The 144179-nt window shown below is 37.0% G+C and overlaps 7 protein-coding genes, 2 long non-coding RNA genes and 1 other non-coding gene across 12 annotated transcripts; 6 read left to right on the top strand and 4 right to left on the bottom strand.

Moving 5' to 3' along the window:
- The first annotated feature begins 18717 nt into the window (after positions 1-18717).
- On the top strand, positions 18718-22194 carry LOC103927174. 2 transcript variants are annotated; one of them, XM_009336069.3, is made up of 5 exons: positions 18718-19062; positions 19306-19698; positions 19800-21120; positions 21214-21360; positions 21473-22194. In XM_009336069.3, exons 2-5 carry the CDS (start codon positions 19645-19647, stop codon positions 22018-22020), a joined length of 2070 nt encoding a protein of 689 aa, XP_009334344.2. In that variant the 5' UTR covers positions 18718-19062; positions 19306-19644; the 3' UTR covers positions 22021-22194. The 2 variants fall into 2 exon arrangements, with proteins under 2 accessions (XP_009334344.2, XP_048437285.1); XM_048581328.1 differs by lacking the exon at positions 18718-19062 and adding an exon at positions 19069-19200.
- A 676-nt stretch (positions 22195-22870) lies between these two features.
- Positions 22871-25177, bottom strand: LOC103927164 (protein WHAT'S THIS FACTOR 1 homolog, chloroplastic-like). The gene has a single exon (XM_009336057.3). It carries the CDS (start codon positions 24997-24999, stop codon positions 23770-23772), a length of 1230 nt encoding a protein of 409 aa, XP_009334332.2. The 5' UTR covers positions 25000-25177; the 3' UTR covers positions 22871-23769.
- Positions 25178-25641: 464 nt separating this feature from the next.
- Positions 25642-32755, bottom strand: LOC103927171 (probable pectin methyltransferase QUA2). Of its 2 annotated transcripts, none has more exons than XM_009336066.3 (9): positions 32617-32755; positions 30732-31479; positions 30506-30638; positions 29405-29645; positions 28724-28949; positions 28433-28608; positions 27994-28297; positions 27134-27272; positions 25642-26225 (listed from the first exon to the last, which is right to left on the bottom strand). In XM_009336066.3, the coding sequence occupies exons 2-9, from the start codon at positions 31439-31441 to the stop codon at positions 26073-26075; spliced, it is 2082 nt and encodes a 693-aa protein (XP_009334341.2). In that variant the 5' UTR covers positions 31442-31479; positions 32617-32755; the 3' UTR covers positions 25642-26072. The 2 variants fall into 2 exon arrangements, with proteins under 2 accessions (XP_009334341.2, XP_009334340.2); XM_009336065.3 differs by lacking the exon at positions 32617-32755 and adding an exon at positions 32197-32386.
- Positions 32756-48460: 15705 nt separating this feature from the next.
- On the bottom strand, positions 48461-48545 carry TRNAM-CAU. Its single transcript is given in 2 exon segments — positions 48461-48496; positions 48508-48545. It is a non-coding gene; the product is annotated as a tRNA-Met (tRNA).
- Positions 48546-67267: 18722 nt separating this feature from the next.
- On the top strand, positions 67268-72164 carry LOC103927170 (RNA-binding protein 38). The gene is made up of 6 exons (XM_009336064.3): positions 67268-67780; positions 67882-68005; positions 68168-68291; positions 69338-69377; positions 69481-69778; positions 71838-72164. The coding sequence occupies exons 1-6, from the start codon at positions 67598-67600 to the stop codon at positions 71912-71914; spliced, it is 846 nt and encodes a 281-aa protein (XP_009334339.2). The 5' UTR covers positions 67268-67597; the 3' UTR covers positions 71915-72164.
- An 11370-nt stretch (positions 72165-83534) lies between these two features.
- LOC103927169 ((R)-mandelonitrile beta-glucosyltransferase-like) lies at positions 83535-85757 on the bottom strand. Its single transcript, XM_048581330.1, has 3 exons — positions 85659-85757; positions 84739-85328; positions 83535-84617 (listed from the first exon to the last, which is right to left on the bottom strand). The coding sequence occupies exons 2-3, from the start codon at positions 85247-85249 to the stop codon at positions 83677-83679; spliced, it is 1452 nt and encodes a 483-aa protein (XP_048437287.1). The 5' UTR covers positions 85250-85328; positions 85659-85757; the 3' UTR covers positions 83535-83676.
- A 2046-nt stretch (positions 85758-87803) lies between these two features.
- On the top strand, positions 87804-97509 carry LOC125476037. The gene is made up of 2 exons (XR_007257413.1): positions 87804-87903; positions 97201-97509. It is a non-coding gene; the product is annotated as an uncharacterized LOC125476037 (long non-coding RNA).
- Positions 97510-109869: 12360 nt separating this feature from the next.
- On the top strand, positions 109870-110768 carry LOC125476096. The gene is made up of 2 exons (XR_007257432.1): positions 109870-110196; positions 110535-110768. It is a non-coding gene; the product is annotated as an uncharacterized LOC125476096 (long non-coding RNA).
- A 24041-nt stretch (positions 110769-134809) lies between these two features.
- LOC103933795 ((R)-mandelonitrile beta-glucosyltransferase-like) lies at positions 134810-136710 on the top strand. Its single transcript, XM_009343479.3, has 2 exons — positions 134810-135395; positions 135616-136710. The coding sequence occupies exons 1-2, from the start codon at positions 134885-134887 to the stop codon at positions 136560-136562; spliced, it is 1458 nt and encodes a 485-aa protein (XP_009341754.2). The 5' UTR covers positions 134810-134884; the 3' UTR covers positions 136563-136710.
- A 2632-nt stretch (positions 136711-139342) lies between these two features.
- LOC108866083 lies at positions 139343-141556 on the top strand. The gene is made up of 6 exons (XM_048581809.1): positions 139343-139390; positions 139481-139618; positions 140161-140329; positions 140727-140827; positions 140930-141412; positions 141488-141556. The coding sequence occupies exons 1-6, from the start codon at positions 139343-139345 to the stop codon at positions 141554-141556; spliced, it is 1008 nt and encodes a 335-aa protein (XP_048437766.1).
- Positions 141557-144179: the final 2623 nt, after the last annotated feature.

Here is a 144179-nt window from a genome sequence, read left to right on the forward strand (position 1 = left end):
TCAAAGTTTTTAAATTTTTTTCATTAGTTTTCCTTAATAAATAATGTTAGTAAGATTAAAATTTTAAATTAAATGACGTGTTACTAATAAGAAACTGACACTTAATTAATGATTTTTTTCGTTTGCAAATTTGGTAAAAAATTGTTCTCTCTAACATTGTCCACAAGTAAAACGTTCTGATGCCATAATATATTGTCACATCGAAAAAATTACTTACACAATATATCTATTGGTAGACTAAGGTTCTACATGTTAGTTTACTCGTTTCATATAAATTATTCTCGTATGATAGTTAAGTACTGGCCTGATCAGGTTTTTGAGTATTCGGTCCAAGTTTATGAAACATTTGCTATATTTAGCATTAAGTTTATTCAGTTCGAGCATTGGTTTTCAAACTCAAACCACAAACCGAGCCAAGAGCATCTTTAACCGACATTTTAAATGAGCTTTTAGTTAAAATCTTTCTTGAATAGTCGATGGTTGTCCAATACTCCCGTTTCAAAAATAAAATTATTACTGTTTGATAAAAATAAAACTCCAAGTATGATCTCTATTCGCTGGATATAATAGGGATTTCTCTAAGAATGCGTTTGTTGCATCAGACTAACTCGGATTAGACTAGCTTCAAGGACTAAGCTGGATTGGCTTGACTTGGACTAAGCAGTACTAGAATTGTGAATTGTTTGGTGTAGTGCCGGATTAGCCAAGACTAAAATTTTATTTTTTATATTTTTTATATTTAATTATGAAAACTTCCACCTTCTTGTCTAATTTTTTTTTTTTAAGATATAAAAGATGCTTTATTGAAAATATTATTCATCTCATAAACAAAATGGGGAAAGGATTTTGCTTTACATGAAAGCCTACGTATATTTTTCACCATCAGCTATCAATACATTTGCAAGTTACAACTACTTGTGCTTAAACTTGAGTTCCTTCACATATTCTTCAGTGCCCCTCAACTACTTATGCAGATCTAGAGTGCTTCAATTGCAACTGCACAGGCTACGGGGTGTCCAGAATATGTAAACCCATGAGAAAAAGAACCAAGCTTGCTGCTGTGAGAGTGCATGACATCTGAAACTTCTGGGTTCACAAGAAGGCTGATTGGCATATATTCAGAAGAGCCTTTGCCACAGATACAAGGTCTGGTTTAATGTTGTATTTGTTACACCTATACATGTAGCCAAGCCTTTTAAATGCACAGATTACATCATCATAAATAGAATGCAACAATTGTCTCTGGTCCCTCAGTGTGCAACACAAATGGAACTGGAAGATCAAACTTTTGTGGGCAGTCAGTGTGCAATACGAAGGGAACCATAAAGAGATGCTCATGTAGACTTCTAGATACAAATGCCAACTAGAACACATGAGCAACGAACGATAATTTGGTAGATAATATTTTGAGTGTCATCTATGAACACTAAAGTTAAACTAATGCCACCAAACTCAAATTATATCGATACTAAAATTTAAATCAATTCTAAGATTCTAAAATACTAAAACAGCAATTGGCTAATTCAAATGTGGAACTAGTTACCTATTTGAGGAGAGTCTCACCGTCATTGACGATCTTGGAGGTCCATACTTATTTTGCAGCACCATATTCCTTCCTTTTGAACCCAATGTAACTCCAACCAGCTCTGCGACCATGTCAACCCATAAAATTAACCCACTTCACATCTACCTACATAATTGGAATTTAAATCAATTCTAAGATTCTAAAAATACATACAAAGCATCAATTCTAAGAATATACACAAGCAATTGTACCTCTCATAGAGCTACAGAACAATGTCCCTGCAAAATTCAGTGATTCATGAGATGCAGGTGATACTAAATGCAATCAAATACATGCAAGACTAACAAGTTCAACCAATTTGCTTAATCCAAAATCTCTAAACACAAAATACCCAATCGATTGAGCAAACACCATGAATAACAACAAAAAACACAGGGATAATAATTTCCACTGAAAGATTCTTCACTTCCTCATGCTTTGAATTGACGAAAACATGGAAACCCACCAAGAATCCCTTCAGACTTCCAATGCCAAAACCAATGATTCCAAAACAATTGAAACTCCCTTTTTTTTCTCTGCTGCTTCAAGAATCTGCAGATAAAAAAAAAGAACAGTAATTGAATTTTAATATCCAATAAGATTTATCCAAATTAAAATAAATTTATCAAACCCCATTAACGAGATTTATCCAAATTAACATAAATTCATCAAACCCTATTAACACAAACCTAATTAACAGGCTGTTGGGGTTGGAGAATCAGTCGGTAAGGGGGGCCTTTGGCGGCGAACGCAGTGCTTATCTGCCCACTCGAGGAGGCCTTTTGTGGCGAACGCGGCTGGAAACTGACAAAGGAGCAGAAGAAGAGAGGGCGATGGTGTGACGAGGAAGAAGACGAAACGGCGAATGTGCAAAGGAGAAGGGAGAGGGCGAGACTAGCGGTCTGCTCATTCTGGGGGTTCTTCACTAAGACCTTTTAACGAAGGTTTTAGTCGACGCGAGTCCCAGTTAATTCCATTAAACGCTGTCCTGGTTGCTATCAAACATGGGACTATGAGGCTATCTCCATCTGAGGACAAGTCAGAGAGTTCGTTTTAGCTATATGGTCTTTCAAAATATTAATATTAGCCATATGGTCTTTCAAAATATTAATAGTTTAATAAACAGTACAAGACCATATTTGTCTCCATCTCTAACCGAGTGCCCATGGACCATAGGGCTCATTGTAGCCCTGTCACAAAAAATCATTTCTAACCGAGGGCCAAAGTGTCATAGAGCCAAACATAATTTATTATTTAAATTTAAAAACTACAAAAACCTAAATTTAAAAACAACAACTTATATTTAAAAACTACAACTTAAATTTAAAAACGACAAATTAAATTTAAAAAACTACAAATTAAATTTAAAAACAACATTAACTTAAATTTAAAAATTACAACAACTTAAATTTATCTCTAATCTATAAATTATGATTGGAGTAACACTTTTTTTATAGAGATTTTAAAATAACTTTTGGTAATTTTTAGCTAAAATTTAGCTATAAAATAAAAGCATGATTGGAGATGCTCTAATTCTCTAATATTTGACTAGAGCGATAGTGTTGGTGGGTTATATATTTATTCTTAGGGGAGAATCAATAGGAATCAAACTCACACCAAGGTACATATTTCAATTTTATTCCAATATTTATTACGTTTTATCAAATCATTCTCTTTAGTGTTCTTCTTAGCGGGAAAAAAAAAATCTCTAAAAGGGTTAAGGGAGTTGTATTCAATTAGGAGTTTAAAAGATTTTAAAAGAGTTAACAAATTTAAGGGTAGAGTGATGTTATTTCCACCCCCAATGTCTTATATTCTCACCCACATTTTAATGAATTTTTTAATTACATATTTGTCCGTTTGCAAAAAGACTGATAAGGACATTAATTATCTTGTTTTGCTTAATTTTTTTTTTTTTAAAAAGGTTGGGCGTGGAAGATGATTTGTCTACCTCAAACCCTAACTCATATTTTCATCTCCTTTCATTCAGAGAAAGTACAAAAATATCAATGACTTAGAAGATGACTTTTTCATTAAAGAGAAAGAAGATGACGCTTTTACGGAAGAGGTAGAAGATTATGTTTCCATTGAAAAGGTAGAAGAATAATTTGTGTGTAGGTCATTTGAATTTGTCCATCGTATTTTTTAATTTGTCATTGTCGAATTCTTTTGAATTTGGATACCTCTGTCGTTTCCATTTGAATTTGCAGACCTTAGTGGTTTTCATTTACATATTATTTGTTTATATTTTTGTTGACCCTAAAAACTACAAAGCCTACGTGGTGCATAGGCCGAGTAACTAATGAGCTAACTACGTCCTTCGGTTGATGGGGGTGTGCCAACTCATAAGTCGAGGAGTAAAATTTGTGATGTTGTGTTGAACACACTACTGACTTCTTGATCTTGCAACTGCGACCGAGAAAGGAACACGTCTCAGCCTTCGGGTTCTCGAGCCTGAAGACAAGGCTGCTAGTTCTGCGAAGTTCACAAATTGTCGGCGTCTGGTTTGGTCACGGTGATTATATTCGTAAGAGTATAACCATGTCGAATTGGCTCCAAACTATACGGACACATGTACTCAAAAGAGATGTATGTCTTGATGGTAAATGTGGTTAAGCCGTCAGAATGTCGAACTCTGAAACTTACTTATGAGTATCCAATCATAAAATCACTCGGCGTTCAATGTGCCAAATGTAGTAACTTGTAACACCTTACTTCGCCGAGAAGGCTAATAAGATGACCTCTGCCAATAAGGATTCGGAAACCCTTCTCGACTAAGACTTACATAGGTAACCAGTTGGCCTCGACGCAATGCTGTTTATCCAAACTGAATGTGCTTCTCGATTGGCTGATTCTACGGCAACGGTGTTGTTTATCCAAACTAAAGATGTTCGCCGGTTGCCTTCACATTGATGTTTATCCAAATTGAAGGTGTGTTGCCGGAAAAAGAAAATAAAAAATCTCAAGATGTTTAAGAGGTTTGCGCAGAGCAATTTGTGTGTTGAATTGGAGGCCCTTAAATGTTGTATGCAACTTTGTATTTATAGTGGTTGTCTTTTGCTTGGCATAGCTTGATAGCTTTGTAGAGTCTAATTGTCGCTCTAACTTTGTAGAACATCACTTGACTCAAACTTGTGTCCCATCACCTTAGCCGTCCAATATCTCCAAGATATGATAAAGGCTATCTCTTAATTTTCCTTGAAAAGATTAAATATATCTTCCTATATATGTGGCCTGATCCAAATGAATGCATCATATTCCAACCGAAACTTCTCTTTCTCCACTATATTGGTCCAAGTGCAACCATGCACGCATGATAATTAAAATACCATCATTGATAGTTTTGCATTATTTGCAAAACCACCCTGATCCCATCACATCACCTCATTTTGACTAATCCAAAAGGCATATCCACATGTTGATCATCCAATATCAATTGCATCCTTATGGTATTGTTCCACGTGGTTCTGCATGCAAGATAGGACTCTAATGTTGCACGGCATTTCACATAACCTCTTCTGCATAGAGCTTTACGCGTATCACAACTCTGTACACTTTAAGGATATTTTCAAGAGAATTACTATGATAAAAATAAATAAATAAATAAATAAATAAATAACAATAGTAATGTTAAGAAAAATCTCTAATCATCCGACGCCCTTGATTATTTAAGTCAATGGTGTAATTTTGGGTCAAAACAATTTTTTAAGAGAATAATTTTGAATATATGTATATATTAAGAGCAACTCCAGGTGGATTGCTCGGGGGACAGCCCAGAGAAAAGGGGACGAGGCCCTGTGGATCGGCTCCAGCGTGAAGGAGCCCGAGTGGAGGTGGAGGCTCGAGCTCCGGGCTTGTGAAGAATTGCCAGCCCGAGAGCCCAAGTGGATGTGACGCCAAGCCTGACGTCAGGCCTTTTTTTATTTTTTTTCTGTCAGGCGCATGCACCCCACTAGCACGTGGAGGCGCGTTGCCGACACATTTTCAGAAAAATCAACCACTTTTTCATATTCAAAGGTTACCATTGGGAAGCCATGTGGTTTCCCACAGTCCGTTCGATCTTAATGGCTCTTTAATTTGGACTGTTCGATCTCAACGGTAAAAAAAATAAAAAAAAATCTTATTTAATATCCACTGTTTAATCTGAGATCAACGGTCGATATCAATATGCTTTATAAACAAATAAATAAAAGAAAAAATAGTTTTAAAATTAAGAAAAGTTACCGTTGTGACACGTGGCACAATCTGGAGTGTTGGAATTCAAATTTTTTTATATCCAACGGAAGAGATTAATTAGTTGAATAAAAATTTTAAAAAAAAATTGTAAAAAATTGTAAAAAAATTGTAAAAAATTCAAAAAAAAAAATTGTTTTTACTTTTCTATAAATACCTTCTCATTATCATCTACCTTACACCACAATTTCATATTTTCTCAACTACTTTCAATCACATTCCTTTCTTTCTCTCAAAGTTTCAATCCATTTTTTTTCAACAAAATGACTATTGATGCAGGTACGAATTGGTCGCTTCTTGAAGATGTTGCGTTGTGTACTAGCTGGGTTGAAGTTACTCATAGTTCGCTTACGGGTAATGAGATGCAGTTGCGAGAAATGTGGAGTCTTATTCATACCAATTATCTTGAGAAAATTGGTGGGAAAAGAACCAAACAATCGATGTCCAATCGTTGGAAATTACTTAGCTAATCGTTGAGTATGTGGAGAGACGCCTTGGCACAAGCTAGTAGTAATATTCGAAGTGGGGAAAATTACTCGGATCAGGTAACAATATATTATTTATTTGTTTGTACTATACCCAAATTTACATTATTATTATTTGTTTGTATTATTTATTTGTTACCTACTTACATTATAATTATTTGTTTGTATTATTTATTTGTTACCTATTTTCATTATAATTATTTCTTCTCCCGCATTGTGTAGGAACTTCAAGCACAAGCTTGGCACGGTGCCAAAACCAAAAGCAAAAATAAATCATTCAACTGGTGGGAATGTTGGAATATTGTCAAAGATTATCCTAAATTTAGAGTTGTGCCTGTCGGTCCATAAGTTTTCATGAACAGCACCCTTCTACACTCTACACCCGATCATGTCTCGCATGTTCATGAAGATGATGCAGAAGAAGTGCCCGAAACGCCCCTCCCTGAACAAGCGTCGGATTCGACCCGTTATCCAATTAGGCCTCAAGGTAAGAAGGCTTCAAAGAGAAAAGGGAGTGCTTCCAAGAATGATTATGCAAAGTTCATGGAAGAACTTACTCGCCAAGGTGAATTGACTTTGGCGAGGGAAATGGTGAAATATGAGGCTGATAAGGTTAGAGAGGATGCAAAAGCTGCAGTTATTGAGAGAGAATTTCAGGCTAATGAGAGAGAAAGAGGGCTACTTTGGCAAGAAAGGGAACATGTTAGAGAAGAAAGACGGGCTCAACAAGATCGTGAGATTATGAACACGCCTTTAGAAGGGAAGTCTCCAAATTCTAAATTTTTTTGGAAGTCAAAGAAAGCAAACATGGTGCGAAGGAGGCGTGCAAGAGAAGCGAGAGCAAGCCAAGATGGTCCTAGCACCACAAGAGAAGATCATCCTAGCACCACAAATTGTTTAAGTGATGATGAATAGAGTAGTTTTTGTAATCGAAGCCCATAATTTTCCAATCACTTTGGGTTGTAATTTATTATTTATTGAATATAGTACTTTATGTTGTTTCCAATTTATTGAATATTTATTCAAAGGAATTTGGTAAGTTATTTATACTAAGAGAATATTTATTCAAATGACAAAAATACACCAAATAAAATTACATAAGCATGCTGAATAATAAAAAACTCACTAAAGCTGAACTAAAAAAATTACATAAACATACCAAATAAAATTACATAAACATACCAAATAATAAAATCACACCAAATAAAATTACATAAACATACCCAATTCAAAAAAACACACAAAATGAACTTAATTATCTTCAGCTTGTTTCAATGTCCACTGGTGCTCTATTAAGTCAATTTGCCGGGCATTGTGCATGTTTGGCATTTGAAATGCAGTATATCGTTGAATGAGCCTTTCATTGTAATGTCTATCCCTTTGTAATGGCTCATTTGCATGGGTTCATCGGTGGCGTCATGAGCACAATATATACGTGTTCTTGAATTGTTCATCATGTCTAGCTCATATTCATCAACGACTTCATAATCGTACTCATCTTCCACAATCATGTTGTGAAGAATGATCCATGTCACCATGATGGATCGAAGCGACTCTACATCAAACAATTTGGCAGCACCCATGATGATCGCCCAACGAGCTTGGAGGATACCGAAACAATGCTCCACATCCTTCCTGCACCCCTCTTAACAGCTTGGAAAGTGTTTTTCCTTTGCACTTCGCGGACGTGGCACTGTTTTGACAAATGTTGACCACCTTGGGTAAATGCCGTCAGCTAGGTAGTATGGCCTGTCGTACATACGTCCGTTGACCTCATACGTGAATTTTGGTGCCTTTCCTTGCAGGACATCGTTGAACACTGGGGATTGGGCAAGGACGTTGAGGTCATTTTGAGCTCCTGGAACCTCGAAAAAGGCGTGCCAAATCCATGTATCAAAAGATGCCACCGCCTTTAAAATGATACTTTTAGCTCATTTTCTGTCCCCATAAGCGCATTGCCATGCACTTGGATAGTTTTTCCATGTCCAATGCATACAATCAATGCTTCCAATCATCCCAGGAAAACCGCGCATCTCGGCCTTCTTTAGAAGCCGTTGCAAGTCCATGTTTGTAGGTTTCCAAAGGTACTCTACGATGTAGATAGATTCAATTGCTCCGCAAAACCTCATCAGGGACTCAAGAATGGTTGATTTCCCCATCCTCGTTATCTCATCCACTTGGTCTGCAGATGCTCTATATGCAAGCATCCGCAAGGCAGCAGTAATTTTTTGCTGAGGAATGAGACCCATAGCACCAAAAGCATCCTTCTTTTGCACAAAGTAAGAATCATGGTTGCAAACAGCAATCATGATTTTGTTGAACAAATGTCGTTCCATTCTAAAATGATGTCTAAAGTACGTATCAGGGAATGCACTATTATGGACAAAATAATCATCTAAGAGTTCTGTACCTCATCATTGCCTACTTCTATCAAGGTTTCCGGAATGGCTGGGCCTGCAGATCTGAGCCACAGCTTGGATGACTCGACGGGAATGTGAGGCTCTGCCTATTCTTACTTCGTCATCTCTCCTTCTACGCTCCTCATCCTCTTCCCTCTCATTTTTTGCCACCTGGAGATTGAACATTTCTTCTGATTGGTTAAACAATTCTTCCTCTTCCTGATCGAGTTCCCACATCATCCTTGAGGAAGAAAATGACATTGTAAGAAAGAAGCAGAGACTATGAATAATGATACAGATTTTTGTGAAGAAGGAAGCATAAACTATGAATAATGATAAAGATCTTGAGAAAATTGGTGTGAGATTTATGAGGATGGATGGTGGATTATATGGAGGATTCAAAAAGGATTAGGTTGTAGATAATGTCATGTGGCATGCCGTTATTCGTTAAAAATTTGATGAAAATCTATCCTCAAAGATTGTAAACAAATTATGACACGTGGCGCGACGTGATTGGTTAATAATCTTATCAGAAATCCATCACCAATAATTGTATTTTTGGATAATGACACGTGGCATGCCGTCATTCGTTAAAAATCTGATGGAAATCTATCCTTAAAGATTGTAAACAGATTATGACACGTGGCGCGACGTGATTAGTTAATAACCTTATCAGAAATCCATCACCAATAATTGTATTTTCGGATAATGACACGTGCCGCAACGAGTACGATTAAAAATCTTATCGGAAATCCATCCCCAATAATTGTCTTTTCGGATTTTATGACAAGTGGCGCAACGAGAACGATTAAAAATCTTATCCGAAATTACAAATAAAATTATTTTGTATTATTTAATAATACTTCGGATAATGACACGTGGCGCAACGAGAATAATTAAAAATCTTATCCGAAATTACAATTAAAATTATTTTGTATTATTTAATAAATAAAAAAATACTAATGTTTTATTGCCTATTGCCAGTGCTATTGAAGTGTAACGGTGGAGATGCAAAAGGCGATTACTGTTCATTAAGGGTAGTTACTATTCACCAGGTAGATTGAATAGTGAATAGCCTGGGGGGAGGGCTCCAACGTTAGAGTTGCTCTAAAGGTTATTTTGAGAATAATAGTGTGTGAGGAAATAGCATTTTAATTTTTTAATTTTTTTAGGTGAGTGGGATTATAACGTGAGTGGCAAAATAAGACAATAGGGTGGGTCTAGTAGCTCCCTAAGGATATTCAAAAAAAATTTAAATGAATCCATGAAAGTCCATGAGTCTTTAATCAAAAATTTAAAGGAGTTTATAAAACTCCATAGAAATATGGATGTATTCAATCAAAATTTTAAAGTAGTTAACAAACTCCATGTGTATTCAATTAGGAATTTAATTTTAAAGTATTTTTGAAAAAAAAAATTAAGGATTTTGATGGATGAGGATTTTATAGTGAATTTTAGTCTTTAGGAAATCATGTCTCTTCCTTAAGATTTTGAATGAATTCACATGTAGGGGGTGTATTCAATTGGAATTTTGTCGGATTTTAATGGATTTATAAATCCATGGATTTTGATGGAGTTTAATTAATTTGTAAAGATTCTATGTAAAATTTTGATTCAATTTTCTCGAAATCTTAGGGGGAGATGTAAGATTTGTGAATGCTTAAAATACACTATGAAATTTCTCCAATTCCCTCGAATTCTTCAAAATTTTAAAATCCTTAAAATCAATTCAGAATTGTATACACCTGAAATGTTATAAACTTCTTTAATATTCTAATTGAATACAGGGACTTATACAGATTTTAATGAACTATCTTAAAGTACACTTTGAATTTCAGAGTTTCACTTAAAATCTTGATTGAATACCCCTAAATTCATTGAAAGAATTAAAATCCCTCAAAATCCCAATTGAATAACGACTTAGTAGTCTATGAAACTCCACTTAAATTCCATCAAACTTTTAAGAACTTTCAAAATCTCAATTGAATACAGATTTTTTTATTTTCAATTTTTATTAAAAAGACACATGTACAGGACTATAAAATATATAACACAACCAAAATTTTCAAAAGTAAACAAAGCTCAACAGTCAGTTGTTTTCCTATTTAGCAATATTCCTTGTTGGTTTGGGCTATAAATTATATGTATGCTCTATGGTACAAAGAGGATAAAATATCCGGTTGCATCACTTGCACACCCTTGAAGCCGAGGATAAAATATCCGGTTGCATCACTTGCACACCCTTGAAGCCGTCATGGATATTGGGGATACAATATTGTATTTTTCCTAAGTTACTGATTTTTATGGACATACAACCCTCCGTCTTTTTGTGGTTAGTTGTTAGTTTGGGCTTGTTTTATTCCTCATTTACTGAAAAGAAGAAAACTTACAAAGGTAGATAAGATTCAAGAGGTCTCAGATTACTGGCTTTTTCACTTAAGTTGTAATTGTGGCATGTGCAACGCTTTTTTTTCCTATTCTAAATTTTCCCACTTGATTCTCTTCGAGATGTTTTTTTTTTATTAAGTGCATTAGTGTACTATCTATAACTTGATGTTTCTAACAGCTCTAAATTCTATATCATTGAATGTTGTGTGGTACTCTTGAAAAATTAGTTTCTTTGATCATTAAAAAGATTTTAAAATTTGGTAGATAGGATTGAAGACACTTAGGAATGTCTTTTGTTTTATCTTTGTTGATGTGATAGTACTCGAGCAACACATTATATTAAAGACATTTTATGCCATGATTTTCACGTTTGGGTTTTAGATAAACGATTTTAGGTTGCCTTCTATATCATTTTATGATGTTTGTGTCAGAGTTGTGCCCTAAAAGCCAATTTCGTAATATTGAATATTATGTAATAACTTCACATTAATTAAATAAGGGCAAGATTAATTCATTTATGATTTTGGCTTTATAGTATAGACATAATGTACATTATGAATGAGTTCATATGTTTTAAGGTGTGGAAGCAATATCCTAAGCAAGATTAGGGCAGAAAAACTTGTATTCCATAGTCCTTAGTTCTTAAACAAAGTTCTTAGATGTTTGGAAAGTCAACTGGACATTAACTATATGGTAAGGCATGTGTATATCTTGCTAATATTAGTATGGTCTCGTACCTTGCAAGGCCCATTAGTGTGTTGCTTGGGTTCATGTGTATAAGTAGGGAGACGTATGAATGCGAAATAAGGAATCTATCATCTTCTGGTAATTGTTCAGTCAAAGGAAATACCCCTCAAAGCCACTTGAAGATCCATCTCATAGATTTTCGACTAAAGTACTTGTTGTTGATGCACCAAACTGTGTTGACTTTTGAACAAATAAAGTGTCAAGGTGTGACATTCGCAAGCTTGCTATGATCACCAAGTGAAGGTAATATGTAAAGAAATAGAGATAGGGAAGCAAACACAAGATGTACATGGTTTACCCTAAGTTGGGCTATGTCCACGAGGGTAGAGGAGTTCTAATTAATAATAGAGTTCAAATGATACAAAGGGTTAAATATAATCATTAATAGTGGGTACTAATGATGCTTTGAGTGGAATATGATCATTAGGGATTAATTGTTGAAGAATGATCTCAGTTTATGGTTGAGCAAAGTCCCTTATTTTCGTTTGCGGTTGATGTGTGACTCTATGAGTTTTGTTGTGGTGTTGACTGATGGAGCAATATTAGAAAATGCGAAAATAATACAAAAATTTCAATGATAATAATCATAATGAAAATCACAGCATAAATTGTATACAAGATTAATACAAACAACAGAGAAAGTAAGAAAAAGTAAGAAATAATGACAAACTTAGAGATTGAGTCTTGCATAAATACAATGTCCCAAAGACAGAATTAAGCCCCTACTCTTGTAATTACTTGTAGTTCGGTAGGTGTCCGTCCCCCAAAATTCAACAATTTATGATCCCAAGTCAAAGCACTTCTGTCTTCGAGCTCTGGCGAACCCAATATATTTCGTACCCCCAAGACACGACTCGAAATTTGACGAACGAAGAATAAGAGAAATAGAATGGGGAACCTTATTTCTCAAGAGTAGAAATTAACTCTAATTTCTACAATATCATAAAAATGATTTCATAAGATTATATAGAACCCAAGTACTGCTTATTAAAAAGATGTAACTTTCAATCTAAAAGTAGACACCATTTTACTAACATGCACCTATTGAATTCAAACTAACAAACGGTTACAATTTTCCGTTCAAATGTTAAATTACATATAATAATTAATATTATAATATATAATTTTCAACATTGACATGTGTCACATTGTGACTGATCTCTTGATTAGAGACGAACTCATGTGCTTCGGCATAGATGTCTCAACATGAACTCTTTAATAGGTCTTCAAAGATATTTAGTTGACCGATGCTCGGTAGTTTCAGAATTAGTGAAGTATGGTACGAACACTTGTTGATCAAGATATGTTTGAAAGAACTGCTTCAACATTTCATATCACGGTGATCAAAGATATCTATATGTGATTTGTCACTTTTCCTATCATATAATTCTTGATCGGGATATGGAAGATAGAAGAACTGAGTTCAATTGTAACTACAATCAAGGTTTAAAAGAGTATCATGATTTTTTTCACGAATACTTCCATCTAATGTTGGTAACTATGACATATTGTTAGGTGTTGCTCATGACTTGTGTAATTAAATTAATTTCATTGTCAACTTTAGTTAGAACTTAAGAGGTCACACACCTATTAAAGTACTAACGGCATTATATGATATGATGATTAAAATATATTTAATTATTAATTATATTAAATTAAATATTTGGACCTATTGGACTTGGTTTTAATTAAAATAAGCTTTGAGTTTTAGTTAACTAAAACATATCCGAAGTCTCAAGCCCGAGTGGGCAAGTAGGAATATACTTGGTGCAAAGATGAAGTCTAATTGGTGTCAAGCCAGCTAAAGGTGCAGCTAGGATATTCTAAATACCCATTGTTCTCTTCTATGTCCCAAATTATTATATTTATCCCTTACATAATGCTTGAATGAGAGAATTAAACTTGAAATTTGAATAAAAGTTAGAATTTATAAATTAATATGCATCGATCCCTTATTTGAATTCATAAATTTAGAAATTTAGAAATTCCACCAGTAAAAAAAACTTGGAATTTGAGACCTCCAAATCCCAAGTTTAAATTCAATGTAAATAGTTGTCATTTCCCAATTTCTATGATTGAGAGTTTAAAAATAACAAATTTCGTATTCATATTCATTGTTCTTTTAGGTTTACTAAACAAGAAAATTCATAAATTTTAGAAAATAAAATCTTGTCATTTTAATTTTCATCATTTTAAAATTCCTTAGTGATGAAAAAGAGAGAAAAACTTCATAGTTTATCCCAGTGTGCCTAAGAGATTTCCAAGTGAGGGATCTTGATAGCACAATTGAACTCCACCTTTCGTCATTGGTGTATCAATATGGATACTTTTAGAGGCTCAACACTTGGGAAGCTTTCTCGTGATCAATCATGATGTGGAAGAATACAAGTACATATATGATCTTACAAAGTGGCACACGCATGACTAAAGAATCTTGTAAGTAATTCTCTTCACTATATTTATTTGTTGCCTTATCAATTTACAATCAATCAGATATGTAATCGGAATAATATATTGTATGTTTATTTATTATTTTTCGCTCCGTATTTAATTATTTGAATTAAATTTATCCCAATAATATGCCTAAAACCCAACAATTTGAATATAATATCATAGGAAGCCTTTAAGCGAAGGGATTCCCATTTTTTTTATTTTTATAAAAATGGGGATTATTTGTGGGGTCCACACCACATCGAATATTAACGATCCAAATCATTCATTTTTCAAGTTGTACCTCATAGATCACTCTTGCAAAATATTAGCCAAATTGAAAAATATTTAAGACATCTAATTGGGTTCAAAGAAATGAACAAATATTTTGTTATATAAGAAACAATGAAATTTGATCTTGATAATTAAATAGGCAAATGATTTCGGATTGAATTGAATTTTTGCAAGGATTATCTATGAATTGAGACTAACAAAATAGACGGTTCGGATCATTGAAATATGATATGGAGTGAGCCCTATACCTAATCCCCATTTTTTTTCCCTTGTAATTTTGGATAGGATTTTTAATCGGTCTCGTTGTACCACCTGTCATTAAATAAGAAATTATAACCCAAAGTATTTGAGAAAATATAAAATTATGGTGTAAGCTAGAAGACAATGATAACATATTTATAGAAAAAATTAAATCAATTTTTTTTTAATTTTTTTTTTTTACTCCATCATTTCTTTTACTTTAACCAGTTACCACACCTAGTCCTCTCTCTCATTTCCCTTACACTTTTCTCTCTCTTACCCTTACCCCTCATTTCTGAAATCTCTCTCTGTCTCTTTAATCTCTCAACACTCTCATTCTCTTTCTACAGCTCCGAGAACTCTCATCCTTCCTCTTCTGCGAAACCGAAGCAAATCAAACTAACAAATTCTTAAATCTCAATCCCCTAGATGAGAGGAACTCGAATATATCCTTGCATGCATCATCAAAGCACCATTTAGGTGATCCACCATTGAAACCGAGAGCTTCAAGCTTCCATTACTCAAACCCAGGTGAGGTTATTGCCCTACTTGAATTGCTTGAGTTATTCTCTAGTTTTTTGTGTTTCGAGTTGAAATCCTTGGGTTTAGTCTCTGCCATTTGTCTGTGGGTGTATCATTAGCCTTGGTGACGAACTCCAGCGAGAGCCGTTGAGTTCGAAGCCTGCTAGGTTTTACATTTTTATTAATTTTTTACTTTTTTTTATTAATTTTTATTAATATTTTATATTTTTATTAATTTTATATTGTGGCTGGCGTCGCCCTGACATCAGCCTGGCGTCACCTGGTCCTCAGGCTCTTGGGCTATCGATTCGAGCTGGGTCTCTCACTCAGGCGCCCCCTCCCCTTCATCCACACGCCCACATGGGCTAGAGCTTGCAGCTCTGGCTATTGGATTGCAAAAGTCACCGGTCCATCCGGCTAGGAGTCCCGATGGAGTTGCTCTTAGGGCTGATGAGATGGCTCTGGCAATCCTAACCATGAAATTAAAGAACGATGGCTTGGTAGCGTGAGATTTCTGCATGCTTCACGTGCCCGCCAGGTCAACTAAGTTCCAAGCAGCTCATATCACGTTCCCAAATTTAAAAGTCCTTACAGTCTCAACCAAATTGATGAATTGTGATGGCTCCCTAGTCACTAGTGTTGCAAATACAATTTGGTGAAGTTATTAACTAAGGGTTTAAGAATATACTTGATTAATCATCACCGGGTGGTTAGTGGTTGGGACAAATTCCAGATTCGTATTCCCCATGATTCATCCTGGATTCGATTCCTACCGTTAGTGAATCATACAATAATGATCAGGAGAAGCTGAAATGTCTCTATGAGTCTTTCCAGCCTCCAGAAGAATGGATTATCGTGACAAAACCACCAGTTGATCCCCTTTTGTAAAGAAGAAAAAGGAGTGTACTTGATTATCCAAAGTCATGGATAGGCATAGGAAATATAGTTGAGGATTCAGATAGTTACTTTTGAAGGGCTGGGAACAATGATATGGTTGACAATTTACCCATAGATAGGATCTCAATGGGCGATTATTCAATTTTATATTATTAAATTTTTATAATGACGATTGAGTTTGGAATCTCTTTCGACATTGAAAAGATAAAAAATACCACAAAACTAAAATTTGTTGGTTGATATATCTGTATTAATTAATGAAACCCTCTTTATCAATCAAAAAAGAGTAAAAAAACTACTTAGTTTTCTATCACACAAAAAAATGATGGGTAATAATGTAATTTCACAGGTCTAAATTTTACTTTTTTTTTATTGAAATCTCACCTAAAAGTGATGTTAAAATACCAAATACCTCCTATATTTAAAAAATAATAATAATAATAAGAAAAAACCCAAAAACAAAAACCTCTCACTTCCCCTACGTTCTCTCTCTCTCTCTCTCCCTTTCTCATTTTCTTAAAAAATGTATTTATACACACAAAGTGTGCAGGTAAATACTAATATAATATGGTGAAAACTGCCATGGTTAATCAGCCGCCCTAATAAACAATCTCTAACCTTTCATGCATGTGAAGTGGGGTTTTAATTGTAAATTTACCCACATTAATATGCCAAAAATGCGTGAACAGTTGACTGTAACACAATTTAATCTTGAGTGGAGCAAATAAGAAGGGCAATCAAGGTGGAACACCTCTAAGAGTAACTTATCATCTGAGTGAAACATGGGGGGTTCAAATCATTGACTAACACGTGATTATAAATTTAATTTTTATTAATTTTATCGTCATAAACTTAATTAATATATATCAAACAATAATTGGAGTCATAAAAACGCCACACTCATTTTAAATGCAGAAAATTTTATCTCGACATCTAAAGACATTCCTAAATATGATGTCCTTCTCACAAGTACGGCCTCCTCGACTCATTTCAACGTCAGGATTAATATCAATCAGCCGCCGCTATAAAGTAGTTGCAATGTTAAAATGCAATCAACAATGTCCATACAAAATTGGGAGCTGAAGAGTGAGTACCTGGCGTAATTCGTATGGATAGATGGTAGAGAACAATACTCGACAAATGTTATTTTTAGATACGAGGTAATATTCCTCACAAAATAATAGGTTTATAATTTAAACGGTTAAGACTTAAGAGTATGATTCTTTTACGTCAATTGACATTACGCGTGCGTGTTGTTCACACATCAACAATCCTTTTTATACTATTTTGCAAGGCTTTCGATTTCTTTAGTGTAGGCAGCACTTGGTAGATGTTATTGGATTTCTCTAGTGTAGGTTTTGCTCGCCCTCGTTAATTCTTGTGCAACCTTATCCCTTAAAAAAAAGAAAAAAATTGCCACTTGTTTGAAAAACCGACCATGGTTAGTCTGTGCATTTAATTATTTCTTATATAATGAAGGGAATTTTTTTTTCTTTTTACATAAGAAATAATTAAATGCATAAAATAGCCGTTGTTAGTCTTTTAAGTAGGGTTGGCATCTAAAAATAAATAATAAATCGACTAAACCGTCCAAACTGCACCGATGGCTTGGTTTGGTTTGCTTGCTTGTTTGTTTGTTTGTTTGTTTTTTTTTTTTTTTTTTGTCTTTTAATTTTCGTTGGTTAAACTGAATCGTACCGACCTTAATCGGTTCCCAAAATTTTTAAAGTGTGGTTAACTGAACCGATCCGCATATATTTAATTTTATTTTTTTAATCATAATTAATACATGAAGTAACATAAATGGTTAGTTATTTATGAGTTACCGTGCTTCCACCACATGAAAATTAAACCTGATTAGTTTAAGAGTCCATTTGGAGAAGAACAAGGGAACCATTTGGAGAAGGCAACAGCTGCTAATTTGGTGCTCTCTTTTGGCTGCATCATTTGTGCTTTCCTTTGAGCAATCACTCATGTTGATGCTACGTTTTGTAGCTTTTGGGAAAGAAATTTGTTATGTATTTTAGTCTTCACACAAATTGAGAATCAATCCAAACCAATCTTCCATTGTCGATTAACCGACTTGATTAGTTTTAGACCCAGTTTGGTCGGTTTCGCTTTGCAATTTTGGCCCAACCGACTAGGTTCGTTTGGTTTTGGTTTTGACCCAAACCAACCCATGCCCACCCGTACTTTTAAGCACCACTACACAATTACATAAGGAGAAGACGGGTTGTTAAGGCTACACCAAAGTTTAGGAGGGATGAAAATTTTTTACAATGAACCAATGTATAGGATGCACCTCTGCATTGGACGACTAGATTTGTACTATTAAATTTTGACAATCTCAATCTAGTTGTTAAAACACCGATACATTGTAAGAAAACCTGCCAATTTGATATTTTGATTTCATTAACAATTGTTATTCTTGGTCCTATATTATATTGGGAGGGTTACATGATGTTACAGATAGTACCGTGTTACATGCGCGTACGTATGTCCTCTTCTACAACCCTCCTCCCTCTTCCTATTTCTAGTGTTTTCCTTTCCATCTTGTGGCTTTAACTAGTTGACAACCTGAAAACCACAACCACCACCTCTTTCTTTGGACTCCTTAAAAGCTAAATCCTTCTTTTTTCCAGTTGAAAGGACCAAGGCGTTTTCTCTCTTCCCATTCCAAACAAGGGGTTGAGGCTTTGAAGGCTCCCACGAAAGAGGACGAGAGTCGAACTCTTGAGTGCGGGTGTGCAGGGTGAATGCGCTCCTCCACGCACCCTCTCTCTCTCACACACATGTGATGTTGGTAATCATAAAAGTTTTGCTTTGGTGTTGGGGAAACAAAGCAAGTCAATCTATCTGGCAGGTAAACAAAAAACTCTATAACGTATAACGCTCAAAAGCCACGATGTATATTTTTTGCTACGAATAATTGTGTCCGTACAGAAACGTATTGAACTGCACGTCGTGGTGGTTGTTTTCTGCAATAAAGTCCATATCTTCGGTAGTTTTCTGGGGATTTGGGATTGTTTCTGAAGTGGGTTGGTGCCGAAATTATTTTGGAGTTGTCTAATGTGTTCGATTCGTCTTTTGTTGTTTTGTGTGACAGAGGAGGACAATATAATCTCAAAGCTTCCACAGAGAAGCTGCAGCAGATGCAACTCTGGCCGACGAATCAGACAAGTTTTCTGGAGCTGGGGCAGGCGTTGGTGCTCAGTTCTCTGGCCCTCAGCCCTGTTTCGGGTGGCCTCGATTGCCGATGTGGTGGCTTCCTGTTGATTATGGTTAACCCTTGATCCAACCATCACTCTATGTACAGCTGCAGCATTCAATCAGACCTTTGGAATTGGAATGTGAGCTCAGTTTTGAAGATAACAGCAGGAAAATCCACATACTGAAACTCGTGTTTCGGTCTATCTTTGAGGATTCGGAGTTTTTCATATCGAAAATGGCAAAATTGAGTTGCTTTTCTGCAATTGTTAGGGGGAAGAAGAAGGTTAAGGTGAGAAAATCTTTTCGGTTTCTTTCTCATTATGTGATGTGTTCGATTTGTGAATTGTGATGATCTGCTGATTTTTCGGTCACTTTTGTTTTCGATTTTAGGGAGATGAATCTACAAGAAGTGGTGAACTGCGCAAGGCAATTGAAACCCTGCACGTCAGGCTTCAACAGCAGCCTGTGAAATCGTTGGAGATTGATGGGAAATTGAAGCCGGAAACTTTAGGAGTCCTAATACCTTATGGTGTTGAGAAGAAGTACTCTTCCCCTCCTAGTGCCAATACAAGGAGCCCGAAAAGTCCTATCGGGGGTGTTGAAGCAGCAGAAGCAGCGGCTTTTGTAGGGGAATATGAGCACGAAGAGAGCCCCATAGCCAGGGGAAACTCTTTTAATGATCACTCTGATCTGCAACCAGATGAAGCCAATTCAGGTGAAGTGACTCCATCAAGGAAGTTGGACTTATCGGAACCTGATTCGAGCGCTCGAGGTGTCGATAGGGTTCAAAGTGGGCATCTTAGCGATCCCGGGGTTGGTAAGGCGGAGTTTTGGGCATCACCAAAGCTTACCAGATCATGCTCTAATTTGGAGACTCATAAAAAAGTGGTTAAAGAGATGTCCTCTAAGATGCCTGCTTTGAAGTCTCTGTCCTTCGAAGAACTGCAGGAAATGGCTGATTGTGTGAGGAAGGATGTCGATCCACGCAGCCCTGGTTCTGTGTTAAGCCACTACAGTGCTGATAGAGTGATGCTGAAGAAGCATTCTTCAAGCCAAGTTCTGCCTTCGCGAAGTCGAAAATTGTGGTGGAAGCTGTTCCTTTGGAGCCACAGGAACCTGCACAGAACATGGGATGCCAAACCAAAGACACTTAGTCCCATTTCTGTGAACAAGCAAGGAGGGTACTCTTCAGATACACTCGAACCAAATCGAGCTATGCAGTTTGGCAATACAGAATCACCACTATCATATACTGGACAATCCTTGGACAAGGGGAAGAACATTGTAGATGACAACAAGAGCTGGGGTGGTTTTCACATTGGTGTGTCGGACTTATGGCCTCAGAACCAGTGGGTTGCTTTCTCGACAGAACCCTCATCATCTTCAAGAGTGCAAGAGTGGATGAAAGATCTCAGAATACAAACCTCCATTGAAAATAATGAAGATGACCACGAGGGAATTGTCTCCCCACAAACACCACCCACTCCTAAGACTCCAAAGTCTCCCATGACTCCTGAGACTGCTAGATCGAAAAGCGCCACTTACTTCAGCCAAGGTCTTGAAGAGGATACCTTACATGCTAATACTGTGATCCAGTCTCTAAATTCTTCCTCAACAGTGGCTCACATATCTGGTATGGGCATGAAAGCTATCCCCAACATTTCATGCTTCTGCAGTCTACGGTCTGTCAACTTGTCGAACAACTTCATAGGTAAAGAAATAAATTGTAGGAGTTAATACTTAAAACGTACTGGTTTATATAGCTAACCAAGTTGCTTGGTTACTTGTCCTTCTACTTTTGCAGCCAACATTACTCCAGGGTTGCTGCCGAAGAGCCTTCACACACTCGACTTGTCCAAAAACAAGCTCAGCACCATTGAAGGACTAAGAGACTTAACCCGATTGCGAGTACTTGATCTCAGTTACAACCGAATTTCTAGAATCGGACGTGGTAAGTTTAAATCCTTCTGATTTTCAACCCTCTAGTTGACATCAGAATACAAGCTTTCCCTAGTAAAATGTATCATTCCAGTCACTGACTCGGTGGATTTTCACGATGCCAGGGTTATCAAGCTGTAGTGTATTGAAGGAGCTATATCTTACCGGGAACAAGATCAGTGATGTTGAGGGCCTGCATAGGCTACTGAAGCTAACAGTTCTGGACTTGAGCTTCAACAAGATCACAACAACAAAGGCGCTGGGCCAGCTGGTGGCTAACTACAACTCACTGCAGGCTGTGAATCTATTGGGGAATCCAATCCAGCACAACTTCGGCGATGAGCAACTACGCAAGACAGTTTGCAGTCTCCTCCCAAAGCTAGTGTACCTGAACAAGCAGTCCATCAAGCCACAAAGGGCAAGGGAGGTAGTCACAGACAGTGTTGCCAAAGCTGCACTTGGGAACAAAGGATGGAACCCTAGAAGAAAATCCGGCAAGAAGCTTAGCCAGAGAAGTGCATCGTTTAAAAATACTCATGCCTTGCCATCGAAGAAAAGCTCATCACTTCCTACCCACGGGCACAACACCGGGGCAAGTGTTGTACAGCGAAACCTAAGCAAGACGAAGAGCATGGTCAGAGATTCATCTGAACTCCCCTCTTTATCGCATTAGAATTTCCAAAGTTAGGGGACTCGCAAATATTTTGACATAAAATTTCTGGGTGTGTTTTCCCTTGCCTGATGTTTTCGGTGTTTCTTCAAAAGTCTCTCGGGCTACAAAGGATCTGGTGGTTTTCATGTTTCAGTTTTCCATGGTTAATATATTCAGGCTGCTTTTTTGTCCCAATTTCCGAATCTCGTTTAGCATGCGATCAGATGGTCACAGGCTATATTTGAAACCAACACAGATGCAGCTACCTGAACCTACTGCATGATACATCCAAAACAGCTAAAGAATTTGGAAAATGAATATCCGGTGCTGGATGCCAATCTCTAGTACCTGATAGGCTGGTTGTCTTCGGTAGTTTGTTCATCTTCTGTTGATAACAAATAATATCGACAATGTACCAAGCAGCTCTATCGGATTTAAATGATGCAAGCCAGTCGGAAAAATCCCAGGCGGGGTGTTATTCCACGTACTGTTTGTGAGCAATTTAAGTAGTCCTATGTTTTCAAAAGAATAAGAAATAAGAGAGAGAAACAGGAGCAGGGGTTTGTTATTGGAAAGGTGTCAAATTCCTAATCTCTTATCCATCAGTTGTTCCAAACACCGAAATGGAATTTTTATAACCATTCCGTTCTAGGATAGTCCTGGAAATGAACTGAATTCTTATTCCCACTCTAGCATTCCGAGCAACCAAACGAGGCCGTAAGATATAGGTAACAGTTGAAGAACATTCACAAAGCTTGGCACATTATTGAGAGACAGCTCAGACTAACAGTTTGGAGATGATCATTTAGGCCAGCATTATTTATGTCCCACCAAAGAAAAATAATTGGACCACAATTTGATGTGGAAAGAATTGCAGGAAAACATCGTGATCATAATGCTTGCAAACAAAAACAAATCTTCGGCGTAATCTTATGATGTATCAAATCTTTACATAGGATTTGACTACTCGGTTGAAAGAATTCATAAACACGTAATAATTTGACATATCATTGGAGATGCTCGGATAATTCATATACACAACAATACCTCAATTACCTGAGACTAGCATCCAAGACAAAGCCCTGTTGGCTCTGTTGTTTTCAGTGTCTCTTCAAGGTCTGAAGGGATACAAAAACCTGTTGACATGAATATTGTACATCTTTGGCTTCACTTGGCTAAGAGATTCCAACTGCCAATCAATGCTACACCTCTCTATGAAGCTCATTTTCACCAATCATATAGTACCTGAAATCTAGTAGCAAAGCAATTACAGTAGAACTTGACAGCTATTGAAGTAAATCCTTGTTCAGTAGTACCCGACTGCCCCAGTTCACATAATTCCCAGTTGAGATTTTCGTATGATGAATGATCACTTTAACCCTAGGTCCAGTTGATCAACAAGAAATGAAGACTCCTGCTGCAACTCAAAGCTAGGAGGCGTAATTTTCGCACACCTTCATCTCAAAATGTCAATATATGGATTATCATTGATGATGTATATATCCAAAAATCCACATAGTGCCCCAAGGTTCATATCACATGATTTCTCTTATGACTTCAAAAAGCTAGAAACACAAGACACAGTCCTGTCAAGGACCAGCCAAGATAACTATGATGCATCTGAATTGTCGATTTTGTTGTAGCCCCAGGGTTCCTTAAGAATGCTACTCCTCCAGTACATTATACAACATAAAGTTTGGGCCTTTACCCAATTTTCCTTGAAGCTCAAGCAAAGAATGAACTCACTCAAATTTGCCTAAAACCCTCTCATCACCTCCACTGATCAACAAAACCTTGTTCCCTTTCCTTCATATCAGCATACTTGTACAACTTCTCATTGAAAACCACCTGCGGATCTTTCTCAATCAAAACCCTGTCTCGGTCATAAGCATCTTTCAAGAAAACAACCCAGTTCATTTCCGTCCCGGCCAGATAAAACGTTCTGGGCTGCTTCAACAGCATCTGATAAGTATGCTTGGTCAAGCTAAACTCCTCCTTGAACTCCACAACATGGTGTATGGAAGCCCTCTTCTCCAATGTCAAGCTCAAAAACTCATGCAACACTCCCAACCTGTACTTCTCCGCTTCCAGAGTCCAAAGGTCCAATCTTGATCCATCCAAATAAGGCGAAACCAACGGAAGCGAATTCAACATGTTCAATTTCCTCTCATCCTCTATCTCCAGGCACAAATCCTTCCCATGCTTCACTGGAAACCGAAAAGCCCTCTTCACTCTCTCCTCATCCACCATAAACTCCCTCTCCAACGCGCTCACCGCCATCAACGGATCCCAATTCACCAATTCAAGCACTCTCTTCCCATCCTCCTCAACCACAATCCTGAAAAAATTAGGGTATTTCGAAACCCTGTCCCTAAAATCTTCAGGAATTCCGAAAATCGACCTGCAATGGTAGATTTTACTCAAAGGGATACGCTTGTTGGTGGACATCATGAGCAATTTACGAACCTTGTTGACTCGGTCCGATTCCATTGAGTCCATTATGACTCGCTCCTCTTCGAGCAGAGCTTCCATGAGGTCGGTGAATCCGATCCACATTTTGTTGTCATCGTGGCAGTAGGTTTGGAAGATGAGGGGGTGGCGCTGGAGGGATCGGGCGACCTTTCGGCCGCGAGGGAAGCCGAGTTCGCGGTAGAGCTTGCCGGCATCATCGAGGCGGATGACGCGGTGGGGCTGCTTGGAGAGGAAGTCTTTCGATTTGGAGAGGAATCGGAAGTAAGCGTCGCGCTCGACAATGTGTTCGAAGTGGGGGATGAGGTTGGGTTGAGTCTGGACGAGCTTGGTTCGGGGGCTTTCGTCCTTCTTGCGGCTTTTTCTGAATTTTTTTGGGGTTTTGGTGATGAGAAAGGAGGTGGAGAACGGTGAGGTTTGGCGGAGAAGGAGGAGAGCGAGGAGGGAGGGCGGCGAGTGGTTAGTGTTTGGGAGGGGAGGTGAGGGTTTAGGGTTTAGGGTTTTGGAAATGAGGAGGCGCCAAAACGCCATGGATGCTTTACCAGCTCAACTGAGAATCCGAGACTTAAATCTTGTGGGCTAAATGCAAATTAGCAACTCCATTGGTTTTCCTAAATCTTCCCTAAAATTTAGAATTTAAATAAACTTAACAAACTTCAATATCGATTTCTCCATAATCCATATTCAACGTATTTTGAATCTAATGAGTTATTTGATTCAATTCATCACCAAACGAGGCCAATAGGTATAACTTAACTTCAAATCTGAAATCTCTCTATAATTTTAAGCATATTAGATTGTATAGATAGAACTCCCAAAATCAAATTGCATTGTACTTTACCAAGTTTTCAATGGAAAATAAGGACGAGATTTATTTTAGGAAGGTGGTCATGATCTTCGGAGAAATTATAGTAAAAATAAATAATATGGGATCTTTTAATTTTTGACACTTGATTGAGAAATATATAGATCTCAAAGTTTTTCGATCAAATATTTGAATTTGAGACTTCTTCCAATATCAAAAAAGAAACACGCCACTAAATGAAGAACTAATGCCATTTGCCACTTCTAAGGGATAAAACACGAAATGTGTTTGTATCAAACACATGTAAATATTGTAGCCAGATTCGTGATTTGTAAGCTTTGAAATGTAATTAAATCTACCATTGAGGCTGAGGGTGCTTGACATAAATGCGTTGACAAGCATGTTTTATACACTATAACAAACTGACTGCATTTGTTTATGCTGTGATGATCTTCACAATCTTAATCATGTGGTTCTGTATAGTAACAACGAGAAATTACATGGAAGATTAAAAATATAATCTACACTCCTCTCTCTCTCTCTCTCTCTCTCTCTCTCTCTCTCACTTTGCTCCGGACCTCAATACCACAAATAATTACATTACCCTATGTCCTATGGCGGCCTTACGACCGGCTCCATAGGCGTCGTATTGTTTCTTTGGTTTCGTCTGTCCTAAAATCTTGGTTCCCTCTCCTTTCAATGGCAGAGCTTTATGATGATTGAGTAAAATAAGTAAATGAATATGAATCGAGTGATATTACCACCGTGTATCTCAGGCTCCCCTTTGGAAACTGCTTTATTAGTTTGCTTGCTTCTTGAAGAAAGGCTTTTGGCAGATGAGGAGCTTTTCACCGCTGTTGCTTTCGATTTCCACCACGCGTGCCTCCCATTTCAGCCCTGTAGCTCTTGCTGATTCGATGAGAGCAGCTTTGTCATGGAATATCACCCAACCCTGTAAACAATCACTAATATCAGAAGAGTTCAAAATACAAACATAACTAAGCAAACAAAAAGCCGTCCTACATAGCAACTGTAAGTGGTCTATTGTGTTTTGGTGGAACTCGAGTTAACTTTGTTGTTAATTTCTATAAACCTTGACGGTATAAGAAACTGTACAAAACAAGACAAAATTGTGTATGCCAGTTGCATCCTTACATGTAAACAGATATATACACATCTATAAGAACTGATGTGCGACTGTCCTAGAAAATCTTAAAAGTTATTCCATTCTTTAGGTTAAAGGCAAACTACCCGTACGGAAAATAAACCATGCATGATTAGAAGACGCACAAAACCAACAGCCATTATTTTCCATGCATGATTAGAAGACGCACAAAACCAACAGCCATTATTTTTTTGCAAGAGATAAAGCCAACCACCATTATCTGTACCACCAAACCAAATAAAACTTTCATTGTTAATCTGAAGTATTATAGCTCCACAGATCCATATATGCAGTTTCTCTACAAATCACCCACAAAACTTACATCTTGTTTAAATTGTAAACCTATGAATAACATTACTGACAAACTTTGCATAGCAATGAATTCAATCTCGAGTGCGAAAAGCCATAGGGAATTGTTATTGGCAATCCGAAATTCTCATTGTGCACTCCAAACTATCTATCTTTAGAAAGAAATATACACATGTGAGGAGAGCACAAGGAGATTTTTGGAGCGCCAACAACAGTTTCGAAATTATATGCTCTCTAATCTTGCATGATAATCAACATCCAGAAATGATGGTGCATGTGACATGTCCGACTAGTTCTTCTGCCTCACCAAAACTATTATGGAATATAAGGACTGGTAAAATAACCGTAGTAGATGAAATGTGATGAGAATTATTTAATATGGGTACCTCTGGACGAAGTAATCGATCAATCTCTGTGAATAGATCAAGAATGGTACATCTGCGCTGATGATCACTTTCAAGGGAAAGAAGTCCTGCTGCATGCACCATATCATAAGTTCTTGGGTATGTTGGAAAGGGTTCACACCTAGAAACAGATAAAAATTCTTGTTAAAACAAAAACCTACAAAGGAACAACGAAGTAGCATTTACAACAAGTACAAATGACGATATGAGTCCAGCTTCCAGACTCCAGAACATGATGTAAAACATGCTGGAGGCAAATCAACTTTTCAACCATGATAATACCACTTTTATGTCAAATTCAATCCACTGGGCTCAGTAATTCAACAGTTACAAATGTCCTCTCACAAACCAATAGTATGATGACATCCCTCAGTATGCACTGCATTTTTATTTTTATTTTTTCCAGATAAGAAGTTACAAAAGGATTTTACTGCTTAATTATTTCCCCCATCAAGAATTTACCCATTAAACCTGTGTAAAGTCAGCATAATACGAAGTGCTAGAAGTCTTTTTTATGAAAGAAAATTCCTGTTTGGTTTTACGCCACTGATTAACAAAAGGGAAGGATCACTAAGCTGCCTACTAAACATCCAGGACAGAAAAATCCCTGGTAAGTAATCTACGTTATATCCTATCCATGTGATAGTAAACTGGTGGGCTCCTTTGAAGAAAGAAAAAAAAAAGAATTCACTGCAACAAGACTTCAGATCGCAAGCAATTCTATCTAAGCCAACATGTGGTCTTTTGCAGATGAAATTTGGTTAAGAGGTTCCAAGTTAAACATCATGCTTAAGAGTAATTGTAAAGAAAAAATGTGAGAAAAAAAAAAAAAGTAGCTTTACCAGTCATGCAGAACACCAACAAATCCCCTGTCTAGGATCAAGGGCAAATAATTGGGTCCATTTGTTGGGACCACATTCATGACCCATGCGGACTTTCCAGCTTCCAATAATGCAGAATTAAAACCACCAAAATGAGCATTCATGTCTAGTACGTTTCTAAGCATATTATAGGGCGGTGAAGGATCTTCATCGCCAGGTCTCTTTGGATGATCTGAAAATATCAATGGTGACAAAAGAGACCAATAATTCCGTACTGCCATTTTCCACATCTCAGCATCCTCAGTGAGTTCTTCTGGATGTAATCCTGCATGAAAATTTCAATACACATGAATTATATGATTTTCACGAAAACAAATTAGGAGACAATAGACTAGTCAGTGGCTGAGCAATGCATTTTTTTTCTCTACAAAATACGCTATATCAAGAACATAACAATTACCATATATGGCAAGTTCACTCTTGTTCGGATTAGCCCTAGAAGGCCAGGTTTTCCTCTCTTCAATAGGAATCCATCTGCGGCTTTGAGTTCCACTAATACAGGCTTGGAGTGGTCGATAATATGGAGATTCAACATCATGACCTTTGCTGCATATAGAGGGACCTGAACCTGGTTTCCTGAAGAAATAAGTCGATTGCACTACATATCAGTTTTGGCTCTTATTCTTGTGCACTAAAAGACCAAACACTTATGATCCCACATTCAAAAGAAAATCCATGTTAGTTTCCTTACCGTGAACTATAACAATTCCTTTTACTAGTCTTTTTCCATACAACTGTTTCATCTTGCTGAGATAACATCTCCCAGCATAGATTTTCTGCAAAATCACGTACGAGGTTCCACCTTTTCTGATTCACTTTGTTACGACGAAATGTCACGGCATTGGTAATAGGTGATGTCCAGACAAAGTATCCACCAGGTTTCAAAACTCTATCAACCTCAATCAAGAGGATCCCATCTGTAGCACATAACATAATTGTACATATGATTAATATACGGTAAATATGTACCCATCCAGATCAAGAAATTCAGAGTGAATATGAAGGTGCTCAAACTCACAGTCCAGATTCTGAGATTATACAAGCAAAGGTTTGTGCATCACATCAACTTGTTTCTGTTACTGAAGACTTTTCTCCTATTAGTATATTAATGGTTGAATGTGATGTTTTCAGCAATCCCACTTCTCAACAAAATTGCAAAATCCAAAAACTTTATGTCTAATTATATTTCTGAAAACTCTTTAATACAGAAAGAATTCTATTACAGAAAACAACAACATAATGCAGACTGAACATTTAAAATATATGCACTTCATGGAGTACAATTAGAAGCAGTAGGTTATTAGTGTTGGTTAAAACGTACGGTATATGCAGGCACAGAAAGAAAACACTTGTTAAAGAGGATGAGCATTACCTTGTTGGTCCCAATCAATGCCACATCGTGCACAATGCAACATATCAAAAGAGAGAGATGGATAAGGCAACTGTTTCAAAATAAAAGAACCAATCATTGCAGGAAGACCCCTTTCAAGAGTCAGCTGAACTTGGCTTCCTGAAGCCTCATAGTTTGCAATGCACATAGTTAGGATCTGACTGGAAAAGAGATGTGCTCCGAAACTACCATAACCACATCCTATATCCAAGATGGTTCTCACCTGCAGAATTAATGTTGACAGTTTCATTCACCAATTCAAACATAAAAGCAGAGATTTAAATTCAGTGCAACCACCACACATCTTGACAATATGTACATAGACACAAGCGTCTGCAGACCATAGTCCATATGGCACATAACTGTGTTGCAGTGCATCCCAGAGAAAATACACTACAAGTGATCACAATATAACAACAGTATGCTCTATTTGTCTTTGACATAATCAGATCCATATATAAGATTTTCTGTAACGATCAATCATGAATCAGAAACCAATGGATATGACATGTACCCTTCTAGGTGGTACGTATGGGTTCATATGAACACGTATAATGGAACCAAAGCTAAAAAGGCAACTTGGTAGGATACCCCAAGGAGTTATAAAGTATTTGCAGTCTCTTTTGGAGTTAGCAATGTTAAACGTAAACACACTTGAAACAGTTTGAACTGGTTATTACCTGAGCTGCAATTTTCATGCCAATGGTGATGTTTGACTAACCCACATGTAAATTCCAACTACCACATAAAAAAACGATGCTGATTCATTTTGTAAACTGAATATTCTGGACCGGGCGTTAGGCTAGGACCCCTTCTTGTTCAATATGATTAACATCATTAAAATAAAGATGTTAACCGCTTGGCCTAAATTCTACATAATATTCCTAACCCCTTCTTGTTTAATATGATTATGTGCATTAAAATAAAGCTGTTAACTGGCTTAACTAAACTTCTACCTAAATATAAGTGAAATAAACTACACGAAGGGAATCAATCAAGAGAAAGGAACAGGATAACAAATGATTCCATTGTTATGTGGGGTCGGCTCCAACAACTAATACACAAAAATTCCAATCCACTTACCCCAGCTTGTATGAAATTGGATTCATTTCTCAGTCCTATCATTTCTGCAATTTGGTGTGAGTAGTCTTCAACACCATCAAACATCAAGGAGGCTGAACGGAATGAAATTTGCTCTTCTTCCAACATCATCATCCTGTAAGCATACGGAAACTCAAAATTAATGCAAGACCAGGACAGGTTAATAGAATTAGAGCAAAGTTCGCTTACAAGACAAATCCCAGCTCACCTCTTCGTCAAGCTTCCAGAAGAAAGTACCTCCTGCGCTGTTATTTTCACATTCCCCACCCAGATGACATCTCTACCAGTAGGCCACCTAAGAGGAATCTTATAATTCACAGGTGGAAGAACTAAACAATTTTGCCTCATCCCATTCTCACAATGCCGGTCATACTCGTTGCCATCAGCAAGACCTAAGGCAAGATTCTCCGAAACATTGAAGCATGGAACATTATTTTCGTTCTCCTGAGGACAAAACTCCAAGTCTCTCAACCTTGAAGAACCAAGAGAAAGCTCTCCGATATGCCACAGGTCAGAAACAAGTTGCTGTTGGAGTCGCCGGTATCCATGGTATATGTGACCTCTTGAAGTTGTTGAGATGGAGAGTGTCCACCAAAAGGATCCGGTAAGAGCTAGAATAACAATCAAAACTAAACTTAACTTCAACAGTAGCAGTGCTAACTTGTGCCGACTTCTGGGAGTACCAGCCATGAAGGGATCAGATGTAAAGCCATTTTCGGTATTTCCATGTTTGGAAGGAGAATTGTCCGGAAAAAGTACTCGAATGGGAAATTTAAATGCCAAACTATTGTTATCCGAAGAAGCTCTTCTGTCCAAATCTTCTTTATCTGTTTTATCTTTCATTTGGGAGTTAAAAAAATCATTGCTACTGCCAGATATCCGCGGCCCAGACGGACCTCGATGCAGAGGTCTAACCATTCTTTGATTTCAATCGATGCAGACCGCGGAACAAGAGTCTGTTAAAAGAATAGATAAAATTAAAAATCATACACAACCAAAAGACATCCAGGAAAGCTCAAACAAGAGAAAAACAAGCTGAAAGGTGAAAAAAAAGACAGAAACCCACAACTTTTCTTCACTTAAATCCTAAGAAAATTGCATAATTCATCATTCAAAAAAGCTTTATTTTTCTGGTGAGGTCATAACTTCATCAAATAAGCTTAAAAAAAAGGAATGAATCAAAAGTATTCCCTGAGAAGTATGATCATTCCCTCACTAGATCCATTAACCAAGCTGCAAGACAGACCCCGTAAACGCTTCGATAGATTAAAGAGAAAAGGAAATCACTTTAACCAAGAATCAATTGGGAAGAATAAACCCAGAACAAAAAAAAAAAAAAAAAAAAAAAAAAGGAAGACAGAACAATTAAGATTTGCAGAAATTAAGAGGCAGAAAGCAGATGCATTTACACATAAACTAAAGATTTGGATCACTTCCCACACCCAAAAAAACCAAAAAATTAAATCACTTTCAACTACCCAAATGAACTAATAGCAAAAGGGCACGCATATTTATACTCAAATTTCAGTGTGTGAAAAAAAAGACCCAGAAGGACAAAGCGAGCAAAACCCATTTGAGATCAATCCACCGATAGCAAAAACGGTGGTTACCCATTGTGCAGAAGGAGCCAAATGTAGCAAAAGTGAAAGAAGTAGTTGCAGAAAAAACAGTACCTTTTTAATTAGGGAAAGAGCAGAGGGCAATGGATAAAGAGAAAGAAACAGAAAAGAAGAGCCAAGAAATTGTTGGAAGGAAATCAGTATGAGTCCATGGACTCGCTCGGTCTGTTTATTGCCACAAACACTTGTGCTGCTCTGACTCCGATTTCATCCCTCACTTGGGTCGGTCTCTCCCTCTTCGCTGAAATGCTTAGCTGACAGAAAAAGAGGAGAGTGGAGAGAGAGTAGAGAGAGAGGGAGGGAGAGGATTTTATACCGATCCAATCACGACAGAGCTCGTGAAAACTGAATACTATGTAACATGAAAGAGAAAATACAGAACTATAGAGAGAGTATAAATATATATATAAATATTGATTGTATATAGTTAAGAAATTGTTTTAATATATGCAGAAAGAACACGCTATGTGTTACCATGCAGGAGAGGTAGTGCACCGCCTGCTGTAAATTCTTAATTCACACTTTTTCGGAGTCACAAATGTGATATCAAATGCCCCAAATTCTTCCCAATTTGGCATTCAAATTATTTTGGTCGCCAGTAGAGCCACATGGTCTTCCACGAAGGAGACCTCCTTCCGACTAGTTTTGATCTATATGAGTTGGTATCACTACTCACTAGTCTTTATCTCACGACTATAGAGATGTTTGGTGAATTTGGTATTCTGAAATTTCAACGTTTTTTTTTTTTGTTTTTTGTACAAGTGAAATTTCGAGAAAGAAAATTCGTTATAAGATTTCAAAAACCTTGTGAATGTTGTTAATTACTTATTAAGCGTACCCCTAATGAGTTTTCAGTATATAATATCCCCTCAATTAACTATGTTTATGTTATTTGAACTTTTTGACGAGATAGTCGTTTGTTTTCTTAAATAGACGGTCTTCTTTTGCCGTCACAAAGAATGTCTCGTTGCTTTATTATCACCTTATAACAACTTTAATGTAAAGATGTGAAATTGAGGATGTAAACAGACATTTTACAACTCCAGTGACATCTTTATTAGGATATTTCAAGAAGTAAAATTGGTTTGCTGTGAGTGTGAAAATGTAATGTTAAAGTATATTTTCATTTTGAAAAGCAAAAATTCATGTCTACTATACAATTTAAAATTTGGCTGCAATACTTATATGTATTTAATATATTTAACTTCATTTAATATAGTAAAAGAACAATTTAAAACAGAATCCGATTTGAGTTAACTTTTAAATCATTGAACCATTTTTAAATATAATTTAACATACTGAATCTTGGTAAAAACCTGTTATTTTAAACCAAAAACTCGTATTTTGTGTAATATTAAGGAATGAATCTCTAAACCTATAAAAAAAATTTAAAATTTAAAAAATTAAAAAAAAAACTAGATTTAATCCTTAAATAAGATGAAATTTAGATTAATTCTCGATACAAGATAAAAAAATTAAGTTTAGTCCATTGGTTCTATTTAAATGCCAACATTAATAATTCATGTGATTTTTATTTTTGGTAATTTCATGATTTTTCTTTTTCTAAGTTTATACTAATTCATTATAATATTTCAGTACAAATATTTAAGTATTAACTCATTATAAATATATTTCAGTGCAAATATTTAGGTACTCAAATTCACTATAATACAATTAGGTACAGACATTTCGATTCATTATATTATAATTCAATACAAATATTAAGGTACAAAGATTTTGGTACAAACATAGTTCGGTACAAACATTGAGGTACACTAATTCATTATAATATGTTTTGGTATAGAGATTTCGGTATAAAAAGTCAATTTAACATATTTCGATACAGTCATTTTCGTACACTTATATGTTTTCTTATCTGTCACTAATGTCTTTCAATGTTTTATCATTTAAGTTTATTTATAATTAGAAGAACTAAAATGTGCATATTACTAGAATCAAAACTTTTATAATGTGGAGATATTAAATAAAAATACACATTAAATAACAAAAAAAAAAAAAGAATATGAATTTTAATAGAAATACACTTCAAGGGATTAAAATCAATATGTAATCTAACAAGTTTTTCTTTTTTTTTAATTTCAATTTTTTTTTTTTAAGGACTAATGTTCAAAAACTCTTACAAAAATTCTCTCCCTTATATTACTTTAACCCTTATCTGCAATAAGGGGTGGGAGAGTAAGCTAAACCTCACAATGAGCTAGCAATAATATGACTTAACTTAGCCTTTGTTGAAAATTGAACTTAAAACCTCTCACTTATAAGTTATAAGTGACGAAGAATATCACTACATCGTAATACTAAATCCCCTTTTACTTGGAAACTAAAACCTTTTTTTTTTCTTTATAACAAGAAAAATTCTCTTTAAAGGTATGAGAGAATGGGCTTTCTGGGATGAGCCCCACTCAATCTTCCAAAGAATTAAATTTAAACCTATGATTGAAAAAAGCAACTGGGGAATTCAGTTGCTGACTTCCTTTGTGTCTGTGTGTCTATCTATGTGCAAAGGTAGATCTGGGGAGGATACATTGTTTTTATGGATCTACCAAAATATAAACTTTGACTTGCGGCTTATTTGCCGGACACTTAGGCTTGGTTACCCATTCTATATTTTTGTACTAAACAATCTTATAATTTACCCTCCCCACTCTGCACTTGCATCACTTCTCACTACCTCCCACTCCGCTTTAACAATTCAAAACCAAAGAAATACTTCAATAGCACGCTTTAAAAAGGCAGCTAGTATATTGAGGATTACGGATTTTATACAATCATGCATTTACGGTCAGATATTTACATGCAATTGGTGATAAGACAAATACGTATATTACCTTAGTCATAATTTCTGAAATTTTTATAAAGGGAACAAAAAGCAAATATCACATGTGTTTGTTTGTACAGTGAAAATGCTTTTGGTTTGTGGGGTTAAAAACTGGCACAGTTGAGGACAGATTTTCAAATGTAATTCATGCAAAGCTAAAAGACAGATAATGCTTTAAGATAAGATTTACTAGCTAGGAAGAATCACATTCACAACAGTAAAAAATGTCACACTTTTTATTTTTAAAGTTTTCACATGTTTTTTTAATTTTTTTTTAATTTATTATTCAATTGAATGAATTAAATAGAAGTATGTGAAAAACTAAAAAGAGTATATGTTTATCTTTTAAATAGATAAATAAAAATAAGTTTAGCCAAGTTGGATACATTAATGTATTCAATTATATGCATTCAAGTTCAAATCTTTTTCTTCGTAGTTTAAATAAATTTAACATAATTATATTATTGTGTTTGTAGACACAGAGTAAACTGATAATATACATACCAAAATAAATAAATTCATAGTAAAGTTGGAGAAAATAAACAAATAAATAAGTGAGCCCTTTTTTTTTTTTGAGTAAAAATAATTTACACTAAGGAGAGAAAGAATTCGTATAAATCACACAATAGACAACCTAATTTAATATCGAAGTCACCATCCACGAGATCCATGAGATTTGAACTTAACACTTTTCACTTACAAGTGAAAAAAAAATATTACCAAAATGTAGTATTGAATAACAAGTGGGAGAGAAGAGAATAAAACAAAAAGTTAAGCCAAATTAACATCTTATATTTTTTTTTTTTATAAAGATAATAAAACAAAAAGTAATATGTAAGAGAAGAGAAGAAAAGAGGATAAAAATAGGAAGGGAGAGAATCTTATTCCTAACACGTGAGCCCTTGTTTGACGTGGTAATGATACACTTTGGGTCAGAGAATCAGCTAAAAGGGAAATCCCCTGTCCTACAGAAATGGAGCGATATTTCTCTTCCTCAACATTTCACTACGCTGACGTGGCATCCGGCAATTGGTTTAACCATGCACATTACCACACTGGATTGGAAGCCCTGAAATAAATTATACCATAGAACTGGACTTTTTTAATGGATTTTTTCTTAAAAAATTATTGAAGGGCTGACGGGGGACACATGCAAATTTTCATAAGATAAAGGGAGAAAAGCACAGGGAGTGAGGAGGAAAAGGGATCCGTTTCCACCTAATTCATTTAGTTTTGGATCAGGATTATTGAAATTTCAATAGCTCGGTTCTTAAATTAGATGAATTAGGTAGAAAGTGATCCGAAGAAAATCAGTGGGACCTCGTTGCCGTTATCTGTGTCGGTGGGACTGGAGTGGTGAGGTGGCGGGTGGAGGTGGATTGGTGAGATGCATGTGTGTCGCAGAGGATTGCAGCCTGGAGTCACAAGGGTGAGCGGGAGTTGTCCGGTAGTGGCGGTGGCGGTGGAGCGTAGACACGGGAGTTGAATAGGGTGGCTACTGGCTAGCCACGAGGCAAGCTGTTAAAAACGAAGGCTGAGGTGAGGTGAGGCCAGAAAAACAAAAAACAGTAAATGGAAAACTTCATTATTTCTGAGTCTGAGTGTGAGGGAGGGCGCGTTTCTCCTCCTTTTTTTGTCACGGATTGAGTTATTTACCTGCGTCATCATCCTACCCATAACGGACTAGGGTTTTTGGAGTTATTAGTGGGAGGCTATCCATTCCATTGTTAGGGCATATCACAAACCTCTTTAAGAATTTGTTATGGAGAGAGTCTTAAACCTCTTTAAGAATTTGTTACAGAGAGAGTCTTAGTCTAATTTTTTGGCTTATTAATTTGATTGTATGGTAGTAGGATTTAGTTTGTAATGTTTCTTTATTTTCAAAGAACAAAATTAAATAACTAAGATGTATTGACATGACGAAATTCTAGTTTTTACTAAGACAGTCGTGTAGTTTGGATCAGTGAATGGAGAACAAGTTACATGACATAGGTATATCGGCAAGTGGTGTCCCATGCTAATAAAACTATGACACATGTGGAAAAAAAAAACAATTATACATGTATTTATTTATTGATACGAGACTTTACTAATATGTACTCGTGTTATGTAAGTCATTTTTTTTGCAAATGGAAACGATTTTGGATTGAAACAGATTAATTCACTTTGGTTCATCATTTATACAATGTTCTTTCCATAGTGCTTTGTTTTTTTGCTAAATGACTGAAACAATTGCTTATGGCATCTTCATCAACTCAATTTTATTTGTACATATATTTATCGAAAGGTGACACAGGTTGCTAATTGGTCAATGATCTTGGTATTTGCAATTTCTGCCCAAAGACGAGATTTGTCTTTTTGTTCTACCTATCGATTTTCTTTCGGATAACGGGTTGTTACCTCACACGCGATCATAAACTGTTACCTAATCTTTTTCTATTTTTATCCAAAAAAATAAAAAATGGACATGTTGAAACATCTTTTGAGTTTTCTTTTGACACTCATTCTTGCAAAAAAAATTATGAAACAAAATTATATCTAGCCTTTTGATTGCCATTCATTTAATTTTTTTTTTCCTTTTTTTGGTTTAAAATTTTTAACATTGAGAGCTTCTTTGATAAGAAATTACAACTACACAAGTTTTGGGAGGGCCTCGCTAGACTTGCTGAAAGTGGTTTTGCTTCAAAAAACACTTGAAGTGTTTCATGTAAGAAGCATTAGTTGTGTGTTTCTTGTAAGTACTTTTCTAAGATTTACTTATATTTTTACTAAGGATTGGCTCTAAAAACACTTTCACCAAAAACATTTTTCGTTATTTTAAAAACACTTTTAAACAAAATGATATTATTACTTACCACTACTAATGTTACAAATAATTTAGTTTGTGTTAGAAAAAACATTATTTTTTTTTATGGTTTGATATTGACAATGTAGACTATGATAGCTTAGGGCCAAGTGGATGCGTCGTGTTTAAATTCCATTTGATGGAGTTAGGTTAGGTTATCAACTTTTCATCTATTAAGTATCTCTTCAAAGTTACATCGAGGCATCAACATTATAACTTTGTCTTTTATGCTACTTTTAACGTTGTAGGTTGTAACGGTGTTAGAATTATAAGTTGGGAATCGTTCATATGATATGTGTATGGCATATAATTTGGGCATGCACTTGAAGTAGCGTAAGAGAAAGAGCAAAAGGGGATATATCCAATTCTAGTTCTAGGTCGATAGTCATGAAACTAAAAAACATTGTGTAGTTACTACTGGATATCTACATAGTTCGTTGTACTGATGTTATTAAATTCCAACAAGATACAACGAACTATGCACTAGTCACTGTGAGTTCAGCTCGATCGGTATCATCAATTTGTACTTCTTTATTGTATTTATTTTTTGGTTGACAAATGCAACCAGCACCAGTCCATTCTCGAACCCTACATATCCATACATTTAGCATTATGGATGTCATGATTCAGTAATTATGATGCAATTGAAAAAAAAAAGATAAAAAAAAAATTTAAAAATCGAGAAAGTAGGACGATAATATAAGCTGGCCATTTCCCACCTTCCTCGATCCTCAATCCTCATCCTGAATTCTCATGGCATGGCAGAAATATTGGGACCCTTGTCGTCCCATGCATGTAAAATTTTCAGAGCTGATGAGACTGAGAGCACCATATGCATGCTTGCCCTATATAATGCCTCCGTACCAAAATCTCAACAGTTTCACCCTACAATGTGGTCACCATTGATGAGGAAACTTATACAAGGCTGCGGCCTGCCAAGGTGGGGTGGGTGGGTTGTTCTGTTGCCACTAAACTTGCTCATGAGTAGAGTTCTTACTATTATTTTTTGACAAATTTTTTTATTGTCATGCTTTATTTATTGAATTTCTGATATGGTAAAGATTGGATACTACTTACATGAGAAAATTTTCTCTTTAAAAAAAGATTACCATTTGACTAAGAGTTAATCTCTTAGAGCACTTTCATCCTTCCTTCCTTTTCTCTTTGGAAAATGAAAGTTTTTGTCTTAATTTTTCTATAAACAATAAGAGGAGAAGTCAATATTGAAACTTTTCATCGGTTAGATAGATATTGACAAATTTTTAGAATCGGTCCATCAACTCACAATGAATTAGTATTGATATTATTCACAACTTTATTAATGTACAATCCAATATGTATGGGATTTTACACAAAAAATCTCGATGAAATTAGTAGCAATAGGATTCAATATAAGTTGTGTATATGATTCGGTCAGGTTCCGATGTAGGAATTTTACATTCTTCAACACCCCTTCTCATATGGAACTAGTCTTTAGTGGGGTGGGCTACACGTGAAACCAACTTCATATCGATCATAACCATTTTAAATATAATTTAGGTTTGAGGATTTGATTCGAGTTTGTAATTGAGATTCATATTTTAATTCGTGGTCTCAATTTGAGGCTCTATTTGAATTTTTTCAATTCATAGTCCCAATTTGAGTTCAATATGGCTCATATAGTATGGAAGGTGTTTTCCATTTTGCTCTTCCTCCAAAACAAGAGGAATGCTTAGCTCCTCAAAAGATGAGGGAAATTCCTCTTCAAAACACTTCATGGTCAATTAAAGAACTTTTGTGTTTATTATAAAAAGCATGCATATTATAAATCATTATGTATTATATCATTTTAGCATAAAATTAATTAAACTAAGATTGTTTAGTCAATTAACTGTAGTAAATAAATAGTTCGTAATACTTTTAAGAATTCCAAATTTCCAACCAACTACTTTTATACAATTTGATGGTTAAAGGATCTCATATTTTCATTGATTTTTTTTACAGAAATAATCTTAACATAATAATATAATATTTAAGGTTATGATCATAAGCAAAAGCTTCTATAAATCGGCTGTTGAGAATTTCTCCTCATCTTTAAGGAGCCAATTGAACTCCCAAAACAATGCAATCAATAGAAGACATGTCACTCTACCACTGCTGATAATGAAAGAGACACATTGATTGTGTAATGCTAAAATGGGACAATAACCCTAACTTAACTGCTTTCAAGACTAAACACACATTACACTAATACATAATGAGAAATGCTAAGTAATAAATGCAAAATACAAAACTCCCATCTAACACTGGAGCAAATAAATAGTCGGTTTGTAATACTTTTATAGATTCCAATTAACTACGTACTTTTATATAATTCAATGACTAAATGATCTAACATTTTTATTGATTTTTTACATATATAATCTTAAAATAGTAATTGTAATATTTAAAGGTTCCAATCACAAATAGAAGGTTCTATAAATCAGTCACGAAGTGTTTTGAAGGGAATTCTTCCTCATCTTTAAGGATTGAAATTGAACTCCCAAAACAATGCAATCAATACAAGACATATCACAGAAAAGAACACTCTACCACAACACTCATAATAAAAGAGATACATTGATTGTGTAATGCAAAAAAGGAACAATAACACTAACTTAACTACTCTCAAGATTAAACACACAATAGCATAGTGTATAATTTTGCTAAGTAATAATGCATTTGAAATTCCAAAATCCCTCTCCTAGATGAATGATGTTCCTAAATCAAGTTCCATCTTTTCCTACCAAAACAATAAAAAATGAAAATATAACAACCAGAAGCGTAAATCTTGTAGACTTGTAAATGTAGAGGGTTATAATATAATAGCATTCACATACAGGTTTATGGTTAAGTACCAACCCTAAAAGTAGATCTAAATTATAGTGGATCTTGATCCCCTGTTTGACTCTAACGATTTTAATTAATTAATGTCATTTGAAAGTAGAATTATAATATACTTGGGAGGATGGCGCTTCAGATCTATGAACGTTTAGGTCAAAGCATTTCACGTGATGCGTATGTCTCGGTGTGTTTCCACCTTTGCAAATCATCAACCATTTGACTTAGTACTATGCACACACTGAAACAATAAAACAATTAATGACCATGGATAATTATCTCCTAGATTAGCATTAATCGAAAAAATAATCAGCTATAACAGGGTAATAAATTTTTCAGTGTGCTAAGAGCACTAACGTGTACACTAAATATCATAATATAATTAATTGAAAACTTAAAAAAAAAAATATATATATATATATATATATATTTAACAATTATATTATGACATGTTATGTATGAGACCATATTCTCAACTTACTGAAAAATCTCACTAACAGGACCATCAAATAATTGCAGTGAGTTTTAGTCAACTAATAAAAAAGTCAACAGTCAAACATATATTAACATTTATAATATCATAATACCAAGTTGTATATATATTTGTTTCCATTATATATTAAATTAATATAATTAGAGGAATGATTAATTGGTGAGGGCAGTGCTCCTCGTATATATTAAATTAATATAATTAGAGGATTGATTAATTAGTGAGGGCAGTGCTCCTCGTATATATTAAATTAATATAATTAGAGGATTGATTAATTAGTGAGGGCAGTGCTCCTCGTACGTCGATGTCAAAGAGCTGAACGAAGAAGCTTAAAACGCGCTTTTGTGGAATTTGTGAGTGTTGTTTATTGTTAAATAAAAGATAATTATTGTGTTAGTGTATAATGTTAATTATTGATGTCGTCCACTGGGGAGGATTTTTCTGGGTCTTGTTATCTTATCAACCCATCTGTATAGCACTAGCATGTTAGCCACAGGATTTAGCTTATATATAACTCTGTATTTTATATAAGGACCTAATTAATACACTTGTCATGCTTGAGATTCACTCAAGAATTTGACATATTTGAATTGTAGCTTCTATTCCAAGTTATGGGCTAGGGTTTTTGTTTTTTACTTGATTGGAACTTCTATGTGAGATGATCCGTTGAATTATGTGACACATATTATTTATCGTTTTGTTTTATTTTATTTATCAAGTATTAACAAGCACGTTAATTTTGTTTATATAAATAACATGTTAGGAAAACAAAAATGTGATTGACTATAGTTTAACCACCGGGATATCACATTCTGACCTTGGTGGCCTCACATCAGAAATCACTTCATCTCATTGTACTCTACATGGCTTTGAACCCTAACTTGTCTTTCACATGTTTCAATACAAAACCCAACACCATCGCCTCATCTCACTCCGACTTTCATACTTTGATGAATACTCCCATGACCCTACTTCTAATAACTCCACTCCCATCACCCCAATACAAACTTATGGAAAACTGGTCTTTATCATGCCTGATTATATCATGTCGACTATGATGTTTTTGGGAGAAATATTCGTTTTTTAGAGCATCTCTAGTCGGAATGTATACGTAAATGGGGATTTATATGTATCACATATACATTTCTGGTTTACATATACTAACAATTATATTGACAGTTAGATGCATATATTATAGCCAACCCTATAAATAGAGAACTATAAACGTAATTTTTACAAATAAAATTCATTTTTTTTTTTTTAATCAGAGATCGATATAACCCCTGCCCTATATAAATCAAACTAAAACCCAGTTAAGTTTCGAATGTTTCACTTTGAAAACCATAGAAATCGCACAAAACTAATGACACGTAGCTATTAAAAATGCCAATCATGCATGGCAATATGGGATGTCGGCTGGATTAAGTTAAACGTGCACGTTCAAGACCCCGCAGTGCATGTGATGTCTTTAAATAATGGCACTTTGATTTTCTATCTTGGTGATAATGCACTGCTTAAATTTGGTTATGCATAATTCAAGTAGCATGTTAGCATGTGACCTCTCCACATCACTTCTTGCCTGCTTCATATGTTAGCTATGTGGGTTCATTTCCCTTGATATAGTTCCATCATCTATGAAAACAAAAGCCCTGCAGTGACAAATTACTCTATTTAAGATACAACCACTTTTTAATGGGTAAATTGAGAGGTTAGAGACCTAGAGTTATGTTGTCAGACAAATGCTTATATTCAATACAGTAAATTTATACTTCCATCCTGCCTAATATTGATCTAATCAATAGTATTCGTCTAAATATTTATAAACCCCTTAGGTTGAATCAAATTTCAATTGGGTCATCAATTATTTTTCAAGATTTATGTGGAATTGAAAGCAGCATGAGTACTTTACATTTAGTTTTGTATCCTAGTGTTTGTTCAATTTTGACATGGAAGAACTCATGCTTCTTTGCTGGGTATCTGAGATTTAGGGAAACTTGGGAGAGAGGAGAAGGAAAGAGAGCGGCAGGAAGACCAAGGGAAAAAGGAAGAAAGAGGCAACACCCGTTTTTTCTTGGAATAAGTTAAAAAAAATAAAAATTAAACACAATCTTTAGCTACACGATGCATCAACTTTGCATGAACGGTCACGATGATGTGGTTAGGAGGATTCAGATAAAAAGATTCGAAGAGGATCTGGATCGGTTTTAAAACATTACGGGTGTTCTGAGAAAATAATTGTTTTTCTTAAGAAATTGAGTAAATTATAGTAATAGTCTCTCAACTTTAATCAAATTGGAGCAATGATTTCTCAACTAAAAATCTATTACCATTGGTCCCTCAACTCATCAAAATGTGTAGTTATGGTCATTTTCTCGTCAAAATTTTGTCAAAATGAGTTACGTTGCAAGGGCAATTATTACAATTGGGTTAAAGTCGAGGAACCATTTCTCCAATTAGGTTAAAGTTGAGAGACCATTTCTCTAGTTGGATTAAAGTTGAGGGACTATTGATAATGAATTTTTAGTTGAGCGAATTGAGTTAAAGTTGAGGGACCATTGTTACAAATTTTTGTAAGAAATTACTAATCTTTTATGGTAAATTTATATATGGGTACAAGACTCTTTTCATTTTAAATTCAATTAATGATATCCGCATACGAAACTTGAATGTACAAACAACCACTTAATTTAATTAGTGCAAGAAGCTATGAAAGATAAAAATAGTAAAGCCAGGTGGAACTTATAATTAACTTTGACAGAACACTTTCACGCCTCACCGACAGAAAAGAAAAAAGGTTAAAAAGAAAGAAAGATGTAGTATAGAGTTGAGTAGTAGATAAAACTAAAATGAGATTTTTTCCTTGATGTACAATAGAAAACATTCTCATCACTGAAAGCTGCCAAGTGAAAAGAGAGAGTGCATCTTTGTTCACCCTTCTTATGTCGACGCTCATTTTTTTTTATTGTGGTTAGATTAGTTTGGTTTAATTGAGTTAAGATTTAAATTATAAAATTTAAACGAATATAATGACAATCAATTCCCTCCCCCGCTGCCCCCCCTCCCCCCGCCGGGGGGGGGGTGGTTGAGAGGGTTGAGTGACAATCAATTCCCTTCTCTCCCCCCCCCCTCCCCAAATCCTTGCTTTAGTAGAGAGTGAGCAAAAATGCATTAAAAGAAAAGGTATATGATCAATATATCCTTCTATGTTTTTTTTTTTTTTTTTTTTTTTTTGACAAGAGGGATAGTCTTTCATTAACAAGAACAACCAATTACAAGAGATTCCAAATGTGTATATATTTTCCAGTGATCCAGTTATTGATATGAAGATAATTCGCACAAATGCAAATAATTTTGGCAAGAAATACATAACAACTCAGTAAATGTCAATTACAAACCTGAAGTGCAGTTTCTATGAAGAAAAATGATTTTGGTATACTCTTTTTATTTCGCATACTTTTATTTTATTTTAACTATTAAATTGAACAAATTAAAATATAAAAAAAAAACCCAACTATTAAAATTCCGCAGAAACTAAGAAAGAAAACTATGCAGAAATCATGCCACTACATACACAACCAGGAATTATAGCTCAGTATAATCTCTTGGTTAGTGACCACTGACCACACCGCAGGTTCCACCGTATTGTGTGCATACAATCGAATTGACAGTCAAATCAAACCAAGACCCATGGGCAAAAGGACACTAGATTAAACATCACAATAGACGAAACCTTTGCCACCATATAGTTTTAAGCCAAGCCATGCCAAATTCACTACCATTTTCATTGACCGTCATAGAAAAAACCTATTGACTTGAAAAGATATAACTAAGGCCTGGTTTGGTACTGAGGTGATTCTGAAAAAAGTTAGTATCAAAAAAAGTTGGGAGCTGCTTTTGTGTTTGGTAAACATTCAGCTTTAGCTTTTTTCACAGTTTTGGGTGGAAAAAAAGCCAAAAACAAGAAGCTGCAAAACCCAGCTTTGAAAAACCGGCTTTTTTTCACATCTGTTTTACATAAAAGTTTACCAAACACTATAATACTACCTTTTTTTTTTTTTTTTTTTTTTCAAAAGCACTTTTACAAAAAAGTTTACCAAATACTCTGCTGCTTTATTTCACAGCTGTTTATTCTCACAGCACATCAGAAGCAGCTGTTTTTCAAAGCACTGCAATACCAAACCAGCCATGAGTAGAAAATGATACAATGCAATTTGAACATGTTTTTCATACTAAAGATGATCCATTTCTGTTTTATGCCAAGAAGTTATTGCATATATTGCGTGACATTTTGTTGTGATGCACGAGATATACCTAAGTTATAATACTTGTACAAGTACTAAATTCTATATATATATATATATATATATATGTATATACCCCCGTATAAACTTTATAAACCTAGCACATGGTTCACCGTCAACATCATAGATATTGTTCAACTTAATCACCTATTACTAGGTGTTGAGTGTTGAGTTTTATGACAAAAGACATCTGTAATACCATGAATGAAAACTTTCAATATATTAATTGTATATTATTTTATCATATGCCAATGTGTAATTTTATTTCCCAACATATACACATTATTATATGAGTAAATATGATATGCGCACCATATTAAATGATGCCATGCGGTGCATGAGATGATGTTTTTGTATTTTATTTTATTTTATACCAACTCCACCTATTTATTTGCACGTAAACTAATTACCCAGGAGACGATTTGGTTCGAGGATCTCCCAGGCATCATGGTAGATCTGCTACATGGAGGAGAGGTATGAACCTATGGCGACAAAAAAATATCTACTGTATTCTTCTATAATAAGGTACTCTTTTTTTCTTGGATGTGGGTTGAAAGCCCAGACATAGTTGAGTCCAATATCCACCATCTTCTATGTACTCTCGTTATCTTAATAAATATCGTACGTTTTTTTTTAAAGAATAAAAAATAAATTACCATAAAAAAAAAAAAAAAAAAAAAGCAATAATCAACCTTTATTCCTTTTCCTGTTGAAAATTGAAATTGCTCCCGGAAAGCCGGACCGGCCGGCCACACAAGTTCATTGATTTGGTACTCTACGTACTAGACTACTAGTGTACGTGACTTATCAATCACGTTACTCCTTTCGTAGTGTTTATTTACTCTCTGCCTAGTACTTTTTTGACGTGCTTTAACTTGACATTGAAATTCAAAATTTGAACCAAATATGAAGCTGCGTGGCCAGAACGAGGATATCAGAATATCTTCCCAATCTTTTCTGCATTAACTGCATAACCAGATTTCAGGCTTTGAGCTCACAAATGTCAATAATCTCTCGTGCATGCATGGCTCCCACTTCCGTGTTCGCACAAGGAGGATCAAATGGCATTGATGAAACTATCTGCGTACTGCATTATTTATTTGCCCAAACAATAAGAATTTTATTCATTTGAATCTAGTTTTGATGTTTTGGTCTAAGCCATTAAAAGTTCACTTCCGTTTTAATGCTAGGGCAATTTAGAAGACAATTACTAGAAAAAGGGCAACAGTCATAGAACAAACGTGGTTGTTGGGCTCTGACACTTATTGCTTAAAGTGTGATAAAAAATACATGTGACAAAAAATCAAAAGTTGTCACTCTTTAGACTGTTTATGGCGCTTTTAAAAATAGATAGGCCAGCAACAACCACGCTTGCTCTATTGTTGTTGTTGTTGTTGTTGTCCATTTTTCTTGTATTGTACAATACCATTAACATTATGGTGGTTTTGTAATAAACATAAGATAGTCATGAGTGTAGCTAAAGTAGAAAATCTTTTTATATGCCAATAAATGTTTATCTAATATCTAATCACATCATTACAGATAGTCACATATTTTATATAACCAACGACCTAAAAGAATCTTGTGTGTGTGTGTGTAATATTACTGTATCTCATAACTAAATCAAATCAAAGATGTTTAATTTTTTGCATTCGAAATCTTGAGTTTAAATTCTTCATTTCCCAATATTGCTTGCATCAAAAGAAAAAAAAAGTCTGAAGCGTGAACCCAAAAGAGATTAATATATAAAATCAATACTAGATCCATTACTGAGAGCCTGAAAAAAGAAAGTAGCAATAGGAGCAACGACATTTCAAATCATTTGTAGGAATCAAAAGAAATTTTTGAGAAAAATAATTAAAAGGTTCGTGCATGCATGTTAAATATGATTCGTTATTCGTTTTCTTAACCCCACTTTAGCCATTTGATTGCCCCCACTCTTTTAATTTTAGTTGTAGGTCCATATATCATGCACACAGCTTCTGATCTCCAAAGTTGTCCAGGCTAATTGCTTAAGATGGACTCATATACTAATTTTAGAATTCCTTACTATTCTAAAATTTTCTTAAACGAAATAAAGATCAAATTGCAGATATGGTGCCTTTATTGTGGGAGTTGATGAAACCTTGTAGGAAAAAAAGCTTGTAACCTCAAGTCCAAGCGGTAAATGCGTTCAAATATGAGCTACAAACTTCTTGCAACGTATTTATGTGTTTACTAAAAACATTTCGCCACCAGTTTTGCCCTTCACAATTTATAACCGAGATCGCTCCCAATCTCATTTATTTGTTAATACCAGGCAGTAAAATGCTTGAATATCACCTAGTGATCAAAATTAAAGAAAACTTTGAAATTAGTAATTATTGTGTAACAATGGTGTAAAACAAATGGTAAATTGCTAATGTTATCAAATTTTGGACTTATTTTAATTAAAACAATCCAATCACATCCCTTTGCCAAAATAAGTTGTTTGATAGTTGGAGATTGATGGATCTAATAAATTGTTTAACAGAATAATAATATCATCAATTTGGTGGAGAAGGACAGGCAGCCAGAATTATGGATTAAGGACCACTTCCACTGTTTAATGATATGAAATTATGAATGATCCACCTCTGATACTGGATGCAATAATGCTCTACTAACTTCCAAAATTGACTGCCTCTATGGGGTTTAAGTTCAGGTGCAAACAAGTAAAAATATTAGGTTTTAAGCCACTTATAAAAAAATATTAGGTTTTAAGCCACTTATAAAAAAAATATTAGGTTTTAGGAAAAGCCAAAAAGTTGATTTATAAAAATGTATTTCGGTGTATTACGATCTAATAGTATTTATCTTCACTTGTAAGTGAGAGGTTTCAAAATTGACTGCCTCTGTGGGGTTTAATTTCAGGTGCAAACAAGTAAAAATATTAGGTTTTAAGCCACTTATAAAAAAATATTAGGTTTTAGGAAAAGTCAAAAAGTTGATTTATAAAAAAGTGTTGGGGTGAGAGAGGCTCGAACTCTCGACCTCAGGATCACTCAGAAGCTATGAGACCTACGCGCTAGCCAACTGCGCCACCACCCCATTTGTTAAGCACTAGCCCAAACAATTTTCTTAACGGACGTACCAAGATTACGGGCTACAAGCCATCGGCCCAATTTGTTTAAAAGATGGTCTTGACTCTTGAGTCCATAAGGTTAGTGTATGGGCCTTCTCACTGTTCTCCTTCAAAATTTCTCACTATTTCACTCATGGTTCATATGTTAGGGATCTTCTATCGGATAACTTGTATGACACAAGTATACTATTACAATGGCCTCTCGTGCCATTAACAAAAGGACACATGGAAAGAAACTAACACATGTCCTTATATTATTGACATGTGACGCTACCATAACTGTGTACTCGTGCCATATAAGTCATTCTCCTTTTGTTGATGAATTTTAGAGAGATTGGTAAGACACCCTTTATATGAGAATTTAATGATTCCAACCGTCTGCCTCCTCTTAGTTGTGCGACAAATACTTAACATAGTTGCTTGTCTAGGCTTGGTCATGTTGTATGCCTTGTGACAATCAATCGCACATTAAGCGTATGACCTATGCTTATGAATGTATCTCATTGTTTGACGCTTGTCAGCTTGATATTGGTGATCAGGCTACCTCTTTGGGCCTCCTTTATGGTACTAATTCCTCGTATTTGTTAGAGCTTCGGCCTAAGTTAATTGAGCTCATTCAGTCGACTTTGATGAAATTTAGTATCACCAATGAGCTATACATCAACAAGAATGAGAGAACAAAGCATGCCAATAGTGTTCATCCTGAGCCAGAATCGAACTCTCCGCAATATTATTATTTTTTATTTCTGAGCCAGGATCGAAAAAAATAAAAATACTAGTGCACAATTTGGTACTGAAAGTATAATTTTGAAGAACCAAAATTTACTAATTCTGTTTAGGGAGGCTTTAGTCAAATGAGCTTTGATGGATTGTCGTCATCTAAAATCACGTGGGCCAAAATTGACAGAGGTCCAAATTTGAAAACAAAGGGGAAAGGCCCATGAACCATGAACCCAAAGGGAGACCTAGTTGAGAATCGAGATCGTCGAGTGGAAGAATCCTAACGTGGAACCGCCACGAGAAGTTCCATGCAATTCGTAGCAGTAACATGGTTGTTATTCCCATCGTACTATATCTCATAAGTTCCCAGGAGTCCTCAAGCTTACATTTATTGTTTGCACAAACCTTCTAAACACTTCACCAAATTATGCGATGATTACTAGGTACGTGGAAAAAATTCACCTTGATAAAGTGTCAATGGGTGCAGTACTTATATCCAATGAACTAAATTAACATTTTATAAAGTTTCAAAACCTCATGAAGCAAGAATTTGAAATTGTAAACTGAATTGTCATTATTGGTGTGAAAACTCGGATGGAGTCTGGATTTGGTTCAACACGTACTTGTTCCAAGTGTTGATTTCGGTCTTGGCGCCACGGAATGGTTCAAGAGAAAGAGAAAATAGGCGTACCAATGTTGGAGGTTGCCAACAGACAATGTTTGTGTTTGAATGTGTATAAAAGTTGCACGTCAATCTGACTTCTTAACCAAATGATTATGCACCGAATGGGGTGGTGGTTTGGTTAAGTTATTTTTTGTGCCTTGAGCGAACGAGGACTTAAAATTTAGTGTTACTTCGTGTATACTTCCCTAAAAAGTAAATGAAAGTGAGGTAGAAACTAAAGCAAGAAACAAAATGTAATCATTTCATGATGAAGTCAAGATTACAAACGTTTACAAAATTAAAATCTAGGTTGATGCGCTGAGCTACATGACTTGAAATGTAAATTAACAAGAAATGTAAAGAAAGCAATGAGACTTGATAGGTGCATTATTTATCATATTTTCATATTAATTATTCCTAAGTTTTGTTAAGGAATTGATTATAAAAGAGCCTTATTACTTTCCTTTTCTTAGTTTCAGCCATTCTGCGCACTTAGAACGTTTTTGGTGATAATTCGACCTTCTAGAGGAGTTTTTATGCAAGGCCAATTGGAGAAGGAAGCTAAGAGGCTGAAGCTCGTTGTGTCCAAATTTCATAATTTTCCTTGGAGCCATTCGTTCCAGTTTTACAAATCAATCCCGCAGAACTTGTTTTCCCGTCAGAATTGTGCAGCTGTGGGAGAATGAAGATTTGAAGGCTTTCCCGATTTTTCTTAGTGGCGTGCGATATATGCTTGGAAAGATAAGAGATAAAGCTACATTTCTCATATTTTTACAGAATTTTCCAGAAAACAAATCGGCCTCAAACTTGGCGCGCAAGACAGATGACGTGTTTCCCAAGCCAAGAAGGATTCTTTCCTAGTTTGTGTCATTAATTGTTTAGGAGTTTGTTTTATTTCGGAGAGTTTCTCCCAGACCTTTTAGGGTTTTTCTAGTATAAATAAGGTTCCCTAAGCTCTCTCTACAAACGACCCCCAAACCCATATCACCCGACATCATACTACCATTCACCATCTCCGCAATTTGTGAAGAAGAGTTTAGGGATGTGCTTTGCCATGGACTCCGGGTTCTATCTTTCTTTTATTTTTATTTCTATATGTAACTAAGTTATTTTCTAAGGTTTATGATGAAGCCATGACATGAATATTTCTGAAGTATCTTGTTGATTATTATCTGATTACATGCCATGTATAGTTCTTAATCTTTGTGCTTATTCTATTCTAGTTTCGAACGTTCTTGTGACTGGCCATCATTGTGAACTTGTTTCTAGATAATTAGATAAATCTAAGAGGATGACCAATCAAGTAGGTTTATTGGAACTAAGATTAAGAAGAGTAGACAAACTAGTGAGGATGACCAATATCAAACTAGTCCTACTTGGTTGACATAATTCTTCAGTGCTTAATGGGTTTTTATGTGTTTAATTGTATGCCTAACCTATAGGATATAGTTATCACGTATAGACACACGAGTTGATGCTTGACCACGGATTAATTCATACCTTAGAAAGAACAACCTTAAATATTGGCATGGTAATTGGATAGTAATCGGCTTGAAGAAAAGGGAATAGGATTGTTATTGGTGGATTCATGACCTTAGCCTTTCATCACATTACTTCCCTTTAAACTTTCATTCGTTGTGTGTTTTCATTATTCACATTCCTGGTTTAATTTTAAGTTGAAGTTTTAATTATTTTTCAAAATTAATTAATCAATCATTTTTCCTAGTTAAATTAAGTTTCACGTAATTAGCTGATTGAATTCGTATTAAAAGCAATCCCTGTGGTATCAACCTCGTATTTGCATTTATTTCTACAATTGATTCGTGCGCTTGCGGGTTTAATTTGGTTTAAATTAATCTATTATTTAGGTTAGTTTAAATATACATCAAGATTAGCAAGATTCAGGTCATGAAGGGCAAGATAATGCTAGAGAAGTCCACTGAGATCACTCATATCAGATTGGACTTAGTACAAAATTACGCATTGGAAAGGGAATCAAAGTCGTTGGAATGACACATCTGATAAGCTCACATTTATACATAATTTACATCAAATTCACTTGTCTTTTCTTAGTTAGTTCCTTATATTTTTGAGCTATTTACTTTGTTTTTGTGTTTTGTAAGATTTTTCAAGCAAAGAAGAGAAAAGAGCACAAGTGGGATTTCAAATAGTAAATTCGTCAAAAACTGCTTGTGCAGATCAGCTGACTTTGGTAGTGAGTTGCGAACAACTCAGAATGAATCAGAGAATGAGCCTTATATTTTTAGAAAGCGACGGTTGTCTATTTTCTAGAGCATTTTACGGATTGTTAATACCATTTTTATAGAGAAAGTTACGTTTGTTTTAACATTGAAAGATTCCAAGAGACTGAGCAGTTCATAACTAACAACAAAGTAATAAACACAATAAATCCTAGCAGTCAAAATTGATGCGGTCAAGAAAACTACAAGTCTCAATATGGATTGGCTTTAATTAGAATTCTATTGTCATGGTGGTGATAACCATAAAACATTTTGAAAGTTATGAAAAGGAATGAAAAGAAGCTAAAGTGTGGAAGGAGGGAACAAAGCAGCAAGAGGAGATTATATTTCTTTTGGTTTTTTCTAATCTCTTGAAACTTATGAATTTCTTTTGTTTCTTAATTATGTATAGCTAAATTTCTAGAAGTTAGGTGCTGTAAGGAAGTCCCAAATATGATTGCAAGTTTGTTATGACATTTTATTTGAATTTCTTTTATAAATGGATGAAAATTAGATCACTACCTATGTTAGGGATGAATTCTTTATGTGTTTTCTATGCATGCATACTTAGTAAGCATATCTAGGATTCGAATTCTATGAATATATGTGTGTCTGCCCTTACCAAATTAGGACCTACATGTGTTCTAGAGTAGTACTTGTTAATTACGATTAACTTGTGAACCAATTTCTAGGATAAGTAAGACAATACCAGTACTTACGATGCCTAGTGATAACTCAAACTCTTTGAATGCTTAATGATTTCTACTTGTTAAATCTATGAATATGCCATTCTAGATTGCATGCTAGAAACTAAGTTAAGTTGAAAACACCATTCTCTTAACATACTATGTAATAAAGAGTAATAGATTATGTTCTAACATTGAACCAACCTGAGCATCTTCATTTGGAAACAAGGGAATTTGAATGAAACATAACATGCTTGCTTTAAGAGAGGATAGCAATTCCCCTAACTCGTTTTCTTAATTTGTGAACCAAAATCTGTTTTCATTATTTTATTTTTGTTTCTGTCTTGTTTTTGTTGGATTGAATTAAAATAGCAAACCAACTCCTAAAATCTCGAAAATTTGTGTGAGTGTACCTTTGTGTGTCTAGTGTTCGGATATAAATTTCGTTGAGTTTAGATAAGCGTAAATCAGTCTAATAATTAGTTTTCAGTGGCTGATCAGTAGGAACAACAACCCATTTTTGTGATAATTTTAGGTAAGACAATCTTCTGCGACAAAGAACCTTATTTTGATATGCTACAATTGACAACTCTTAGTGTTGATAAGGAAAATCAATAGGACATCTGTGTGGTACTTTGTGGTGTACTTTTAATCTTATCAACATCAACCGAATCATATCACAAGGTGACAGAGTTGTAAAAAGTTTTAGATTTCAGGGATCATATGAAATGTTTACTTCAAATGAAGGCATTGAGTTGAAGAGCTAAGAGAGTTTTACGGAAAAGCAAATGAGTCCTCGGACGAGTTGGGATGAAGCGAAGCGGTTGTCCAGTCTTGAGTTAGATCCCAATTGGGCTCCAAAGTTGGTGAGCCGGAGTCATGTTGATTTAAATGACATCAAATTCGAAAAATGATGTTGACAAAAAAAAAAAAAAAAAAAAAAAAAAGAAAACAAAGAGAAATTGTAGAGGGTAAAATAGGCATGAAACAAAATGACAAATGAGTACTATAACTATTTATTGACCTCATTAGCTCATTATGGTATTTTCTAACATTAAACAACAGTCAAAAGATAAATGGGTTTTTTTTTTCTTTTCTTTTCCCTAAAATATCCAATGCAGGTTGAAATCAACTTTTCTATTTTATTATCATGTATGTATGTGTGTGTTTGGACCCGATTTTACATCATCGGCCCAAGCGATCGAGGCCGTTGAGTAAGCATGGTTCTTAATCGTCGGATAAGAAAGTTAGGATAATTTGCTATTGTTAAGAGATAATATTATGGTTCTTAATCATAATAATTATCTTTTAATAAATTATCTTAATTTTCTTATGCAAAATCAATTGTACAGATTCCTGGACACTTCACGTGGCTTAACATGGATTTGCAAGTCGAAGACAATGGTGAATAGGAAACCTAATAAGGTTAGGTGATGGATGCAGCTTGATATCTAGTCAGTTGCACAGTTCCATATTTGAATGGATTTGCATACAGAACCACGTGGAATAATAGGATAAAGGAAAATCATGGTCTTAGATAATGATGACGCAAGGAACCTAAATAAGCTAGCCCTTTTTCTATGATGTTTTGATGATCAGATAAAGCATGGCTACTGATGGGTTTTATGAGAAGCCTAGGTGGGCTACAAATGTGATGTGATAAGCCTACATGGACTTTTATTAGGTTTGAAAAGTCTTGGAACAAATCCCATGGCTCAGTTTGAAGGATATGCCCTAGTTTTTGATGCGGATCAACTTTAGGAATTAGAGTTGCAATTAAACTCTGCAACATTCTGACCGTGCAAAGCAAGTACTTTAGCCCTATAAATGCAGATGCAATGGCAACGGAAAAAAGGGAGCTCCCAAATTCAACACACAACTGCCCTGCGCAAACCTCTCAAAGATCTTGACATTTTTTTTTATTTTCTTTTTCCGTCGACACACCTTCAATTTGGATAAACAGCACTGTGAAGGCAACCGGCGAACATCTTCAGTTTGAATGAACAGCACTGTTGCCATAGAATTAGCCGTTCCCGAAGCACCTTTAGTTTGGATAAACAGCACTGCATCGAGGCCGACTGGTTATCTATCCAAGTCTCAGTCGAGAAAGATTTTCGAATCCTTATTGGCAGAGGTCATCTCATTAGCCTTCTCGGCGAAGTGAGGTGTTACCAGGTTACTACATTAGGCATCCTGAAAGCCGAATTTGATATTGAACTTCGCAGAACCAGTGGCCTTGTCTTCAGGCTCGAGAATCCAAAGGCCGAGATTTGTTCCTTCCTAGGCCGCAGTCGCAAGATAAAGAAGTCAGCAACGCGCTCAACGCAACATCAACAAATTTTACTCGTCGGTCGAGCTCGGCTGACTAGTTGGCAAGCCCCGCATTCAACCGAAGGACGTAGTTAGCTTATTAGTTACTCGGCCTGCGCGACATGTAGGTTTTGTAATTTTTAGGGTCGACAGTGTGTTAATAATATATAGCTATTACAGACACTTTAAAAAAGTCCATGCATTTTTTCAACTAAAATTTATCTTTTTTTTTTTTTCAGGTTGACAACAAGGTATAAGCCCGAAAGAAAATGAAAGACTACATAAAAATATCACAAGGCCACGAGACCCTATTTATATCTGCAAATAGTAATTGACGATAAGACGATGAGCTTGCTAACAAAAGACTGAACCTAAACTACATGACAAACCCAAACAAACCAAATCAACAACAACAAAATTCTTTTCATAAAAGTATGTAATGATGACTTATTTGAAGCGCCAATAACCCAAAATATTATTAGAAATGTAAGAAAATTATATAATTAGTGTCCAATTATTTTTCTTTAAGAGGTCCAACATAGATTGTTACAGAACACACAAAATTTTATTAATTTTATTTCATTTGCTTTTAATTCACACATTTTTCATAAACGAGTATTATATGCTTGATTCTGACTTCATTTAATTCTCTTTTTTTTAAAAAAAAAAAAAAAATTATTTTGACTGATAGCATTAGTTGTTTAGAAAGTTTAATGTTTGAAAAAAGAAAATCGGTGAAGATTGAACCAACATCACAATACATAAGCATTATTGCTTTGCGTCAATACGAAAAAACGTTATCTACATTATTAAGGAATCACTACTATATTTAACAATAAAATATACAAATTGGTACCTTTTTTTACCAAGTAATAATCATGAATGTGTACGAAAGAGCTCAATTGATATTTTTTTGCCCGGGTTTTACCCAAGTGTCTACCCTTCTGGCTGGCGACTATTCCTTTGATTCTTCTTCCATCAGTGTTTGCGCTAAGTGAAAACAAATTGTGAAAAGTGGTAATGATACTTAAAGTAGTAGTGTTTGTCATTTTCTACCGACTTTGGGTCACAAGTGTGACAATAATGATACTTAAAATTGCAGTATCATGTTAAAGAGCAATGCAACACACTATGTAAAAAAGTGCATGCACTTACTTTGACGCGTAACGAAGAAAAACCGCCATTGTTTAGGTGAATAACTTGAATGAGGATCATCTCCGGTCATCTTAGTGAGGATTTCGGAGATCTTCCAATTACATCCGTTTATCGTACATTGTGTAACCAATTTTTGTCAGATATTGTTTATATTTAATTTTAAATAAAAAGATTTAAAATAATTTATAGCTCCACAATATATGATGAATATATGTAATTAAAGGATCTTTAAAATTCTCACGAAGAGAATCTAAAAAGAATTCTCATTCGAAGAACTTTGCAAACCGTAATTAGGTGTTTGCGTCAGCAATCAAATAATGAGAAGATGAGCTGGCAAAAGATCCTTAAAATGTGAAAAAGAAAGAAAAAGTTCAAAGACACGAAGAATTCAGCTTTCGAATCATGTCAAGAAATCTTGTCATGAACACGTACCAAGAAAAGGTCTTCCTTCTGTGGTATAGGAAAAATCTACATGTAACATGCATGAGCACATGGCTGCTTTTTCTCTTTTTTTTTTTTCGGCTGAAAAATGCAAATTAGGGTTTGCACGAATTAGAGCTGAGGTAGCCCACCAGAGCGAGGGAGAGTGCACTGCAGGTTTAAATAGCCATTGAATGGTGCAGGCAAAGAGGGTCCGTCACCCAAAACTATATTCAGAGAGATCTAGAGAGAGACGATGGAAATCCAGCTCATTGTTGGGAAAAGAATGATGGGATCCCACGTCGAGAGGACTGGCATATTATAATGTGTGTGTGTGTGTGTGTATAGTGCCAGGTCACGGACTTGTATAGTTCTATTCGTGAAAACTTAGAGGTTCTTCTCATAGCTGTCTCCCCTCGTCCCTAACGCTGGCAACAAACTAGATTATTACTTCTTCTGCCCCACTCTCTCTTGCTCATTGTGCGTGCGTGCGTGCTCTGTGTTCTTTGTGGTCATGGGCCTCACCATCAAAAAGTCCCTTGCAATACGTGATATACATGTATAGCTATTTACTTAACAGATTTCTTATTATTGAAGAAATTTGAATTAAGGACCTTATGGATAAATATTCTTAATCAACTCACTGAGGTATGAACTCCTCACTTTGCTTAATAGTGTTATCTTGACCATGTATTTTTGGTGTGGTGGTACTTTTATGTTGAAATTGGAAGTGTCTCAAATTCAAATTGCATATTAATCAAAAGAAGAATAACATAGTTTTGACACACTCTTATTATTATTATTTATTTTTATATTGTAAGACTGTTAATTTAGATCACATATTCATTAAGAATCACCCCATAGTTTGCAATGAGCACATGGCTGTCATATTTATTAATCCAAACTCATAGTTCTGACAATGAACTCATCTTATGTTGTCAAACAACAACAAAAGAACATTTCAAATATTTAAAACAAATTTTTTGTTGCTTGGTAACATAAAATATTTGTAAAATTAGGAATTTGGACTATTAATAATTTAATTTTAAAATCGATGTTTTGTTCAATTTCATAACATTGAAAAAAAACATTACCCTATCCACTATAAAGTCGTTGTCCCAAGCTTTTGTAAGGGTTGGTAGCATCCCTTCCTATTTAAAGCTTCAAAAATAACCAATAAAGTTTGATAAAAGAAAATTGATGCCAAGCCTTACGAGTTTACAACATGGAAATCGAGAAAATGAGTTGGCACCTCTCTACTCACTAATGCATAATTAAGTTGCTTTTTGTTTATCACAAGTTACTTTTTCAATTATGGTTCTAAACGATTAATTACAATTTTTTTTCTTTCTTTAGAACGGCTAATTATATAGAATCTAGTCTGACTGTATATATAATTCAGAATCATTGTGCAACAATATAAACCTAATTTATATGATAACATTACACTGCATACACATAGAATTAATTAATCAAAGCTTTACGACGTGGAAATCAGGATCATGTAATCCCAAGTTGGAATGTTTATGAATCCTTCAAAAGAGACCTTATGGCTCGCATGTCCATTAGCTTATGAACAAGATAATGATCTTCCATTTGCGCATATATATATATATATATATATATATATATATATATATATACAAATGCAAAAAAGAGCATGAACCTTTTGTTTAATTAAAAATTATTGACAGGGATTGGGATTGGGAATGATTTGATGCAGATGGTCACATATAATAAACACGGGATAGATTTTGATTTTACTTGGCAAGCTAGCTAGCTGCCGCCCAAAGCTAGCAATGCACATGTTTTTTTATCTGAAGCCATTGGTCATGTAGTCCTAGCACCACATATGTTTGGGTCTTTTACGACTTGGCAAATACGACATACAATACTGATATGTCGTAAATAATATCATTCACGACATTTATAAAGTTCATGTTGTAATACTTGTGCATAATCTCACATTCACAACAGTACTTTTGTGCAAGTTGTTAAACATAAATATTTACGGCTTAAGCGTTGTGTGTCGTATTTGACAATTTATATGACACACTTTCCTTCTCTTTTAAGGCTTCATGTTATGTCCTAATGTGAAATTTTCATATATTTGTATCCCTACCTTTTATGACATGAATGACACGTCGTAAATAATGACTCTAATTTTGGAAAATTATTATGTTATAAACAACCCAAAATTTTCTAGTCAATCAATAGACAATTTGGTGCTGAATTTTTTTTTTAGTTCCCGCCGAAATTTTCCTAACCCACATTTTCTTATTTTTTATTAGACCAATTCATGTGTTTTGGAGTGCCCAGCACCATTAGACTTGTTTCAATTTCCCAATGCTCAAAAAGGAGCTTTTTGGCTTTTTGGCTTGATTCTCCTTTCTTTCTCTAGAGTCCCCAGCTTCTACGACTCGTCAAGCTCCCTGGCCGGCCATGGTGATTTCCTAATCCAACACATCTCTCTTTTTTCACTTGTTTGTTCTTTTTAGAAAATGCAATTTCAATATTTTTCTTGAAACTTTTGTATTTTTAACCATTTGGTTTTACCCTTTTCAATGATATAAATGTTGAGTTTGTAATTATGAAAAAGGATGTAGATTTCAATCTTTTGTCTGGTGCTATGTAGCATTTATGAGTATTTGAAGGAATATGGCTTGAATGAAGGTGTTGTGACGTTGCATATGATTGATGCTGCATATGGAGTCCACTACCAAGGTGAGCTCTAGGGTGAATCTCTAGGGTAAGGCTTATTGTAATCTTTAGGGTAAGGGTATGTAAATCACCTTTCCCTTGATTTAAGGGAAGAGACTAATTGGGCTAATGTCATTGTGTAAGGTTTAGATTAGGTAGGCAACATGCCTTCTTCTTTCTTGTCAGCTGCTTGCTGCAGCCATCCTTCCTATCTCTTTTCCCCATCTCCTCTCATATATACCCGGACTCTTTCTTGTACAAAAAATACATGAAATATACATTGAAACTTAAAAAACTAGAAAATCTACATAGTATCAGAGCAGGTTTTGTAACTTGCCTTTGGCAATTTTTTTTTGCTGCATCTTTCCTTCAATCTTAAGCCATGGTTGAAGAAGATTCTCTATGTGACATCTCGCATACCTCTCATTCAAATTTCTTAGCCGTCGAGGTTAACACCAATCAACATTTGTGTTCAGTTCTCTTGAACGAGTTTAATTATCTCCCTTGGTCTCGAGCTGTGTCTCTTACTCTCGGAGGCAAAGGGAAATTAGGGTTTGTAAATGGAAGTGTGGAAGCTCCATACATCTTTTCCTCTACATATGGTGCATGGCTTTGCAAGGATCAACTTGTCATGTCCTTACTGCTCAACACCATGGAGAAACATGTTGATGAGATTTTTAGCTACTACAATTCTTCATGTGAGCTTTGGAAAGCCTTGCAGGATATGTATGGAAATCAAAACAACTATGCACGTGTCCTTCAACTTAAGAAGGACATTGCCAGTGCCCAATGAAAATGAAAAGGTGATTTACATACCCTTACCCTAAAGATTACAATGAGCCTTACCCTAGAGATTTACCCCAGGGGTCACCTTGGTAGTAGACTCCATATGCAGCATCAGTAGATGCAACAGACGTAGCATCACAACAAAAGGTGAAATGGTGAAATTTCTCTACTTGCTACCTTTTATTGAGTTTTAGTAGGGGCAAGAAGGCCAGAGTTATATGAGGGTGTTTGGGTCTTGTTGTAATTTGTGTGGTTTGGACGAAAAGAAATAAAGGGCTTTGGAAGCTATGGTGGAGTAGGGGCAGAGGAGTTATGGGATAACTTGACGAGGAGTCTATGATGTTGTAGGGCTGCTAATTTTTCAGATTTTAGGAGGGTTTTGTTTCCTTCATGCATTTCTGTTTTCCTTTAGTGGTCTTCTTGACCACTTTTTCATTGGTTGTTTTATTGTCTTTGTTGCAAGAAAATTGTTTTATTGTCTTTATTGCAAGAAAATTGTTTTATTGTCTTTGTTGCAACTAGAAGATGATTAGAATCCAGAGAAAAGTAGTTTATTGGCACGACAATTCCTTGCACTTATAAGTTATGAATCTTTTTGATTTTTAATGCAACATTATTAGTAATTTTGTTAGTTTTCATACTTGTTTTCTACGTGGGATCATTATAAAGTATTTGATTACTGTTGGGTTGTTCATTTACAAATGTGTATGTTTTCGAAAAAGTATAAAACGACCGATAACATATATGATTGATGATTTATTTATGTAATCCATTTGAATGTTGATATTGTGATTTGTGATAACCAAGGAAAACTAAAGAAGAAGAATTTGAATGCATCAACTTCAAATTACCTTTGGAGGAAAAAGAGATTACAATTCATTTGGTTAGGAGTTAGGACTTAGGTCTAAATCTTGTAGATTTTGGATGCATTTGTTGATGTGACAAAGCTATGCATCTTTCATGTCTTCACTCCTTAAGACTTGATAGTTGGATGATACAAGTTGGATATTGGATGACAAGTTAGGGAAGATTTGATATGTTTTACAAATAGTTGTGGTTTATTCTGAGAGTATATAATCTCCTAAAGCACTACTTATTTGGCTATTGGAGGTTTGATAATATGCCTGCATCGTTGCTTATTTGGCTTATCAAGGTTTCATCACTGTCAATGCATGCCTAGAAATTCAGGTATAACAAATTATGTAAATGAGTAGTCATTTATTTTCATTATTGTAATCGATGGCTTATTTTGTGTCTTGTCTTTGAATATGCTAAGTTTCTGTATATGTTTTAGTAGCTACTATGTTGACTGCTAGAACTAGAGAACTCGACAATGTAGAATGTAGAGTTTAATTGGTGTACAATGGATAAAGAATGGGTATACTTTCCGAAGTGAGTTTAATGGGCATACAAAGCAACTCAAGCCTGATAATGTGAGTTTGGTACAATGGCGGAGTTTCGTTAAGAAACACTTAGGTTCAAAATATAAGGTAACAATATTTCTTTTCTTTTATTCAAATATATCCATTCTATTTTCAGTACTTCAAATCCATAACAATTATATTGAATAAATTTTGGATATATAGGAGATAAGCGAGAGATTCAAGAAAATGAGGGCAAAGCAAACTATGCTACACACAATGAGTCGCAAAGGTTATGCTTGCCTTGAAGACGAGATGGTAAACTACAATTTTTATTTCTGTTAGTCATATTTTACTTTTGTAGATTTTTTGGTTTAAAGTTTCAATGTATATATTTCATGTATGTTTTTACAAGAGTGAGTCCGGGTATATATGAGAAGAGAGAGGGAAAAGAGATGGGAAAGATGGTTGTAGCAAGCAGCCGACAAGAAAGAAGAAGGCATGTTGCCTACCTAATCTAAACCTTACACTAGAGGTGGGCACGGGCCGGGCTGGGCCCAATTTTGAAGGGACCGGACGAGGCTCGGGCTTAAGAGAAAAGGGCCGATTCGGGTCGGGTCCATGGTTCCTTTCCTTTTTTTTTTTTTTTTTTTTCTCTTTTCTGGGATACAATTCAATCGATTTGAATTTGATACAATCAAGCCAGCATTGACAATAACAATCAAATGGGCATGTCAAGATCTATCAATAACTATCATAAACAAGCAATTAAATACAAACAAAACCAGAAAAAATTCAATTGAGATTAAGATATCCATCCATGCCCACACCCCTTCTTCATATTCTTCTGCAACTCAATAACACTGCCCAAACCATCGCCACTCAATGCTGTCTCCACCCATGCCACCTCCCCATTAGATCCAAACCTACCCAACCCAGTTCCAAATAGCCACCCATAATGAGATTCTACGCTGCCCAACTCAGATCTGTCTCTTCTCCTGCTCAAATTCAATTTAATTCAACAGAAGTTTCAAACCCAGTCGATTCAAATTCAATTCAATAAAAGATTTGAAATTGAAATATTATAGAGGTCAAGGTTCAAGAACCCAACAAAATCCCTAAATCTAGAAACCTTAATTTAATTTTCAATCCTAAATCCCTAAAATGTAATACCTTAAACTGAAGAGGACAAATGAGATGTCATGCACTGCACATATGGGTCTAAGTCAAACGGATGAGACATCGTTTTGAGTTGTTTGACTTCGTCCGTCCCTTTGAGTTCGTCAGAAAGAGAGAGAGACTGATTTCTAGAGAGTGAGTCAGGAGAGATCGAGGCCTAATGATGATGGCAGCGAATGGCAGAAGGCTGGGAGCGAGTTAGGAGAGATGAAGATTTGACGATGATGGTGGTAGGGTACGGAGCTGGGACGGTGGAAGACTAGGAACGGGTTAGGAGGAGGTCTCGAGGTATGAGAGAAATGAAAGGAGTCAGGAAGGAGAGATCGAGAAGACTAGGGATGAGGAAAAGAAACGGGCTGGGCTGGGGGCTCGTTCCCTCCTATTTCAAGACCCACCCCGCCCTGATAATTTCATATACCCGAACCGCCCTGCCCCGTTTTACGTTTAGAAATTTTAGACCCGCCCTGAACCTGAATTACCTGCCCCTACCTGCGATTCCTGTACTCGTTTGCCTACTCCTACCTTACACAAAGACATTACCCCAACCAGTCTCCTCCCTTAAATCAAGGGAAATGTGATTTACATACCTTTACCCTAAAGATTACAATGAGCCTTACCTTAGAGATTTACCCTAGGGGTCACCTTGGTAGTAGACTCCATAGTAGACTCCATATGCAGCATCACAACAACTTTTTAACATAATTGTGAGTGGTGCTGCTGTATGAAGACTATGATCTAATATTCTCTGTTAGTGCTTTTTTTTTTAATTTTTTTTTAATTTTTAAATTTCTAATGATGTAGATAAGAGAAAGTGAAACACCTGATGCAATAACAAGGGGAGATGTTGGATTTGTGGGCACACAAGGAAATCTGGTGAATTTTTAAACGAAAAGGTTACAACTGTAGCAGTAATGAATGGAACAATTTATAATCATTTGTATTAGTATTATAGTCTTTATTTTATAAGTTAACATTTTGCTTTTTCATCGTAGAAAAAAAATACAAGAAGCCAATAAGAATGTAACAAATGTTGATAAAAACCCTGTTAAGAATGATGCTCTTGCCAAAGCGCTTGGACCCGAACGTAGATGTAGAGTAAGGGGACTTGGGTTTGGTGCAACACCTTCACAAGTGAGTGTTCAAACATATAATCATCAAAGAGTTATTATGCTGGAAAAAGAGTTTGAAGATTTGAAAAATATTGTCCATTCCCTACTAGTTAGATGGATGGGGAAAAATGTTAACTCAGTTAGTACGTTTTTCGTACACTTTATTATTATTATTAAATATTAAATTAGCATCAAACTCATAAATTATGGTCTACTTTAATGGCAGTCTCCTTGTGTTAGCACAAATCATCAAGGATCTAGAAACTTACCAAATGATTCAGCTAATCACCATCCTAATTCAACAAACCATCATGCTACTTCTTCCAAGCCTTAAGCTAAATCTTCCAACCTTGATGCCTCTTCTAGTAATCTAAATCATAATTCTCCCAAACCTTAAGGAACTAAGTGCAAATTACTAAATTGGACAGGGACTAGAGAAGTTGTTCCACTTGCTGAAATTGGATCCACAAATCCTCAAGATTTGGTGCATTTTGTGCCACTTGGACCAAATCATTGGAAAGTTTGGGTCCTTGAGATACTTGTATCTAGGATAAACTTACCTCGACCAACATGTGAGTTTTTTCTTCTCGACGATGCACTCCTTAGTACAATTGCATGGCCAATCGAATCTATCTCCTTTGACTAGCTCTTGATTAAAAAGTACTAAATTTGGTTGTGATGGTTCACTAAATTTATATCAATTTCTACTTTAGTTATTTCTTGGTTTTTTCTCACTTACTAGCTATATATATTTTGGTCTTACAGATTTGAGAATTAGCTCAACGCTTCCTTCTTGGTATGGTGCTCTTTTGTGATGAAATTGGTTGCTCCATGAACATGGAGGGTGTGCTTGGGATATTGCTTTTTGGTATGATGTTGCCTTATATTTTGGTCCTATAGATTTGAGAATTTGCTCAACGCTTCCTTCTTGGTATGGTGCTTTTTTGTGATGAAATTGGTTGCTCCATGAACATGGAGATGAAGGGTGTGCTTGGGTTGCTTGGGTTGCTTTTTGGTATGATGTTGCCTTATGGTCATCATTAGTTTCCTCTGTTAGCTTTAGGATGTGCATAAGTTGTAAGAGGAACAAAACAACTCAGGTTTTTTTTTGTAAACTTCCAATTGTAATGTAATTGACAATTTTTACTAATTAATCTAAGTATTTAGAGTTTAATGCTTTTACGATGATTATTGTTATCTTTCTATTGTACTCCTTACAATATTGATTTAGATGTTATGAAATGAGGTCCATCTAAAATGAATTGTTAAAAATAAAAATAAAAATAAATGTAAACTACGGCATGAAAAATCAGCTGTAATTGTTGATGGTAGTCTTCTTTTACGATGTATGCCATATGTCGTAATTGCCTTCACAGTATTACGACACTCAATAAACGCCGTATCAAATATAAATTACGGCACACATGTATGCCATAATTGCTTTTGCAGTATTACGACACTCCATTAACGCCATATATAATACCAATTAAGGCGTGCCTCACGCCTTAAAGAGCATTTACGACGTGTTTTGCTTAAATTATTCACGGCTACTAGGGAACATTGTATTTGACAAAACATCTTTTACGACATGGGCTTTTACTGATTGGGGGCTTACGGCACCCTTTGTGCGCTGCAAAAGACCAATTCTGTTGTAGTGTAGCTACTATTTGTTTTCAGTTCTTTTCTTGTTTGGAAGTTGGCTTTATAAACAGCTTATGATTAGACAGTTAAGAACATGGGGTCATGTGGGAATATTTGATTTAGCATTTTGAAGCAGTTGATCAATCTTAAAATAAAGATCAAATCTTAATCTTTGTGAAGCTAAAATTAGCTGTTCTTTTGACCATAAACCAGCTAATGTAACATAAAGCAGAAGAACATGTGCAGAGTAAAACAACATTGGTGATCTTGGAGAAAACCAATTGTCAATTTTCCACATACCAAGAATTGTGGCCCATTGCTTAAACCAAAAAAAATAAAAAAATAGAGAGATCAAAAGAACTAAGACATTCAGTGTTTGATTGAATTTTAATTTTTTTTTCCATCAAATTATGAAGATTAAGATTAATTTGCGAAAATTTTAAAATTTAAGATCGATCAAGTCTTAATAAATAATTAAGATTGATCAGTTCCTAGTATGTTTGTAATTTAAACTAAATAACTAAGATTGGCTGATTTACAAAAAAATGAATTTAGTCTAAACCTTAAACCCTCTATATATGACAAGAAAATTTAAAACCCTACACTTTAAAGTCTAAACCATTATGAGTTATTGACACACATTAGTTAGTATTATTACACTATTTGGTGAACAAATTTAGTTAGTTGTAGTTTGTAAAATACATCCACTGAATCATTTGTCGATACAAAGTGGCAACTCGATGATGATCGAATGGTCTAATGGCCTAGCTAGCAGACCCACAATGAGTACAAATGTTGAGGGCATCTCATACCCACACCTTGTATCAATAATGTAAACAAAAGAAAGCTAACTGATTACAGATCACAACACATTATATTTTCCTTTTGGGTCTACTTGAACTTAATTATCAATATCTTTGGGCCAAATATTTAAGACTGTTTTTAATACAAATGATATATTTATACAAAAGGTGAACGACTTAAATTAAGCCACACAATGTATTAGCCGGTCATTAACAACAATTGAACTAAAAATCTATCATATACAAGTGAAAAGGAATTTATACTATTAAGGGTGTGTTTACTTAATTACGCAGTATGAGAATATGAAAGACTGAGGGATTAAAAGGAATGTAGATGTGAAAGTTGGTGTAAGTAACAACCCCTTATGTTAATGAGATAGTTTCGTTATTCATGTATCACATACCCAAAATTGATGGGACCCACATAAATATATTCCCTAGGTAAACATGCCCTAAACCACAGTGCTAAGTGGCAAATAATCAAGATTATCAAGAGCTAAAAAGCCCAACATGGAGAAGAACACAAAGTATAGGAAGTAAATTACAGAGAAAAAAAAATTGTAGTAGTGGGATTATAATTTGGTTGGAGGGTGGGAGGGTTTATTAATGCCGAGGCAGAGAGGACACACTTAGTGCATCAGTCACCCAGAGCTGTCATTCGGTATTACAAAGCCACACCCTCCCTCCCTCCCTCCCTCTCCTAATTCACAGCTAGCAAATCAGAGTTTGATTGCAGCTGTCGGATTCTCTCTCTCTCTCTCTCTCTCTCACACACACACACACACACACACACACACACACACAACCAACTTCTCCATTTCAAACTACCCATCAAATATTTGACATCTCTCTCTCACACACACACACACACACACACACACACACACACACACACACAACCAACTTCTCCATTTCAAACTACCCATCAAATATTTGACAGCAATACAACCAACAAAAGCAAACATTTTAAACCAATCCAAAACCCTTTTAATTTTCCATGTGTATTCAATGATTTTCTTCCTGTAAAAATTGAAAATATGGAATAAATATTTGGAGATGGAGACACATATAGAGCTAGCAGAGGAGCAAAGAAGATCAACAAAAATATGAGGTGGAAGATACTAACAGTGCTCTTCTTAGTCAAACATTCTTTAACTATATGAGTTCATCCAGCTGCAAAAACAAGTTAAAAGATCATCTTATTACAGAAGCGGAAGCTGTGAGATTTTGATGATTTAGATGCCATGGCGCATTCACATTATCGATCGCAGTTCGGGGACACAACGTTTACAAAAGTGTTTGTCGGAGGGTTAGCTTGGGAGACACCAACTGATGAAATGCGCAGATATTTTGAGCAGTTTGGGGAGATTCTTGAAGCTGTTATTATTGACGACAAAAATACTAGAAAATCTAAAGGCTACGGATTCGTAAGTCTAATGTTGATGCGTATATATTGTGTTCGAAGATCGCTGTGTATTCTTTCCTTTTTCTTGTTTCTGAATTAGGGTTTTAATAATTATATGAGTAGGTGACATTTCGTGATCCTGAATCCGCAAGGAGGGCTTGCGCTAATCCAAACCCGGTGATCGGCGGAAGAAGAGCAAATTGTAACATTGCTTCACTGGGACGTCCCCGACCTTCTCCCTCGAGAGGTATATTGTGCATTTCGGCTCATGAATTTGAGCTCGTATGTTCGATTCTCATCTCCTTGATTATTGCTCTATGAAAACAAAGTGATCGATGACAAGTAGTAAATTTTGCTAGAAATTTGATAAAATACTTAATCTGGAGATACATTTTTATGGTTCATACAGGAAGAAACCAAGGCGCCACTCCATACCAGGGAAATGCACCACAGGCTACACAGTCCTACCGCGGAGTGCTCCCTTTACCGCCACCACTACCGCCATCGGCTCCTATAATATATCCATCTTACAGGTAATTAGTGTTGCATGTTTTTTTTTGGCTGTGTTAAAAGAGAAATGGTCCATGCATTGAAATAAAAAAGTGAGTAGCTAGACGGACGTTGTGTCGGTATATTTTTAATGTTACATTAAATATTACCTGGCTACGGTTGCATAAGGACAACCCTTCAACCATATAGTTTATGGTACATTGGTGATATTAACCAAAATTATCCACAAGTGATTTTTGTGAAAGAGAAAATTGATTTCGAGGCCTCGGATATAAAAAAGAATGACTTAACTAACTACTACACATTCGGAGATTAATTGTTGAAAATTACATTGTATTATCTTTGCAAAAATTTTTTGTTCAAATCTTCAGCAAAGTAATTCAAACAATTTACGTTTGACTTTTAGATGGAAAAAGAAGGGTAAGAGAAGGGTTACGCGATGTCGTAGTCATGGTGGTCCTCAGTTAATTACTTTAGTACACAAATTTAGAGACCCCCCTTTTTGCTGTTATGTATTTATTTATTTTTTTCTGTATTTATATTTTAAGATTAATGGAAAGAAAATTGGGGATGATGACACGTATAATATTGCTTACACATATATTCTTGATCTGTTCTCGTGGTCAATCTTTGTCATGATCAATCAAGTTTAGGGGGTGGTCGTGCTTCCTAAGTCTTTTTTGTTTTCGAATTTTTGTAGAATCTATTTATGTAGCACCAAAAATCGGTTGATAGGGATTCACTTCACTAGCAAAACTAAGTTAGAGATTGTATTAATTAGGTTACTTCTGATTCACTTGAACTCAATTTCTTAATTCTTGTTAGTAGATTTTGTCATTTTCGAATTATGTAACTATCACATTTAAGAACATGTACGTATAATTAGAAAGAAAGATTTGGGATAAATAGGTAGCTAGGGTGATGGATATAAGTAAGTTAAGTTTAGTGCTTGAATCCTTCGATGTAGAAAAAACAAAAAGGTTTTTCTGTGGCACCCTATTGACAGTCTCATTCTAAGCAAGCTTTTGCTCATCCTAACTCATCAATCTCATTGAATAATGATTTGCAGCTACCCAACCTACACTCCTGCAGATTATGGGCACCATCAAGTGAGTTTCTCTCTCTCTCTCTCTCTCTCTCTCTCTCTCTCTCTCTCTCTCTACATTTGCAACAATTTGATCACATTATTGAATGGTTGCAATAATATTGCAGCATGCTACGTACAACCCACAAGTGCATCAACAACCTCAGTACTACCCTCAAGTGTATGGATCATCACCATCTACACCAATGGGCACTCCATATTACTATCATGGCTATTCTTTTCAATCTCCAAGTCCAAGGGGAACATTTTCTTCACCCCAGGCGCATCGTATGCTCTCCCCCTCCTATCTCTACTATCCTACGCACAACATGGAGCCCTCCTCCAGCTCCTATCCTAATCCTCCACTCCTACAACCACCCCCCACCTCAAGGCATAATCCTCCTAATTTTACCTTTCCTTCACCTGGTAATTAACTAGTTTCTCTCGTTTTATTTATTTATATTGCATGCGAAGTGAAGGTATAATCCAAACTAAATTAGAGAAAATAGCTATTATAACTTTGTTGATAAAACAAGTGGTAAATTGTCCTAGTAGTTAGGTTCTTTCATTTCAACTTACTACATTTCAGGTTCAAACTTTCTCATTCTCTTTTTTTCTTTTATCGTAGATTAGTGCAAATATCATTTGTAATAAAAGAAAATGGTTGTGGATAGCTAGAAACTAATCCCAATACATATATAGTAAGTTTTATTTAGGTTCCCTAGGGATTTGTATATTTGGGGAGAGAACGTAGTGGGGCAAGGAGGGGAAGTGCAACCCATGTGAGTGAGCTGGCTGCTGCACGGCTTGTGTGATGACCAGAAGCAGAAGGTCAAATATTGGAAAGTCATGACAGAGAAGCATAGCAGAGTGTACATGTAAACTAACAGTGACTGCATGTAGCTTCAGCCTCAGAATTATGGTTCATTATTCTCAAGGTATGGTGGAGTCAAGTGGTTGTTTAGAGAGGTCCGGGCATGTTAGATACTGCCAATCATCAGTCAGGGAAATTAAGACGTGGGGGATAGGAGGGAAGCTAGGTTAATTTTACGAAGAAAAAAAATATCATCGTAAGTATATATACAATTATATATATGCTTCAGGTGGTTTTTGAGTTTTTGGTAGCTCATAGTGAAAAATTACAATGCAAATTTTTCGATGCGTTGTCTTCCCCAGAAAAAAAAAAAAACATATAGATTTGATTTCTTTGTATTTTCCGTTTCTTAGCTTAAACTTTCAAGAACCAAAATTAGGGTTAGGGAAACCACCCCCCAATCCGACACCCCACCCCTACTATTGTGCCAATATATTTTTTAGTTTCGGCCTACACACAAAAGTTAAGGTCACTAATTAAAAAGAACATCAGATTAACATTATATTAAAAATTTTGGATGATTTTGTTGGTATCCAAATAAATCATCATACACCCAAGATTTATAGAAACACTAAAGACAATTTGTAGATAAAAGAGTGCGATATGGCATATTTGATGTGGTTTAAATTTGTCTTTGGCGAGAATAGAATTTAAAACTTCTCACTTATAAGTGAAGAAAAATATCACTAGATCGTAATACTATGTGACATATTTAGAATTTAAATAAAAATACTTAAATTTTTTTTTCATAATGAATATATAACAAATAAAAAGTTTCGGGCCCTTGGTGTTGGAGCCCTGGGAAATGACACCTGGCGCCTTTTTATACGTTGCTATACGTTTTGTAATTTACAACTAACTTTTTATACACTTACGTGTAATATTGTTATCTTGTCAGACGTATTATGTTGTTAATTATAACACCAATTATGTCGTATTGTTTAAAGTTTGATAACAAAATTTGTTTTGCAAAATAGTTACTATATGTCATGTCATGCTGTTTTAATAAACGTTTTCTATATTACACACACACACACACACACACTATTTACATCTAGGGAATAAGAAAATAAATTTGTATTGAACTCAACTTGCTATTTATGATATTCGAACATAAATCTTCTCACTTATCAATAAAAAAAAATGCTATTAAGCCTTAATGCTAAGTGATTTTTCTCGCCGATGTTCCAAAAATGCCGTGGATCGCTTGTGGTTAAGTGGTTGGAACATTTTTTAGTCATTTTTCATGGTGGCCATAGAGTTTGTAAGTGTCATAACCCCACTCTTTGAAACCCCACATATATAAGCACAGATTTTTTTGTCAGACACTGTCTCATTTCATAAGACATCCATGACATGTCATGTTGAAGTTATGGACCATTCTAGCTAATATATATACTGACATACATCGTACAGTTTTTCTACTTAACGCCAACCCAATTTAGGGTTTAGTTTTAGTTTACAATAAGCAATCACCATGATCTTCTTACCTAGGCTTGATTAGGTTACCCTTCATCAGATAAAATTGTGTTTGCCTGTGTATACATACTTCATATATATTATATGAGGGTGTGCTCATGGAAATATATGTATTGTTATTGTTGGTTTCAGATTCGCAGAATCCACAACATGCCTCAACAGAAACAGAACCTGGAGTTGTTACTTCAGAATGCATTCCAGATGCCTAAAGTACTCGTTGATAAATACATGATCTGATGAAAAACATTCAATTGTATAAACTTTATGATTAAAATTTATTATGTTCCTTATCACTCGATCCTTACGTTCTGCTGTCAGTCATTCGTAAGATTCTTTTTGGGTTGAAATCTGTAACATTAGGTGACTACTGCTTCAAGATTTCTTGTGCTCAGCACAGATATTACAAGAAAGAGATGATCAACTAATCATTCACATTTTACTATCAACTATTTTCATTTACTTTGTTCATTTCAAGTGTACTGTTTCTCTAATAAATATATGAGGCAGCTCGGCAACCACAAGTTAGTGATTCTCTACTCTTCTTGTTGGTCATTCTCTACTCCTCTTGTGTAAAATGATAAGATAAAATTTAATGAGAAGAGTACTAAAGCTCATTGGAGGATGTCAATAACAACTCCCAAAAAGTAAGTAACAATATCCAAAATGTATAACAATAAGCAAGACTTCAAATAAATATAGTGATTACAACAAACAAAGAAAGACCTACTATGAGCCTACAAAGGAAAATCAGGTTGGAACTAGTTAGAACTCTCAAGTTTAGTATCCCCCAAACTATTTACTAGTTAGAACTCTCTCAAATTCAGTTTCTCTCAAGTTGGAACTAGTTAGAACTCTCAAGTTCAGTTTCTCTCAAACTGTTTACTAGTTAGAACTCTCTCAAGTTCAATGAGATCAAAATCAAATAGCCCTCATGATCAAATGAATTCATCTTCGAGTATACTTTCGGAAGTAAGTAGTCATCTCTCTAAATTACTTTAGCCCTTATGTTTAATAATTAATTAATTAATTAATTGTAATGATTCTTTTATTTGAATAATAAATTGTAATGATTCTCTTATTTTAGATGGACATTGTTGGTGAATCAACTCCGCCTCAAAACTCCATGGTGGCACCTCGACAAAGTCCTAGTTCTCTTGATGGATCTGGAAATCCCTTCGATGCAACTCCAAAAGAAGGTGACTCAAGTGACCAAGTAAGTAAAGAAGAAGTTCTCTTAGAATCATTAAAAAGTCATGAAAGGTCTACGGTTTGGGAGCACTTTGAAAGAAAAATTGAGGGTGGTAGAGTTAAAGGGTTGTCCAAGTATTGCACCCAATCATATATGGCCGATCCGGATAAACATGGTACAACTAATTTAAGAAATCATTTAGCAATATGTAGAAGCTACGGTCCTAATAAAGAAATATTTGCCACAAATAGGCAAAATATCTTAACTTTTTCCGCCAAGAAAGATAAGTTGGAAGCTATAGGCTTTTCTCAAGAGGAAGTAACTAAGGCCAGTGTTATGATGATAATTATAGACGAGTTACCTTTTACTTTTGTCAAGGGAGAAGGTTTTTGCCATTTTTGCATGCAAGCATGTCTTATGTGGAGAGTGCCTAGTCGTAAGACAATTGCTAAGTATGTACTTAGCTTGTTTTATTCGGAAAAAGGATAAATTGAAAAGTCAATTGAAGACATTTAGGGTGTGTCTAACAATATATACATGGACTTCTATTCAACAAACAAATTACATGGTTCTCACCGCGCATGTTATCGATGATGATTGAATGTTACATAAAATTTTTTGAACTTTTGTGTCATTCCAAATCATAAAGGAGAATCCATTGCTCAACGTTTGAAGGAATGTTTGATGGAGTGGGGTATAGAAAATATGTTAACTATTACGGTTGCCAATGCTTCCGCAAATGATTTCGGTTTAAGGGACTTGGTGCACCGAATAAGTGGGTGGGGGCTTCCTAATGCACTTTTGCATGATGGAAAATATTTGCACATGAGGTATGTTGCTCATATCCTCAATTTGGTTGTGAGTGATGGGATAAAGTTGTTGAATAAAGCCATACAAATTATTCGTAATGCGGTTAGGTATGTAAGATCTTCCCCTCAAAGGTTGGAGAGCTTTAAAATGTGTGTTGAGAAAGTGTGAATTTGGATGTCCCTACTGGGTGGAATTCCACATTTTTAATGTTGGAATTTGTTTTAAAGTTCGAGATGACTTTTGATGGATTGAAAGTAGATGATGGTCACTACCTTTCGTAATTTGTAAAAGACAATCATGGTAATATGAGGGAGGGCCCACCTTTGACGGAGAGGGTATTTGCAATCTTTTTGAGACCTTTTTATAAAGTGACTTTAAAAGTATGTTGTTCTAATACTCCAACAATCCATACTGTTTTTGGTGATTTGTTTAAGATCAAAAGTCTCCTGCATGAAAACAAAGATAATGATTTTTTTGTCTATAATCTCTATGTTGATGCAGAAAAATATGACAAGTATTGGGGTTCAATTGAGGATATGAATCAATATATTTTTGTTGCACTTGTGCTTGATCCTCGCCATAAATTGGAGAAAGTTATTGATTATTTTGATATACTATTGGGTGAGGATGAAGAAAAAGTTGAAAGTGCCAGAAATGTGATGAAAGACTTGTTGATTGATCTTTACAAGATTCATGAAGATGTCTTTCGGTACACAACCAGTGTGAATAGTGGTGGTAGTTCTCAAGTGACAAGTAGAGATTCTTCATCAAGCATGATCGAAATAGAAAGAAAGTTGAAAGAAAAAAAGTGAAATGAAAAAAGCAAAGAGAGCCTGAGTTGTGCATAATTATGTGGATAGGTATCGTTCCAATTCGAGTTGTGCATAATTATGTGGATAGGTATCGTTCCAATTCTAATGAAGGAGAGGAAGAGGAAAAATTTGATATATTGAATCGGTGAGGGGTGAATGAGGTTTCTAAGTATCCTATTTTGGCACGTGTTGCAAGGGAGATCTTTGTTATTCCTGTATCAACCATTGCTTCAGAATCCTCCTTTAGCACAAGTGGACGGATAATTGATCCATATCGTAGTTCTTTGAGTCCAAAAATGGTGGAGGCTTTGATATGTACTCAAAATTGGCTTAGGTCTATCTATGTTGCATTACATCATGAGCTAACCATTGAGGAGATTGAGTTTTGTGAAGAAGTTGAGAAAGGTAATTTTATTTATTGCATTTGGTTTTCTTAGATTATTTGAAAATAACATTTTAATTAGTATTCTTTTATTATTATTTGTATGTAAAAATGGCAAGTGGAAGTTAAAAAAAAGGTGCTATGTTGCCCCCTAGGCCGCCTAAGCGTTAGCAAGCAAACTCTTGTTCAAACTTGAAATGGTTGAGTGTTGATCTTGAGAACTTGAAGAAGTGTGTGCAAGACATGGAACTTTGGATGTTTACTTGAATTTATTATTGTAGTTGTAATGTTTATTTTAAGTAGAGTATTTCCTTAAAGTTTGGACTTTGGAATGTTTATTTTAGGTGTGGAAGACTTGGAACTTTGATATTTATCTTAAGTTTGGACTTTTGAAAGATTTGAACTTTGATGTTTATTTAAAGCTTTGGACTTTTGGAAGATTTGAACTTTGATGTTTATTTAAAGCTTTGGACTTTGGAAGACTTGATTATAATTGAACTTTGAATATTTATTTTCATTGTCTTTGATTCTATTGGAGATTTGGAATTCTTATTTTTCATTGTCTCTAGAAGATGTAAATTTTGACTTGCCATTGAAAATTGGAATTTTTATTGCTATTGAAAATTGGAAAAAAAAAAAAAAATCGAACCGGACCAAAACCAAACCAAACACCAACCGATAGAAAATCGAATCGAAAAGTAATTTCGGTTCGATTTTCTGTTTTGGCAAAAAAGGGAACCGAATGAAACCAAACCCACCCCTAGACAAGAGGATGTCGTTAGCTAAGACTATGTGCGAAGAACAATTTCATCAAGTAAACCTTTATGCAACAAAATTTGTTGCAAATTATTTGGTTTTCAAGTAATTTCAGTATTATTTAATTTGAAAATTTTCGTCATTTATAATTCTGCGTGATCAATTCGTTTCGTGCATTTAGGGCTGGTTTGGTATTGCTGTGCTTTGAAAAAAAGTTGCTTTTGCTGTGCTGTGAGAATAAGCAGCCGTGAAATAAAGCAGTAGAGTGTTTGGTAAACTTTTTTGTAAAAGTACTTTTGAAAAAAAAAAAAGCAATATTATAGTGTTTGGTAAACTTTTATGTAAAACAGATGTGAAAAAAGCCGGTTTTGCAGCTTCTTGTTTTTGGCTTTTTTTCACCCAAAACTGTGAAAAAAAGCTGAAGCTGAATGTTTACCAAACACAAAAACAACTCCTAGCTTTTTTGATACCAACTTTTTTCAGAATCACCTCAGTACCAAACCAGGCCTTAATCTTATGTGACAAAGGCCTTCATGGTGCAAAGGGTACTTTTTTTTCGTTTGTTTTTCATTTTTTATTAAATTACATAATTTAATTTAATTTATTGAAGTTATTTTAATTAAATAATAGGGAAGTGTTATTGGCACTCCAAAAATCTCTATCTACACTCCTCACAAGTGTATTTTTCTTTCCAAATATAGAAAGTTTGGAGTATAGAATGAGATTTTTTAAGTGCCAATCACAATTCCCAAATTATATAATAATTAATAGAAAATATTATTTATTTATAATATATATATATATATATATATATATGAAAATGTACGTACAACTCAAAAATTGTTTATGTTTATCCAAATACATGAAAAAAGGTCGTTGAGGTCTACTGCGTCAAGGTGCTGGGTACCTTCTAGTTAAAGGAGTTGGGAGCTCGAAGATGGATGAGGAGAAGCTGGTGGGAGATGGATGTCGGAAAATTAAAGGTCCTGTAAAATCTGGGTCATCTTACCCTTCTGGGCCGCCATCGCTTTATCCTGGGTCATAATCTGGACATACTAGGCCACTAGATTTTGCTATAGGTCAGCAACATCCTGCGTCAACGCGGTGACCTATCTTGTGCCCTATCTAGAAGAGGAGGATTCAGTGTCCCGATGTCGCACATTCCCCATCCTTGGTCGGAGTCACGTCCTCGACCGGGGTCTCTCGGGAAAGTCTGCAATGCTACGTGTTGGAGAATAGCCTTGCTCTTATCCACCATAGTAACATGTAATAATAAGAAAAAAAAATGTTAATATTTAATTAATTTTACGCTACTTACAAGTGTAAGAATAATAAGAATTAAATATTCTTACCGTCACTTGCCACCGGTTGTCCCCCTTTTTGTAAAGGAATATACTTACATGGAGCTGCTCAATGGTCTCATCCTTCGATCGAACGTATACATTCTTGGACATGGCGATCTCCGAGAACTTAGAGCCCGCTTGAAAGAAAAAAAGTTAAGAAAAGTGTTAGTAATCCAAATAGAAATTATTATTTATTAGAATTTAAAATTAAAAATATAGGCTTAATTACCTTCCATCGCGTCGTCAGCCTATATGAGAAGGCCTCAAACTCGATATGTGGACAAGTTTCTTCTTCGACTAGTTGATCTTGTTGGCCTTGGCTCTCTTTTTTGTTAAACACCAAATCAACGTATTAGTTTGTCTATTTCAAAGAAAATGTTAAAAAAAAAAAATTAAAAAAAAAAAAATATTATTAATATATGTACGAAAAATTTTTCCTCCTGAAAATGCTTGCAAAGCCACTCTTAAACCTCCGGGCGCTCCACCAACTCTTCAGGACAACCCTCTAGAAGAGCAGTCTGCTGGTCATCATATAGTTCAAAAAACTTGTAGAGGTCGCTTGTCCACTATTTGTACCCGGCTGAGAACCGCTCGTCTATGTAGTTGGCCATCTTGTCATCCATGTCATCAAAATTATAGTTAACCTACTAAAATTGGTACCAGGCGGAATATCTTGTATATAAAAATTATAATCCGCTGGACTAACTAGTCAAGCCTGCTAGCCAACTAAGATAGATTTGTTAGCCAATAAATCAAAGATTCAAGCACCAATTTCAATTCCCAAAAACTATCCTAGTCAGTAAGGCCTCAGTTCATTGCAGGTTATTAATGTGTCAAGTGAGCATGACTGTGAGCACCAATGACACTTGTTGAAGAGATATATGTACCATGTATGTGTATGTGAGATGTGTGACATAGTATAAATAATTTTGAACATAAGAAGTTCTTGGCAGGAAAAAACCCACCTCTCGGTTAAAAAACCGGGGACTCTTTACTAAGTCCAATCCACTAGTGTAAACAAGGTTCAAACAAAGACCACACAAGCTCAATTCCTAGATCCTTATCTACGGTGAAGTTTTACCTTTGTGCAACCTTGCCTTACACGAGATGAACTCATTCGACCTTCAAGAAGTGGCAGCTCCTCCTGAGCTCTTCACCTTGTGGCACCAATATCAACTCAAATCATGAAATGATATGATATTACGACATGCATATAAGATTTGGATTCAAACGACCAGTCAGATTCTCTAGTTAAATAATTGAAGGAAGAATCAAACTTGAATCCAAAAGCCTAGTTTAAAAACGGATTTAAAGCTTAAAACCTGACTAAGAACTTAGTGCAAAACCTTAAAACAATGCAACCCTAATATACAATGATGGGTGTTTAATGCATGAACTTGGTTTTGCAATTAAGGTTTCATAAATAGGGAGGAAGAAAAAGGTAGAAGCATAAATGCTATTTCTATCTCTAATTTCTCTCTAGACAAAAATGTACCTAGAAACCCCCTAAAAACAAAGACCCTAGATGTGGATCTTAACCCAAAAGCATCAACTTATTTTTCACCTACCAAGGACGCTTGTTGAACTACAAACTAATCAGAAACGATCAAGGGCTGAGATTGACTATCAGCAAAAAGCTGTCAAAAAGCCTATATGGGCAAACCTTAAATTGTGTGCCCAATAGCTGGAAATTGGCGCGCAAAACTGACGAGACAACTAAGCTAGTCAGAAAGTAACATTAATTTAAAAATGAAATGCACATGCATGACCAAACCTTTTGAAGTGAGATGTGTCATAACCTTGAACGTTTATTCACAGCAACAGCAGCTCATAGCCAGAGAATATAGTCTAAAGCTAAATTGAGCATGTGGTACACAAATACAATATTTGACAAGGAAAGCCAAACACTTAAGACTAGACTTTACAATCCCCCCCTTTGGCTTTCCTTGACAAAATACCACAAGCCTAGAACTAATTTCACTCACCCACACTCAAGATAAGAACCAAGGAATGATTCCTACATATGAACAACTCTAGACAAGAACAAGTGAAATTTATCATGGGTAATAAAGGCTTGCAAGGTATGAAACACAACTAAAATTTTTTCTCCCATTTTGTCATGGTAAAACAAAGACAAGGTGGAAAATTGCACAGAATAGTCAAATTTGGTGCAAATACACAGGACAAGAACAACAAAAGCACATCAGATAAATAATTTGCAATAGATCATATGGACCAAGCAAAGTGTAGCAACAAGTAAGCACAAAATGAAAACCACCACCCCCCCACCCCCCAGCGCGGCCCCCCAAAAAAATGGAAACTTCCCCAGAAATGATGCTTGCAATATTACCAACTCTTGAACAAGATTACCACACTGAATTAGAGATTTGCACCAATAGACAACCAACAACATAACAACCAGTAAGAGAATGAACTAAGATGTGGCTTGAATATCTATGCTTCCTAGAGATATGTAATTTGAAGAACACAAAAAGTAGATGTGCAATGCAGTTCTCAATGGACAAATCTCCAAAGGCATACACAAACATTAATAATGAGATTAACACAAGCTCATTATCCTGCAGTGATGTGTCAAGGTATGAGAAAAAGGATTTGGGATAGCCATCTTAAAATCATAGATCCAAGCACTTAACCAAAAGGATCATGCCAATTTTAACCAAGCTTTTAAAAATTCATTGACCTTAAGAGAGAACACTTCCTATATAATATAAACAAAGGACAAGACGTGCAAAATAAGGTAAAGGCCTTGAATGAAGGGAGCACATTTTGTGAGACTTTGAGTGAGACACCAATTGAGAGATGTCAAGGTCATTTGAGAGAAGTGTATAATTTATGAACCACATTGATGTATGACCTGTGGAAGGGAATTTGAGACATTGAAACACCCCATGACATTGCATGAAAGGATACTTTTGAAGAGATTTTCCCTTGATCGATGATAATATTTCTTGAAGTAAAACCCCCTTTGTTGTTTTCGATGTTCATATACTCCCTTTTAAATTTTTTTTTTTATATTTTATTTTGGGGAGAGACAAAAAGGAACAAGGGAAATGACACTTGGTTTAGATTACAGAGTAAGTAAAGTCACTACCAATCACATAGAACCAAAGCAAGTCTAAAACCAAAATCACCTTAAGGTTTGGATGATGGAAACATGATTTTTCAGAAGCTATCAAGACAATAGGGAGAACCCTTGACATTAGAGTGAATAATTATCCAACAATAATCCCAAAAATATCATGAATGTATGACAATTAAGATAAGCATATAGAGAGACAAAACATAGGTATCTGATGAGCATTCTGACAAGACAGACACAACCTGGAAGCGTAGCTATTTAAACAATTTAGTTTATAGCAGAAAGACCAATAGACCATGGAAGATCTTTGTACCTTCAATTATTTAGGGCTTTAGTGAATATGTCAGCTAGTTGTTTTTCGGTTGGCACAAAGTTTAGGGTAAGTATCTTACCTTCCACTAGATCTTTAATGAAGTAATGCTTGATGTCAATGTGTTTGGTTCTCAAATGTTGGACAAGGTTCTTAGAAATATAAATTGCACTCAAGTTATCACAATAAACAAGAAAAGTGGATTGAGATATACCGTAGTCACTGAGCATGTGTTTCATCCACATTAGTTGAGTGCAACAACTCCTGTCAGCCACATATTCTGCCTCAACAATAGACAAAGAGACACAATTTTGCTTCTTGTTGTGCCAAGAAACCAAATTGTTCCCAACATAGAAAGCTTCCCTAAAGGTACTTTTTCGATCATTAATGCAACCAGCCCAATCAACATCATTAAACCCAACCAAGTTTATGTTGGTGTCATGAGTATATTGAAGTCCATAATCAGTGGTGCCACACACATCCTTGATAACCCTCTTGGTTGCTTGTAAGTGAGACTTATTGGGACAACTTTGAAACTGTGCACATACTCCAACAACAAATGTGATGTCTGGTCTACTAGCAGTCAGGTAGAGTAAGCTTTCTTCACCAAGTTCTTGGCATACTTTGTTTGAGAGATGAAGATGCCATCATTTTCTTATTTCACTTGAAGTCCAAGGAAGTAGTTTAATTCACTAACCAAGCTCATCTCAAATTCACTTGTCATCATATCGATAAATTGTTTCACAAGAGAATCAGAAGTAGACCTAACAACTATGTCATCCACATACACTTAAGCAATCACAACATGAGATTTAACCTTTTTAACAAACAACATTTTATCAATAGAGCCATGAGTATAACCATGGGTAAGAAGATTAGAAGACAACCTGTCATACCAGGAACTTGGGGCTTGTTTAAGATCGTAGAGAGCCTTCCTCAATTTGTACACCTATATGGCCTGTGAGGATCCTCAAAACCCTTAGGTTGTTCCACGTAGACTTGCTCATTAAGATATCCATTAAGGAATGCGGTTTTGACATCGATTTGGAAAAGCTTGAACTTTAAATGGCATGTAATAGCACAAAAAAGTCTGACTGATTCAAGACGAGCAACATGAGCGAAGGTTTCATCAAAATCAACAGCTTCAGGTTGAGAGTATCTTTGAGCAAAAAGTCTGGCCTTATTTATTTATTTATTTTTATCACATTTCCTGACTCATCAAACTTATTCTTGTAAATCCATTTAGTGCCAATAACGTTAGTGTTCGATGGACGATCGACAAACAACTAGATTTCTTCCTCTCACATATTCAGCTTTTTTTGCATGGCAAATATCCATTCTTCATTAGTTAGGGCATCTTTGATATTCTTGGGCTCAATCTGGGAGACATAGCAAACATTTGCAACTTCATCAGCTATTTGTCTTCGAGTTCTAACGTCTTTGGCAATTGGATCCATAATTTCCTCATCACGATGACCTTTGGCCCACTTTGGTTTATCCTTGAGTATGACATGAGAATCTTGATCAGTGCTTAATTCACTCTCATTGTCACTTTTTGACACCACACTTGACTCAATAGAAGGATCACTGCTATCCTTAGTAGAGGGAAATAACACATCATCATTTTCAGTTGCCAAAGAGGGATGGACATTAGTGTCATCAATCTTGACATTTATAGACTCTATGATGGGTTTTGTTCTTAGATTGTAAACCCTATAAACCCGACTTGTGTTAAAGTACCCCAAGAAGATTCCTTCATCACTCTTAATATCAAACTTTGCTAGATGTTCTCGATCACGTAAACTGTAGCAAACACTCCCGAAGACTTTGAAATACTTTGAAACACTTTACCATTGGCTTCTTACCCTTTTAGAGTTCATAAGGTGTCACATTAGTGCCACTTCTGAGAAACACTCGATTTGAGATGTAATAACGGTGTTCATGGCCTCGGCCCAAAAGTGTTTTGCCAAGTTTATGCTGTTCAGTAGCACCCTAATCATCTCTATCAACACAAATTTTCCTTCCCAATACACCATTTTGTTGAGGCGTGATTGGAGCAGAAAATTCATGCTTGATGCCATTTGTTGAACATAAATCGTCAAAGTGAGCATTCTCAAATTTGGTTCCATGATCAGTTCTGATTCTGACTAGAGCAAGATGGCTAGATAGAGATTCATTCAACATTACTTTGTACATAGTGAAGAACCGTTGAAAGGTATCAGATTTTTCCTTAAAAATCATACCTAAGTGAACCTAGAGTAGTCATTTGCAATTACTAAGATGTACTTCTTACCATCAAGAGATAAGGTCTGAATTGGTCCAACAAGATCCATATGAATCAATGGAAGAGGCTTAGTTGTTCTAATGTCAGTCACTTTCTTGTGAGCCATCCTAGATTGCTTTCCTAACTAACATGATCCGCAAACATATAAGTTAGAAACAGAAAGAGGTGACAGCCCCCTAACAACCTCATGTTTGGATAATTTCTTGAAGTCTTTGAAGTTCACATGCCTAAGTCTGTTATGCCACAATACGCTAGTTTCATCAATAGTTTTATGGCACATAGAGTATTCTGCAATTTTAGAGACATCAAGAATGTAGCAATTGTCTCCAGATCTTGAGAGTATAAGCAAATTCTTTCTATGTTTATCCACAATCCGGCAACCTCTTTTTGAGAAGCATATCTCTTGGGTAAGGTTCTCAAATTTTTTTGAACAACGTTGTTTCATCAATAGGCTTTCCTAACCCCAAGGCTTGATTTGTCAACATTTCAACTTTCTCATATAAAACTGAGAATGTCTTAGACTTGAGTATTCTCAAATCCTTAAATTTTGAAAGAGTCATTTGGAGTTTTAGATCTCTCACTTGTTTATCACCCTCATGAAGAATTTAGAGTTTGTCCTAAGCTTGCTTTGCAGTTGTGCAATATCAAACATGAGCAAACTTATTAGACGAAATGTTAGAAACAATAGCATTCTTTGCCTTTCTATCAGCCATGGTTGAAGCAATTTCTCCTTGAGTTCATTCACCTTTTAGCTTAATCGCACTCTCCATTGACTAGCCTCGATATAGCCTTCCACTTAAGGGTGAGATAATCAACAACTATAAGATCTTGAGCAAATCGGTGTAGGCTAAAGTTCTCAGCTTAACAAATCATCTAATTGATAACATGGCATCGGGCTCCACATGTTATTAAGCAACTAACCAGTAATTTGATATCAAGCTAAGCCCAAATACAAAGCAATAACTAGACAGAACTTTAAGCAATTCTAATTTACTGGAGATTGAAGGACCTGGCTAGCGATTCTGTCCAAATCAACAAAAGACATGCCATTAGGACTAGTGGTGGCCTCCGTTGCCAACTTTTTCCATTCCTGGGCTTTCTTCCGCATCTCTTTGCCTTCCTCTCCCTCCATTAACTTTCTCACAAGTCCTTCTATGTAATCTCTTTTCACATCGCCCTCTATCTCCATGCCTATGCCCCACTCTTTGCAACTGAACCTACAATTCATTTGTTGATCTGCAAAGACGGGCCAACAGATCATAGGCACTCCACCACACACGCTTTCAAGAGTAGAGTTCCATCCGCTGTGGGTCAAGAACCCTCCGATAGCTGGGTGACTCAGAACTTCTTGTTGAAGGCACCAACTTGCCACTAGACTTCTTTCTTTGGTCTCTTCCGAAAACTCTGACGGAACGACAGCTGATTCCCCACCAACAAGGTCAGGCCTAATTACCCAAAGGAATGTTTGATTGCTGTTTGCAAGTCCCCAAGCAAACTCAGTGAGCTGCTCCTCTGTCATGACTGTGATGCTTCCGAAATTGACATAAACCACGGAATTGGGTTCTTTGGAGTCGAGCCATTCAAGACACTCTGGTTCTTCTGTCCATAGGTTTGATCCAATCGACTTCAACTCGTTCTCTGCTGGGATCTGATTAAGCTGTAGATGTAGGGGTCCGACGGAGTATATAGGTGGTAGCAAAGTGGAAAGTGCATCTAACACTTCATGCTCAAGGGCATAAAACGTGTTCAAAATGAAAGCAGAAGCTCTATGATATCGTCCTATTTCAACCCTAAGAAATTCCAACATGATGTCATTTGGGTCTGTGGTTCTAAAGAAGGTTGGGATGTCCCTCAGTCGGATACCTCTCATGCCCGGTATCCAATCTATAACCGTGTCCAAATACCCATTCGTCAAGTAGCTTGCATCTGCAAATGAAATTGAGAAACAATTCTAAGGTGTTAATATTCTTTTAAAAAAATTAACACGTTTAGTACATAGTCAGTGTTACCAAATGACCACTCAGGAAGGAATTTGTAGTTAGTGTACCTTTAAGGGGTATTAAGCCCTTTTCGATGAGAGGGCTCAACTGAAGGTAGCCCATCAAACTGCAAGCACTTGCTGTTGCAAAAATAACAACTGGAATGCCCAATTCTTGGGCTGCTTCGAGCGTGAAGGTCATGCCACCATCAGAAACTATGCAGGTAACTGGAGGGGAACTGGGCAAGGAATTGAGCTTGGACAAAAGGTCTTTGAAAGGTGCTAAGCAATTTTTCTTAGTGGAAAAGCATAGAGCTGTTATGTCTTGAGTGGCATTGACATCAGTTGTAGGGAGGCCATCAGGAATGGTTTCGAACCTAAAGGAGGGGAGGCCATCAAGAGAGTTGGGACCTCGGGCTTTTAGAAGGCGTCTGTGGTTGAACTCTGTGTTCACAAAGGTTGTGTGAAAGCCTTTGTAGTTGAGGAGCTTGGCTAATTGCAGCATAGGGATTATGTGACCCTGAGCTGGGTACGGTATGAAAACTGCATGTGGCTTCTCTATCATACCTTTTGAACCCATTTTTTTTCTTTGCAAAAATCAATTAGGACAAAGCTAAGGAAAATGAATATGCTTGGGAAGAGGTCTTTACGGTACCAGTTTTATACCAAGGAGAGAGAGAATCAATTAGTTCACAAGCTCAACAATAAATTAGTCACACTTAGACACAAACGATGAGATCCGTGATGTACTGCACTGCAAGTTGCTGCCATTGATTTTTGTTTGTTATTAAAATAAATAAGTTCACCAAAAATTTTTTATTAAAATAAATTTTTTTTGGTGAACTTATTTGGTGCCATTAATTTTTGTTTGTTATTAAAATAAATAAGTTCACCAAAAAAAATTTATTAAAATAAATGTTTTTTGGTGAACTTATTTATTTTAATAAGTTTTCAGATTTGTTTAATTGTTTGCACATTCTGATTCCTATTCTATATCCTTAGTATTAAAATAAATTCAGGGTTGCCGCTTTTTTCTCTTCTCCATGGGAGTCTTCCTCTCCCTATGAGATTCTCCTATTAACTGCGTTGTCGATCCTTTACCAACCCACCTGAGCACCATTAACCCACTTCCTTTGAGTATTGTCAAGTTCTATCTGACCCCTCATTTTCATTTAAGATAGCCCCATTTCTTTGTCTGGCGCCTTAAATCCACCACATCGATTATTGGTTAGTTTTTGTCAGAACTCGGAAACCCCTATTAACTTGTTAAGATGTAAACATGACGTAATTATAACTGTTTAAATAGAAGGGAATGGAAGGAAAAAGAGATTAAGAAGGAAAGAATCCTACTCCTTTTCTCGGAGGCCTGGATGTTGATGACTTTATGGATGGGACCTCCATCTGCGCGTTGATTGGGGTTTGGATTGACGTTCACCGTGCAATCCCTCTGGCAACCAAGGACTTTATGGCAACATTTATGAGCTCTCAAGAACCAAAGGACCCGGCTTCTCTACCCTTTTAGTTCTCATACACTCTTATCTCTTTTTATTTTTTGCGATTACGGTTAAGTCACGTTAATATTTTATATTAATTTTTTTTTATAGAGATAATAAGATAAAAAACAATAGTGATATAAAATGTTAACGTAGCTTAACCGTGACCTTACAAATAAGAAGGGATAGAAGTGTATAGAAACTGAGAAGACAGAAAAGCCAGGTCCACAGCCAAAAACAGGTCAGTGGGTGGAAGACTAGGTTTCTAGATCAGTTGTAGGGAGGCCGGCCATCAGGAATGGTTTCGAACCCAAAGGAGGGGAGGCCATCAAGAGGGTTGCGACCTCGGGCTTTTAGAAGGCGTCTGTGGTTGAACTCTTTATTCACAAAGGTTATGTGAAAGCCTTTGTAGTTGAGGAGTTTGGCTAATTGCAGCATAGGGATTATGCGACCCTGAGCTGGATACGGTATGAAAACTGCATGGGGTTTCTCTATCATAGCTTTTGAACCCATTTTTTTTCTTTGCAAAAATCAATTAGGACAAAGCTAAGGAAAATGAATATGCTTGAGAAGAGGTCTCTACAGTACCAGTTTTATAGTCACACTTGGACACAAACGATGAGATCCGTGATGTAATGCACTGCAAGTTGGTGCCATTATGTTTTGTTTGTTAATCTATTTTGATATTTTTTTTTTGGCGAACTTATTTATTTTAATATTTTGTGTTCTGTAAGTCTTCAAATTTGTTTGATCATTTGTACGTTCTGATTCCTATTCTATATCCATAGTATTAAAATAAATTAAGGATAAATTAGATTTTCATCCCTCATTCTTATTAGTTGAAATCTTATTCATTTTTCATTTTTGATCAAGGTCCATTGAGTTTAATTCATGTCATTATTTGAATATTAAATTATTTACAAGTCATTATATGTCAATTTAAAAATGCAAAATTATTAATCATTTTCTAATATAATCCTCTTACTATTTTTTTGTTTCATATACTTCTATTTGTAATTTGAATCTTTTTTTTTTAATTTATACCAATATTCTTTTTAGTTTTAGTTTGTACCCATATTTTTTATTTAATTTGTACCAATATTTTTTTATGAACATACCCATGCTAATTATATGTGTTTATTTTATGTTTTAAAATATATCAATAGTTATTTCTTACACTATATTAATAATTATGTGGGTACATTTTTTTTTTTTTTTGCTAGAACTATGTGAAAAACAAATTACTCTATTATTGATTTTTTAGTAACTCTTATATTTGTAACAATATTATTTGGATTTGTTTAAATTTTATAATTTGTGGGGTATGAGTGCATAAATGTATGAGTTAAATCCCTTAAATGATGGATCTTGATTAAACTATTTAAACACATAAGGTTTTGTTCTAACAATTAGGTTGATTAGGGACCGGAATCAAAATGACGTATAAATTAAACTATTCTAAAATCTCAAGTATCACTTTTTATTTATTAATTAAATAATGTGAAACTTAAATTAATGTTAATGTTACAGGACTGCAGCTATTTAGTTTTGGCTTGATATCCCATGATATTTAGTTATTTACATAATGCTTTTACCCTAGATTGAAAATTTGAAATGATTGGCTTGTTGCTTTTAACCTAGGGTTCGATCTCGCACAATCTCATGTTCACTTGCTGATGCATTTTCAGAAATTTGGTGCTAGTTTTCAATTCCCCGTGTGTGCCGACAAAGACTCTTCCAGGTTATTACCTTTTAGAGGCCGTGTCATCAAATATTTTATTTTCATTTTTTTTTTTTTGGAAAACTTAAATTTATTTGGTAACTGTTGAAAGAAATAGAAAACAGAAAATTAGAAACTGAAAGCAACTTTTTTAAGATTTCAGTTTTTGCTTGATTTTAGTTTTCAGTTTTTTTTTTTTTTTTTTTTTTAAATATTTACCAAATGATAATTAAACAATGCCCTTAGTTTTTGTAGTTTGTGATTCCTTTAGTGTGAAATAAATGGTAGTGTTGGTTTTGTACCCAATACGTTCATCACAAGCACTTAAAAGGAGAAAGTTTACCAAACTAAAAGCACTTAGAGTATGTGGTGCATTTAAAACATTTGATAAGATACCTATATAGGCGTGCTTCACCGCAACCAAAAAGCAATCATGCTTATTCCTCTTCTCTTAACAACTAACAATTTAATCTAATAACGCCATCGTTTGTAAAAAATGAAATACTTATATAGTGTTTTCCGTTAGTTTTGCTGAATATTATCTCTCTGTTTCATGTCTTTCGCTTGTCTGATGTTTTTTTTTTAATTTTTTTAATTTTGTCGGGAAAAATAAATTTCATTGCATTAAGAAAATACAAGGGCTGTGCCTGGGCCAACATAGATCACTGGGCCAACACAAAAGATGACCCCTAAGTTGTATCACTAATGATCCCTAAATTGTATCTCATTGTTCGTCTTAAAACTCATTCTAATCTGACGCATGATTGGAATATAAATGATTCTATTGGCATTAAACAAGACTCTGATTAACATTATCATTGTTTATTCTCATAAAACACCAATTATTGAGTCATACTGGAAAATTTCTAAGAAACTGTGATTCATATATATAGGATAGGTTTTTAATCACCTCTAATTCCTCCGAGATAGAGGCACCTGGTTAACTATTTAGTCCAAGTCCAAAAAAGATAACCCATGGGGACTAGTGGTGGCCTCTTTTGCCAACTTCTTCCATTCCAAGCTTTCTTCCTCATCGCTTTGCCCTCTTCTCCCTCCATCAACTTTCTCACAAGTCCCTCTACGTAATCTCTTTTAATATCACCCTTGATCTCCATGCCTATGCCCCACTCTTTGCAATAGAACCTACAATTGGTTTGTTGTTCTGCAAAAAAGGGCCAAATGATCATGGGCACTCCACCACCCAAGCTTTCAAGAGTTGAGTTCCATCCGCAGTGTGTTAAAAACCCTCATATAGCTGGGTGGTTCAAAACTTGTTCTTGAGGACACTAACTTGCTAATAAACTCTTTTCTTTGGTTTGTTTGAAAAACTCTATAGGAACCACAGACGAATCCCCACCAAGGTCAGGCCTAATACCCACAGAAATGTCATATTTGTTAAAATATAAGCGAGTATGATCTCAGTTTAATGGAAATTATAAAAAATGATGATGTAAATTTTCTGAAATTTTACAGAAGTTGCAGAGAGAGAGAGAGAGAGGGGAATGCTTTTCACAAAAATGCTTGCATTCATCACACCTCACACCAAATATGTGTGAGAATATATTACCGTAGAGAGAAAGAGAGAGGGAGATTCTTTCTTTCCATTACAACCAAATCCAACCATCCATGTAATTTATCCTATAAGATAGTTACAAGTGTCAACACAGATCACTAACTCTAGGATTACATCTTAGCTGCACATTTAGACTATAATCCAACGGTTCACATTAAAACTGGAAAACTAAGACTTGATCAAATACATCTCTAGCACAAACACTTATATTCTAACACTCCCTTCTAAGTGTTGTTCTGAGATTACTCCAAGTGCCTTCCTCAGATATTCAAATCGATCTTTGGCCAAAACGTTGGTAAAAATGTTTGCTACTTGCTCTTCAATTTTACAATACAATAGATCAATTTCTCCATCTTGCAAAAGCATCTCGAATGAAATGAAATCTTCTGTTTATATGTCTTGTTTTGTGGTGATGCATTGGATTCTTGGTTATTGCTATAGCAAAAGTATTGTCACATAGAATTTGTGTTGGTTCAACCTATTCTTCACCAAAATCTGAAGGCACAAATCTCAACCAGATTATTTGATCTCAACCAGATTGTTTGTGCAATGGCTTCTGCTGCACTAACATATTCTGCTTCTGATGTTGAGAGAGCTGCACTACTTTGCTTGATTGATGCCCAAGAAAATGCGACTGAACTAAGATTAAATGCATATATCCAAATGTACTCTTCATATCATCATCACTCCCTGATCAGTCACTATCATAATAGCTAATTTGCATTGCTTTTTTCCTTTTTTCATGAGCTATTCCATAGTCAAGTGTGCCTTAAATGTATCTAAGCACTCTATTGGCTGTTCCCATATGTTTTCTGGCAGGATTATGCATGAATCTGGCTAGCAAACTTGCTGCAAACATGATATCTGGTTTGCAGCAATTAGCTTGTTCACTTCCATCAACTTTAGACAGTTTTTCATTCACTATAAGAGGAGTAGCAACAGACTTGCAATCCTTGAGACCAAATTTATCCAATAAATTCTTTGCATATTTCTTCTAGTGCAAGAAAATGCAAAGATTCAATCTACAAAACACCTAGTCCCAGAAAGTGATGCAACAACCCAAGATCAGTCATTTTATCCAATAAAGTCTTTGTATATCTCTTCTTGTGATATCCCATCCTCAAAATTATTATTTTATTTTATTCTTGAAGTATTTCGAAGATTTGATTGGAACTAGTTCTTTATTTCTCCAAATTTAAGAAAAACGAAGTGAGGGGTACTTTAGTTATTTCTAATTTTCTTGACCTTTTCAGTCAACTCTTGAAATGGTTAGGTAGAGTTCGATTCCATGAGCGCGTAGCCATAAACAGATCTTATTTCCGAGTCAGAATGGAGAAGTTAGAGTCGTTTGAAGTTGGTGGCATTTTGGCAATTTTACCAAAATGCTATAAATGGGAGTGAAACCTCTAGTAAAGGAGTAGGTTTCTGAAAAATGGGAAAACAAAAAAAAAAACTGTTACTAACCCGTTTTAGGGAGACTTGGACCCATAAACCCACCAAACTTGACCCGTTTGTATCTTCTTCATCCGAGTTCCGTTTTGGGAGATCTTGGTGTCCATCGAAAGCTCTTGACGAGCCCTACATCTTGTGATGTTAGATTTCCCCATTTCTTTTCCATCTTTGCAGTTCGAGGTCGCAAAGCCCACGACTTTCCTGCAGTTTTATCATTTTTCCGGCGATTCCGGCAACGATTTCCTTCGAGTGAGGTATGAAACTTCATCTACTCTTCATAATCTTCAAGTTGGTATGCTTAATTTGTGCTTTTGTATTCATTTTAGAGTTAGGTGTTTAGAACCCTAGAAATCCGGTTTTCTCCGGTGAATTTGAATAGTTTCAGGTTAGAATTTATTGTCGGTCTAGTTGTGAAAAATGTTTCCCTTGTTGAGCTCTAGCTACCACATAAATTTGAGCTCATCTAGTTAATGTTGAAAATTCAAGGTTTCTAAACCCTCCATCTTGACTTCCACCGCGTGTGGCGGTGCGTGGGATCGTTCACAAGTGTTGTCTAGGTTTCAAATACCTTCTAGTGACCCTGTAAACCTATGTCTAGCTTAGTTTCCAAAGATTCAATTGTTTGGTGTGGTGATCAATTTGGACCGCCACTTGTTTGTGTGATTGACGACAATCCGACCGTTGGATCATAATGAAACTTTAGTATATTATTCTCGAAGCATAATGTGGACTTTGGGAAGTTATGGATCATAAATCTAATTTGCGGATCATTGTGGACCCCATCGTTGACCGAGAGTTGAATTGTGGTCAACATGTGTTGGAACGTTCTAAATAATAGAATTAGTACTATGGGAGACTTAAGTGAAGTCTAGTGGGCCTACATTGGTTAGAGAGTGACTTGAACATATATGATATGGTTTTTACCTTGATTTCTTATATTGGTATCTTCTATGAATTTGACTTGGTTTTATAATGTGATTATATATATATATAGCCATAGACCTATGTTTATTAAACATGATTTGGCTTGTGTACTGATGATGATCGTGATATGTGATTTGATGTGCATATTCGAAAGGTGGTTGATTTACATAGATGGTATGATATGATGAAATGTGAGTGACTTTAATATATGTGAATATGAAATGGTTTTATAATCATTTTTCCTATAAATTGTTAATTTTTATATTTAGCCAATGATGTAGTTATATGAAGTGGGATTTGACGTGCATATTGAAAATATGGTTTGTTTTGTGTGATTGGCTTGATTTGATGAAGGTGAGGGCTAGTGGTGGACCGTTAACCCATTGTCATGGGGTTTGTTGCTTCAAAACATGTGTCAATGCTTGTTTCATTATTTCATTTCTTGTTTCGTTGAGCCTTTATAACTTGAGTAACCGTTTCATTGATTGGTGATTATGCAATGTACTCCGCGATTCCGTTGAGTGATGGTCCGGAATCGTATCTTGGTTTGGACTTCGTTGAGTGATGGTCCAGAATCCTTCCTACTCCACTCCATGATTCCGTTAAGTGATGGTCCGGAATCGTATCTTGGTTTGGGTTTCGTTGAGTGATGGTCCGGAATCATTCTTACTCCGCGATCCCGTTGAGTGATGGTCCTGAATTGTATCCACCTTAGTTCATTGAGTTTAGTTTAAGATAGTTGCAAAGGTCTAGGCTTTGGATGAACTGTGTCGCCCTAATTCTACTTTCATTGTGTGTATGTGAATATGGGTGTGAGATGTTATGGTTGTTTGAAATGAACTTTTGGATGTCTGGGTGACTCCCTCGGAGTTTTCAAAAGTTTGGTATTGATTTCTTATGAAATATTTATATTCAAGGTTTATAAATTGTGATTGATGACTGGTTTTATTATTGTATCACATACTTATTTTATTGTCCCTCACCCGAGCCTCTCAGCTTATCTGAGTGCCTGATTTGCCAGTGCACCAATTCCATAATATTGGCATTGAGTTTACATATGACAAGTCTGGGTAGATTATGAGAAACCACTTGATATTTTGGTTCCTTTGAGTGGTCCGGAACCCAATGTTGTTGGATTCCGTTGAGTGGTCCGGAATCCTTGCTCTTGTTCATTCCGTAAGGTGATCTTAGAATCCTAAATTCGAGTAGATGGGAATTACCTACAATAGATATTGTGAAAATAAATTAGAATTACCATGTTATTATTCATAACCCAAGTTGGGAATTATGTAGAGTTCTTTAATTAAATTCGTGAAATGATATGTTATCTCACTGATTGATTAACGTAATTAAATATTAATATTGTGCTTCGTGATTCCTTGATATGTTACAAGCTACGTATTGAGATATAATGTTGGAAGCATAGTGATTGGTATGATGAAGTGAAATGTGATTTGACTTGTGTATTGGAAATGGTTGTGACATGTGATTGAAATGCATATTGATTTGCTTGGGAGATGTGAGGTCTAGTAATTGACCGATAACCAATTGTGATGTGGATTTGTGCTCGATATTGCTTCGTTTCGTTGAGTTTTCGTGAATTGAGTAACTTGAATCATGTCTTGTTCCTTCGAGCCGTTGTTATGCCTTTTGGACTTCCGTTCAATTCTGTTGGGTGGTCTGGAACTGAGTTTTGCTTGGATTCCGTTGAGTGATGGTTCAGAATCCCCTTTGGTGCCTTGGTCCGTTGGGTGGTCCAAAATCCCCTTTTTCCAAAGATGTAGTCTTCAACTGAATTGTGTTGCTCTAGCCTTGCGTTTCGACATATTGTATGTGTTATTGATGATGTGATGGTTGACATTATTGATTGATGTGATTATGGAATGACGTTGGATATGAGTGTGGTTATCATGAGTATTTTAGTTGATTAATATTTCTAGAGAATAATGTGTACTTTGTTAATTCTTAACTATGATACAGTGGGAAACGTGATGAATTATGTGATGGATGAAGTGGAAATGTTAATCGTCATGTGGGATTGTTATGTTGGATATCATTGTTATTGTTATGATTAGACTTGTTGATAAATGTGGCTAGAGAATGGTATTGTGCTTCGTTGGTTCTTTGAAATGATATATGTTGTGAATTGCGGTATCATGTTGCAACATAATGACCTATATATAGATGGAGGGGAAATCATGATTTTCAGGTGGGTTTGTTATGTAACCCTGAGTCGAGTAATTTCATGCTTGTCAAATTCTATTGATTGATTGAGAAATGTTATGCCTTTCGACTTAATCGAACTGTGATATATGTCAATTATTGTGCATGACGAATGACGAATAACTTGATCCCTGCTTAGGGTACGTAGGCAATTTAACGGGGGAGGTTAGATGCAACCATAAAGGCATACACAAAATTTCTATGCGATTCGATTATTGAGTTGTGCTTTGCCCATATTCCGGAGGTGGTGTATGATGGATATGGATTTTTGGTGATGTCACGTGTCAATTATGGACATATGTTGGGACTGGGGCGTGACACCCTGTGTAGATGATGTCATCTACATACAATGAAACAATGAGTATTCCACTCTTAAAAGTCTTGATATATAGTGTTGCTTCACTAGGACTTCTATGAAAACCAGCCTCAGTGAAATAAGAATTGATCTCCTCATACCAAGCTCTTATATCTTGTTTAAGACCATATAATGCCTTCTTGAGTCTGTAAACTTTATATTCCTTGTTTTTAATCACAAAGCCATGAGGTTGATCAACATATACCTCTTCATGTAACACTCCATTTGGAAATGCTAACTTCACATCAAATAGAAAACAGTTTCTATCCTTTCTGTACAGCCAGTGCAACAAGTGTCCTAATTGTATCAAGCCTTGAAGGGCAAAAGTTTCATTGAAAGTACACCTGGCTTCTGAGAATAGCCTTTGGCAACCAACCTTGCTTTGTTTTTCTGCACAGAGCCATCAAGGTTCAATTTGGTTTTGTAGACCCATTTGACACCAATTACTGGTTTATTAGATGGTCTACTAACCAACTCCCAAGCATTGTTCTTCTCTGTCATTGTAATCTCATTCTCCATGGCTTTCTACCATGAGTCATCTTTGGATGCCTCTTTAAAGGTTTCTGTCCCAATAATGCACAAGTTACAGTTCTGCAATATTTTTGTATTTAAGTAGAGTATGATCAAAATATGTGAATCTGAACCTTCACTTTGTTCTGTAACAATTATCTCAACATGTGATTCTTCAGGATTTCTAGATATCTCATCATGCAACTTTGATATCTCAACTTGAGCTAAACTTGATTCACAGGTCTATTTTTTCTTCTCATCTGACATTTCAGTAAGTGGAACTGAAATACTTCTTTCTTCTTGTGTACTCCAATCCCAGCATGCTTCTTCATTTAAAACTACATCTCTGGAAATAATGACTTTTCCTGATTCAATGTTGTACAACTTGTAACCCTTTTCACAGCTTCCCTATCCCAGAAATAGACATCTTGTGCTTGATAAGTCAAGTTTATGCCTCTGTTAGTCTAGAACATGTAAGTAACATAGAGAACCAAACACTCTTAAGTGTCTAATCCCTGGATTTCTTCCAAGCTTCAAAGGGAGTTTTCTTATCCAAGGCCTTAGTTGGACGTTTGTTTAAAACATACATAGCAGTGTTAACTGCTTCAGCCTAAAACTCAAGTGGTATCTTGTTTTCAACCATCATACACTTTTCCATCTCCACAACAGTTCTATTTTTTCTTTCAGCCACACCATTCTGTTGGTGAGTAAGCCACTATGAGCTATCTTTCCATTCTCATTTCTTCACAAAACTTGTTGAACTTCATAGATGTATACTCTTCTCCTCTATCAGTTCTCTGTTTCTTCAACTTATAGCCACTTTGCAGTTCACCAATAGCCTTAAACTTCTTACATTGAATACCTCATACTTGTATCTCAAGAAATAAACCTAGCATATCTAAGTAAAATCATCAATGAAAGTGAGAAAATACCTATTTCCAGCTTTTGTAATAGTTTGCATTGGTTCACAAACATCAGTGTGTACCAATTCCAAAGGGATAAAAGCTCTACTTGTTGTCTCGTTTGGAAAAACATCTCTACAATGTTTTTCAAGAATGCAGCCCTCACACACTTCCTTGGTGTTTTTGATCTCTGGTAAACTGAGCACCATTTCATGCTCTTGAAACAACTTCAAACTGTTTATATTCAAGTGTCCCATTCTTCTATGCCAGATCAAGGTTGACTTACTCATATTTGCCCTAAATGCAATGTGTAAATCAATTTGAAGTCTCAAAGGAAAACTTCTGTTTCATTTCATTGGTACTTTGGCAAGCAGATTAAAGAGAGAGCAGTCATCATAAATCTCAACCTTGTTGTCCCAAAAAATAAGAAAGTATCCATACTCCATCATTTGCCTCACACTAAGTAGATTCTCATTTAAACCAGAGACTAACATGACTTCCTTGCTATATCTCCTACACATTTTAGTGCCAACCATCAAGCTTCCTTTTCCAATAACATCAACTAGATGTCTTGTGCCCATTTCAACCTTTGCAGTTATATTTCTATCAATATCAACTAGCATATCTTCTCTACTAGTCATGTGGTTACTACAACCACTGTCCACATACCACACATCTATAATAGACTTCATATTAATTGCATTACTGACATAAAATATAGTTGGTGTAAGGGAAATCTGATTTGCATAATTCAACTGCTGAACATTTTTCTTGTTATTGCAGTCGCTTGCAATGTGACCAATTTTTCCATATCTATGACATTTAGGTTTGCCTTTAAGAAAGCATTCACCATAATGATACTTATCACAATATCTGCAAGGATTCCCACCATCATCTGTAGTTGTAGTTTGCCATCCAGATTGATAAGTAGGCTTTCGATCCCACATTTTGAATTTTGGTTTCCAATTTTTCTGGTATCGATTGCTTCGATTTCTAGAAGAATTAGTATGTTTTGGGTTCACACTGAGACTAGCCAAGGCTCTTTCAATTTTGTTCTCATTGTGCCTCTCCAACCTTTGTGCAAAACTCTTCAATGAAGCAACAACTTCTTGAACCTCAATCACATTTATATCCTTTGAATGCTCAAACAGATAACATATAGGATCATATGAAGAGGGCAAACTAATTATCATTTTTTGCACAATTCTCTCTTTAGATAATTCCTCTCTATAGCTTCTCATTTGATTAACTAGATCAAACAATTTTGTAAGATAAACAAAAAAGGACTCATCATCTCTCATTCTGGTATATTCAAATTCCCTACTAAGACCTTGTAATTTAACACTTCTAACATGTTTATCGCCATGAAATTCTTGCAGTAAGACATCCCATGCTCCCTTCAAGGCTTCTTCATGAGAGATCTGAGGAAATATCTCATCAAAGATAGCTCCCTGAATCAGCCCCAAAGCTTTGGCATCCTTCATGAGCTTCTCCATGAGAGTCATCACCCAGCAATGCTAGATTCTTCTTTTTCTTTCTTCTTTGCATCAAACTCAAGCAATTTCTTCGAATTTCAAACTGATTTCTTCACATATTCAAACACCCAATATCAAACGATCGAACCTAGCTCCGAGACCATGTTAAAATCTAAGAGATTATGATCTCAATTTAATGGAAATTATCAAAAATGGTGATGTAAATTTTCTGAAATTTTACAGAAGTTGTAGAAAGAGAGAGGGAATGTTCTTCACAAAAATGCTTGCATTCATCACACCTCACATGAAACATGTGTGGGTATATATTACCGTTAGAAGAGAGAGAGAGATTCTCTCTTTCCATTACAATCAAATCCAACCATCCATGTAATCTACCCTATAAGATAGGTACATGTGTCAACATAGATCACTAACTCTAAGATTACATCTTAGTGGCACATTTGGATTGTAATCCAATGGTAGTCATCCACAAACAACATATAATAACGAAAACCTTCATAAGAAATAATAGGTGAACTCCAAACATCAGAATGCAAAAGTTCCAATGGACAATGAGACACGGACACAGACTTGCTAAACAGTAGTTTAGTGCTTTTGCCCAATGGACAAGAATCACAAAACGTTACAGTACTAGTACTATGTGATGATACTTTGTTATTTGCAATCAAAAACCTAATAATTGACGAAGCAGGATGACCAAGACGTAAATGCCACTTTTGAGGTGAGACTCTAACATCAACACACACTGAAATAGGATAGTTGGAAAATCCACCCTCACCAGGAAATGGGTACAATCCATTCTCACATCTCCCTCGAAAAAGCGTCTTCCGGGTTTTGAGGTCCTTAATAAGAAAGAAATGAGGAAATATTAGTATGTAGCAATGGTTGTCTAGTGTAGCCATTGCCAAGGAAATAGTGGGTGCTCTCAAAAATCATGTAAAAGAGAAGGGTGATCATAGATGAGAAAAGATGAACTTCTAGAACAAAAATACTAGCCAATGGCGATACCAACCAACTATAATTTTTTGTTATGAGACGTTCTTAAATTATTCATTTGAACTATCAAAAAGCATCAATCAAGAGCAAAATTCATATTGTTTTGGAATCAAAATAATGTTTTCTTTTAAATATTTGAAGTATAGTTTGAAAATTCTAAAACTTTCAAGAATTATGTTGTACGTGAGTGCGACTTGAACTTTTGTATATAAAAGAGTAAATAAAAAAGAACAATATTTGAAGAAAATATGTCTATCACTAGTATTACCATTTAAGGTACTATTCTTTATTTGTAGGTAAAAAGTCTTAGGTTCGACCTCATTGGAGTATCTTCAAAGGAGATATCAAAATGTCCAAATCAATAATAACGGTAAAAAAAAAACAGCAGCCATGTTTTCCAACCGAGAAGCCAAATCTGATGTGACATGACATGGAATGACATTTCTCCTCCTTGCTGACAAATTTGATAGCAACTTCAATTTTTTTAATTAAATTTTTTTATTGATTTAAGCATTGCCCTTTTTTTTTCATCACCAATGCAATGTTTAAATATTTTTATAATTTTTTAATTCTTTTTCTTACATTACCAATGCAAAGAAAATAAATACGAATTTTCATTTTATATTTAAATTTTGATATATCAAGTAGAGAGAGAAACTTTAAAAGAGGTCAAAGTAACATGTAAGCTATTAAATTTAAATTTTATGTTTAAAATTTGACATCTCATTTGGAGGTGATCTTAATGGAGGTTTAACACTAAAAGATTATTTAGCTTAGCTTCAACTCTTACTATTTATAATTTTGTATAAAAAAAAAAAAAAAAAATGTGCCTATATAATCTTCTCGAGTCATGTTCTCTTAGGCATTTGATGACCAAAGTTTCATCGTCAGCAATCATTGCCTTCAATACAAAGGTTTAGATTCACACATTAAAAGCATATCTATGTATTCTGCACTTTTGTTATCAAATTTCATAGTTATTGATTTTGAATGTAGTGCTAGTATGAAAATGAGTGTAAAAGCATTTGGTAAATTTAATGGAAAAATGATACTATTGTATATAATAACAAACATAGGCATAGTTGTGGGGGTGGTGGCAACAACAGCAGTGGTGGGGGTAGTGGTGGTGATGGTAGCGACAATTGTGGAGGGTATTATAAGAATTAAAAATAGGGAGTTTAACAAAAAGCCCGTGGTACTGTTCGTTTTAATGAAAAATCAATTTTTTTACACTAAAAAGTCAAACCTGGTACTATTCACTTTACCCTTTATTTTGTCTTTATCATTAAAACTCAAAGTTTTCAAGTCATTTTCATTAATTTTCCTTTAAAAATTTTCATTAAATGCTTAGCTTTGCTTTTTATAAAAAGTAAAATTTAAAAGTAACCTACAAGTTGCTTTTAAAAATTGTTCTCTAGAGGCGATTGTGTTAAAAATAGGTACGATATATGTGTAGAGAGTAAGTTAGGTGTAAAAAAAGGTTATATGAGTTCAAATAAAATTCTCATTTGTTTTTGTTATGGATAATGCTAGGAAAACCAAATTTTTAACAAAAATGCTACTTTTACCATCTAGTTGTACTTTCATTTGTACTATCTCTCTAATAGATATGAAACTCATATGCGTTGACGAGCCTTACCTCTCTATTAGAGAGATGGTACAAGTAGGTGGTAAGTGTAACATTACTCAATTTTAACCAAATTTACAAATTAAATAACATGTCCCCAATAGAAAATACACGTTAATCAACACTTAACTAATAATTAACAATCATGTCATTTGCTTTTAATACTGACAACACTTCGACTGAAATAATTAGCAAGTCTACTTCTCTTTTGTGCCGTGTTTGAGACGAAATGACACCCAAATTTGGCTAAGATGACTAAGAACCCAAAGAAATTTGCCATCCTATAAAAACAATATGATTGCGACGCTAATGGTGCAAATACAAGTCCACCTTGTAGCAGATATTTTTGCTCCTCATTTTTTTTTCTATTTAAATTTGCAAGGGCATTTTCTAGTCTATATAAATCTGATGCAAGTTTGTATTTTGAGATGTAAACTACTTGCACGTGCATGCTTTAGTTGTGCTCCAGCTTAGGCATTGAGTACTCTTTGATCTCCTTAACAGTATCTGTTTGTTATTGTGAGATAATTTGTGGTTTGTGTTAACCTAAAATGTGATCCATTTTTTCGCTGTAGTTAATATCAAATCAATAGTGAATGGCCATATATATCTTGGTCATCCAAATTTTGTCATGGGAGACCAAAGTTCAGGTACCAAAAGACTGCTGCTTATGGTCATTTTGAAACTAGTGTCACAAAATTTGCAGTACATTAATATGACTACAATATTTACATCTAACAAAACAAAAAGATAAATAAGGTGATTTATCTAATACCGAGTGTTTTCTGTAATATTTATCAAACCATTTGATAATCCCAAAAGACCTGAAACATTGGAGAATAAAGAAGAAATATTAAGCAGATTAAATTAAATAACATGAAACCTCAGAACCCAGAACAACAAATATTTATAAAAACAGAAACTTCTTAAAGAAATTTATATAATTTTATTTCTTTTTCAGTAGCCGAAGGTGGCAAATGGAAGAAAAAAGAGAAAGCGCAGTACAAATAAATAATAACTTTAATAGAGGAGACAGATCAATCAAAGGCTATAGTTCCACCATAAAAATTCTTCAAAATCTTTTTAGGGTTAACATCACTTGCACAAACACAGAGTCACTTTCACATGGGAGACCAAAGTTCAGGTACCAAAAGACTGCTGCTTATGGTCATTTTGAAACTAGTGTCACAAAATTTGGATGACCAAGATATATATGGCCATTCACTATTGATTTGATATTAACTACAGCGAAAAAATGGATCACATTTTAGGTTAACACAAACCACAAATTATCTCACAATAACAAACAGATACTGTTAAGGAGATCAAAGAGTACTCAATGCCTAAGCTGGAGCACAACTAAAGCATGCACGTGCAAGTAGTTTACATCTCAAAATACAAACTTGCATCAGATTTATATAGACTAGAAAATGCCCTTGCAAATTTAAATAGAAAAAAAAATGAGGAGCAAAAATATCTGCTACAAGGTGGACTTGTATTTGCACCATTAGCGTCGCAATCATATTGTTTTTATAGGATGGCAAATTTCTTTGGGTTCTTAGTCATCTTAGCCAAATTTGGGTGTCATTTCGTCTCAAACACGGCACAAAAGAGAAGTAGACTTGCTAATTATTTCAGTCGAAGTGTTGTCAGTATTAAAAGCAAATGACATGATTGTTAATTATTAGTTAAGTGTTGATTAACGTGTATTTTCTATTGGGGACATGTTATTTAATTTGTAAATTGGGTTAAAATTGAGTAATGTTACACTTACCACCTACTTGTACCATCTCTTTAATAGAGGTAAGGCCCGTCAACGCATATGAGTTTCATATCTATTAGAGAGATAGTACAAATGATAGTACAACTAGATGGTAAAAGTAGCATTTTTGTTAAAAATTTGGTTTTCCTAGCATTATCCATAACAAAAACAAATGAGAATTTTATTTGAACTCATATAACCTTTTTTTACATCTAACTTACTCTCTACACATATATCGTACCTATTTTTAACACAATCGCCTCTAGAGAACAATTTTTAAAAGCAACTTGTAGGTTACTTTTAAATTTTACTTTTTATAAAAAGCAAAGCTAAGCATTTAATGAATATTTTTAAAGGAAAACTAATGAAAATGACATGAAAACTTTGAGTTTTAATGATAAAGACAAAATAAAGGGTAAAGTGAATAGTACCAGGTTTGACTTTTTAGTGTAAAAAAATTGATTTTTCATTAAAGTGAACAGTACTACGGGCTTTTCGTTAAACTCCCTATTTTTAATTCTTATAATACCCTCCACAATTGTCGCTGATAGGAGCATATTCATGCGACTTAAATGGCTTGTTCTCGTGCATTTACGTTATGTTTCTTTAGTTATTTTAGTACTTTAAGCTATTTTCGTGTGTTTGTAGGTCCAAAGGGCTAAAGGAGCAAAAAGATGCATTTTGGAGTAGTTTGGGGCGTTAAATGGATTGCATATACTTGAAGCCAAGTAGATGGACGAAATTGAAGACCAAAGGAGGCCCTTTGTACCAGAAATTCACACCAACACATCCCATTTCAGATTGCATTCCAATCATTCCAGCCAAACCACATGCACTCCCTTTAATTTATTCAACCTAGCTGTCAAAGCACATGCACATTCACCCTAATCATTCACATACACAATCTGCCATCATTCACGCATTCATTCCACATGCATTCCCTTCATATAAATCAACCACATGCACCCATAATCATTCAACCAACTTTGCACATGCATTCATCATCATAACCTAGCTGTCATTCCACTTTAATCCACATGCATTCCCTTCACAAATCAGCCACATGCATCTCTCATCACCATTCCAGATTTCCACCAAGTTCCTAGCTGTCATATTCCCTCCTTTTCACCTATAAATAAGCATCCATTGCAGCCACAATGGAGTCATTCCCATTCATACACAATTCACTCTTCCATTTTCAGAAAATCATCCACAAACACCAACCATTTCCTTATTGCCGTGCATTCCCTACTAATCCAAACACCATCTTTCCATTTCCACCACTCCCCAAACCATTCACACCATCAAACTATCCTTAGACCTTGTGCTACAACAAAGAGGAAGAGAAGCGGGCCTAAACGTTCATACAATTCAAGTTTGAGTTGTTGGAATGTTTAGGTGTTTCTTTTCCTTTGAATTCAATGTTTAATTTCAATTCTCTTTGTTTTGTACGTATGAGGAACTAAACCCCCCCTTGGCTATGGGGGGATTCGAAATATATGTTTATGCTTGCATTTTGATTTGATTACTTCTAATTGCGTTTCATAAGTTGTGGATTCAATTTGTTTAACTGTTTGATTGATAACTTATTTATGTATGTTTATTGAGAGTACACGCTTAATTTTCATGCATGAATATGACGCTAGAATATAAGTGAGTTTCACCTAATAGTTACGAACTTATATTCACAAGTAGTGGAGGTTGCTTATAAACAATCGCGTTAAACGAATTCTTGGCATAAGTTTCATGCAATCATAGTAACGAATGCCTCGTCAACACTTATAATCTTCATAGAGCGTAATGATTCTTGCTTGTATCTCTATTATGCAATCATGTAGGGGACTTGTGGGGAATGTTTTGGGTTGTCGTATGCAATCATCCAATTCAATAACGTTAGGAAGATTTGAAGGTTAATTAGTGCATCACGGTTAACTTGGGGTGTTGAGAATTCATGGTTTATTGAAATGCAATTGGAAATCTTTTTATTATGCAAGTGTAACATGTGTGGAGATGAACCCCTTGGCTAGCATCCATTCATTCCAATTCATCCATTTCATATTTACATTCTGTTTTAATTGCAATTTGTTCATTTAGTTTAATTTCGTCAAACCCTAAATCCCCTTTTACTTTATTGTCAAATTAGTTAGAAATCAATTTAGTTTGTGTTTTTAAGAGTCTTGAGTCAAGTTACAACTTAAATTCGTCCAAAATTGGGTTTAAGGTCAGAAACTGCCTAGTTAGTGTTTTTAGGCAGTTTTGAGTCTTTTGAACTTGTTTTGAGTCCTTTGAGTCTTTGTATTGTCCAAATTAGTTAGAAAGTGTCTTAGTTTGTGTTTATAAGTGTTTTGATTCAATTTGTTACCCAAATTCGTCCAAAGTACTCAAAGTGCTCAAAACTGCCCAGAAAGTGTTTTTAAGGCAGTTTTGAGTGTTTTGGTGCTGTTTTGAGTCTTTTGGTTTGTTTTAGTGTTTTAAAGTTTAGTTTTGCATTCTTTGAGTCTAGTAGAGTGTTTTATATTGTGTTTTTACGTTTTTGAGTGAAATCCAAGTGATTAACAATCCCTCTTAATCCCCGGTCCTGAACGATCCCTACTTACATTCTATACTACAATTGTCAAAAAGAGGGTTTAATTTGTGTGCTTAACTATTTTCGCATCAGTCGCTACCATCACCGCCACTACCCCCACCACTGCTGTTGTTGCCACCACCCCCACAACTATGCCTATGTTTGTCATTATATACAATGGTATCATTTTTCCATTAAATTTACCAAATGCTTTTACACTCATTTTCATACTAGAACTTACATGATATAACAACACTGCTACCATAGCATACGTCATGTTCCAATACACAACGTTGTGTGAAAAAAAGAAAATTAATATATCGTTGCATTATTAACATAGCACTAGAGTTATACCCATGCTATAAATGTCTATACGCTTTTGGCCCTTTTGCATGAGAGAGGGGGAGAGAGAGAGACAGAGAGAGAGAGAGAGAGATAAGTTTGTTTCCCTTTGCTCAGCCCGAACGCCAGTAGTATCTAAATGGAGACAAAATTTTGACAAGTTTTATTTTTTTCTATTTAAACACTACTTCATGCCAAACGTCAGTTGATGGCTTAAGCTTAAAAGCACAGTTGAGTCAACAAAAGGACGCAAAACCTTCATTATTTGGTCCTCCCAGGCCCACATGTGCCGATACAAGTGAAGTTATTTTTCTTGCTGATAGAATAAAGCAAAGTTGATAACAATTAGGTTTATGTATTAATTAATGATCCGCCTTTGTGACTTATTAAATTAATAATATGTACCAAACTAGTAAATTGCGGCGAGTATACGCAAACCCCGTTCTCAGTGAACTTGCATGCACCTCTCTGCCCGATTCACGCACGTATCTTATTATTTAGTGCAGGATGACCAAGAGAAATTGGAAATGTCAATAACATTGCGTATTGGATGATATATTTTTCAGACGGGGAGTATTTTTGCACTCTTTTTTTTTAACTTTTGCTCTTTCCTTTGTAATTTAAATTTATGAATTTATGTATTTTTCTAGGAGTAGATTGTTCATCGTATTACATTATTCTTTATGAACTTTTAACTAAGCAAAAACTCTATTTAAATAAACAAAATCCACAGTAACACAATACATGTCACATTCCGGCCCGGGGTCCACCACATCCCGGGCCCACTCCACCACTGTAGTATGATATTATCCGCTTTAGGCCCCGACCACGCCCTCACGGTTTTGTTTTTAGGAACTCACACAAGAACTTCCCAGTGGATCACTCATCATGGGAGTGCTCTCGCGCGCTACTCACTTAACTTCGGAGTTCCAATTGAATCCGAAGCCAGTGAGCTCCCAAAAAGCCTCGTGCTAGGTAGAGATGAAAATATACATATAAGGCTTACAAGATCCACTCCCCTGGGCGATGTGGGATGTTACAATCCACCCCCATTAGAGGCCTGACGTCCATGTCGGCACACTTCCAACCAAGGATTGGCTTTGATACCAAATTGTCACATCTCGGCCCAGGGTCCACCACATCCTGGGCCCGCTTCACCACCGTAGCATGATATTGTCCGCTTTGGGCCCCGACCACGCCCTCACGGTTTTGTTTCTGGGAACTCACACGAGAACTTCCCAGTAGGTCACCCATCATGGGAGTGCTCTCGCTCGCTACTCGCTTAACTTCGAAGTTTCAATGGAACCCAAAACCAGTGAGCTCCCAAAAGGCCTCGTGCTAGGTAGAGATGGGAATATACATATAAGGCTTATAGGGTCCACTCCGCTGGACGATGTGGGATGTTACAATACATCATACATACAACAATGACTTCTCATCTTAAAGGTGTAAAGAAAATCAAGAATGACGATGAAATACGTAAAGTATTGCTTGAGTACAACAAAGATAATCCAAGTAGCACTAAGAAAATTGCAACAATGGTTGTTATAGAAAAATTTAGCTTGCAAGTAATGTTCTAAAAGTCACTAGGCATCAGTCAGGCTGCAAGGAAGAACCTAGTGCTTAGGGTACAGGAGGGAGCTTAGGAGATTTTTTTTTTTAATTGAATTTATTATATAATATATAAACAATTTCTAATTACCTACTAATTCTTGTATTGTTAAACCTAAAATCCAAAAATAAAGCAAACTTATGCCAAAATTCAAAAGCGCCTCCACTAAAATGGAAAAAAAATAAATAGGGAACTGTTATTAATTAGCTCTTCGAAAATTCTTTTTTTTTCTTTCATAAATATATTTTTCTTTCTAATTATAGAAAGTTTTGAGTGCGAAATAGATTTGTAGAGTGCAAATAACAATTCTTATAAAATAATTAATTTGTAGGGAGTTTTAACGAAAAGCCCGCAGTACTGTTCACTTTAATGAAAAACCATTTTTTGGCTTTTTATATGATTGCTAATCCTAAATGGTGCATTTTTGCTCAGCACCCTCAAATGGTGGTAAAGATCACATATCCTAGGGTAAATTACATTTTACTCCCTCAGGTTTGGGGTCGATTTCAATTTCTTACAACATTTTTAAAACATTTCAATTTCATACATTGACTTATCATTTTATTTCAATTTCATACATCTATTAAAAAATCTGTTAAGTAAACCATTAAGTGATGACGTTGTGCTGACATGGCTGCCAAAATTATGCCAAGTGGCAAAAAAAAAAATTTTATGCCTTTAAAAATTTAAATAATTTACCCTATCGAAAAAAAAAAAAAAAATACCAAAACAAAACACAAACCCAGAAAACCCATCTCCCCAGACCCCCCCTGACCCACCTCCCTTCCCTTTCCCTGCAACCCAAACCGCCCGTCCCCCCACCCCACCTCCACCTCCCCCGTAACCCCCCCACCCCACCCCCACCTCCCTCAAGACGACGTACGGCAGCACGACGGTAGGGCCCACGTAGTTTTTTGCCTCCAGTTCGGTGAGCACAAATATTCTAGTGCCGATGACAGCACCAAGTCCGAACCAGATGAGGTCCCACCAGTTAAGCGTCTTCTTCATCTAGTTATGACTCCGCGCCTTCATCTCCACCAGCTTTGTGCTGTCCGCCAACCGGGTTAGGACCCAATCCACAAACCAGCCCAGCATTTGCCTTAGCGTATTGACGTAATTACCACAGCTTTGGAACGACTCCTAGGAAAAAAAAAAAAAAAAATTGTCCTTTCGGTACGTGCAGCCTCTCCACCGTATCCCCTTATCGTCTCCTTTACCCCATATCCTATTACCACTGTTAGATGAGTCTAAATTGTGATATTTGTGTCTACCCACTACACAAATCTCGAAATTTAAATATCTAACGGTGATAAATAGAGTGGTGAGCATCACCTTCATTTGAGGGTGGTGACCAAAAATATTCTTGATCCTAAATAGAAAAATGTTTTTTTGTTTGTCTTCTTCCCTTCTCTGTTCATCTTCCTCATTTATTTGTAGGTGAGAGTCTTCATTTCCCCTTTTTTTTTTTTTTTTTTTTTCAAAATTTCAGATCTTATGGCAAGCGTGGGTTGCGAGTCATCGATTGATCTTAGGTGTGTGGGCACGGTTTGTGAGGGTATGGGTTGTGGGTGGTGGGCAGTGGATCATGCGGCCTCAACGTCCACTTGCCTCAATACCTTGTTGTGGATGGTGGTCTTCTACTGACTCGTGCGTTGGCTAGGCTCTACCTTAACCTCCTAGACCGCCCAATTGCCACCTAACATCCGCCTAAGCTCCACCTAATTGTTTTATCGATTATGCAGAGTACTTTTCAGAACCTAGGTAGCCACCTAGAGTACTTTTCAGAACACTGCTTGCAAGTGACTGAACAAAGATAATCCATATGAATTTTTATAATGTATTATCGCATAAATTAGAGAATTATTAATTTAACATGTTATCCTAAGTCGGGAGCGGCCAAAAAATTCAGTCAAAATTTTTAGTTTGTCGGATATTAAATTATCGATGTTCTATTGCACTTTTTTTTCTTACCTCAGTTTCCTTTGGTTTTATTTATTTTATTTATTTTTTTTAAGCGAAAAACTGTGCAAAAACAAAAACCCCCAACATTTTATACCACGGAACGCTAACAATTGCAGGTTCTCTTATTCCAGTCCATAATTTCACTTGTCCCCAACCGTGTGAAATTCTATCTGTTATATCAACATTTATCCAATCAATTATTTCATACGGTATTAATAGATACTGTATTAAAAAATAACTCTTTGTGACGAGTTTGGAAGATGGAGAATATTCGGGTTCTTTTTCTGATGCTTGAATGTCTTTTTTTTTTTTTTTTTTTTTTTTTTTTTTTTTAAGAAAAACCAGAAAACCAGTAGGGGTAGGGGTGAAAGGCTGCTACACGGTGTACGAAGAAGAAAAAAGAGCGGGCTAACAATGTATCTTAATTGACAGGAAACTTAATTGTGAGAATTGTTGGAGCGAAATTTCCTAATGGAAGAAATACATCCATATATTTGTTGATCGCAATCCTCACGTTCGCCGAATCCTTCATTAGCGGTGTTCCTGAACAGTTTTTCTCTGTAGCTTGCCTGGGCAGGGTACCTACAAGAGATACTCTGACGCTCAAGTCAGTCGATTGATTTTCTATTCTCTAGTTTCTCTAGGGTTCTAATTACATACCTTGCTCTTTGGCTTCTCTCCATATTTATAGGACTACATGCTTGGGAAACAAGTACCACGACCTGTCTTCCTCTCCCTCTTCCTTAGTGGTCCTCCTTAGTGGAGGTAGTGGAGGTAGTTATCTAGACACGTTTCCCTTTTGTCTGTATACTTCTTGTGGACGTTTCTCACAATTTATCTTGCACAATAGGGGAAAATTGAGTTGTTCAATCATGAGGCCTTGAAACTATATTCTTTAAGCCAGGTTAAAACTTTGAGCACTTCTTGTTAGGGCCAAATTTGTGGAAGTTACTTTTTCTAAGGCCAAATTTACTTAAGGTAAATTTACCAAAGCCTTCGTTTCGTTCGCCTAACTTATGAATGGTCTACTCGCTTTCTTTGCACTGTCGTATCCTCTCATAATTTACAAGCGTCAACTGACATCGCAAAATTTATGAACGTGGACTGACATCTTCGCATAACTTACTGACACATAAACCATAATTTACGAAAGTCGACTATTGCATAACTTGAGAAAAACAACAAACTCTTTCACATACTTTACGAATGTCAACTGACATCCTCGCATAATTTACGAACGTGGACTGACAACATAATTTACGTGCGTGACGACATCTTTGCATAGTTCACGAATGAGGGCTGACACCTTCATGTGGTTTACGAAAGTGGATTGACATCTTCGTATGGTTTACGAACGAGGGCTAACAACTTCCTGTGACACCTTCGCATGGTTTACGAACGAGGGCTGACACCTTACCGTGGTTTACGAAAGTGGACTGACACCTTCGTATGATTTACACTTACATATATTTATTATATATACCTCTATCCCATCTTGTCTGCACACCTAGCTTGTCTAGACCGAACACCTAATCTACACACCTAATCTTCACGTCTAGACCGAACGCTTAATCTGCACACCCATATGCTTTTATACACGCGCACGCACACACACACACACTCACACACATACACACACACACACACACATATATATATATATGTTTATATACACACACACATACATATATACACTGGCACTGATACTTGCTTTACTCTACACACACACACCGATACTGACACTTGCTTCTCTCTCTCTCTCTCTTTCTCTTATATATATATATATATTGTAGACATCACATCTTTAGAGCAGCTCTAGCGTATGCTAGAGCCCGATGGACCGGCAATTAAATAGGGCCAAATCGTCCCAGCAAGCAAGTCCAACGGATGTTGGCGATTGAGCCCGAAGGGCCCGAGGGAGAGGCTCGGCACGAGTAGCTAGCCCAAGAGCCCAATGGTCAGGTGACGTCTCTATGGATCTCTGGTTGTTGGCGTTCATCTTCCTCCTCAAGGTTAGGACTTTTCAATCAATTTCTAAAGAATTAATTTGGGTTTCATTGTTTTAGTTCGTACAGTCACGGATCTATGAGCAATAGTTTCAGATCTCATGGGTTTTTTTTTTCAATTTTCCCATCTGTGTTGTTCTTCATGTTTTTTTTTTTTTGCTTCTGAAATGGAAATCTTTTTTATTTTTATTTTTTATTTTATTGTTGTAGACATAACCCAGAATTTATGTTTTCATTTGGTGAATTGGGTTGCAGTTCAATTGATATTTAGTCGTGGAAAAATGTTTGCTTTTTTGTGTTTATGAATTCGAGTTTTTGAGTTCGGTTGAATTTGTGTGCCACAGAGCATGAGAGATGGCAGCAACATCAGCAGCTCCATCGGAACCAATTGTTCCCTCGGCCACAAGGCGGCGTCGTTTCAACAGACAAAGCCTTGTGCTTTGAGGTTCAGTTTTGTGCAGATTTACATCAGTACTTTCAGTTTTATGGAATAAAGTCGATATCCTTTCAGTGATCTATGTTGAAGCGATTTTCTAAAGAAATTATTTTGTAAAATAAAAAATACTAATATTTTATTATATATTGTCAAGGCTATTCAATGTAAGGGTAGAGATGCAAAAGTCAGTTACTGTTCATTGGAGGCTATTCAATAGTGACTTGCCCTAGGATGCCTTTGCAACGGTAGAACTGTTCTTACCACACTAGCACACCGGGCTATCTATATATATATATACATGTCTGGATATATAGGTATATATAGGCATACTGACATGCTTACAGGCAACATATAAGTACATATCTATGCGTACCGACATGCGAATCTCTGCACCCACTTTTCATATATTTATATATATCTCTATGCACACATGTATACATATTTACATGTCATTACCTTGGGTTCAACATGTTTAATAATTTCATGCCCAATTAAATTCTGTCGTCACGTACGCTTTTCCACCTTTGAAAATGTGCTTCGGAACAAGCTCTCTTCTTTCGCTCTTCTTGTCAAATCGTTGTCTCTCGTCACCTAGATTGTGACTACACATTGAAATACACATGAGAAAAGAATAATTGTCCTATCCATCGGGTTGTCTATAGTGTTTGTCCTTTCAATTGGAGTTTCATATGTCCTCTGTAAGGTTGAAATTTTACGTCCAAACTTCATATGCACTTGTTTCTTTTTTTTTTTTTTTTATAAATTGAGTTTCTCCTTTCCCCTTTTCTTCACTTCCTCTGCTTATTTCTCCACCAAGCCTGTAATTTCTCATTTTAGAGTGGCCTCTTGGCTTATAGGTAATTTTTTCATTTCAAACTCCTCCTGTGGGAATATTTCAAACATTCCACTTACGTTTATGGGTAAAAATTCCTCTTCTTATCTTCTTGAATCAATTTTGGCCGGCAAGTCTCCCACCCCATTTCTCATGTCGAGACATACACATTGGTCTAAATATGGTGGTACTCCACCGCACTTTGAAATCGTCAAGGCTCATGACCAATGTCACGTTCCAGATGACGTGTACCTCAGCCCACTTCCTACTAGAGCTGACATGAATTCGAGCTTCGGTATCCCAGCCGGGTCTACTGTTTTGTTTGTGGACCACTTAGGGACAATTAGTTTCCCGCTCCACGCCATGATTCATCTCATCTTATTCTTCACGAATACTTACCCTATGCAACTGAACCCGAACTCTTACTTGGTTATGTTGATCATCTTGGCATTGGGTCTGAAGCTAGGCGTATCCTTAAGTTTTAGAGATTTCCTCTATCTATTCGACTTGACTACTATTAAGGGTGAAACTAGTTTCTTTAATTTTAAACCTAGATATCGCAAGAAATTCTTGTCATTGGATCCCTTGAGAGCCAGAGATTGGAAAAACCGCCTTCTTCTGATTTCGAGGAATTGGAAGGCTCCTGAGATGTCTCAACTATCTATCCAATCTAGTTTTAGTCCTAAACCTGGTTTATGAATTTACCTTTGCTATCAGTTTTTCCATAAATATTCAAACATAATTTACCATGAGATTCTTTCGCAACTTTATCAGATGGTCCCAAACAGATAATTCCAAAGACTGACAGTGTTGGCTAAAGAGGTTTGTGATGAGGAAGACATGAAGCTCTAGAGAAGTTGCTAACACTTCTACTAAAATCACCTATCTCCGAAACTTTATCATTTACTTCCCGTATTGTTTGGTCGACCGGTCGTTGCCCCCAAACCCTCTGCTTCGTTGCCCCCAAACCCTCTGCTTAAATCTATCTTTGCTCTTAATATTGAGCTTCAGTTTAGCATAGATTCTCCTGTACTTGTGACTGACTCATGAATGGAGGCTTAGAAGAGGGAGATGAAAAAGAAGAAGACGAGGAGACAGGGAAAATGGACACGAACTTCGACTCGAATTATTCTCGCTATGGCATCACTACCTCTTGACCTTCCCCCACCCCGCTGCATTGCATCACCTCCTTGTGATCTTCCAGTGCCCAGAATTATAGGCAGATCAGATAAACGTCCTTTCGCGGATAGGCCCAAAAAGTCTAGGCATGGTCACTAACTATTTTCGACATAACACCTAGACCCATGCAATGGCAATCGGCTCCTCCCACCTTCGACTCGGTTAGTGGTGATAGTTCTAATAATTCATCTCAAGCATAGAGACCTGAATTCACAAAAAAAGATAGGAGTTTCGTCACCCTTGGCGATAATCCTTGGGGCAATGCAAGCACTGCTATTGTTGTGGTGAGAGACTTGACTCATCCCAATGACACTAGTCGCTTTGAGGCAACGCTCGCTGATGATCTCGACTCCTATGAGTCTTATTGTCTTCTGAATGTATTATCTCATTCTCTGCATATCTCATCATTTTTGTAAACTTTAACCCTACCATTGTTTTTAGATGGCTTTACTCTAAAAGGAAAATCAGATAGACTAGCTGTCAGGTTGGAATCCCTCAGCCTTAATCAGCAGTAGGTCAGAGAGTACCAAGCTAGACTTCACGGATATGAGGAAGAGATCACAGATTTGAAGTGAGCTCGTGATGTTACGATGTCTGAAGTACGCTGTACAAATGAAGAGTTGGCTGAGGTCAAGCAAGAGAGAACCACTGAGCGCAAGATTAACATGCAATAGATACACAAGAAGATGGCCCCCTGCTTCAGATTTGGTTGGGTGCAAAGCCAGCAATGTCCGAAACATCGATTTGTAGCTGATCTTAACACGTATGATCATCATATGAGGATTGAGCTTGGTTGATATGAGCGATACGAGGGGATGGATCCTAAGGATTAGAGACCCTCAGATGAACCTACTTCTTCTGATTCTATCCCAGGCAGCAAGTTTGTTACTAATTTCGGACCTATTTCAGGTTTAGGCTTTGGAAGCTTTTAGTCCGGCCCTCATTTTGGTGCTTAGTAGCTCATGTAATCGCATCTGTTCTCATGGGCTAAAACCCCATTTTTGTTTGTATTCTCACCATCGCACTTTTACTTATTTTATCTGCTTGTATCTTAGCGTAATTTTCATTCGCAAGTTGGGCCTTTACCCCTCCATTGCCCTTTCTAGACGTTCTTTTCGATTTTTAGTTTTAATTAAATGAGAGCAATATCATTTATCCTTAAATTTGAGTTTTCAAACAAGAGATTAACTTATCCCAATAAGATATGATCATCTTAGATTTTGAATTTTTGTTTCTAGCAACCTCGAAATGTCTCTATGTAAAGAGATGTTTAAGAGCAAGTAGGCAGTACCTAGGTCTTATGGCTAACAACCGGAGAGTGAAACTCAACTTCCAGCTCTGTGCTGATGTCCCTAAAAAGGGAAGCTTTTGGAGGGGTTCCAGGGGCTTTAGGAATGTTATCGAGCTTGTTTTAGTTCCTCTTCTCGTTCGTCGAGGGTTTCTCACTTTTCTAAAGTTCCTAACATTTTTCATAGATCCACATACTGGTCTCGAACAAGGTCGGGTGGAAAACAGGCTCTCGATTCATTTGTCGGTGGAAGGATCTCTTCGAGGATGAATTATGCAACTTGGGCTCCTAACTTTATCGCTTATTTTCCCGACCCTTATGCCAAAGATAAAGCGGGTGCTTCTCGCCCATCTTCCCTTTACCACCAACGTTGCCCCCAGTGCTTTGACTATTCCTTGCTATTGGACGAGCGTGAAATTCTGAAAGGATACTTGCAAAGCGGTGAACACCAGGTGGATCATCTTAAGGGGGAATTAATGGCTACTGATCATGTTGTGTCTGCTGCTCATTCAAATGGCATACAAGATGGTTTTAAACAAGGCATTCATTATTTCAGCTCCAAGGCTAAGGCAACATTTCCTTCCATAAACTGGGATGGTCTCCCATCCTATTAGACTAGATGTCATCTCGCTTGTAATAAGTTGGGCCCTTAGGTACAACCACTATTAGGATATCTAGTAGTGATGTTGTCCTTGTTTTCACTTTCTACTAGTAGGTTTATTTCTTCTTTCATTCTTATCTTTTATCACACTATATATCCAACGTCCAAGAGGTTTTCCTTTTTTAAATAAAAGATATTCCCTTTTATAGGCAGGAAAAACAATGTCCCACTACTTGAGCTTTTACTTTTGCACACGTAATACTTCATTTTCCTCTGCAAACACATGACGTGTTTGGGGGGAAATCAGATTTATTAAATTTTCCCTTTCATTATCAATCTTAAAACCGTTCAACCTTGAATTCTACTCATAATTAGGTCTTTACCTATTCGATCTTGGATTTTCGATCTTGGTCGGTCTTTACTCATTCGATCTTGGTTTTCTTTTCCCACTCGATCTTATATTTTCGATCTTGAATGGGTCTTTGCGCATTCGATCTTAGACTTTCTTTTCCCACTGGATCTTAGATTTTCGATCTTGATTAGGCTTTTGCCTATTCTATCTTGGGCTTTCTTTTCCCACTCAATCTTAGATTTGATCTTGATTAGGCCTTTGCCCATTCAATCTTGGGCTTTCTTTTCCCACTCAATCTTAGTTTCTCGATCTTGATTGAGTCTTTACCCATCTGATCTTAGGTTTTCTCTTCCCACTCAATCTGACGTTGTCAATCTTGATTTGATCCATAATCCATGGTTTATGCTCTTCAGCCTTAGACTTTAGTCGAAGATTTAAATGAAGTGCAACTTTATTTATCATACAATAAGGAGATGTCAACAGGCATTTAAGGATACACCATTTGACATGCAAGGAATACAAGAAGGGATTTACCCTTCAACATTGCTAGAAATGAATTGTGTTCCAAGGGCACGACATATACTGACCTGTTTCAACGTGCCTAAGTTTATAAGCTCAATTTCTGAAGGCTTCGGTCACCTCATATGGTTCTTCCCATATGCGTCCAAGCTTTCCTGCATTCAAGTCTTTTGTGTTTTCCATGACCTTTCACCTACCTTGAACCTTTTCGACTTGACCCATTTATTGAAGTAAGTGGCAACTTGGTTCTGGTAGTTCGCAAGTCGTAGTGTGGCAATTTCTTTTTATTCCTCGACTAAGCCGAGGTTATGGGCAAGCTGCTGATTGTTCTTGCCATTTTCCAAAACTAATGTTTTGATCCTAGGTAGACCAACTTCTGTGGGGATAACTACTTCAGTGCTATAAGTGAGAGAATGGGCTTTCATCTGTTGGTTTCCACTTTATGGTACGTTAAGCCTAGAGTATATTAGGGAGTTCCTCATGCCACTTTCCTTTGCATTGTTCCAACTTTTTCTTTAAGCAATAAAAATCGTTTGATTTGTCTTCTCCGCTTGGCCATTACCCTGGGGATAACTTCTGGAAGAGAATTGTAATGTGATCCCTTTCTTTATGCAATAACTTCGAAATCTTCGATTATTGAACTGTGTCCCATTATCCATCGCAATCGCCTTTGGTATGCCAAACCGGCATATAATGTTTTGCCATACGAATCTTACAACATCATCTTATGTAACAGAAATGTACACTTCTGCTTTTACCCACTTAGTGAAGTAGTCTGTGGCAAGATTAACAAACCTGTTATTCTCGGACTCCCTCGGCAATGCACATCCGATGTCCATGCCCCATTTTGCGAATAGCAGGGTTCTATGATTGGATTAAGTTCTTTGGTGGGTTGTATAACAACCGGGGCATATTTCTGGCATTTGTCGCACCTTCTTACATACTGCTCTAAGTCCTAAGCTATGTACGGCCAGAAGTAGTCTTGAGTTAATGCTTGATGCGCTACACTTCTTCTTCCAGAGTGATTCCTACACATTCCCTCATGTAATTCTCTTAGGATCCATTCAGATTGCCTTGGATTTAAGCACCTAAGGTAAGGCCCTAAGAATGACCTCTTATAGAGTGTGTCCTTGAAGATTGCATATTTTCCTTTTTCTTTCTTACTTACCACCACAACATTCAAAACCCAAGTTGAGTACCAGACGTCACAAATGAATCCAACTTCGAGGAGTTTATCGATTTCAGCACTAATAATCTGATTTCACTATGGCGCAAATCTCCTCTAATTTTGTCGATGTGGAGGACAACTCAGATCAACATTCAGCTGGTGACATGCCACCTTCGGGTTAATTCCCAACATGTCTCAATGGAACCATGCGATGTAAAGGATAACTCGGATCAACGTTCAGCTGATGACGTGCCACCTTCGGGTCAATTCTTAGCATGTCCTTATGGGACCATGCAAAAACATCTGTGTTTCTCCTCAGAAATTTCAACAACTCTTCGACTTCTACATCAGATATGAAGGGGCCCACCCATATTCATTGCTCAGGATCGGTTGGATCCAAAAATTCTTCCCTCATTGGTTCTATAGTCGGGGGTTATTGATCATCACTTTTCTGATCCTATTGTGGTGTGTCCTCCTCTAATTGCTATAATGGTTTATTCTAATGCAAGTTTGAGTTCTGTTGCACTTTCTTGGTTGTCTTGATGCTTGTTGCCATGCTATAGCACTTTCTGGCCTCCAGCTGATCCCCTTTGATGTTGATTGTCGTTTGACCATCCGTCAACAAACACCTCATTACTTGACATTTAGTTGACGCTTCCCCATTTATTCGATGGCTCCAGTCCCTTCCCATAATGGCATTATACGCACTTAGTGCATTGATGATGACAAAAGTGACAAAAAGAGTTTTACCTACTGCAGTGACAAGAAAAGTCACATCTCCAATGGGTCGGCTTTTAGTTCCTTCAAATACATAGATGGGAGTTGGATTTGGCCTTATCTCTTTCTCGTCTAATTTCATCCTTCTAAATGTGCTCCAAAACAAAACGTCTATGTTGATCCCCCCGTCAGTCATTATCCTTTTCACTCTTAAATTGGCAACGCATATGGTCATGACTAGTGCGTCATTGTGAAGGAATTGAATTCCTTCGCAGTTTTTTCGGCTAAAGGAGATGACTTCGAGATTCTCTAATGCTTTGGATGCTTCAGGGGCTAATGTTATGTTGTGCACACGTGTAGACTTCTTAGTTTCTCGTCTTTGCTACCAAGAGCGTGCTTCAAGTCCCTCAGGGGGTTAGGGTCCACTATGTATGACATTGATATCCAACAACTTCTCATTTGCCCCGATGTTTCCTATTATTTCTTTAAGTCCTCCATCATTCTTACATTCGTCTCTTGATTCTACGCGGTACTGTGACAACATCCATTTCTTCAACATAGCTTCCACTTGGCTCCTCAGGCTTCGACAATCATTGGTTGTATGACCAAAGTTGTTGTGATGAGCACGCATTTTGCTTCTGTCTCGCTTCTCTAGCGGTGTTCAAATCAGTGCTGGTGCACGAAAGATTCATTTTCCCTTGTTCTCATGGAAAATTTTGCCCAAGCTTATTGTCAGCTTGGTGTGTGGGTGATCAGGTCTGGATGTTTCATTAAACCTATCTTTCAGATCATGTGAGAATTTTCCTTTTTACCTCGGTTGAGTCGTGGGTTTGAAGGTAAGCACAGTAGTGCCCGCTAAAGAGGCAGCAATAGTGGTCGTGGCCCACTTTAACTGGATAAGTTTCTCTTCCTCTAGTATGATGATTCCATCAGCTCGGGCCATCACCTCCTTCATGTCCAGTGGTGGAGCTTCAATTAATGACCTACGCATCTTCACTCCAGGCAACACCCCTTCTCGGAATGCCAAAGACGTTGTGTGAGAATCACATTTTTTTAGGGTGGACATCTCTTTCGTGAACCTAGTCATGTAGCTTTTGAGGCTTTCACCAACATTTTGTTTGGTGCTGAGCAAGATCGTAACATCTTTTCTTGGCTTTCGATTGCAGACATATTGAGATATGAACCCTTCATAAAGCTCCATGAAACTTCCGATAGACCTTTGTTTTAGTTGTTTGAACCAAGTTAAAGATAATCTCGAAAAACTAAAGGGGAACAACTTGCACATGAGGGCCTCGCCGTCTTTTTCAAGCATCGTGCCTTCAAACAGCCTAAACTTTGTTAGGTCAACTTGGCAGGTTTTTTAGCTTTTAGGATGTCCTCTGTTAATGACGATTTGTTGATCCCTCTGGTCGCTTCTAAGGCAAGTTCTGCTGAGGTTTGTGGCTTGTATCCCTTCACAATCTTCTCAATTTGCTCCTGTAAATCAACATCCTTTACCTTTTTCGATCTTTTTTCCTTGTGATCCTCTTTGCCCTCATTTTTCGTCACCTCAACACAGTTGCTGGATGGCACGCAACTAGAGTTGCCCTTCTTATCTTCCTCTTCTGCACGTTGTTTCTTGGTTTCGGTCACATCCTTTACTGCATTTCTCGCTTCAGCCTTCTTCAAAGCCTCATCTGCTGTCTTTTCTGTTTCACGCAATTCCCTCATTAGCTTTCTAAATTGTTCCATGGCGAGACTGGGTTCACTATTTTGGGATTGAGACCTCGTGTGCACTGATCGAGTCCATGCGTCTCCGAAGGGATTCAGAACTTCTTGTGTGGATCTAGTCATGTTTGTAGCTTGAATTTGTTTCGTTTCCCATAGACGGCGCCAGCTGTTGGAGTGAAATTTGCTACAGGAAGAAATACTTACACAGATTTATTGACATCAATTCTCACGTTCGCCGAATCATTTGTTAGAGATGTCCCTGAATAGTCTTTCTTTGTAGCTTGCCTGGGGGGTTACCTGAAACTCTGACGCTCAAGTTAGTCAATTGATTTTCTATTCTCAGGTTTCTCTTGGGTTCTGATTATGTACCTCGCTATTTGGCTTCTCTCCATATTTATATGACTACATGCTTGGGAAACAAGTACCACGACCTGTCTTCCCCTCCCTCTTCCTTAGTGGTCCTCCATAGTGAAGGTAATGGAGGTAGTTATCTAGACACGTTTCCCTTGCATCTGTATACTTTTTGTGGGCTTTCCTCATAGTTTATCTTGCACAACACCATCTTTGGATGATTGGTATTGGCCTATGAGTCGAAACAGAATTTTATCCTCCCACAAGAATTTTTTTTTTAACATTAAATATAAATTAATTATAAAAACATGTACATATCTTTAATGCATGGCAAAATTCGAGTGGTTAGTAGTGCCACTGTTGACTCTAAAAATTACAAAACCTACGTGGCGCGCAGGCCGAGTAACTAATAAGCTAACTGCGTCCTTCGGTTGAGTGCGGGGCGTGCCAACTCGTCGGCCGAGCTCGGCCGAGGAGTAAAATTTGTTGATGTCGCGTTGTGCGTTGTTGACTTCTCTATCTTGCGATTGCAACGGAGGAAGGAACATTTTCGGTCTCTGGGGTCTATAGCCTGAAGACAAGGCTACTAATTCTGCGGAGTTCACAAATCGTCGGGGCCCGATTCGGTCACTATGATTATATTCGTAAGAGTATAAGCACGTCGAATCGAGACCAAACTGTATGGGCACAGGTATTCAAACGTAATGTATGTCTTGATGGTAAATGTAGTTCGGCCGTCGGAGTGCCGAACCCTGAAACTTACTTGCGAGTATCCAATCATAAAATCACTCGGCGTCCAGTACGCCGAGCAACACAATTCCTAACACCTGACTACGCTGAGAAGGCTAGCAAGGTGACCTATACCAATAAGGGTTCGAAAAACCCTTCTCGGCCGAGACTTAGATAGGTAATCGGTCGGCTTCGAAGCAGTGCTGTTATCCAAACTGAAGGTGCTTCTCGGTCGGCTGATTCTGCGGCAGCGGTGCTGTTTATCCAAACTGAAGGTGCTCGCCGGGTGCCTCCACAGTGTTGTTTATCCAAATTGAAGGTATGTCGGCAGAAACGAAAAGGAAAAATCTCAAGGTGTTTGAGAGGTTTTGCGTAGGACAATTGTATGCTGGATTGAAGGGGCTTTTCTGTTGCATGATTTCTTGTATTTATAGCACCCTATTCCTTGAGACCGATTTGCATTCTGATATGGATTGGGAGTCCTTGTCCCGTTTCAACTCTAACTTGAACAAACCTACTCCCACTGGGATTCTGAATTTTTCTTCCTTTCGAGGCTTTATTCTTTGTCGGTTGGGAATCCTGGTCGCACCAGGACTCCCTTGATCTTTTCTATTTATCCGAATTACTTAGGATAGGATGTGACCGATCCTGCCAACAGGCCCAGGATGTATCATTCGGCCCATAGTATGAAATAACCTTGGGCCGAGCACATCCTGCTGCTCAGCCCAATAATATTATTTTGGGTCCAAACATTGCCCCCTCGCTTCTGAGGTCGCCGACTGTTAACTCTTGGTCGGGCCTCGGCCTTGAAGAAGCGGAAACGCCTATTGCTTTTCAGACTTTGCTTCCCTTGATGACCATTACTTACGCACATTTATGAGACATGATTGCACTCTCCTCGTTACCCCCAATATACAGCCACGTGTCGATTTTCCGCCGCTCTTAAAAGCTTTCAATCATGGCCCTCGAAATTGTGCACCTACCGAAGCGTCTTATCCTCTCCTGGAATTTCGACCCCTCGATCCTATCTTCGCAGGTTCCCAATATATCCGAAATGATTGGGACCTTTTCTCGGTTAAATTTCCCCCCAATTTGAACCAGTGCTTTTCGAATACCAAACGTTTGATCTTCATTCTGAAAAGCCTATAAATACCCAAACTTCTGTCATTCACATTTCACGCTTTCAGAAATTTCGAAGTCTCAATTTAATCATTCCTGTTAGTTCAAACCAAACCTCCCAGTTCTTCCTTCTGCAATATCTCCTTCTTCCAAACCATTTTCTTTCTTCTCTACCAATGGCCTCCTTTATTTCGAAGCTCTCTGACAAGTGCAACAAGTGCAAGGATTTCATCAATCGGAGCGCAATCAAAACGCTACGCTTCGAGAATGACATGGCCATTACTCATCAGATTTTGGGCCCACTCTTCAGAGATGTAGTGCCGTCGTGCATCACCAATCTTCTCAAAGAGCAGTGCTTAACACCCCTGCTTCAGGGGTTCGACTGGTCGAAATGGTGCTTGGCTCGTCCTCAAGGAGCTTGGCCCTCGACCATCACAGCCTGGGCCGCCTGGGTAGACCGAATGAGGGCATTCTTCGACGAGGAGTGGAAAGCCCTTGGTATCTACGATGCCATCATGCTTTCGACCATGGAGATTGCCATGGACAAGGAGCTGCTTCTAGCGGCCTTGACTTTATGGTGTTCGGCCACCAACACCATGCTCCTTCCTTTCGACCCCCTCGGCCCCACAGTCCTCGACATCTCGGCTATCCTTGGGACTTCTCCATTCGGCCTCCCAATCGATGCCGCTCTGTCTGGATGCCCCTCTCTTCTCGACCTGAAGGTGCTTTTCGACGAGCGGGCCGTCGAAACGCTCAGCCGAGGCGATCGGGAGCCTTCAAGAGAAGAAGTTCAGAAGCTTCATAAGAACTTCTTCAACTACAACACTCTTATCCTCCACTTCGCCGGCTGAGGCGAGGAAAGCCTTAGGAAGGGAGAACATGAAGCCTTCCTCTTTTACTGGTACAACAAATTTATTTGTTTTACCAGGTCGAACAAATGCTTGGTCGAGAATATGCCGGTGGCCCAGGCCCTGGCTAGTGGTCACTCTCTAGCGCTCAGCCCGGCTATACTTGCCAACCTCTTCCGCTGCCTGGCCGAGACGACCATTAACAAAATTGACCGGCACCAGAACGGACCCCTCTGGGTCTTCCAACTCTGGCTGCAGGTCTATTTTTTCACTCTTCGACCCGAGGTCCCTGCTTTCCAGCGTTCGGCCGCCCTTGGCCTCCAACTGGCCTCTCGACTGGCTCTCCTCACCAGGCCAACGAGGTCCTTAAGCACTTTTTAGCCTCGACGTCCTTTCGGACGACGAGTTCCTGGTGTGCCGGCGCTAGGAGTATCCTGCCTCGATCAGGCTCCCGACGACAGTGTGGGCCGAGACCTAGAATGCGGGCCTTCGTCAATCCTGGGGGTCATTCGTACTGGCTCGCGACCTCCCCCTTGGTTGCGATGCCCGCCGAGCCAGTTGGGAGGTCTACCATCCCCACTTTGTCGCCCGGCAGCTTGGCTACCTCCAAGGTTGCCCCGTACCCCTGCTCGCCTCCCGTTCCCTCCTGAGCCGAGGACGTCTTTTTGGTTCTTCCGAGAGGGAATGCCGGGTGACGGAGCAGGAGTTTCAGGATCGGTGCAAGAAATTTCGGCTTCGGCCAACCGTTCCTGAATCCTTGGGTACCGACACCTTTGGAGACTGGTGGGACGAGTACACCTGCGACTTCTTCGGCGCCTCAGTCGAAGACGTGGTGAGCAAAGTTTTCTGCGACCAGCCCCAACCAGCGCCCTCGACCCAACCTAAGGAGTTCACCCAAGGTACATTGTCTTGCCGAACTACGTTTACCATTTTATTATTTTTTCTGTTATTAATTACTTTGCCATTTCAGGGGTCGCGTGTCGAGGAAGGCGGAAGTGGTGGCCGCGGTAGCGAAGGCGAAGAATTTGGTTCCCACTAAAAGGACCATCACCACCGATCAGACAATCCCCGCCAAACACCCCCATCAAGAAGCCGAGCCGGAGGATGATGCTCCTCGTCCTTCTAAACGCGTCAAGAAATTGGCGAAGAAGGGCGACCGAGAGATCCATGTTGTTCCTAGTGATACCACAGGGGCAACTGCTCCTGCCGGCTCTCCTTCTGCACCGGCTGCACCAGCTTCTCCACACCCGATTCCTCCAGCCGTTTCCCCGCCTAGGACCTCGGCTGATCCAGTCGGCGTATCAGCTCAAGCCTCGGAGCCTGTCGTGGCGCCTGCTGGGGTGGTCGGCTGCACCTATCGAAGCACCCTCCACTCAACGACCGACGGTCTTTCTGGAAGAGGTATAATTCTATTTCCATCCTTTGTTTCTTTAGGCCTCTAGTCGTAACAAAAATTTTCTTTTCCAGGACGTCGAGAGTGAGAGTAAGGAAGTCCCGTTGGAGCGCCGTCCTCGACCAGCCAACTCCCATCCCGTCCATCCTCCTCCGGTGGTCGAGGCGACCGCTCAACCGCGTCGTCCTACGACGGATCGCGGAAAGAGGCCCATGGCTGATCCTGAGGCGACGGCTGAAATGCTGTTCCATCCGCAGGATGAGGACCTCCCCATTCCTCCGCAAGAAGTCTCTTCGGCCTTTGTAAGTCTTGTTTCTTTTGCGTTGATCTTATCATGACGCATGTTCTTAAAGAACTATTAAATGTCAGGTGCCCGAACGTTCATTTCACCGATAATTTTATGCGCCGACGGGCGTTGTCTATATTTCCTGGCCGTCGTCGTGGCCATCGAATGTAGATAACCTCCATCGGCCGCGTGAATTGAGAAGCGGTTTGAGGCACTGGGCTCGTCCATTAAGTTCCCTGGGTTTGAGCAATGACCCAGAGGGCATGGCCGAAGTCTCCTCTCGGCAGGTCTAAAACAATCCCTTTGTCATGCATTATATTACGATGTCTTATTTTCTTCACAAAGTTTTCCTTTTATGTGCAGCCATCGTGGGAAGTGGAGCTCGACGCTCTTCTTCAGAGCACAACTGGTGAGGCCGGCTCTTCTGCTGCTCCTGCCGAACCAGCGGGAGCCATGCCCGAGGCCGAAGCCTTCGTGAAGCTGCACGAAGTCCTGTCTCTCACTGCCTCCCAAGCTCTCCGATGCAAGGGTCTTGACTCCGTTGGGGAGTGTCTCAATAACCTCTCCAGCGGTGGTTACCTGAGCACGGAGAATATCTCCTTCCTTACCGACCTCTTGGAGCGGACTCGGCAACACTTCCACATTTTCGAACGAGCCCTACAAGCCGATGATGACTTGAAGGCGGCCAAGGTTGCGCAAGAGGCTGGCTGAGCTGAGATTGAGGCAATCAAAGCCAAGAAAGCGAAGCTGACCGAGTTTGATCGCCAGATTTCTGACCTCCAGCGTCAAATTTCTGACCTTCAACGGCAAAGGTCTGCTGCCGCTTCTGAGCTTGAGAAGGACTTCGAGGCCAACAAGGCTCGGTTGACGGCCTTCGCTGCCGGCGCACGGCACATCCAGCAACTGCAGTTCAATGAAAAGACAAGGCAGGCTGAGATAATTTTGGGCGAAGCGAAGTGGTTGGAGCTGAAGGCTGCCCTCGGGACTTTCCTCCCCTCGACCCCTTAGGAATTTATCATTGTAATTGTTCTCTTATTATCAATACAATGGTCTTTTGCTTATCAATACAATGGTCTTTCACTCTTGCATTTCCCATGTAATTGGATAGTACTTTTTTAAAAACTTTCCATTAATCGGCAATTTGTGAATTGAACCCGCCCAATCTCTGAGATGATATGCCCCCTTGCTGAGGACTTTGTGAACGATGAATGGCCCTTCCCAATTCGGCGACTATTTACCGAATCGGGGGTCTTTAATCCCGACAGGCAACACAGTTTGCCAAACCAATTCTCCTTTGCCGAACGTTTTTTGTCTTACACGCTGGTTATACGCTCGCTCGGCAATTTTCTTTTGTGCTATCAATAAGTTACTCGCGTCGATTCGATTTACTTCTAAGTCTTCTAATTCTTGTCGCATCGCCTGACCATACTGGACACTGAACAAACTACTCTGCTCGACCACTCGTAATGAGCTTATACTCAATTCGACCGGTAACATAGCGTTGTGTCCATAAGTTAACGCGTAAGGAGTGGTTCCAATGGCCGACCGGGGTGAAGTTCGGTATGCCCATAATGCTTCATTTAACTTCAAATGCCATAACCCAGGTCTCTCTTTTACCATTTTTTCAAGGATGCCGATCAACACCTTATTGCTTGCCTCGGCCTGTCCGTTTGCCTGAGGGTAGTACGGCGTAGATTGCTCAAGTCGGATATTCAAATTTACCGCGTAGTCCTTAAACCTATCGGCCGTGAATATGGTGCCATTGTCAGTTATGATCGTTTCTGGTACGCCGAATCTGGTCACAATATTCTCCTCTACGAAATTGCATACCTCTTTGGCCGTTAAATCGGCATATGATCTTGCCTCGACCCATTTAGTGAAATAGTCAGTTGCTACAATTATCCACGCGTGTTTCGCCGCTCCCGATGATGGCGTGATTTTGCCAATTACGTCCATTGCCCATCCCCTGAACGACCATGGTTTAGTAACCGAGTGAAGTAATTCGGCCGGGGCTCTCTGCACGGGTCCATGAATTTGGCATGGTACGCATCTTCGTGCATATTCGATGCAATCCTTCAATACATTGGGCCAAAAATAACCGTGTCGTCGAAGCAACCAGCGCATCTTTCGTCCAGACTGGTGTGCCCCACAAATTCCTTCATGTACCTCGGCCATTGCTTGGGCAGCCTTGTGTGGGCCGAGGCACAATAGTAGTAACCCGTCCTCATCCTTGCGGTACAATTCATTTTGGTACGACACGTAATTCGTGGCGAGGACATTCGTTCTCCGGTCGTGTTTCCTATTGGGGTTATTGAGGTACCGTAACATCGTCTTTCTCCAATCATTTGGTTCTACCTCGACGGCACATACTTCTACGGGGTCTCCTCGTTCTAGTAGGGATGGAAGCGACATTACCCTAGTACGTATTACGTGCGTGCGCTGGAGAGTTTGTCGATTGATCAAGGCCGGGTATGATTGCAGACCTGTGGCTGCAATTCGGCCTAGCTTGCCCCCCATGAATTGTGCTCTAGAGGCGATCTGGGCGAGTTCGTCGGCGTCTGTGTTGTGGATTCGTGAAATATGTTCAAATGTGATCCGTTCGAATGACTCGGCCAGGTAGGTGGCGATCATGTGATATGGCACTAAAGTACAACTCATGCAACGAAAAATGCCGTTCAATTGGTTAATCACAAGTTCGGAATCACCAAGGACAAGAACGCGGGAGGCCTCGTAGATCGTGTAAAACGTGAAGGCCGATAATGAAGGCTTCATATTCGGCCTGATTATTTGTGCAGCTAAAATCCAACTTGAGAGAAAAATACCATCGGCAGTGATTGGGCGACTGAATTGCAATACCGACACCCGTCGAAGTCGAAGTACTGGAACCATCAAAATGCATAGTCCAATGGTTATCGCGGGTGGTGACGAAACCGATGTCGACATTGCGCCCTTCAAAACCATAAGGGGAAGGGTGTTGGGCCAAGAAGTCAGCGAGAGCTTGCCCCTTGACGACCTTTTAGGGTACATACTGAAGGCTAAACTCGGATAAGGCGAGCGTCCATTTCCCGATTCGGCCTTTGACGATGAGCCGAGTGAGCATGTAACGAATTACGTCTGTTTGGGCGATGACCTGCGTAACTGATGGGAGCATGTAATGCCGAAGCTTGGACGCGGCAAAAAACACAGCTAAGCAAAGTTTTTCGACAGGTGAATAATTGAGCTCTGGTGAATTCAGGTGTCAGCTGAGATAAAAGATAGCTTGTTCACGCCCTCCATTGTTATCTTGCGCGAGGAGACAACCAATGGATTCAGCGACTGCCGAAATGTATAATTTAAGGGGTTTGTTGCGACAGGGTGGAACCAGCACGGGTGGGGTGGAAATGGCCACCTTAATTTGCGTAAATACAGTTTGATGCTCTTCGCGCCATTCAAATTTTTCGGTATCCTTAAGTTTAAGGAGTGTAGAGAATGCCTTCATCTTACCGGCCGAATTAGCGATGAAGCGGCGGAGGAAGTTTATCTGCCCGAGTAACGACTGGAGCTGTTTCTTTGTTGTTGGAGGTGGGGCGCTAATGATGGCGCGGGCTTTATTTTCGTCGACTTCGATGCCGCGATGGTGCACCAAAAACCCTAGGAAATTACCGGCCGAAACACCGAAAGCACACTTGGCCGGGTTCATTTTGAGATTATTCTTGCGCATACGAAGGAACGCTTGCCGCAGATCATCCAGGTGCGTTTGGCGGCGTTTAGACTTTACCACCACATCATCGATATAAACTTCGACGATGGTACCGATTAAGTCGTGGAAGATCATATTCATGGCTCGTTGGTATGTGGCACCGGCATTCTTGAGGCTGAATGGCATGACTACCCATTCGTAAGTACCGAGTGCCCCAGGGCAACGGAAAGTCGTCTTGTGGACGTCGGCTTCGGCGATGAAAATCTGGTTGTAACCCGCATGGCCGTCCATAAAAGATAGCAGTTCATGATTAGCTGCGGCATCAATTAGCAAATCTGAGATTGGCATTGTATATTCGTCCTTGGGAGTAGCCAGATTTAGATTACGGAAATCGATGCAAATGCGAAGGGCACCGTTTTTCTTCAACACTAGGACGATATTGGCCAACCATTCGACGTACCGAGCGGTCCTAATAAACCCAGCTTTGAGAAGCCGAACTAATTCTTCTTTAATGCCGAGTTGTACCTCTGTCGAAAATCGACGAGGGGGTTGTCGAAAAGGCTTACACCCGTCCTTGATGCGTAGCTCATGCTCTACCAGGTTTCGATTGAGGCCTGGCATTTCATGGTAGCTCCACGCGAAGCAATCTTTAAATTCCTGGAGTAACTTACGAAGTTCGACCTTTGTGGACGGTGGGAGTAACGCGCTGATAAACAATGTTCGAAGATCATCGGTCGTGCCTACATTAACTTCTTCTAATGGGTCCTTGACCTGGGGCCGATGGTCTTCGAGCTCGGCCGGTGTAGCCTGAACTGTATCGAAAGAAAGAACGGGGTCGTTATCCACTTCGGCCAAAAATTCGATTAAATTGATGTCAGAATTTGGTTACTTGGTAATGGCGTACCAATGGGCCAGCAGACGTTCCATTGTTGATGAAACCGCGGCCTGACGTCGTTCTTGCTTGGTGTCATCAATCATCGGCATTGGTGACTAAATCTGCCAAGCCCAGTCTCGCCGAATCCTGTTGGACAGTCTCGGCGCCGACCTCAATCACTTTTTGTACTGAAATTCTCATCGGCTGTCCATCCTCGTTAAGGCCTTGGAGGGTGATGTAGCCGACGTGATCATCGTAATAGCGAGCCTGAATCATTTTGGTTTCAAATGGTTAGTTATCGGCTGGGTGGACTACAACGATTTGCCATCCCAAAAAATGAGGACTTGGTATAGTGATGAAGGAATGCAACTGGTTTGGTGGATCCAGTCGCGGCCAAGTAATGCGTTATAGTCGGTCTTGGAATCAATTATAAAGAATGCCGTCATGTGTTGACGACCGGCAATGCTAACTTCCAACGGGAGCACTCCTTTGGTCTGAGACTTGTCACCAACGAAGCTGCTCATAGTGATACCTGACGGAATGAGTTCATTATCAGAACAGCGTAAAGCTTTCATGACGGTCATCGGCATAATGTTGACTGTGGCTCCACAGTCGACAAACACTTTAGAGATGGGAAATCCTTCGATGTGAGCCGTGACGTACAACGGCTTCAGGTGTTAGAGATTAACTGAGGGGGAACGGGGAAATAGTTCGGCCAGAGCCGCCTTAAGGTTCTCCCCGTTTCGGGTTTCCTTGTCGTCGTCGTTTGCGACAAAATCTACTTGTGTTGCTTCCTCGGCAACCACGTCCCCGTCCAAGAAATTTGACTGGTGGGTGCTTGGTTGGAATTCAACTGGTAGGACGTGGACCATACTGATCTCCATATGTTCGAGGACCGAGAGACCCATCGGATTGTGGTCGTCGGCTTCTGCAGAACTGACCATAGTAGCAATCGGCGGAACATCCTCGATCGAACTTTCGAGTGCCTCGGTATGAACCGGTATCTGAGGCGTGTTGACCAAGTCGAGTCTGTTTTGGCTATTTTCCTCGACTATGTTTACTGCCGAAGATTTATGTTGGTCCTTCGTTATACGAGCTCGTTCTTCATAGGCAATACGGGCGTTCCTCGTGTCTAGATATGTATCTAACCGTGCTATTCGTTTTTCTTCGTCGGCCGTGAAGCCGAAGAGAGATACAGCCGAAAAAACTTCGAAATGATAGTGCAAATGTTGAAGGTCGTCGAATGAAAAGGGTAATTCGGCGACGTCAATATCTGTGTAAGGATCGACCTCAAAACCAAGGACCCGAGCCTCCCGTATATGTTTGAACCTAGCTTTGATCGCTGGGTCGGAAGTTTTCTGAATAATTTGCTCGGCATCAGGGCAAGTTAGAGCTAGGTCGAGGGCTTCCTGACATGCCTTGGGTAGTCCGTACAAGTCATTGGCGGAATATTTCTTATGAAACTCGCGCATGTACTTCAGGGATTCACCGAGGAATGAAGGGTGTAAGTTGCGACGTACTTTAATAAACGGCTCGCGCGGTGGTAACGGAGAAAGTTTCCTTTCGGCCTCTTGTCTAAAGTGCTCGAGGCGAGCTCTCGTCTCCCCAGGCCGGAAAAGGAGCTTGATGCGTTTCTCAGATTCTTCGATAGTGGTTTCGAAGCCGGGAGCCGCTACTTTCCTCCATTCGACTAACTCGATCATGATAGTCGGGGTTGGCCGTTTACTAATGTTTTCCACGGCCTTTTTTGGTTGCCACTGGTTGGCAGGGCTGGCCTGCGCTTCTCGCCGTCGAGCTATGCAATCTATCCGTTGGCGGCGACGTTTTTGAAATTTAGATAGCGCCGTATATAAACCAGTCGGAGAATTGTAACTGTACCAGTGTTGATCCGATGTCTTGGGTGGTTTGAAAGTTTTACGATCGGCTGGTGAGCCCGAACTGTTGGTATTGCGCGAGTAATAATCTTCAGTATAGAAAGGTACGTCGAAGTCAAGACGTCGCCTGACCGGGGCCTGGTCTTTCGGCCGTACTTGTGGGCCGAGTCTATCAAACACTTGGCGTCGTGGACCTTTACCAAGCCCCTTCGGTGATGTTGTAGGGGCCGTGGGGGGTGTTGAGGACGTCTTCTTCCCAGGTTCAACTGGTGTTTTACAATGGTCACATAAAACTTTTGATTCATGAGTTTCGTCGGAACTCGACCTCGTCATAGGTTCATCGGTGGGTGGCCCCGATTGTTCCGTAGGTGGTGCGTTTGAAAATAAATCAAGCTTTAGTCTTGTTTGACCATTCCGTCTACGGATATGCTGCACCGGGACGTATTCAGCCTTCCCTTTGTTTTTAGGAAGATGAGCGTCCACCATTCCAATTATTGTTGAAGGGAAGGGATTGACGTCGACCGCCATCTGCTTTTCCGGAAATTTCAACTTTCCTTTCTCGATCCAACTTTGAATTGTGTCCCGGAATACAACACAATTATTGGTTGCATGTTTATTAGAATTATGATACTTGCAGTATATCTTTCCCTTCAATTCATCGGACTTAGGGATAATATGTCCCGGCCGAAGCTTGATGATCTTTGCTGCCAATAGTTGATCGAAAATTGCATCGGCCTTGGTGATGTCGAAAGTGTATACTTTCGACGACTTACTCATCTCCTCGGTGGCCGAACGGATTTTGGTGTCTTTGGAACTCACTTGAGCCAAAGCTTTGCAGACGTAGGGTTTATCTATTACTATCTCGGCCGCATCCACACTAACATACTGAGGGTCCTCGCTTTCGGCCGATGCATAGCTAACCATGGGATTCTTATACAACGTCCCCCGGGATGGTGACTTCGATATCTTTTCCTCTCGGAGCAAATAATCACTATTCGACGTGTTGAGCAAGTTCGTACATATCTCAAATGTTTGCCCCCAGAAACTTCTTTTTGTATTCCACCTAATCCGTTAAGGGCTATCCTGACGAATTCCACTTCGGGGAGAGGTACTCGGCACCAATTCCTGGCCGACTTAAACCTTGTCAAATATTCCATTGGAGATTCGTCGGACGCTTGAGCCATCCTGGCCAACGATGATACGGACATTTCCATCCCTGGCCTATAAAATTGTTCATGAAACTTTTTGACTAACTCTTCCCAACTCTGCACGGAGTTGGGCGGGAGATTAATGTACCAGGCGAAGGCTGAGCCTGTCAATGAAAAATTAAACAGCCGTAATTTATAGAAGTCGCTATTGACGTCTCCACACTGCGCTGTGAACCGAGCCACATGTTCTAATGAGGATAAAGACGATTCCCTGGCGAAGAGACTGAAATCAGGGATCTTAAAACCTCGTGGGTATTCAAGCCTTTCTACATAAGCCGGGTATGGATGGATGAATTTTGAAAACTTCGGCCCCTTCTTTAGGGCCGAGTCAATCATTCTCTAGACTTCGGTCATGTTTAGGGAAGCGACTTCTTCTCCCTGGCTTGGTCCCTCGGATCTATTTCCCGGTCCACCTCTTTTGTCTAAGGTGATTGGCTGCGGCCGAGCGGACCCTCTCTCGGCTTGTATTGGAACATTCGTAGAAAGTTGCCGAGGTTGGCCGACCTGGCCATCTTCGAAGGCTTTACTAACCAACAGTTCAAGCATCCTGGTCTGTGTATCGTTGTTACTTCGTATTGCTTCTAGTAAATCATTCATCTTTTGACCAATCGACTGCTCGACCTGTCGATACTGTTCATCCAGCCGTCTCCGAAGAAACAACCTAGTTGGTGGATAGGAACCCCCCCCACCATCGTCGTCGCAATCTTCCACGATTCCTTCCACGAACATGTCTGCTGTTTGGTTAGGGACCTCTGAGTTGCGAGGTTGTTCGCCGAGATAGATTTCATTCTCTCGGCATGTCGCGCTTGTGGCCTCGGGTGGCGCAACAATGATCGGATTTTTTGCAGGTTGCAAATCCTGCCCAAGACCTTGCATTGGTAAGTCAGTTGTCGACTTTCCCATGATTGTTTTCTTCTTTACAGACCGTGTCTCAATGGTCATGAACTCCGAAGGTTTAGCACAAAGGTCCCACTGGGCGTGCCAAAATGTTGACTCTAAAAATTACAAAACCTACGTGGTGCGCAGGCCGAGTAACTAATAAGCTAACTACGTCCTTCGGTTGAGTGCGGGGCGTGCCAACTCGTCGGCCGAGCTCGACCGAGGAGTAAAATTTGTTGATGTCGTGTTGTGCGTTGTTGACTTCTCTATCTTGCGATTGCAACCGAGGAAGGAACACTCTCGGTCTCTGGGGTCTATAGTCTGAAGACAAGGCTACTAATTCTGCGGAGTTCACAAATCGTAGAGGCCCGATTCGGTCACTGTGATTATATTCGTAAGAGTATAAGCACGTCGAATCGAGACCAAACTGTATGGGCACAGGTATTCAAACGTGATGTATGTCTTGATGGTAAATGTAGTTCGGCCGTCGGAGTGCCGAACCCTGAAACTTACTTACGAGTATCCAATCATAAAATCACTCGGCGTACAGTACGCCGAGCAACACAATTCGTAACACCTGACTATGCCGAGAAGGCTAGCAAGGTGACCTCTACCAATAAGGGTTCGAAAAACCCTTCTCGGCCGAGACTTAGATAGGTAATCGGTCGGCTTCGAAGCAGTGCTGTTTATCCAAACTGAAGGTGCTTCTCGGTAGCTGATTATGCGGCAGCGGTGCTGTTTATCCAAACTGAAGGTGCTCGCCGGGTGCCTCCACAGTGCTGTTTATCCAAACTGAAGGTATGTTGGCAGAAACGAAAAGGAAAAATCTCAAGGTGTTTAAGAGGTTTTGCGCAGGGCAATTGTATGCTGGATTGAAGGGGCTTTTCTGTTGCATGATTTCTTGTATTTATAGCACTCCATTCCTTGAGACCGATTTGCATTCTGATCTGGATTGGGAGTCCTTGTCCCGTTTCAACTCTAACTCGAACAAACTTACTCCCATTGGGATTCTGAATTTTTCTTCCTTTCGAGGCTTTATTCTTTGTCGGTCGGAAATCCTGGTCGCACCAGGACTCCTTCGATCTTTTCTATTTATCCGGATTACTTAGGATAGGATGTGACCGATCCTGCCAACAGGCCCAGGATTTATCATTCGGCCCATAATATGAAATAACCTTGGGCCGAGCACATCCTGCTGCTCGGCCCAACAATATTATTTTGGGTCCAAACAGCCACTCAACACAATCTAGCGGTAATTAAAGTTCAACATAGTTTTTCTAAATATGACCTTTTTTTTTTTTTTTTTTTTTTTTTTTTGCCTCCTCTAATGATTTTGAAAGAATTAAAATGCAATAATATGTTCTTTTTTTCTTCTACTATATGCAATATCTTATACTGTTTTATACTAGAGAAGAAAAGAGTTTAAATCGAGCACGCAGTAGGTTAAAAAGAAAAGTCGTAACTATCAAGGCCATCATCCAAGGTTCTAAAAGGAATACCAATTGGCTCTTATGTAGAGACTCCTATCAATCGGAACAGAAAATAAAAGGGTGCACCTCTGCTTCCGAACCTCTCTACCCCGTAACTATTACAATGAAAAAATAATATGTTGAGTGAATGATTAATGGATGAGAAATGCTAAGGAGACTCTCTCAAAGTGAGATTCTCCATAGACTCTGTTACCTTATATTTTTTTATAATATTTTATAATATTGGCACGTATACTAAAAGCATGTGATGACGAAAAGTCTATGCAAAATCCTACTTTTGAAAATCCTTCTTAGCATTCTAATGAATAATTAGTACTGGTGAGTACTAAGTACTAATTACTCTATATTTTAACTTTGTGAGCAGGTCCGTTCAAAAACTGAAGTGTTTTTCGTTTTTAAAAGTTAAATACTATTAAAATATCATTGGACCGAATCAGTATATTTACGTAGAGCTGATTCGATTCTAATAATTGGATACTGAGTATTGTCCATGATTAATAAATGTCAGTTGCAAGGGGAAAGATAAGGATCATACCGACTCCCATTTGGGTATGAAGACCATCACAAAAAATTGTGCATGTGGACACAATCCCTATCGTTATGGCGCGTCTGCTCCAAATCGCGCGGTTCAAGAGAATTGCAAATGAAAAATGCAGAAGAGGATTGGATTCATTTTGTAGGGATTATAAGAATTCTCATATTTTAATAGTTCATAGTACATTGTACGACAAGTTTTTTTTTCTTTCAGGTATTATTTATGTTTAATTTTAAATAAAATATCAAATAATTTTGGATTACAAGATATACGATAAATAATTAAGATATGAAGATCTCTAAAATCCCTACAATTTGAACCTGGATGAGATTCAAATCTGAAAAATGCTACTCGGTCATTCACGATTTCACACCGTCTGACTTATTGACTTTAAATTAATTAAAAACAGTCAGCTGGTAATTTTACATTCTGTCATCAACCATAAAAGCTATGACCAGCCGGATGTATGGACTTTTAAATTAATTAAAAATTAGTCATGCAATTTATACACCGACCCTTTACTCTATAAAAATATCCTAATTAACACTTCTCTTCCCACCACCACCACACAATTTCCTTCATTTCCATTTGCTTTTGTGTTCGCGTTTGTGTTTTGATTTCAAGAAAATGGGTTCGATTAGTTTCGCAGAAAAGCCGCATGCAGTTTGCATACCATTCCCAGCTCAAGGTCACATAAACCCTATGCTCAACGTAGCCAAACTCCTCCACTTCAAAGGCTTTCACATAACCTTTGTCAACACAGAGTTCAACCGCAAACGCCTCCTTAAATCCCGAGGTTCCAACTCCCTTGACGGCCTTCCCTCTTTCCAGTTCGAGACCATTCCCGATGGGCTCCCTCCAACAAATGCCAACGTTACCCAAGACATACCATCTTTGTGTCATTCCACTAAAAAAACATGCTTGCCTCACTTCAGAGAGCTTTTGTCCAAGCTCAACTCTTCACCCGATTCGCCTCCTGTGAGTTGCATAGTTTCCGATGGTGTCATGAGCTTCACTCTTGATGCAGCTCAGGAACTTGGGATTCCCGAAGTGCTTTTCTGGACAACAAGTGCTTGTGGCTTCTTGGCCTACATGCAGTTTTACCGTCTCATTGAAAAGGGTCTCACTCCTCATAAAGGTATATTTTGATCGAACAAAACAAAATCCTAACTACTTGATTCTCTTGATCTGTTTAGCATTTTTTTTTTTTTTTTTCTTTCTGATAACTTTAACTTTAAGTTGCACTAAACTTTTTACATGCAATGGTTATAATGTTAACACACTTTCTTCATTGGATTTGTAGATGCCAGCTATGCAATGGTTATAATGTTAACACAATTTCTTCATTGGATTTGTAGATGCCAGCTATTTGACAAACGGGTATTTGGATACCGTGATAGATTGGCTACCAGGAATGAAAGATATCCGATTGAAGGACATTCCAAGCTTCATAAGAACTACAGAACCAGATGACCAAATGCTGGATTTTATTCTGGTCGAGACAGAACGAGCGAAAAAGGCTTCAGCAATTATTTTGAACACATTCCATGACTTCGAACGTGAAGTTTTAAATGCACTTTCAACTCTGCTTCCGCCTGTTTACTCCATCGGACCTTTAAATCTACAAATCGGTCAGAATCCGGTGGATAAAGAGTTGAAGTCAATCGGATCGAACCTATGGACTGAAGAACCAGAGTGCCTTGAGTGGCTTGACACTAAAGAACCCAACTCTGTGGTTTATGTTAACTTTGGAAGCATCACAGTCATGACAAATGAGCAGCTAATTGAGTTTGCATGGGGACTTGCAAATTGTAAGAAGACCTTTTTGTGGGTAATTAGGCCTGACTTAGTTGGTGGGGATTCAGCTGTGGTTCCTCCGGAGTTTGTGGAGGAGACCAAAGATAGGAGCCTATTGGCAAGTTGGTGTCCTCAGGAACAAGTTCTGAGTCACCCAGCTATCGGAGGGTTTTTGACGCACAGCGGATGGAACTCTACGCTTGAAAGCGTGTGCGGTGGAGTGCCTATGATTTGTTGGCCCTTTTTTGCGGAACAACAAACCAATTGCAGGTTCAGTTGCAAAGAGTGGGGCATTGGGTTGGAGATTGAGGGTGATGTGAAAAGAAAATATGTGGAGGGGCTTGTGAGAAAGTTAATGGACGGGGAGGAGGGCAAAGAGATGAGAAAGAAATCTTTGGAGTGGAAGAAGTCGGCGAAGGAGGCCAGTAGTGGTCCTAATGGATTATCTTTTGTGGATCTGGACAAAATGGTCAACCAGGTGCTTCTAACACCAAGAAAAGTCGAGTGAAATGATTACTAGATGGCTGTTTATTGTTGCTTAATTGTTTTATGAGTTTGAATCTAGTTGTTAATTGCCATGTATTTGGACCATATCTAGTCTCATCGTTGTAATTTTTATTGATTTCAATGCAGTAAAATCATTCTATTCACATTCAGGTATGTCTAAAGTATTTTTCACGTTTTTCTTGTCGTTTTAATGTGTGGCATGAAGAGTTAATTACAATTTCTGCTTATGTGATAGGGGGTCTGAAAACAGTTTTATTTTCTTTTTAAACAGAAGTTACAAAGAAAATCTCCTCGCAACTATAAGCCCATACGGATTGGATTAATCTGACTTACTGATCGTGATAATTTCATATTTAAAATAGTAAATAAAACAAAAATTTGATGACTAATAAGATATGCAAAGAAACTAAATGCCAACAAAGATGACAATGAATTGAAAACAAAGCAAAATTGAATTAACACTAAGAACGGATTTCACTAAACCAATCCAACCCGAAATCTATAGTATATTAACCCTAATTACTACTTATGTTGACAATTGATCTTCCTAATTATTTGTTATCCATTTCCAGTCTCAACAAAAAGGATCCCTGATTAACAACTCATTCTCTTCAGAGCTTTAGAAAAACAAAAACTTATTATGTACTGTGAAAAATCAGTAAAAAATTTCATGAATCATGTTAGTCCATTTCTGGCACTTATTCAAGACATGACATTTGTCACAAGAAGTATATTAGGTATTTCCTCTGGTCACAACCTAATTCTTCTAATCAAACAACTAGTGACCAATTAATTGCAGAATTAAGAATAATCACAAACACTCAACATAGAACAATAACAAAAAATTAAGATGACTATAAAATTATAAATTTTGAGTATTCATAGGTAGACTACACTCTAGCAAAACTTATTTAATTTATAGTAAATTTAAAAGACAACATAAATAAATTTGGAAACATAAAAAGAAACAACCGAAATTCCGATGTTGACTCACGACAAAGCCTACATCTTCCGTTTCTCCATCTTGTGCCTGTTCGCGTTGGGAGACTCTTATTTTGTGCCGCATTTCCCCTTTTATGTGAATCTGGATCCTTATTGGATCCTCTTTGTGAGGATCTTGGAGATCCGTGAATTGTGTTCGTCCATCGTAATCATGCGGTCAGAAATTATTTTAAATATTTTTATTTAAAATTAAGCACAAACAGCACCTGACAAAAACTGACCGCACGATGTACGATAAACGAAGACGATTTACGGAACCTCACCAATAAGATCCGGAGAGAATCCTATTGGTTTTTATGTTATCTTCGTTTTTTTTTTTTTTTTTAAGGAAAACTAACCAAAAGGATTTGAAAACTTTAACTTTTAACCAAAAACTACATTAGAAGTTTATTTAATGGTTAGTACAAAGCCCATTTTTATATTAGCCCAAATAAAATAGCCCAAACAAAATAACATGGTGATTTGTCAAATTTACCCCTAACGGATTTGGTTAACCTAACTTAACTATTCTGTTAGATTACTTAGCCAAACCTATAAACTAACTAAATTTTAATTTTTGCAGAACAGTTTCAGAGAGTTCTTCAATTTTTTTCTGAATCTGGTTGAGTGGTTTGAGTAATGCTTGCAGACGAATGTTGAGAGCGCATTTCGAAATCGTGATCGCCGTTGTTCTTCGTCCCTGTTAAGAGGATTTTTTTCGGAAAAAACCTTTGTTTCAGAACAAATTTGCAGTGGTTGCATATTTTGAGATTTTATCAAATCATTGTCATCGGTGTTGTTCTTTTGCTTGAATATTTTCACTGGAGTGATTGCCTTTCATATTTGGTTAGATTTTCGTTTGGAGGTAATCGACATTGTTTTTGCAGTTTTGAATTCGGTATTTTTTTTTTTTTTTTTTTTTTGAATTTGATTTCGAATTCGTTTTTGCAAGTAATATGCTTATCTTTTTATTTGACTTATATATTGTTGTTGATTTGTTTTCAGATTAGCAGATTGATTCCGGTTTGTGAAATTTTCAGTTAGGAGTTTCTTATTTCGAAAAATCTCAGGTAAGTTTTGCTTTGTTTTGTTTTTTATTTTTTTTTTATATTGTATGTTGTTCATCTTGATTTTGTTTTCATTTTTCAGATATTTATTATGAATTAATTCGTGTTCATCACATTTGATGTTGTTAACATTTTTCAGAAATAATGTTATTTTTTTATGAAACAGTGGATATTTCAGTTTACTTTTTGTTTTTGTGATTGTTGTGTTTTATAAATAGTGTAATTTTTGTTCATTTTATATGTATATTGTTTAACTAATAGGCGTTCATCACATTTGATGTTTTTAACATTTTTCATAAACAGTGTTCTTTTTTTACAAAACAGTGGATATTTCAGTTTACTTTTTGTTTTTGTGATTGTTGTGTTTTATAAATAGTGTCATTTTTGTTCACTTTATATATATATTGTTTAACTAATAGGTGTTCATCACATTTGATGTTTTTAACATTTTTCAGAAATAGTGTTCTTTTTTTATGAAACAGTGGATATTTCAGTTTACTTTTTGTTTTTGTGATTGTTGTGTTTTATAAATAGTGTTATTTTTGTTCTCTTTATATGCATATTGTTTAATTAATAGGTACTTATTTGTTTTACAGAGATTGGAATTTAGATTTGCAACAGATTAATAAACAATTATTGTTGCTTTTACATTTTGTTGTTGTTTATTGTTATGTGCATAAAAGATTGTGTATTAATTTGAATTGTTTTGTTTTTTTGTTTTTGTTTAATAGTTATGGAGGGTGGTAAACTAGCTCGGTTTACATATGGTGGTTTATGTGTTGTTAGTTCTCTTTCATCAAGTTCAACCTTCAATTAGATTTGCATTGATCTTTGTTCTAGGTTTAAGGGTTTGAGAGTTGGTTGTTTTTAGTTGCAATATGCTTTGAATGAAGATCCTAATTGCGTGTTAGATTGTGATGTCGATGTTCTCAACATGTTGATGGTTCTTAATGTTGTTGGGAAATCCATTGTAGAAATATTGGTTATGGATAAATGTCATGGTTCCATGGTTTGGTTACCTACAGAAAGCACATCTTCTTGCCGTACATTAGACTCTATGATCGTTGCTAGTGAAAACGATCATTTAGGGAAGTATGGCTTTCATGGTGTGCACAATTATATGTCATGTGAATGGGATAGTTACATAAAATCTGAGGTGCAAGTCTTTAGGGGAGGTTGTGTTGATTTCCGAGATAAGTTGAAGAAGTTTTCTATTGAATGTGGTTTTGAATTGAAGTATTTGAATAATGATATGAAACACATTAATGTGGAGTGTTCTAGGAAGGAATCTGATGGTTGTCTTTGGCGTGTGTATGCATCCAGGTGTGATATTAATGACTTTTTTATTATTCGGAAGTTGCATAATATGCATACATGCAAGGGTATGATTCGAAAGAAGAAAAACAAAATTGTTGGACGATAGTTTGTTGCTTCTCTCATCAAGGATAAGATTCAGTCAAATCCTCTTATTAAACCAAAGAGATCATTTCAAACTTAAAATAGTTTTATGGATTAGATATTGATTATTCTACTGCATATTTTGGCAAACAGAGGGTAGTTTTTGAGTTAAATGGTGATGATGTTGATGCTTATAAGTTCTTGCCTTGGTATGTTGAATATGCTTGTTCAAGCAATCCTGGATCTGTTGTTGAGCTTGAAGTTGTACCGGAGAGCAATAGATTTCTTCGTTTGTTTATTGCTTATGATGCATGGATAAAAGGTTTCATGTTTTGTCACCCGATATTATTCATTGATCATACTTTTATCATCAAGATACAAGGAAACACTTCTATCTTGTTGTGCAAAAAATGGCAACGATGGTGAGTTAATAATTTCAGACTTTTATATTTCATATTTTTTGTTTATGTTTTCATACTGTGCAAAAGAAACATATCCAGAACTAGTTGAAGAACAATTTAAGAAATAGTTTAATCAGTCTCGTAAATAGGTGATACGTGACTGTATCTATTTCTTTTTGTTGTGCATTAGTCTTTGATTTTATGTTCAAATAAAGGAAAAAAGTTGCAGAAGTAGTTCCAATAGAGTTTAGTAAATAGTTCAATTACAGTTTCAGAAGTAGTTGACATTTGACATTGCATTTCATTTATGTTGTGCAGAGATTTTTGAGGTTGTTTATGCTATTGTTGATTCAGAAACGATAACAAATTGGAGATGGTTCTTTGCAATAGTATATGGTATTTTGAGGCCTCAAGGGAGGGTGATCACATTTATGTCGGATAGACATAATGGTATTTTGAAGAGCATTCAAGAATTCTTTCTTGAGTGTCCACATTCATTTTGTATTGTTCATTTGAAATAGAATGTGAGTACTTTATTTCCAAAAGCTACTAGTGAAGGACTAAAGAAGAAAATGATGAATCTGTTGGCAAATTGTGCGTACTCATGTACTCCATCTGACTTTGATGATTACATGGCGGAATTCAAGGATAATGGGAAAGGGCATGTGAAGAATTTTTTGTGTGATTTGCAAAAAGAGGGCTATGCTATTGCCCATTTTCCTGATCAAAGATGGGGATCGATGAGCAATACACTTTCAGAATCTTTTAACGCCATGGTGTCAAATAGTTGTTGTATGCCACTTTTGGATCTTCTTGAAGACATTAGAGTTTGGTTGATGGGTAGTATGGCTGAGAAGAGAATATTTGGTCAGAATATTCATACGATTTTGTGTCCAAAGAAAGAAAATAAGATGAAGTTGATGTTGAAGGAGGGCATGCATTGGAGGTTTAGTTGTTCTGATGTGGATGTTTTTGAAGTTAGGATGGAGTGGAATCAGTTTGTTGTTTGTCTAGATGGTAGGACATGTTCTTGTGTGCAATAACAGCATAATTGTTTTCCATGTTCTCATGCTTTGCAGGTGTTGCAACATGATAATCGTGATGTTTTTTATTACGTTGATGATTACTGGAAAGCAAGCTTTTATTAGAAAACATATTAGTTTGTGATGTATTCATTTTTAGATTTGGAAAAGCCGAATGTAGATACTATCATAAATGGTGTAAGGCTTCCAATTACAAAGATTCGGCCTGGAAGACCAAAGAAAACTAGAATCAAATCTGCTAGGGAAATCAGTGGGAGTAAGAAGACTGTTACTTGTAGTAGGTGTGGATGTTCGAGGCATAACAAGATTTCATGTAAAATTATTATACAAGACGGTTGATTTTTTTTTTCTTTTTTGTTTTGAGATATGGGAGTCTTTGGTGATATGTAACAAATTTTCATTATGGATATTTTTTATTTTGTTTCATTTGGTGTTTGGGAGTATGTAATTGTTGATTTGGAATTATGTTCGAGTAATAAATATGAATTCAATGTTTTAGTATTTCAAATTTTACGAAACAATATGTTAAGTTTGATAAAGAGTGAATACATATCTAAGTTTATGGCTTTATGGTTTCAATATCTGTTTTGTAGGTTGTATGTAAGTATATGTGTGTTGCATTTATCAAACTGAACTATTTATCCAAGTGAACTAGAAAACCACATTTTTTTTTTTTTTTACCAAAATATACTAAACTAGAAAACCACACTTTTTTACCAAAGCAAACTGAACTATTTATCACAGTGAACTATTTATCAAAATAGATTTAAATTTAGATTAAGTCATGAAATATATATATAGAGAGTTGTGTCAAACATGTTTGACAATGACATTTGTAAATCATAGCAAAAGTTTGCTTGAACCTTAAAAAGTACATCTGCATCAAAATTACATAAATGCGTATTTTTTATTGTTGATTCTAATGTCCAATGCTTGTCAGTTGTTGTGAGATTTTTATATATGCTTCTTGTTCCCTTGTCCAGCTGAAATCGTGGTTCATCAAATCCATGAGGATATCTTTCCTTGCTTTTATTACTTGGTAATCTTTGATACGTCCTTGAACCTTCTGGTTAGTTGAGAGTTAGTCAATGAAGCTCATCATGTATAAGCCGCAATCTAATTTGATTTACAAAGAAATTTAAGTGAATGATTATGAGTATTAAAATGAAATGAAGTGTGTGGTATAGACTATAGAGTAGTTGTTTAATAAACAAACTATTTCTATAACTGTATCAAATTATTCGTAGTGTTTCTAAAATTGCAGTAAGCACAAAGTGTGTGTATATATATATATAACTAAAATGATTTTAATTTTTTTAATGTACGATGTTGGTTTTTGTTGTGCACAGTTTCTCTCTTCTTTGACTTCGAATTCAAATTCACTTTTGATGGAATTGATTTTCTTCATTGTGACTTGAGTTGAATCCATAACATTTGAATTGCTTGTTGATTTTCTTTCTTTATCGAGCCAATATTGAACAAAATGGCCCTGCGAAAATTTATAATGTAATAATAAGATGCTTGTTTTCTATAAATATGACAAAGTTTTTGGTTGTGCGTTTTTGCTTACCACTATTGCTACATTTTCCCAGTAGCAATCAAAATCCAGATCTTCATCTATTGTGCTTTGTCGAAGAGAATTGTAATGAATCATTTCCATATTTTTTGTGTCCAAAACTACCAAGGAGAAATGGTTGTAATGAAACAATGGGAAGAAAATCTTTGATACATTTCCATATTGGTCCATCAATTGGTTGTAGAGGCTTTCCTTGTTTCACACAGCTGTTTCAATGCTTTGTTCACTGATGTTGTGCTGTTGAAAATGAAAATCATCTAGAATCATAATTACAGATTAATTGTTCAAATTTTTATATGTATATGTAAAAAATTTTTGCAGAATATTAGTTGTTTTGTTTACTCACAAAGATTGTTGTGGAGACATAGAAGTTCATTTGTTTCGTGATGTTCACTTTTTCTCTTTTCAGGTAGCACAAAGAATCAACAATCTGAGTTGATGTAGGTCCATTTGCCATCAAACTGTGAAGGTCTTCTTTCAACACCATTATTATGTAATAGTTGAAATCTGTAGTTTCAGACATCCAATATTCATCACTACAGGACAGTGCAAAAGTTTTAGTTATACAATAATTCGTTAGTGCTTATAAAGTTATGGGAGTGTGTAAAAAAACTTCAGTCAAGAGTTTTGTTTTGTATTAGTTACCTGCTGTTTATTAACCAGAACTGAGTTATTCTTCTTTTATCATCCGGTTTCAGCATTTTGTACACTTGAAGTTGTGTCCAATTCATGCTGCTGTCTATGTAATTTGTTGCTGGAAGGTCATCCGGTTGTGAAGAAGGCTCATCTTTTAAATCCAGGTTGAATGATGGTGTTTCACCCAAGACTTTCTTCCTATTTTTTGTCATTGGCTTTGTTGCTTTTTGGCTGAATGTTTGCTTTTTGACTTGTAAATCATTCTTATTGAGAGAATTGTTGCTTTTTAGAGCTTCAATATTTATTTCTTGCTCTCTTTCTTTTGCCATTGTGGAAACATTTTTGTTCGGCAATGTGTCAATTCTGTCACCATGCTCATTTGTTTGTTGTATTGCCTCTTTTTGCAATATTCCTTCTTCAATTTGTTGCTTGTTTGATTCTAAAACTAGTTTAGCATTTTCTTTTTTCTTTCTCTTGATTGTTGTTGGTGGTTGTATTGTTTGGCATCTTTTCTTT

This window comes from the organism of the source record quoted next, unplaced genomic scaffold (assembly GCF_019419815.1).
Source record: "Pyrus x bretschneideri cultivar Hongxiangsu unplaced genomic scaffold, Pyrus_bretschneideri_v1 Contig17, whole genome shotgun sequence".
Taxonomy (NCBI): Eukaryota; Viridiplantae; Streptophyta; class Magnoliopsida; order Rosales; family Rosaceae; genus Pyrus; species Pyrus x bretschneideri.

Bases quoted from the DNA above. Each gene is read 5' to 3' on its own strand.
- LOC108866083 (XM_048581809.1), top strand. From the start codon at position 139,343: ATGGAGGGTGGTAAACTAGCTCGGTTTACATATGGTGGTTTATGTGTT. The intron at 139,391-139,480 runs GTTAGTTCTCTT...GGTTGTTTTTAG, and splicing joins CATATGGTGGTTTATGTGTT to TTGCAATATGCTTTGAATGA. The intron at 139,619-140,160 runs GTTTGGTTACCT...TTTGGCAAACAG, and splicing joins ATAAATGTCATGGTTCCATG to AGGGTAGTTTTTGAGTTAAA.
- LOC103933795 (XM_009343479.3), top strand. From the start codon at position 134,885: ATGGGTTCGATTAGTTTCGCAGAAAAGCCGCATGCAGTTTGCATACCA. The intron at 135,396-135,615 runs GTATATTTTGAT...TTGGATTTGTAG, and splicing joins GGGTCTCACTCCTCATAAAG to ATGCCAGCTATTTGACAAAC.
- LOC103927169 (XM_048581330.1), bottom strand. From the start codon at position 85,249: ATGGGTTCAAAAGGTATGATAGAGAAGCCACATGCAGTTTTCATACCG. The intron at 84,618-84,738 runs GTACACTAACTA...TTTCATTTGCAG, and splicing joins GGGCTTAATACCCCTTAAAG to ATGCAAGCTACTTGACGAAT.
- LOC103927164 (XM_009336057.3), bottom strand. From the start codon at position 24,999: ATGGCGTTTTGGCGCCTCCTCATTTCCAAAACCCTAAACCCTAAACCC.
- LOC103927171 (XM_009336066.3), bottom strand. From the start codon at position 31,441: ATGGTTAGACCTCTGCATCGAGGTCCGTCTGGGCCGCGGATATCTGGC. The intron at 30,639-30,731 runs GTGAGCTGGGAT...GTATGCTTACAG, and splicing joins TCTGGAAGCTTGACGAAGAG to GATGATGATGTTGGAAGAAG. The intron at 26,226-27,133 runs GTACCCATATTA...GATTGTTTACAG, and splicing joins ATCGATTACTTCGTCCAGAG to GGTTGGGTGATATTCCATGA.
- LOC103927174 (XM_009336069.3), top strand. From the start codon at position 19,645: ATGGCAAAATTGAGTTGCTTTTCTGCAATTGTTAGGGGGAAGAAGAAG. The intron at 19,699-19,799 runs GTGAGAAAATCT...TTTCGATTTTAG, and splicing joins GGGGGAAGAAGAAGGTTAAG to GGAGATGAATCTACAAGAAG. The intron at 21,361-21,472 runs GTAAGTTTAAAT...TCACGATGCCAG, and splicing joins AATTTCTAGAATCGGACGTG to GGTTATCAAGCTGTAGTGTA.
- LOC103927170 (XM_009336064.3), top strand. From the start codon at position 67,598: ATGGCGCATTCACATTATCGATCGCAGTTCGGGGACACAACGTTTACA. The intron at 68,292-69,337 runs GTAATTAGTGTT...AATGATTTGCAG, and splicing joins ATAATATATCCATCTTACAG to CTACCCAACCTACACTCCTG. The intron at 69,779-71,837 runs GTAATTAACTAG...TGTTGGTTTCAG, and splicing joins TTTTACCTTTCCTTCACCTG to ATTCGCAGAATCCACAACAT.